Genomic DNA, 137062 nt, shown 5'->3' on the forward strand with positions numbered 1-137062 from the left:
TTTCTTTATATATTTCATTGTAAAAGCGATAACCTTAAGCCAAAATAAATGCAACTTTTTACGCATACAGACTCCCAAAACCTACCTTTTCTCGAAGAGCAATCTTTGCTAAATTTATATAAACAATCAAACAGGTATGACATGTACAAACCAAGAAAGAACTTTTCAAAAGTAAAAATGGACTGTTTTCTCACCCTTTTTTAACGGCTACTCTCGAAAAAAAAAATCTGCCAAACCGTCATGTTTCATCCCGTAGTATAAAATCTAGAACATGACAATGACTTATAAGTGCATACCAATGCCTTACCTTATAAAAAAGTTTTTATGCGAAAGAACACAACAAACAAGTGTTTGAACCATAACAACATATCTACCATCGGTGCCTTTTGATTTTAGAGAGTATAGCCTACATGAAAAAAATATTAAGTTTACTGTAACCTTGATGTTATTGTTTACTGTGTTTGTTTTGTTCATCCAATGCTCTTAAACATCATGTAAACATTTGTTCTTTATACATGTTAACTATGTTTGCAACGGACGGACGGACGAGTCAAAGCGCAGAAGTCAACAAATTATATTTAAACGTTCTTTATCGGATTAATATTTTTTAATGTGCATTCGTTAATTAAGTTTACTTCTTTATCAATATACCTTCCTCTAATAAAGCTGATTGAGAGTTCAATATAACAGATTGAATATGTATATATTGTGATATCATTTAATAATATTTTATAAAATTCTATTCATAAACCGTCAACACCAGTACCTTTGTTATTTCCCATTTCTTGGAGTTTACATTCATATTTGGTTAATATACTAATTCACGATCCATTTTCGCGTGCCTTAGACACGACGGCGTGTTAACGTTGATATTTTCCACGGAACACGCAGGCATTTCGGTCTTTCAAATATCTGACTATTCAGTTCGCCTCCAAAAACTGAGATGATTAAAAACTGCACTGAAACATTCGTATACGATGATTTGTTAACGTCACAATTTTAGTTATTTTAACTATCTGAAGCAAATCTATTCGTTCTTTCCACAATGATTTTGTTAAAAACGGAATATTATTTATTAATTACTGCCTTTTAATATTGCCTTCCTCGAACCGACTCAGCCGATTTCATACAACAATACAAGGTGTACATTCACACTAGTTGCATACATGCGCATTTACATTAAAACATCACGTTATACGGAACATAAGCGACGTGTGACTATGCTTATTACAAGGGGTTTATTTAATTGGCGTGTTTGAATTCTACGAAGACATGTTACTTTAGTCGAGTTTAATTTGTTTCAATAATATATCACATTGGGTAAAGCACACATAATTTTGACCAAATATCGCATCTTATTGTTCATCCTTTATATTGCTTCAATTGGTATTTTGTATTAATTACGAAAAACGATCAGTTTTGAAAATATTTCTGTTAGATCTAATTGGTTTGAAAAAATTATAAGTTACGTATTCATTCAGATGGCACTGTTCAACCTGGATGTTAACGTGAAGGGTTGTAGCACTTGAAAAATGGACTTAAGTGATTCCAATAATTTTAAATACGGGACAAATGTGCAAATAAATAACACACGAGACATGGAAGATGGTATTCAAAATATTACGTTTAAAATAGCACAATTTAAAAATTTATGGATTACAAAACAAGGTAATGTTCTCTAAAATGTTCTTCGTTTGCTAACATTGACCGTGTACCGACGGACAAGTGAAACCATGGAGACCATCCAGGTCTTCCTCTGACGTCATCAGAAGGCGGTGCTTGTCACTGCGACGCTTTAAAGAGACAAAACAGCATTAACGTTTAGATCTGTTTAGAATAATTTAATTTAACTCACCCCAGTCGCATGTTTAAAATAAATTCTGATACAGATGACCAGCTCTAAAAAAAGCGTAGAGACGCCGATACCATATAGATAGATGGATTAGGATGTGTTTATGCATTTCGACATTTTCGAGGTCTGACTTAGGGTGCATTATGCGTTAACCCTGAGTTTGTCCCAGCAATCCTACGTAATTACCTTAGTGGCATCAAGAAAGATGAAAAACATTTCGAATTATAGCTGCATATCGAGCTATTTAGTTCCAGTGAAATATATTCACTGTTTGCATGGTCTTGAATTTTTCAGCGGTGGAGTTAGGGGCAACCTGAGTACGCGGAGAAATCCCCTCCAGTCCAGTATGATGAAAACTAAGTTAACTCATATGCGAGAATCAAACCCTGTTTACCGAGTTGAAATGTGCGTGTACTTATGACTGCAATAACCGGACAGACTAATAAGTTCTCTATCTTGTATTCAATGTTTTAAGTCCCTGATCAATTATGTGTGTGTATTTTTAAGTACATGTGGTTCTTCCGCGCCTGAGACTGCATTATGTGAGGATCCAGAGTGTGTCCCAGCACTCATACCTAGTTAACTTACTAGACTCACGACAGTTGGAACCAATTTTGAATAGTACCGGATATTTTCAGCTATTTTGTTTTGACCGAAATATATTCAATTTTTGGTTTGGCCATGTGCTATGGGGAAAACCGGAGTACCGGTTATCTGTCCGCTATTGTCGTCACCAACAAACATAGCATGCGCAAGGAACGGAGATTAAATCCGAGTTGCCTCGGTACGAAGCGCATGAACATACCTCTACGCTTACCGGATGTACCTGGTCGAAGGGACCTACACAGCTGTGTATTGTTGGGTGAATTCTATTGCAGCGCGAAAGAGGGGTATAGGTTTCCTTGATAAATTGAAAATTAACGCGAGTTTTGTTTAAATTAAAATAGCTTATTCTTGAGCGAATAAGCATTTAATTTATATCAATCGTTGATCAGCACATTTGATTATTAATCAACTGCATAATTCTCACATCGAAAGTGTGTATTGTAATCAACATTAATTTGTACAGTATCTGTATTTCCTTATGTTCTTTTTGATGAATAATACATGTTCACGGTGACACGACAAACATTTAAACTACAAATTATGTTAAATTTTATAAATTCTTCATTTTTGAGAAAAAAAGATAATAGTATTCTCAATAATTTTCAATATATTCTTACTTAGGTTCAAATAAAGAGTGGTATGCTCCCAACACGAGTTATATAATAGCATATTTCGGAAAAACAAAAGCTAAATACATTAATCAATAGTGTTTATCTGGAACTTGAGCATTAATGAAACTGCTTGTTGGATATGAGTAGGTGAACTAAAGATGGGTTAACAGCCCCCCCCCCCCCCCCCCCCCCCCCCTAAAATCCGCTTGTGAAAGTGTTATACAAAATATTTATTATGCTTCATATAAAACTGGTTCAAAACTGTTAACGCATAGGTATGTGCCGGATTAATATGTCCCCTCAATATACCTTATTGTGATTTTTCATCCGATGCGTGCTCAAATCGCAGGTATAAGTTCGCGCGTCTGGATCGAGGCGTGTGTTAGGTCTCCCGTCTGGATAAAATGTTGGAGACGTTATTGGACCACACGATGACGTCCTATGTTCGCACACGTCTTTCACGGTGATTATCGGAAGACGGAAGCCATCAACTGCTGGTTTTCGTTGTTCTTGACCATCTTTGTCTGTAATATGAGTACTATATTTATAGCAATTAAAGTCTTAAATGAGGTAATTTGTAAAATAGCGCATGTGGTAAAGCGCCCCTAAGGGCAATTACAGATTGCATGTAGTTTTAGTCGGATTAGGATTGTCTTAATTAAAGTTCACGCTTGCGATTTTGAAGAGTGAAAAGTTTGTGGAATAAAATGAATTTAACAAAATAGTATACATTTTTTACACTTCAAACTACGAGCTTGAAATTGAGATTCAACAGTACCATCCATTTTCTTTCCCTTCCTCCTCCATTTACAAGAAACATTCGTTTGACTTCTTTTCATGGGAATCACCGGAAATGATTTTGACTGTGTATAAACGCGATGATGATCAGGTAGTAAGCGCGTGTCGGACATGGCATCGAGCGTCACATCCGTCATGAGTTTCTTTCGGGAGCAGTCCATGAGCATTTTCCGCTTGCAGTACTCTAAGTAAGGGGAGCTTACAGGAGTGACAGGGGCCGGCGTCTGCTGCGTACTGGAAACAGCCTGTAACTTTACGCGTTTGAAATCCGCTTTGTAAATGCGCGTTTCACTGGCAATCGGGCATTCAAGTTTAGTGCGCTCGTGCGGCATCGCGATCGCTTCAAGTCGTGCTGAAGATCGATCTGCTGGCGATTTAACGCGATTTGATGTATTACTGGTGGGAAACGGTATCCTTTGCGACTGGTCTTGCTTACTAGCAACGCAACATTTCTTGTTTATTGGATTGTATGTATTTTTGTCCACGTTCATCGACTTTGAGCTCTTTCTCAAACGCCCTTTTGGAGGTTCTGCTTCGCTAACGCAACCGCATGATGTACACACTGTGTGCTTGGCCGGAATCGCCTTTGCTAAGACTTTCAGCTTATTGGGATCACCTTTATCAAACATAAACGGTGAGGTGCACACCTCGGACCGCACGGCATTTCCACCCATTTCAAGATATCCGGTTTCCTTCTGTCGAACATTTGGCGATTGACTGTTTTCAACTTTTCCAGTGAGGGTCGTTATTCGAATCGGTGGGAGACTAGTTCTGTCTTTGTCGATCGATGGTTGATCAACAAGTCGAACAGCACTTTTGCTAGCACTTAGAGAACTTATACTGGGCAAGCAAGTATCGCCTTGCTTAGATTTCACGGACGTCACCGAAGCAACACGATCCCTGCTTCGGTCTATGTCGGGAAACTTTCCGGGAAGGGGCGATTCTGAATTATTGTCATCATTGGGTTGCGGGGGATTTTGGCGTTGTTGAGGACAACCCGCTGGAAGACGAGCAGTTTGCTTGCGATTTGGTGTCGTGTCCTGAGACAGATTCTTAAGCTGCTGCGATAGTTTCTCAGACAAATTTATATTTGCTGTTACCATGACGTTCGATCGAAGCGTCTGCTCTATGTTATAGGAAGCGCAATGGGAAAGAGGATTATTACTGAAGGGCCGGTCGAAGAGGCTGTCGTGTTTGGGCGCTCTTTTTGCTCTAAAACTGGCGTTGGACTTTGTGAGTCTTAGTTTTACTAAATCTGCTGGGGGCATGGTTCCTGCTCGGAGATTGACGTGCTTCGAAACGTCCTCTCTTGTTTCATCTTGTAAGTCCAATGTGCTCTGAAAGTAAACGTACATGTTAAAGTGTGTATCGAAGGCGCATACCGTATTACATGTATATATTTGCAAAAGAAATTAATTTTATTTATAAGTACAAAGATGTTATGTATGTTATAAAATTGGTCTGCTCGGAAATGTGATGCATTACTAATATTGACTCAAAAAATGCAAGACTTCTTAATAAGTTGTATTAGTTCTTAATAATACATTACCTTAATTAATCAAATTTATGAGTTTTTGTTGCTTGTACTCAGTGTTTTTACCAAAGCTATGCTTATATTCACATTTGTAAAACTACGATATCATACAATTAAATGTCATTTATTGTTAATGCTAAACATCATGTATAACTCATAAAAATATAAGAAACATTCGCTTGACAGTATTATATATCAAAACAAGCAGAAAATATACAATATTTTTTACATATTTACCTTAATTGACACATTAAGTACAAGAAACACATGCTAAAAAAGATAAATATAATGACTAACAATATTATCTACATGATTTCTTATTACATATCTATTGCTTGTATCAAAGGTAAGTGAAATATATTTTTCATCACAAAATTACTTTCTGAACAATCTTAAACATCAGTACAAGAATGGAAAGCAAATCTATCTCTAGCTGAATTAAAGCAATCAAAGAAGAGGAAAGCTATACTATTCCACCCTAGATGTCTCATTTTATTCATCATTACATACGAAAAATTAAGTGATTGAAAATAACTGAATGTAAAATTTTAAGTCGAAAATAGTACGCTTTTAAGTTTTTTAGTTTAAAACTATTAATTTTTGCTCGATTGAATAAAAGCCTTAGGCTTATTTGAAATGCTCTCGAGTCCGTTTCCTGGGATTAGAACCAGTACTTGATGCCTTTGGATGAGATCTACAGAACGCTCTTACTGTGTGGATACTTTAAGTCACGGTCTGAGCAAAACGGGACTTAATGCGTGTGTTTAACCCATTTAAGCCTAGTGGACTATCCCATCCTTCAAAATTGGATCAATCTCATTTGTGTTCTAAAAAAAATATTAGTTATATGTAGTATTATAGGGTGAATCTGAAATTATATGATGCCTGCGAAAAAAATCGTTAACTAGTACGAATATATTATTACAACAAAAATATGTTGTATGAAATGACTATCGTCAATAATAAATAAACATCGACTACAACGATATATGTAAGAACGTAAACTATTGTGGTAAGTATTGATTAAAAAGTTATAAAACTAAAGTGATTTATACTAAAAAATAACTATAAAAACTAAATGAATTAAGGTCAAAACACAAGCCACGATTGCGGAGAGGATATGGGGTCTGCTATTCGTCCGAAGACTTGTGGTTTGATGTTAACAGCGTTCTCGTGATCGCAAAATCCAACAAGATCCTGCTATGCAAGGAAACTGTCGATAAATAGTGACATAAACAGACCATCTTTTTCTTGATACAATTTGTCAAAATTTTCAAAGTTTAATAAAGCATTTTTCAGCAAAATGTAACAAAAATAACAGGACACGAGTGTACTTCTTTTTGACGCCCTTTAACCTATAAGTAAAAAAGTATAGGCCGTACCCGCAGGTTCTCTGCTTTGCTAACGGCCGGGGACCAAAGTGCATGATTACTAGCAGTAGGGGACCAAAGCATCTGGTAGCATTCCTCTAGGGAGGTATTCGGCACTGGGTGGAGAACCTCCGACGACGAGACGAAATCCGGGTATTCTAAGTGCTTGTTTTTCGTCGACCATCCGTCGAGATCATCCTGAGTAATGGCGTCAGATTTAACGCGAGTACATCTATGTTGCTTATGCCGCCTGTGTGTACGCAAATGAAAACAACAATTAACAAGAAATATGTCATTAGGACACGGATGGCCCAACATACCGCCCTTGTATTGAAAAAACAACAACAAAACACTTATGTCAGAAAAAAGCAGGCTCTATTACAACTACCCGCCCCGTCCAGTAAAGTGTCCAGTTTGAGAACTTTTCATGATAAAATGGAGACCTACATTCGGAGTTTAGAAGCTATGGGTCAGAGTCAAGACACTTACGGTTGTTTGCTAGTCCCAGTTGTTATAGATAAGATGCCAGTTGAAATTAAGAAGCAGTTAGCTCGTGAAAAGGGAGATAACAGTTGGTTACTTGAAGATCTGCGTCGTGCAATCAATAGGGAGATTGGAATCCTAGAAACAGGTAACATCCGTAGCGAACCGGAAGTAGAGGAGTTCAGCGCAACAGCGTCATTTCATACAGGAGCGAAATATAGGAAACCCCCCACGCCCACAAATCCCGCCACCCCCAATTACCCAAGACCTTCAACCGGAAGTTCTTCACACAGACCCGAGATAAAGTGCGCCTTTTGTGATAGTGACCACAAATCCCATGAATGTATAACCCACCCAGATGCAGAATCCCGTCTGAAAATAGTAAAAGAGAAACACTTGTGTTTTAACTGTTTAGGCACTCACCAAGTAGCTAAATGCGGTTCAAGGAGACGATGCCAATTCTGCCAGCGAAAACACCATACGGCAATTTGCAAATCAGGAGAAAAGGACAACCAGACGAAAAACGCCGAGACTGCATCGCCGGAAACAGCCGTACTTCATTCATGCACGAGCCTTCCAGACAAGGATGTATTGTTAAAAACTGCCATAGCAACCGTATCGTCTGTGAAAGTACAGACTGAAGCAAACATCTTATTCGATGAGGGTGCCCAGAAGTCGTTCATTACGGAACAATTGGCACAGGAACTTGAACTCCCTATACAAGGCACAGAAACTATATACTTATCGTCGTTCGGGAGCACTAGCAACAAAGCACAGCAAACAGATGTGGCTATAGTGAACGTTGTTACAGATAGAGGCCAGAAGATCCCGATACGAGTATTAATAGTACCTACCATTTCAACGCCCCTCAACCAGAGATACCAACAATCAGTGTCCGATTTACCGTATCTACAAGGTCTTAAACTCGCCCATCCAGTTACAGGAAACTCCATATTTACAATTTCGATGCTGATAGGTGCAGACTTTTACTGGGATATCGTTGAAGATCACATAGTACGTGGAAATGGACCCACCGCTGTGAGATCAAAGATCGGCTACCTGTTATCGGGACCTTTCCAAGCACAAAACAACCGAGCTACAGATCACGTGTTCAATGTAATGGCGTCGCCTATGACAACGGACGTATTAGAACGTTTTTGGAATCTGGAGAGTATGGGAGTTACTCAGAGCGACGAGAATATAGACAAGACACGCTATTTCAAGGATTACCAGACTTCATCCATAGAATACGAGAACGGACGGTACACTGCCAAATTACCTTGGAAACTAGACCACTCGCCCCTCCCTAGTAACTACGACATAGTGAAAGCAAGAACCGAGAGTACTCTGAGAAGACTACGTAGAGAGCCCCATCTACTCCAGAAATATGACGAAATCATTGCTGAACAGGAACGACGTGGTTTTATTGAGAGAATTGATAACGATACCCCACCCACAGGACAACTCCACTACATTCCCCACCACCCAGTGAAAAAGGATTCAGCGACCACGTCCATTCGGATAGTATATGATTGCAGCTGCCGCACATCTACCCAGTTCCCATGCTTGAATGATTGTTTAGAGTCGACCCCACCCATGTTGAATGACCTTACCACCATACTAGTGAAATTCCGTTTCCATGGTTACGCCATCACAACAGACATTGAGAAAGCCTTCCTTCATGTCGGATTAAATGAAGGAGACCGAGACGCTACCAGATTTCTATGGACAAGCGATACTTCTAATCCCAACAGCCCATTACAAACTTACCGTTTCAAGTCCGTGTTATTTGTACCTTTATTATCCCACACGATCGCGATACTCACACACCAATAATCAGGTAAATATCTGACAACGTTTAGGGAAAAAACTCCGGAAACTGAATGCCGGGCGGACGGACAGACAGACGGAGAGAGCGGCTGCTGTAAGCCACCTTACCGGGGCCATAAACAAGTATAATTAAATTGCAATTATTGTTTTCCTTTCTATAATAAGAATTCGTTCAGCAACCCATTGTCGAATGGCATCTATATCAATGACCTTGCAATCGGTTGTGAAACCTACCGGGGTTTATTAGTCGCGCCTCTGCAGCACTCCCTCCAGAATCTGCCTGTGAAGTGATGCTCATCCTCTTCCTGTCGCTCGGTAGATTGTGGAAGAATACTCTCTTCAAATACCAGAGTCGTCATAAGCTTGTGCTTGAGTTTTCGCTTTGCAAGCCGGAAGTTGTTAAACTCCTCCTCATCCGATAACCGTGACTCCAACTGGTTAAGGTCTTTAATGACGTTGTTTTCTCGCAGGCGCGGTCGAACTTCCGCTTTCGGCTTCGGTCGTACGTTGGCCACTCGATGCCTAGTGAAAGGAACTTCCGCTTCTAGAGTATTGCCTGGAAAGTTTTAACCACACAGTGTATTACTTCAACCATATATAAAGTAAAGTCATACAAAATCGACTGTATGCTCTACTTCCCTCCAATCCAAAAAGAGCATCAAATGTTGACTATCTTAGAGCCTTCAGTACCGTAATTTTTGCTTCATTATTAACATCGTTTAGATGGACGCATTGCTATAAGTAACAGTTAAGAATAATTCATATGTAATTCATGGAAATAGACATTATGGTAAGGACATAGTTTTTCTCATACAGCCAATGTATAGTAATTGGGAGCAGGACATATTCACAATGCGTATGCGCTTATCGCTTATGTACGGAAGCGTATAATAGGTCATGCCGGATTAATTTATGTCGGCTAACTGTGAAATAACATGTTAAGTCGACATAGTTTTGATGGTTTTCCCTCTTAATTTTACTTGCCATAACGACATTAAGTTAGAGTCTCGACGTAAATAATTTCCGGTTTTTCCCGAAAAAAATATTTCGTCGACATGATCTACAGTAAGTCGACAAATCAACATAATTTGGCGTCATGCTCTTGTGAAAATGACTTGCCATCATAGTTTTAGTCGACACGATGAGTTATTTTTTACGCCAGGACACCTTTTTCATATCATGCCGTCATAGAATGTTGACATCATCACAGCATCAGGGTGTAACATATACGCTTCCATACTTATCGGATACAACAGGACGATATAAAAATATCGAATTGCAGATACTGTTGATAATTTCGACTTCGTTTAGTAAGGTATATACAATTTTTCTACAAAGCCTTAAATGTCGCAATATTATGATCATATAATATGCCTCACTTCAACTTATATTTAGCACTGCACAAAAGTGTTTCAATGATCTTAAACTAACGCCATTCTTAATATAAGCCGATGAACTATAGTTGACGTTATATCAAGTGCAGAATTAAACCTCCGGATTTCCTTCAGCATTAAAGTAACAAAAATGCTCAAAATCAACGAATAGTCCGCAAAATATTTCGTAAAATAAAGTTACCCCATAAATAAATGATGATCCTTATAGCAATAGCCACAATTTCAACGCTAGATGTGGTATGATTACATAGATTTAACAAAATACAAAATGCTCGTTTTAATTTTTTGTGCGACAATCTAGTCCAAGTTAAATTCCCGCCATGATATCCGAACATTTACGAGCGAACGCGACAGTGGCTTCGGGCAGAGTTGGAGAAAGGCGAATTCATGAGAACTAATTCTTTGATTTGAGTGTTTATAGGGTTTTTAGGCTGGGAGGACATTTGCTTTCTTTTGTTAAATTACCGTCTGTTTCTGCAGTGTCCCCTTTGTCAAATGGTTCCGTCTGACCGTCTTGAATCCCAGTGCACAGAACAGAATCTTCTGCATTGGTCGTTTTTTCTGCTTCTTTCATTCGGCCCACAAGCGTTTCCGGTTCGTGTGCTTTCCCAACATGCAACGAATAGACGTCTGCAGAAATATTAATAACAGTTAAAAGTAAGTCCAGCTTGTTATGTCGTACATGTATTGCAATGCCCATAATTATCTTTATTCTTTGTTCTTAAAGTATATTCTCAAAACGGTCTGTTGATTCATTGTATCAACGTAGTCCATTAATTATAATGTCTTGTATTAAAAAATCTTGTTAACATAAGTATGCCGGAAGATGACTGACCAGAGTAATTCAACTTCTAGAACCTAAGAAAGCTATGTATGTAAGAAGCAGGTTACGTAAAGTGGGTGTACCTTTAACACGAGACAATTGAGCATGATGCTCTTTAACCGCAAGGTGTGTGTTCGCCTTCATTCTCATAGTACACATGGTGTCGCGAGGATCAGGCAATCTCCATTTGCTCGTGTGTATCGTCGGCAAAGCAGTCGATCGCGTCTTATGGGTATAATTAATATTCCCTGTAATGGCCATTGGAAGTTTTGAACCGTATGTTGTTTTATATAGATCACACGGGTAAAAAAATGTCGAAAATGGGTATTAAATATCGTGTGCGTTGAATACCGCATTTTGTTACAATTATCAGTTTATATTGATTAAAATATCACGACTTGTATATTACATTACTTGAAAACAGTTAATATTTTCAGTATGTTCGGTAATAAAATTTCGCGATGTGAAATACGTACATCGCGAAAAAAAGGTGACATAACGATAAACACACCATAAATAACGCAAGTAGAATGATCATTTTATATATAAAATATATACAATTCACTACGCATGCACAATTTGCATTCCTGGGTTTGCCACGTGACGATGATGATCAATCTACTTGCGTTATTTATAGTTAACTGGTAGTTACCTGGTACCTGTACCCAGTAAAATTTATTACCGAATATACTGAAAATATGAAAACTTAACAACTTTTTTTAAGTAATGTAATAAACCGGTCGTGATATTTTAATCTATAAACTAATAATTGTATAAAAAAAACACACGGTATTTTAGAAGTTTTCTTTTTTCGTCTTTCGTGGTTGACGGTCCCTTTAAGTAACGCAGAAACTTTCTCTTATGTTCTTGATAATATCGCCATAATTTGAAGAAAAAAACGTGCAAACGTGCAAACGCGCAACGGGACCTTCCGTTGCAAGACCGACTAACAAATTGCAAATTAATGAATAAAAAAATGACTGTGTCAATGACATCGTAACGTACCATTTTCGTCTTGGTTATGAATATCACAGGGATCAATGTCCTCGTCCTTCTCTTTGCTATGATGAACGAAAATAACACATGAAATTAAAACGCATGATTTATATTGGTTCTATTTGAAATATTTCAAATGAGATGAGTTTATTTTTAAATTTGCATCGACTTATCAACACTTGTTTTAGAGTTTGTGCTAGTATGTTTACTTAAACAAAATAGATATCATACATACTTACATTATGGGACTAACAGAAAATTAACGAGTGAATATTAAACAACTATTAACTGAACAAGATAACATTAAGCAAACATATAACTTTCCATTAGCATACAACAGAAAACTATTAAATAACCAGGACTCTTATAACAAGAAATAAGTTGTTCATTTACGCAACATATAAGACTTTCGAGCTAAGTAAATACATGAGTGCATTATTTATTTGATACTTACGAAACGGGAGAATACCTAACGTGTTGAACAGAAGTACTTATTGCACAAGTACTTTGCTATTCTATTACAAGAACATCCACTATTGACCCAAAAGAAATGTCAAATTCTACTACCATTCTTTAACATAAAAAATATGCATACATTAATTTATTAACGGATTAGGTGGTGATTCACTTCATCTGGTGGCCAACATATTCGGAACAACCGGGTTTTCGTACTATAAACTCCACGCCACAATTCCCGCCCTTTAACAGTATTATAGTACCGCCCCTGGCCAACATGCCAGTCAGCGCTCTGTTCTTGTTTCTTAGAAATACTTTTTTGATTGATATGTTATTAAATTTTTATTATTTAGTTATTGACTTGTTACTTGTATTGATTTTTGACTGCGTATAACAATTTGTAGTTAAGAATAATATTCATTTCTCTAAGATTTTATGTCAATGGCTATATTATTATTTTGCTAGTATTGTGCGATTTCACTTAATGTAAATATTTATATTTTTTGTATTAATTAAATAAAAAATTTATTAACATCATAAAAAATATTTACAGATTTTTTTTACAGATTTGAGGCATTTTTCCGTGTGTCGGTAAATGCCTAAAATAGATAGATTTTAAATGAAAACTGTACAGCTCTATATTATCATCAAGAATAGATTTTAAGAAAGAAAATAACAAAAAGTTTGTTTCCGGCTCGAGCCAGTGTCTTTTAGATTTAATGATTACGCCTTCTTTAGCCACTCCGACATCTCGACTGATACATTAACACAGGAATTATAATCTGATAAAAGTGATCCATATCTTGTTCCAAAATTTAACTAAAACAACATAATCATTTCAAATTATTCAATTGGTTCGCGTTTGTTACGCGTTATAATTTTATCAATTTCAAATTATGATATTTCTTAAACGAGACTGTAGTTTCCTTATAAGTGAACACAAAAAGTGTTTTGGATCTTTGATGTATAGTTTACTTTCACAATATGTAGGCCAATTGCCATAATGTCAGTCTGTGAAAAAGAACCATCAAAATGAAAATTATAAAAAAAAAGTTCAAGGAAATCGATTGTGTTCGTGTATTAATGTATTAAGAACAGAACAGAACAAATATTTGATTAACGTAAGCATATTGCAGCTCATCGTGATCCATATAATATGCCATTTATACATGCTTGAAAAAAATGAGTAATTAAGATATATATACAATGTGCGTGTTGTGTGTTCAAATAAACAATGAATTTGGTATATAAAGAAAATGTTCACGAAAATAAGAGGAAACAGGCAAAACACCAAAGTACATTCATTTAATAATAAACTGTACATGTTTTCAGTAATCAGTGGTCCCAGAAAAAAATCAAAGAAAATTCATTGCATAATAAACGGTACATAAATGACAATAATCAACGTTTTGTTAAAGAAATTAAATATTTTAAAGCATGTTATACAGTAAACTGCTATCTTCATACGGGTCCCTTTATTTCTATTTAAAAGTTTTAAAAATTATGCCTACTTGGTTGTATTAAAAAGTGTGTTGATATGTATTTGGATATTTCTTCAAATAAAACGGAAATTTAAGAATACAGTGATATTCGTCTTCGAAATCGTTAAAATTACGTAAAGTACAAATTCTTCCGTATCGCTATTGTTATAATGTTAGTATTAAAGGGACCTTTTCATGTTTTGGTAAATTGACAAAATTAAAAACAATGTTTCAGATTCGCAAATGTTCGTTGTAGTTACGATATTTGTGAGGAAACAGTAATACTCAAAATTAATCATGTTTTAAAAATTAAAATATCCATTATATGCATCTTTTGACAATTTAAAAACCTGAAAATTTTAAAGCGTTGCAACCCAAAACGATTGAATAATTTGGAGAGTTCTGTTGTTGTCGGTATATTTTGCGACACTATGATAATTGCTTATATAAAGTATAAAATACATCACTCATTGTATGGCCGAGTGGTCTAAGCGTTAGACTTTTACTCCAGGGCTCAGTGGTTCGAGCCCAGTTGAGAGTTACTTGTTTCTTTTTTAAATTTTATTCTTGTTTTTACTGGAGCTTTTTAAATCCAATGTTTACATTTATCAATATAAAGCATGTAATGACAAACTTCAAAACATGCCCACATCTGTCAAAAGGTCCCTTTATTTAACATTTTATGTGACAATAGGAGAATTTTAGCAATGATATTTGTTCTTTTCTCTTCATGTTTAAAGGAATTGAAACTAAAAATGTATCGTTTCGACACGTAAATTACAGTATTATAAAATTTGCATACAATTAATATGTCATTAATACATAATAAAGTGCGTGTTCTGGTACTGTTTCAGAGAACTTAAACAATCTGCTTTAAATCTTCTTATTAGTTTTCATGTTTCACAAATCAGCGAGCGATTTGATATTTCATAAGCCCTCAACGCTTTAAAGAAACCGAAGAACAATTGAGCATGTTGCCCCTAAGATCCCGGATTTTATGTTGAGTACTGTATCGTTACGGAAAGGACGTACAATTCATATGCTTTAAACCATGTTGATAATAATCGCGCACTTGAGAGACAAATCGACGGTTAGACAACGATTCTCAAAACCACAAGACTTTTTACGTTCTCACAACTCTTGCTATTTAAGTACCGTTTAAAATGAAAATGCTTATTTCTCTTCACAATGGTCATTTTTATATCACGACTTGTTTATCACAGGTTTCACAACTGCCGATGGTGTACGAATCAAATACAAAATATCAAGTGTATAAAATATTTTAAATCAGACCTTAGCTGTAGCTCCCAGTCTGTAAGGTGTCTGTGTGTTACGTTCTGTGTGCGCGATATGAGCGACCGGATGTTCATCGCGCCCATCACGGCTGCCGCCGATACATCCCTGCGAGTAGTCCGTGGCCCCTCCACCGCTGCTTCCTGTCTCACGCTGGATAAAGCTGGATCGGAGTTTCCGGTATCAAATTTCAATTTCAGTAATATTTCTGATGGATTTTCGGGACAAAAATTAGTTTCCTCAACGCCTGACTCGCTGTTTAGAGACGAAACTGTTGATGAGCTAAAACAAGCGAAAATTTAATATATTAGCAAAGGGTGATTTTGTTTTGATTTAAAATGATCTTTTATAAAGACTGTAAGCGCTGTATTTATAACTCATAACACAGTCAAGCTTGTATGTTAAATGTGAACAATGCTAGGTTATTCAGTATCAATTAGTATACGTTTTAATAAAAGTAATTTTTCAAGTAAAATATAAACAGGCATCGCATACATAAAGATTGATATAACAGTAAACACTATCAAAAAGAGAGAATTTAAAAGGCAAATTTACACAGAGTTTTTATAATACAAACGAATCAATCGAGTAAACCAATGGTGCACGATTTTCTGTTTGAAATTCAAATCAAAATGTCTCCCAATGAGACAGTGATGGTGTAATTGGAATATACATGCATACAAAAAGACTGACTGTTCATTCTGGCTTTCAATCGAGGACAATACAAAAGTAATACACTCCGCATCACTACCTGTCTTCACCCGGGTCCGCGGTAGGGACGCATACGACGAAGTCACTCAAGCGACCTCTTAAATCCCGCGCGCGACGTCGGCTGCTTGCGTCACACTCGTTCACATACATCTCGAAGAGCGTCGCGAGTTCCGGATCGATTTCGTCTGCAAATTCGCCGTATAGAAGCTCCTCAACAGACTTTCCGGAGAACACTGGGTTGTTGTCAGTTTTCTTGAACCTTATAAAATATACAATAACTGTGCTATCATTCATCGTAAATTAGCATATGAAGTGTTCATGCATTATGGTTAGATTGATTTCAATTTGACACCTTTACCTTTTATATCGTGTAGTATTGTTTTTGTTTTATCGACACCAAAACGGTGCATGTTTAAATAATTGTTTTTATAACCGTTAATATAAACGCTCATTGAAGTAGTTATATAATTAATAATGTAAGAATGTCAATAGCAAAATTAATTATTTAGAACGCTTAACGCGCGTCTTTCGCAAGTATTTTGAATCGTATAATTAAGGCCAAGTCTCAGCTATGCGCATAAACTATTAAAAATGTGAACAGGTAAATACAATCAATTTCAGCAAAGAATGGGTGTATTTATTTGATTTATTTATTTGACTCAACTTTAAACACACTCGTACATATTATCATATGCAGTATAAACGAAAGAAGTCATTCTGGCAAACTGACTCAAACAAATAAGGGTATTATACAACATACCGAGAAATAATTATTATTCATTTGCATTCAATATCATCCACTCAAAGTCAAAATTATTACAGTTACATGTGCTGTGTATAAAAATGCCTAGATTCTATAGCTTTTCAAATATTTAATATTTAAATGAATTATTTGTTTATGTAAAGATATACAACAAATGAACATTTGACCTTAAATGTAGTATTTAGACGCAATTTAATTAACAGCTTACACAAATATTTACAACTTGAGATTGTAGTTTCGAATTAATCTATTTTTATTTATATTTTCAGTGCGTCATGAAACTATATATTTATATTTTTTATAGAAGTCAATGCATTTATAAAATGGCATGTCCTCGCATTTACAACTGGACATCGACATTGAAAATTTAATATCGTGTTCCGCGTTCTCCAGCAATGTTCAGTCGAGATCACGAAGGCGCGACGAGAGATGTATGTATGTATTACTTTTGGCTTTGCAAGCACTTATTCCCTATTGGGTCCTTTGGTTTTGCTGAAGAGACAGCAAGCAGAAGAGAAAGTATTGGGATACAAGGAATCCGGGTGCGATACCCTAGCTCTTTGCGAATAGATCCATTGGTTCTTTTACGTGCTCAGTGTATAGCACCGATACACGCGAGAATTAACTGGGTTTCATACCAGTACATGTCTAGTAGTGTGGGGAAAACTTGAAGCATTTCTGAAATATCCAGTGCCCCGGTCGGGGCCTCTGGAATGGTAGACCAGTGTGTTACCACTCGACCACCGCACCACCAGCGATGATAGCGATGGTTATATCGTGATTTCGAATCGTTGTTTCTTGACGTTGCATCGTAACCTTTTGCCTTTGCATAGTGTTTTCGCCTTCTCAATATTGTAATTCAAACGTCGATTTTGCAATATAACAATGCGATATTCCGAGATTATAATGCGAAGGGGCGATAGTACGATGCGATAAAGCGAAGTAGCGATACAAAGCTGCGAAATAAGATGGGAGATGGCATTGTGTTTTTGTATATTGCACCTTTGAAAACCCCATCTACCATCGCTAACTCTCGTTCTCGCATCGTGACCTCGTGTTATCGCATCGTGAATACGATCACTTGTATGGTGTTTTGGTGTTTTGAACTTAGTGATCCAAAGGTCATAGGGATAGCTTAACGGAACACCGTAGTAAACGGATTCTTTTTACCTCAATACCATACATTATAGAATAAGGCGAAAAACTGTTGTTTGAAAGTTTTACATTTAAAAAGATAGGGTGCCGTGGAAAGAACGTGCTTTATTATAGGGATGATACACGTTTTCGAGGGCATGATCATCTTCGGGCGCTCGAAAAATCCGTTCCTGCCCGAGTACGCAGCACGAGGACAGGAACGGATTTTGAGAGCGCCCGCGGATGATCATGTCCGAGAAAATGTGGATTTTGTTATAATTGCATAAACAAATCACACATTCCAAAATTTATTAAAATAACATTGAAAACAATATGTCTTGTTCATTCGACATCGACAAAGTAATTCGATTATTTCATATGACGTCATACAGTTCAAGGTTGTGTTTTACATGTATATGCCTCACTCGGTCATCATGAGAAATGACGAGGCTTTACATGTACCTACGGATAAGCAGTTTTTGATTTAAAACGTGTTTAAACAGTGGATTAATGCATATTTAAAATGCAGCCGCAGAAATAACAAAAGAGCAATTATTTTGGAATTCACTGGTCGTGACGGATAAATATATCGTCAGAATAAGTCATTGTTGTCAATGATATTTCTTTCGTACAGGTCTATCTTATTTCGTTCTGGACAACTAAATTTTATAAAAATTAATACTGCCCACATTTGGTCACTGATGTATTTCAAGCATACATCAGGAACGTTGAAGGTACATACACATTTACATTTACAGCATAGTCTTTTGAAAGTGTTAAACAAATAACCTTTACTTCATTGACTTTGCCAATAAAATAAAGCTGTTGTCAAGAGAGTGCAGATAGTATAATTTGAAAAGTGGATTGAAATATTCATTGCCTGTATCCCTACATGCATGAGGAAACTGGTGTTTATTCAGTTCCCCATTTATGCTTGGAAGGTCGTCGAAGCTGGAGTTATAAACAAAGTTCATAATAACTCCATTGAAGGGAAGCAACTGCGCGTGGACCAGTTTATGGATATGAAAAACACATAACAGGGCTTGAACGGCACGTGAATCGCATTGTTAATACACGATTTCTCCTGTTCAAGCCCTTCTTTTGCCAAGTTTCTGCACTCCCCCAGAGGGCATTATAGATAGAGTTTATGCAATAATAACAATTTAGTAACACGTCATTCCCCTCATTAAAGGGATATTTATTGACAGAAATTGGCAAAACATTTATACACCATTTAATAGTATCTTCGAAGAAAAACATATGTAAATAAAGTAATATATAGCGAATATGCTCGAATGAAACACAATTTCTCAAAAATTGAGACCCGTTCTGAGAAAATGGGGCTTCATGTATCTGCGTAAAGTGTCATGCCAGATTAGCCTGTGCAATCCACACAGGCTAATCAGGTACGAAACTTTCCGCTTTTATGGTATTTTTCGTTAAAACAAAGTCTCTTCTACACGAAATTCCAGTTAAGGCAGAAAGTGCCGTCCCTGATAAGCCTGTGCGGACTGCACAGGCTAATCTGGGATGAAACTTTACGCACATGCATTAAGCCCAGTTTTCTCAGAACGCGACGAAATTTAAGTTTGAAACCCAAAAACACACACTTATGTTCGGAAAAAACAAACTGTCGTCCTGGTAAGCGGAAACACTTAGTTTACGTAAAATAAAACAATTCGAAACTTACTGAAAGTACCGCCGCCGTCCAGTATTTAGGGATGACTTCACTTTGGAAAGTTGCTTTCTTGAGTCCAGTATGGAAGAGGACCTTGACATACTGCCGTGATTCACTCTGAAATGCACAGATACACATACATTATACTTTGACGTGTTATTAATTATTTAAGTGTGGAAATATGAAATAAGGCAAACAAATGATAGCATTGCTATTTGAAATAAGATGTTGGCGAGCATTACCAAAATAACAATCTGCCTGTGAAAATATTTATTTTCAATTCAATGTCAAAATAACATATTATATATTTCAACGCTTAATTTTATGAACGCGTCACGTTCAGATTGTTCTTTTTTGAAAATAGTTGTTTTTAAATTAGAATTCCAAGAAATCTTATCTAAAAATCAATTTTCTAGTTCACCTTGGGAGGTCATGGATTTCATTGTTCATGTACTTCTGTTTCAAAACCTCAACCGTTTCCGGTCTGCGCCCGGAAGTGTGCATATCCGCGCGACGGGAAATGACCTCATACCGGAAACCGGATGTATGCCCACTGAAGTCATAATATGAATCGCTTCTGAAAAAAAAACGCGTCGATAACATGTGCTTTGAAATTAATCAGATATTAATCGATTCATTTTTTTGGCGAACATGTTTGTCAAGTTTTAATGTATGTATGTATATCACAGTTATGAACTGCGGCATAAAAGCTCTTGAAGGTGGTATTACCATTATGCACACAACTACACCTGTGTCTCTACAATAACGCATGTGTGTGAAGAACGCAGAATGAGTGTTTGTGTATGTATATCGAAGCCTATTATATACTTCATCGGATGAATCTGCATTGTATTAGGACCCGGTACACCTGTCTGTTTATCTTATTAGCCTCGGGACACATTTTGAATTTTGAAAAGATTTTACAAAAAGATGTTCAATTATGGTGTGATCTTGAGGTGCGAGGGTGGGATGGAACCGAAGTACCAAGAGGAACATCTGAATAGTGACCAAAACCAGCCTACAAGCGCGGGGAGCAAAGATTGAACCCGGGTCGTCTAGATGACAAGCCCATGTACCAACCACTGCGCTAAACGGACAACCGTAAATAATGTAGATATTGGGGCTGCAGTTATCATTATAAGCACAACTGATATTTTCTCAAGTTTTGAATTATAATTGTTTACAAAAAAATCGTGTACACTCTGTTTTTATTCTCGATTGCATATACCACTTTTGACATTTTAATGCAAAATGTAATTAATAATACGTAGCGTCGTTTTTTTAACAAATTGAATAAATCACTCCTCGGTTAAGATCATGTCGAATGTTAAATAAAGTGATCACAAAACAGCTGACCTCCGACTGATTATAATATCATTTATTTAATAAAAATATGACATAAAATAACTTACTCTGTGGGATTTTTTCCGATGGAGGAATTGTTGATTTCGCTGGAGATGACTGTAACAGTATAAAAATGTTATCATACATAATTTTATGATCTCTATGATTTTTCACCAAAAAAATGTTTTTCATGTTATGTGCGGTGTTTACAAGTATAAAATCTTGTTATGATGCTACAATGGTACACTTCCACGCGTTTGTTGTATTTGCCTGCAACTAACATAATTAATCACTTTAATAACTTTAAATAATATGACTTAGCAAACCGTGATTGTTTGTGGATAATGAATTCCTCTGCCCTACCTTCGAAGTCGATATTTCCTTCTCCTTTCCATCTGTGACCAGATATTTGAGAATCTTCGTAAATAGGAGAGAAGCGTCGCGGTAAAAATGGCATTTTAACTTTGAACGTTAACGTCCAATAAAGACGATAAAATAACGTGTTGTTTTTTTTCTCCAGTTATTGCATTGTTGAAAGTGTTGCGTCGATGCGTTTTGTTTAAACAAAAATGGCGTACACCACTTCTATTGGTGTCCATGGGGCGTTATAGAAACAACGTCATGACGTCATTATTGATTGTTTGAGTGATGGACGTCATAGCGTCTTACATACATGTAAATTCATTATTAAAGATGAACGATTTTTTTCAACTATTTTCTTTCGTCTTCCATTTGTTTTTACTTTATCGTATTACTTGTGGTGTTATATGTATGCTTAAGTTTGATTAAATATACGATTATTAAATTGCTCTCATTGAGTTCGTAATGTTATTTGCATTTTGCGAATATACTGATCTGTTCAAAAAAGGAAATATGAAATGGTAAAAGGAAAACAAGATTTTTTTTTGTATTTTTATTTTAAAAAATCAAAGTGTTTTCCTTTTACATGCTATTCATTTTCGCAAACACTTTAAAATCATGTAATATAGTTTATTGTGTACAGTTCAAATCAATATTTTATGAAAAATATTGAATATTAATAATTTGTATATGGGTGGAGAAAAATAACTTACGCTGACCTTTCAATTTGTGCGTGTATTTTATGCTGATATATCTCTCTGTAATATTGTAAAGTTCAAGCGCTTTTATCTTATTAGATACAGTAAAGATATGTTTATGTATTGCGTATCTTATAACTGTACTTGACAGCACAATGCAACAATATAATACCTATTTAAACCCAGTGTGCGCGCCCTTATTAATTTCCAATTTGTTCGACTAAACATAAACTAATTGGGTATTAAGGGAAAAAAATGCAATGTTCAGAAAATGTATATTTTGCATAACCTTTTAATACCATCCCCGTTTCATGAATTGACAAAATATATGGTTTTGAGAAACTTGATTATCTAAAAATCAATTTACGGTGACGTTGTGTTGTTTGTGTTACAGATATACACATGACAATCAGTATACAGAAAGTTGTACTTTTATTGTTTTTTTAATCAAATCCCGAAACAATTCCATCCTTTAACAGAGCATAATTATACATATTAATAATCTATAATTATAGTGCTACTACTACTACTACTACTACTACTACTACTACTACTCCTACTACTACTACTTCTACAACTACTTCTACTACTACTACTACTACTACTACTACTACTACTACTACTACTACTACTACTACTACTACTACTACTACTACTACTACTACTGCTACTACAACTACTACTACTACTACTACTACTACTACTACTACTACTACTACTACTACTACTACTACTACTACTACTACTACTACTACCACTACTACCACTACTACCACTACTACTACTACTACTACTACTACTACTACTACTACTACTACTACTACTACTACTATTACTTATAATAATAATAATAATAATAAAAATAATAATAATACTAATAATAATAATAATTATTATTATTATTATTATTATTATTATTATTATTATACTATAAATAATTACAATATAAATAATAATAATAATTATTATTATTACTATTATTATAATAATAATTATAATAATAATTATAATAATGATACGAAGTCGAAGTAAGCGCAACAGTAGCAGTTCTAAAAGCATACATGTGATTGTGTCAAAATAATAACAAACATATTGATTCAAAGTAATTATAATTTGAACGTTGTTAGAATTTTATATTATATTCAATGAAACCTTCAAAACACTTTTCATAAACATGCGTTTATGTTATGTACATTCAATAAACATGTTTTACATAAATCAAATTGTCATAGCAAAATTTTAAGGTTGTATTAGAAAAAATCGTATCTCAAATATACAATCTTGTATATCTAATTGTGTTTCGAATAAATACACGAAAATTGTGAAAATCGTAATAGTTTATTTATATAAATATGACTATTTGTAACCTTGTTGGATTATTGACGCAAAGCGGCAATAATACACAGTAGCCAATCTTCAGCCTAATTTGCATATTACTGCAAACTTCGGAGCACTTCTGTCTACGCCGCAGAACTAACTCTCTGTTAACGCAACGCAATTTGATTGGGTGTTGTGAAAATGTTAGTACATGCGCATTGCTAGTATTCTCTATATAACGATAAAAGCCGTTACCGAGAAAAAGTATCCGAATGTACAATACTCGATTCACACAGGCGATATTTTAGATTGTATGTTTCCCTTTAACTCTTTCCTATTGAAGCTGGTCCGAGACTAGTAACACACTAAACATCGCAGTGGCGAAGACAGGGTTCAGAAACTTGAATGTTTTTCTAAATGAACTTAGTTTCCTTTTGAATCAGGGCCACGTTGTGAGATTTCATGTCAATAATCCACCAGTACTTTCAGTGCTTTGATTTTGATTACCGGTGAGGTAACTGTCATGGCCGCTCATCTATCTATGGAAACATTGAAGTTTTATTGACAAATTGTTTACCGTACCGAATATTGGAAAGCCGATACGCTTTTCGAAAGGTCGGTCTACCTGTAAACCGTTCCAATCAAAAGTTGGGGAGGATTGGCTTATTATAAAAGCATGTCAGAGATAGTGAACTTTCACATGCATGTGAGTTCATTGAATAGAGGGGTTATTATATCACTTGACCCCATATTTGTATCTCCAAGGAATGACGTAGGTAACCATCAATGACATGAGATGTCCCATATAACCGAACTACGAGACATTCGGTAGTTAACCCATTTATGCCTAGTGGACTCTCCTATCCTTCTAAATTGGATAAATTTATTTCCAAAATTAGGGATGTCTATTATGTTTATTTCTATATTTAGAATATTTCTTACAGAAATTCCTTTAAGCAAACAGCGCAGACCCTGATAAAATGCATTTTATATTTAGAAGTTTATGTTATTAATTATAATCAATAATATATATTGAACGAGATCAAAAGAGCTCTCGATATCACTATCGTGTCGATCTGCTACCACATTTACTTAAAGTGGCCTGTTTTATCATCATTATTGTTTGTGCGCGTTATATCACACCGTGTGAATCTCATGTTTATTCAAGTATAAATTAGTCTTTTAAAAATTAATGAGAGTAAGTTGGTTCCTTATTGTAATACGGAATAATGAAAGGAATAAGGAACATATTTGAATTAAGATTTAAAAAAATAATAATGACAATTATCAAGAAAACGGAAACCAAACAAAACATAGTATAATTCATAAATGTATTCAATAATAATAGGAACTATGTCTATTTTCCTTCTTCAAAACGAAAAAAAATCAACTGCTATTAATATGTAACTAAAGGACAAGATTGTATACTTTAAATATGAAAGATACGTGTCTTTCTAATTTTAACAACACATTTTGTTCATTTGTTTACTTGGATGTTTGCCATTTTACAAGAACTCGCATTTCATTCATATGACTACTGTCATGTCATGTAATCGCACATGTCCTGGGCTAGCTCAGTTATCACTACTAGGCGCTCAAACGTATGCCAGTAACCGACATCCTGACTCAGAGGTTGGGAAGAATAGCCGCATGACGGATATCATGACCAACCATCACAGAAGTTATTGTGTGTTTAGTTTAGAGATTTAAACATATTGATTGCAATACATTTCTACTTATTTTTATAACCCAGTGTATAACGAAATAGCAACAAGTTTTCTTTGTGGAAAAAGTTAAGTTAAAACCATTAGAACACGGAAAGTGTTTCAATAATGTAAATGAAAATTTTGATTATGTTAATCAAATTAAGAGTAAACGATAAATATCGATCATTATTAGTTTTATAACTTTGATCATTTTAGGATGGTGGTCAACTCTGGACCTAACGATTTCTTAACGAGACAAAATCCATTGACTACACCAACAAAATAAAATATTGGTTAAACCACAAAAATTAGATCTAAAATGTCCACGAGGCTTCAAAACAGCTTAATATTCTCAAATTAATAATTTGAATAAATTGTTGACAGCTAAAACTAAAGTCTGCCAAACGACATGAAATGTTCTCGCGGGAATTCGGATTCAATCTTTGGTTACCGGTACAACCTACCTTCGACGGTTAGCACTCGCGGAAACCACAATATTCCGAATCCATATTTACGCTTTATATAATAATAAGGCCGGTCTTATGAAAGTCATTTGTCAATGGTTGATCTTTTTATTAGTTTGTTAAGGACACCTGCGGGTGATCGAAAGGCTTCTTATCGGTGTAGCCATTGAGACCTTTGACGGGTCTGTCCGTGTCCATTCAATACTGTTATCAGAAACAGGTAAATTATTACCTGATAGATGTACCCAATGGCTTTCCCATCAGAGGATTTGGAGTGAACTTTTACAATATACTTGATAAGTGCTTCCTTATTGATAATTTCATACATCAATACTTATATTAATATCGCCTACGCTTTTTGGAAATATGTTTTTAAAAACTAAAACGGCTGATTTTTTAAACGGTTAATTGGTAAAGTAATTATTATGCCCTCATTTGTCCTTATAACATACTACCAATATACTATAATTTAGATTTGTAAATAATAAATATTGTATGCAAACACGTTTAAGAAAAATATTTTGTGACCGAGCCAGTGCCTCATTAATTAAAACCCGATAATGTGTTTCCGACACAAGAGCGTGGGGCACATTTTTTAATATATTGTCTTACATGTCGTCTGTTTTTTTTGAATCACGTGTGTTTTTATAGAAATGTTTCGGAAAAATGCGAGTGTTGAGAGTCTTTAAACGAAACAAATATAATATCAAGAAATAAAAATGCCATCAATAATTAAATGCATAAATAAAAAATGCAGGAATAAACGAACGAACAAACTTCAAGCACATAAAGACATATCTCTGTTGACAAGAAGCTTATATAAAATCGTGTAAAAAACAACAACACCATAATGTTGCTTTCTTTTGGACATAACCAAAACAGGAATAGCAAATCACGCGTCCACTATTTAAATGTCGTCTGCATTATTCCGATTTTCAAAACTTCTTCAATTATTACGACAACAGAAATTCTTTGATTGAAGGAGGTCAAACGTGAACAGCAAACCGTTTAAATATAATCCTAAAACTTTCTTAGCATAAATACACTGCATGTAACGAAACTAAATTGCGGTACATTGTTGCGTTTCCAAAGCAGGCCTCAATGGGCGCCGTGCGGATGGGTCACGAAATTTTATAATTTTGGACAAAATTTGAATGTGTTAATGCAGTGGATTATTGCGACATTCTGAGTAAATAACGATGTCCTAAATCGGCTCCCATTAATCAATGAAAATTTCAATAGATTTTCAAGATGTCTGTGGATAGCCTTTTATCGCATCCTTGCCTAGTTTGAACTGGCCATTGTACTCGAGGTACCTTTCAATTAAGGACTTTACTAACGTCTTCCAACTGATAAGGGCGATTGTCAATTTTTGCTTACATATCAATTTATATAATATACCACGTGATTTGTTTTAGGCTTGAGCACGATATATAAACAAGCACCGCCGCCCAAAACTTCAAGAGGCCAAAAGCCGACAGTGATAGAAGAACGAATTCAAGGATAATATCGTGTGCCTCAAATTGTATTTTTACTGTGACATAACAGTGACTGCGAACTACTATTCCGTCAAGGATTTTCGACGTTTCGAATCGGTCGATTCCAACGTGGAAGATGGCACCTCGTGCCATTGCTGTACGGGTCGCCTGCTTAGCATTGCTCTGCAGTGCCGCCCTGGTCGATGCGAGGTAAGGCTTTTGAACCCATCTTAATATCATAAACCAATACTTTCCTATCGTTGAACAAATTCCTTTTCCAGATTGGGATTTCATAATTATTATCATATTATGTTCATTAATATTTTAGCAACGAACTGTTTTAGAGTCGGATGGTGATACTTCAGCATCCCTCTTATTATTAAAATCAAACTTAACGTTTGATGTGTGAACATATTATGAATTAGTTCAAATATTATTTCCATTTAAATGATAAGTCCGTAAATACGTAAATAAAAAGCATTGTGAAAAAATTCGAATGTGCGTGTAAATATTAAAGAAGATAAAAAAAAGCATAGAAAGCGGTGATTTTTTAAAATAATTTTATGGAATTATATCCGCGTTCTATATACGCCAGCTGTTAATGTCTATGTAGTGAATGATTAGTGAATTTCCCTTTCGTTCAGATATCTTTGTTTTGTAGATGAGGAACGGTTTTATTCGAATTTATACCACTTTTTATAACAAGACTTTTAGCTTGCGAAGTTTATCATTAATGTAAAATTTTAAATATAACGATTATTTTAATTATGGACTGAAAATGAACTAAAACTGGGCATGTTTATCTCAGAACAAATTACCAGTACACCCAATTTAGATACCGAAACGTTGTATATATACTTATATCAAAAATATCAAAATGATACGTATTTAAAAAGAAATACCTTCAACCGAAATCTATAACAAAATGTGCATTAAATGGATATGCATTTTTGTAGTAAGCGGATATAAATATTGATTGAGAAAATAGAACAATTCAGAAAACTATTTAAATTATTAAATATAATGTAATATTGTATGTATTGGCATAGAAAGCGGTTCAGTTATCATTAGCAGATGTTTCATATTAGTTATCACCCTGTTAATTCTGTGAATGCCGTAATGCATGCACATGTAAAAGCTAGCTCGGAAGAAAGAGTCCAGCTCTTACTATTTAAACCTGCATTATTTATAAATTAGCTGGTTTGGTGTACATTTAAGAAAATCAAGTAAATTACGATAAATAAAACAGAAAATGTTACTGGAAGGTTTTGTGCAGAATATCAGGCTCGGCATTACTGAAACTTTATCATTGCAATCATATTAATCTTACGTTGCATCGTTTATGCTACACATTACTCGACAGTAACATGGTCTTTATTCATATGTCCATGGGGTAAAATGTCTATTGACCATAGGTTCACACAGTATTTTTATTAGTTATTGTGATTGTAATTATATTATTGCTTGGTTACAGATCGGCCAGAAAACGAAGAGCAGTGGGTAAGTAGTGATTACATATAACTTGATTTGACGTGTATCACTGATACATTATATTTCTTATTATTTACTATAAAAAAAATGTACACATACGTACACGTTTTGGCTGGTGCTAAATTGAAATCAATAGCGCAGCACTTTAATGCATCTAAAACTATTGAATGGTATTTTGCCTTCTGATTAAGGTAGTGAAAAGACAACATTGCATTACAAGACACTTGCATGACAATCTTCTTGTTCCGTTAATTGAACCGCGTCTTGCGAAAACGGGTCCTACTTAACATGCGGCCAGCGTAGCTCCAGATCAGACCGCACAATCGCTGTGCGATTGCATAGGCTGGTCTGGAGCTACGTTGACCACATATGGCATAATACCCGTTTTAGCATTACGCGGGTCATATAACATGTTTTACTCAAGATCTCGTAGCTGCTGTTCAAGATGAATTTCGTCATGATCAGTAAAATAAGAAGAACAATATCATTTTTGTGAATGTCCGTTTTATCTTAACACTTTATTTTCAAACACAATGCAGATTTATTTGTGTCAAAACAAATCCAACTTTTGTTAAACAAACAAACACACACAATCTATGATAATACTGTTATTGCATACATTTCAACAGTAAAAATGTATTGGGTGCATCAATATTTGAATCGTGTGTATTTTATTAAATGTTTCCCATCATATATATTTAATAACTATAGTGAAAGAATTTGAAATGTTATTACTCAGTAACAATATTACTTTGATTTCAAGATAAGGATGTCTGTTTTCTCCCTTTCAGATTCCAACCTGATCGATCAACCCGGCGCTTCAGGTGATTATACTTATCTACAACAGCCGTTTATGCTTTGAGTTTGATATCAGTTTTTTAACAGTAATTTCTTTTCTTGCCAGTGAAATCTTATGGAATTAATTGCCGTTCGACGAGGTATCTTTAATGAACGCCCGCTACTGAACATTTATAGAAAGTTAGTCAAACGTCACGTAAAATACAGAATTTAGCCACATTTACCACAAGAATTGCTACAAAATCATATTTCTCACCTAAGTTTTTTTATATTATACTATCTAATTAATGTTTTATAAATATAAATGTACAAATATTATATCCATATAAATGTTTCCATGAATATATTAGTCATTGTTTCGTTTTTCCTAATATTATCATACAAAGCGCGTGTTTTTCTACGCATGTGACGCTCAAACGGCTGTATCAATCCAATGGCGTGAGTTTTGTTTCCAGATAAGAACCTGTGCAAACCCCTGAGGGCTCCCGCCCACGGCACGATAGCATGCGGAGCTGGCTTCCCTTTCTAGTAAGTGTCCATCCTCGAACTGTCACGATAAAACTTAGTTGCTCCCCCTCTAGACGGTAGTTGTAAATTGCCCGCCCACGCTGCCATTACAACAAAGCATGTCACAGCATGAATTGTTCCATTACGCAATACATGCAGGTCGAAGAGTAGATTCGTATAACAATGCATCGCGATGTTAATAAAATATGAAATGCATATAAACATAAATAAAATTATCCTGTTATCAATATACGAGTAGCTTCTTCATAGAGAATAATAGGTTAGTGTTGATTATAGATCAGGTTTATCATGCGAGGCTTAGAAAACAAAAAGCACGAGCCTTGGCGAGTGCTTTATCGTTTTCGTGCCGAGCATGATAAACCTGATCTATGATCAACATTAATATATTATTCTATTTATCCCACTTTTTATTTTGTAAACCTTTTTGTTTAAACAAAATTAGTTTGACTGGATAATTTCGCTAGATTTATGACGTTATTTCGTCGAAATATTGACGTCATTTTCTGCTGTTGATTATAGATGATATTTAATCAACGGGGCTTTAAAGTGATATTATGGGCATCTAACAGTATAAAGGTGTCTATCGCAACCGTTGTTTATTTTTGGTGTTTTCACTTCATATACACTTATATTTGTTAATGCAGAATCAACATACTAAAAAAATATCTCGGAAAGAGAAAAATAATGCATTTGAATATCAACCGTACTTTCGTTTGATAACTGATCACGCATGTACAATGTGAACCTAAATTTAGTTTAAGTGCAGATTCGTTTATACGACACAAAAACACCATTTTATTTTACGGATCATTTCGGCTTACAGGACAGGGTGGGTCACGTAAAATATATAATATAAAATATTTTTTTATAAACAACTGGTAGCAAGATGAGTTGCAGATAATTGGTCAGTAATCACATTTTAACTAACTCTTTTGACCTGTTAATTCTTTTCAGCTCAATTCCACTGTGAAAAATGCCCATAATATCACTTTAATCAACCGAATTCGCTGTAAAAGTGGGATAAATATTTTTCTAAAACGAGTACGAATTTTCAAATGAATGCAACCAGACGAACGATTGAGACCCATTATTTCCCTCCTCTGTATTTGTTTAAAATCTTCACCAACGGTTCATATTGTATGCGAATCATGAGAAATGTATAAATAATCCATGGATAGTTTGATTGTACATGTTTCCTTTTGCCACTTGTAGTTCGTGCACAGCTAGTTGTAACACCGGCTATCGCTTCCCGGGCGGCCTGACGTCTGACAAGCGGGAATGCGACCAGATGTTCGGGGAATGGTTCGATCCCCCGGGCATGGACATACCTGACTGTGAACGTACGTAATAATTATAATCATGTGCGCTGTCTTTGTATTTTAAGAAAACCACGAGGAAAATTATTTTTGCACATTTCGCAAGAACGTAATTTTCAAATGATATTGGGTGGTAAAATATAGGCGTTTTTTTACTTTCAGCCGTTTGCAACCCACCGTGTGCAAACGGAGGCACGTGCCTACTTCCGGACACATGCACATGCGCAAACGGGTTCATGGGAGCGCAATGTCAATATCGTAAGTACCAAATGCTTTTCTTGAATGCAACTATATCCACAAGTGTAAATATGTAGCGTTTACAAACATATGTTTTAATTTACTGGATAATGTATCCGTTGTGTGTTTGACAATATTGATTGTCTTCGATTTCGGGTTTTGTAATCGTTGTTAACCTTTACCCGAAGTGAGACATATAGTGATCCCCTCGGCCGACCGGCCGTTCTTTTAAAATGTCGAACAGTTTTAAATGACGCTTTAATATCACAAAAGAGAGATTTAAGAGAGATCTTAGCGTACCATACGCCTGTCTTATATTATAAAAGAGTTATAAATTAACATTAATATTATTGTGCGGATCATTACTCAATAAGACGACATTTTGAATACAAACAAATATTGACGGAGCAGGTTGAAAGATAATTTTCGGAAGGGAACCATCGGGTGCATTTTGGCAGTTACCGTGACAACATAGTTTTTTGTAAATCTTCGATTTCTTACTTAATTATGTAAGAAAAATTCTGAATTGAACTTAAGATTATCATAATATTTCTCAGCGGCCAGTAACTGCGCCAACCCGCCCAATCCCAGGAACGGCTTGGTCACATGTCAGAACGATACTTCCGGTGCGCGCTGTACCGTCACGTGCAACACAGGGTTTAAACCCCTATGGGCTATCACTCCCACGTTCAAGTGCAGCCCAGACGGCACGTGGGCCCCGCTTCTCGAAGAGATCCCTGACTGTGTATCTGGTAAGTGGATAGATCGTATACGATTATATTATCAATGTACATCAATTTAGGACAATCAAATCAAAGAAACAGACTGCATACACGACGTTTGGCTTGCTTTTGAAGAAAACTACAAATGCAACGTATGATGTATGGTTTCATTGTGTTTTGTTTGTTATTATTATGGACGTAATCCTCGTTTGGGAAACTTTAAATTATTTAATATTTTATTAATTTAATTTTTTTAATGTGTTTTGCTTGTAATGTCGATCATGAAGATATTGTAACATGTGTTTTCTATAATTGTCTTAAATCCTCTCAGCAAACCTAACTGTCACTACCTACTATTCCGTAGAGTCGACTCCCATCAACACAACGCACGTGAGCTCGACGCATCCTAGTACCGGAAGTGCCCGCTGTACGGCCTGGGGTCAGGATCACTATCGAACCTTCGATAACAAGGTAAGTGGGAGAATGACCGAAGTCATATTGTAGATGAAAAATGTTGACGATAAGTTTGTACTTTTCAAATGATTTATCAATTTTATATGGAGTGTAATACGTACTGATAAGTTCACTGAAATTATATGTTTGGATTAGTTGAGTGTAATTACAATATTTTATAATTAATATTAATAACATAAATTTTGATTGAACATGTAACATTAGACTATAACTATGTATATATTGCGATTTGAAAAATCTATCTAGTTTGCATCTTTTAATGGAACGAAGCTACCATAAATGCTTCAGGAAAAGTGAATTAAGCAAATTTAGTTGCTTTCAATGGGAATTTAGTTTCTAAAATAAAATAATACTGTTTTCGTTTAATAGCTGCGTGAAATACGAAATGCAATGTGGAAATAAAAAAACGAAAATATCTGATGACAAATCTAGAACCCTGTCTGTGTAATGGAGCCGCATGTATATAACACACCACGTGCATGTTTGCCAGGTGTACCACTACAAGGGGTCGTGCCAGTACGTGCTGGTCAAGGACGCGGTCGCAAATACCTTCAACATTTACGTTATCAACGACAAGAACTGCCAGCCGGGACACAGGTACGCAAAGAACGCCTCCCTAATTAGCACTTCCGGTTGTTATAAGTAGCTATATGTAAACGGGATTACATAAAATTACTATAATAGTACATGAACTTACAACTTAAACAACTTAGTGACATTATATTAAAACTTTCTTGAATTAGCTCGGTTATTGCTCATAAAAACTTAGCGATATAATTAAAAAATAGCGAATTCTTTGTTTTTGGGGGTAATTTTGCATTCGTGAAAAGACCCAAACATTATCAATAAAACTGCTGTTGTTGTTTTACGAGATAATTCAATTTAATGTCTAGGTGCAAACGAGAACTCGACATCTTCGTCGGTAACGACCAGATCTCCCTGAGGCGCGGCGCAAACGGACCGGTAGTGACGTACAACGGCGCCCCGGTGGCTGTCCCAAGCAACAAGGGCGGAATTATCTTCGAGGAGATCTCCCAATACATGATCGTCCGCAGCAGCATCGGTTTTCAGATCCGCTGGGACGGTTACGAGATGATCTTTATAACTCTCACTGATGATCTACGAAAGAAAACAAAGGTATGAGTCAAAGCAGACGACACATGTGTTAATAGATAGTATCCTCCTTATATGTAAATGAAATAGATGTATCGGATCTTATTTGCCTTTAAACGGCGAGATTGTGATAATTCGTGTACCCATTCAAAATAAAGGACTAAATATTACAATTTATAAACAGCTTACGTGAGTAAAAGTTGGAAACCCAATTATACTTCGAATCCACCAACTACGCAGAAAACAAGATTGTCTATATTCCAATTCATTCGTATTTATCGAGCATTGTATTTCAGATAAAATGCGTTTTCGGGAAGAAAAATTCAATTACATGTGAGAGAGAGAAAAACATCTTATCAAATAGAATAGCTTATTGATACCCAGTTCCTTTCTTTCACAGGGCCTCTGCGGCACCTATGACGGGGACCAGTCGAACGACTTCACTACCGATACCGGGGCAGTGGTTACTGAGGAACAAAGCTTCGTCTCCACGTGGAAACGCTCCTTCGCCGGAGGTAACAGATTTCTTCTTACTGCGGAAAATACATTTATTTGTTCATCTGGTAGTACATTTAAGTTTATTACAGTTCTCGGAATGCTCATCACTAAGTTCTTAAAGACATATAAACTGCATATGTTATCTTATGTAATCTTATGCTAGCATGCCATAGCCACTGAGTATATTGATAGCCTTACACATTATCTTCAAGCGCGATAAATTGCATTTTAAATTGTATTTATTAACATTGCGTGTCGGATAAAATTACTTTACACTAAAAATATTTCTAGTATGTGAATTTATGTCATTTCAAATAGCATGACAAATGGAACAATGCCTGTGATCCAGAATCAGAATGGTCATTTATAATGTCTGAAGCTCGAATGTAAAACACATACGTTATTGCAATCATTTGAAATATTTCAATATTCCAAACTCTCTTTCGCAGAGACGTGTGCGGACGTCGCTCAAACCGGATGTAGCGCTGCGGCACCCGCTGTTGTTGCCACTGCTACAAGCACATGCGAGGCACTCAATGGCGCGGAGTTCCAGATATGTCATCATGTAAGTCCGACTGCACATATATGTATATATATATGCATATATTTTCGAAAAGTTTGCTTTCCGATACAATCGCACTCTGTTTACAAACAACAAACTTCGGTAATACTTTTGAAGCTCATAATATTATAAGCTATCGACCCGAATTCAATAACAATTGGTATTTTTGTAGAAAATCTGGTAAGTCTGTGTACAATAACATCCATTTGTTCAATAAGACACATACGTTCACACAAACAAAAAACGTCATTATAGTCAGGACAACCAAGTAAAGGACGCGTCAATAGAGACGGAACAAAAGTGCACACAACATTATTGATAACATACATAAACACCATTATTGTCACGTTATTTAGGCCGTCCCGCCTGAGGATTATATCCGCGCGTGCAAGGAGGATTGCTGCGCCGCTTCCGGTCATGACTGCCTGTGCAGCTCCCTTGAGGCGTACTCCAGAGCATGCCTCGAGCACAACATCAACATCGACTGGAGGTCACCGCAGAGATGCCGTAAGTACATGACAACCGTGTATCAGCGTTACTGTTTCATACCACGCGCTTTTTTTACTTTCGACGAATAATACGATTGCATAAAACAACGCAGACATTATGCGCTTTTTTTGTTAACTTTTAAGTTTTCATTTATTGTGAAAAAAAAACACGTTAGAATTATAAAAAAAAAATATTTTCGGGTCTCTCTTCCAATATTCAGCAGTGCGCAGTTCAAAATCCGCAATTTTTACCGTTCAAACGGTTGACATTATTTCTGAATGCAACAATAACGCCAATCACATGCCGAGATATAGATGTGTTTCAAACTTGTTACTCGTTCACCTCACCTTGTCCTACACATAATTGCACCACACAGGAAACCAGATGGAGAGCTTTCCTATTTCTTGTCTTCCTGTTCAAGAAATTATATAATGCCTCATCACAGCAAATAAACTATCACAAATCCCCTTTCTATGTAATTAAAACATATTTTCCGCACCTATTGTCGACAGCGGCCCAGTGCCCCGGAAACCAGATCCACAAGGAGTGCGGCAGCATGTGTCAGAAGACGTGCCAGTCGCACGCTGCCACCTGCGAGGACAACTCGTGCATCGACGGCTGTTTCTGCCCCGACGGTAAGGTGCTCCACAACAATATGTGCGTCCAGCAGTCCGAATGTCCGTGCGTCCTGAACGGCAGGGAGTACCAGAGAGGGGCAGAGGTTCCCAAAGAATGCAACAAATGGTAGGTATTTGTAGTACATAATTTAGAAACGTCCGCTAGTCATGTTCGAAAAATGCATCTACCTGTACATTTTAACATTGTACTATAAGCTAGCCTTGGGTATCTGTACCGAGTTTCGACATATATTTTATTTTGTAATTGTTGTTAAAAAAGCAACGTGCATTAGATTGGACGTGTTCGCAAATATGTTGATTTTCTGAAATATTAAATTAAAAAGGTAGAAACTTGGAACACAGTGAAACAGCTGAATGGAAAATATTAATAGACTAAATTCATTCATTTGAAAAAGACAACTGAGCGAAATTATTTAGAGACATATGGCTATACATTTACAACGTGTTTGAACCTATATATGCGCTATCCGGTCTGTGATCGATATAAAACGTGTATATAACAGCATACACGACAATATTATCGTGAACTTGTCAGATCGTCAAAGCGTGGTATGAACAGGTACCTTAAAAGTTCAAATAATGTAATCTTTTTTTAGTTTATAGAGGACGTATCTGTAAACACCAGTTAATATAATTATTGAAAACAATCATTTTGTTATACAAAAACTAACGTCTCCACTTTCTCTCCTAGCACGTGCGATAGCGGCGCCTGGCAGTGCACAAACAAACGCTGCGAGGCCACGTGCTCAGCCATAGGTGACCCCCACTACATGACATTTGACGGCACGCGCTTCGACTTTATGGGTCAGTGCTCCTACTACATGATCTACGACAAGACCTTCGACGTCATCACGGACAACATAAAGTGCGGCCATGGTAAGGGCAAACCTTTGTTGTTTTTGTTTTTTATTATCTTATTCAAGGTTTTAAAAAAGGGTGGGCATACGCTTTGATGTAAGCGGCAATTTATTTTTCCCATTTTTCTAATATTAACTTCCTGTTAGTGTATATATTTATACATATGTAGACATATATATGCACCTTCGGCGTAAAAACTATGACACGATTACATTCAATTCAGTATCATTTCAGTTCATCTTTAGTGATTGTGTATTATCAGATATGTGTTTACTAACACTTAATTTATGTAGCTTTGGTATAATGTGGAGATAACTAAAAGAAGATAATAATAAGGAAGAAGCTCTAGTTTTCTCTCCTCCGTATTACACATTGGTATCGTAAACGCGCTGCATAAGTATATGGGTCGTGTTCTGTGAAAACTGGACATATCGCATGTGCGTAAAGTGTCGTCTCAGATTAGCCTATGCAGTCCGCACAGGCTAATCAGGGACGACACTTTCCGCCTAAATTTGATTTTTGCTAAGAGACTTCATTTTAACAAAAAATGCACAGACTGCGGACTGCACAGGCTAATCTGGGACGACACTTTACGCACATGCATTATGCCCAGTTTTCTCAGAACGCGACTCATATTGTAACCATGAATGAATGCACGATTGTTGATACGGTTATTTACGGTTATTTATGTTGCGCGCAGTGACCGCTCATTGATACCGCATTTCCACTGTATTCGTCCGCAGGTGAAGCGTCTTGTACCAAGAGTGTTTCGATCGACATCGGCGGACACCATATAAAGATGGACCACAACCATCAGCTCTTCGTCGACGGCGTAGAAATCACGTCACTTCCGTAAGATCATGTTTCAATAGTTACAATACATTTTCACGCAGCATGTTCAATGTTCACCGCTGGTGGAAATGGACCTTTCTGCATTTTATATCAGTATGAGGACTTGATGTTGTGAAATATTGAATGTAGGGAAAAATTCAAAGCATTCTTCAATAGCAAATTATATAGAAATATTGGTTTTAATTTTGTCAAATTATAACTTTACAAATACCACCAAAAAAAAAAAAAAGATTTGCAGTCACGCTGACTTTTGATATTTTTTTATTTCATTACTGTCCCGCTCCGTGCATGTATAATTTAAAAATATCCAACAGTTATGGTTAGTTTTCTTAGGTTTCCTGTTGTAATTGTTACGACTATATTTAACTGTGTTGCTTTTCACGTTATTTTTAGGTTTCAAAACGAGGCCATCAAGATATTCATGGTGTCATCTCTGTTCATGAAGGCGGAACTATCCAATGGGATCACAATTCTTTGGGACGGACGTACACGAGCCTACGTGACCGCTCCACCGGAGTTCATCAACAAAACAATGGGTACGGCCAATCTGGAGTTTTTTTATCAACTAAAATGGTTTGGTTATATTACAGGACTCTGTCGTAACAAACTCGTTCGACACATGTTAGTTCGACACATGTTAGCAAAAAAATAGAGCTATATGATGAATATTTTAAAAACTAAATATAGAGAACGATTACAAAGGTGTTTATTGAAATATTTAAATGTATTTATCATAGTGGTTGGATCATAAGAAATGACACATCCTCAAATCTGTTTACTGACAGCCATTAGCAGCAACACATGAAACTGTATTTGAAAGGCTGATCATTCGAAACGTATACACGCTCAGTCTGAGTGTTACTCATGATTTCACGACCAATTTATCATTAAAATTTTAACGTTTGTGTTAAGTATTGCATGCTATATATTATATCGCCGTATATTGGCCACTGAATTAGAGTTACATTTACATAAAGTATAAAATAAACAATGTGTCAAGGATTGAGATTGTTATCTATTATTCAGCTATGACAATGTTTTTTTTTAGAAAAGTTGTCTCGTGTAAGCATTGCCTGTGAGAGTGTTATTGGACGTTTCGGCAAGCAGAAATGTAATATAACTTTAATGTATCATGTTTTGATATTTTTGTAAAACAAATCTGTCCGCTCTACAGGCTTGTGCGGTACCTACGACTTCAACCAGAAGAACGACTTCAAGACGAAGGAAGGCGACATAGAGACAACACCGAACGCGTTCGGTAACCGCTGGAAGACCATTCCCACGTGCAAGGACGCCGGGCCCGTCGTCAACCCGTGCGACGAGAACGTCAACCGGAGGAACCAGTCCGCCTACTACTGCGAATACCTGAAGAGCGACGTGTTCCGAAGTAGGCATAAGTGGCTTCTTTTGTTTTCATTCGAACGTTGTAAGCTTGTCAAGTACGTCATTCGTCCGGGTTAAAACGAGTGTTTTTGGAATATCCAAGTCTGCAGTTCACCCAGCTTTCTTTTAATATGTGTTTTGAATTTCTGGTTAGATACCTAGAAGTCAACAAGCCTGATATGTGGAAAGCATTAAGGTAGTAAAGACAAACCCATCGTCACAACACAGTCTTGTAATAATCCATTTATTGTTGGCCTCTTAACAAGAAAACAAACAAAACATTTGCTTGGAAACAACGATTTCACGCGCATGAATAGATCGTTTGACGTACTTGTGACGTTTACTTGTATAAACGTCTAAAAGGGTTTTCCTCTTTCTCTTCTGTATTTAATACCAAAAACATCCCAGTATTTCAGGCAGCTAATCTATAGTTAAGGTATACATATAAACTGATTTACAGAAAATTTGTATACACATATACGTGTCATTTTATTTCCCCATCAATACATACATGTATAATATATCGATAAAAAAGCATATCGCATTTGAACAAAAGCGGATTACACAGAAGACTTTTTGAGCACACGAATGTACATTTATGTTAATTCAATTACGTTAACGTCAACGTATCTTGCAGGCTGCGCTGACGTCGTCGATGTGGAGTCGTTCTACCACGACTGCATGTTTGACGTGTGCGCGTGCACAGAGAACCTCAAGGACTGCCTGTGTCCGATCCTCGGAGAGTACGCTGCTCAGTGCGGTGCCGCGGGCATCGAGATCAAGTGGAGGAACGAGATCGCCGAGTGCCGTTAGTTTGCCTTAGTTATTTTCATTTACATTTTTGTAACCTATTTATGTAAGCTCGATTGCGTCGAACTCCCAAAAGTTATTCAAACGCTACCCTATTTCCTGAGTATAACCAGTCTTTGTGTCTTTGGTATCAAATTGTATGCATCTTGAATTTGAACGAAGACTCGGTGGAGCGTCCTCTGCACTTTTGTCAAAATTTTTAAATTCTTGTGTTGTAATTTGACCTCGACTCATACATGTTTGTTAACCTTTCTTATGTAATGGCTTTCAGTTTGGTATTTCCGTCTTTTATTGACGCACTTATAAGAACTTGTTGACATGTTCCAAATATTTGTTGCATATGTTTTCAACGAAGTTTTTTCTGTTATATATAGTGGATAGCTGTTGTATTGCTTTATCTCTCGCTAAACCGCGCACTAATATATATTTTCGACGATGTTCGTTATGAATTGCGCACACAACATAACATAACTAAACTCAATAGATGAAAATAATAACATTATTGATCGTACTCAGATCTACCTTGCAATGGCGGTCAAGAGTACCAGGTCTGTCCAAACGAGTGCACGCGCACTTGCTCCAATCTCGCCAACGACAAGACCTGCGTCCAGTCGTCTGTATGCGCGGAGGGCTGCGGCTGCCCGGTCAACCAGACTCTTGACAACGGCAACTGCATCCCGATCTCCCAGTGTCCATGCGTATTCGACGGACAGGAGTTTGCCGCCGGTGTGAAGTCCGAACGTGGGGACCAGATTTGGTAAGTAACGTCACCCGTCCCATTTCGTTTGGTCAGTATGCCATTGTATCGCTTTAAGCGTTGTTGATGGTCATTTATGTTAGCGGATTTTCGAACGGGCTCACTCATAAAATATTATATTCTCACTTTTCAGCGTGTGCCTGAACGCTCAGTGGGCATGTGCGCAAAAGTCCGGAACTGTACACATCCAGAACACCGTTGAAGCCTGCTCTAACAACTCCGTGTACACCACCTGCGTGCCCGAGTGCCCCATGACCTGTGAGAACATGCGCGACCCTAAAGCAACCTCGTGCAACTCTACCGTCTGCCGCGAAGGATGCGTTTGTCAACCCGGTTATGTCCGCGAAGGTACGAACCTCGTTAAAAGCCATATTTTCACAGTGATCACACAGTTCACAGTATTTATTTTCTGAAATAAATGTTTATAAAACGGTGCAAAATTACACCGTGAGAAACAAAATAAAACTACAATATAAACAAAAAATGTTGTAAAGTAATTACAAGTACCGCCTTAATAATGCATAATTACCATGGCAAATTCTTAAAACAAACGTAAATGTAAAACATTTATAAAACAAAAGTATGTCCTAATTCGGAGTATATTTGTTTTTGACATTAATATTATTGACGTGTTGTTTACTTTTGATTAGGATTTGATCGAAAATGGAGATGACTAATCCGTTTTAATTAAGGTAGCGCACCTCTAATGATTTCCCGCGTTTTCTTCGAAGGTTGAAGAGCCTACTATTAGGTGCCGTAGCCTAGTGGTTAAGGCGATAGACTAGAAATCTTTTGGGATATTCCCGCGCAGGTTCGAATCCTGCCGACGACGTATACTTTTTTGCGACGCGTTTTATTTATTTTCTAACGTAATTTGATTTTATATGGCATATAAGCTATATTTATTGTTAAATATGTTGCAATTTTTATGCACATTCTTCATTTATTAAAATTAAAACAACGTTATGGCGAAATTGGGTGATTTACTGTTGAAAATACGAACCATGCATGTTGCATTTTTATTTTTATTTCAAAAAGTAAACGGTAAATCTGTCTATTTCTTGGTATTTTTGCTGTATATAGTGTTTCTATAAAAACTAAGTTTAAAATATGACTTAAATGATACTATTTTGAATTTTATGACACTTTGTTTTTAACCGACCCAATTTTTACTTGGCTGAAATCACTTACATTTCATGGCGCTCTTCCATAGATAAAAATTTGTAAAAAATAAATGTCTGTAAAAGAATACTTATTTCATCTTGTTTAAACTTTAAACACCTTTACAGCATCTGTACACACCAACTGCATGCCCATATTTGGAAATTTGAATGAATTATGGAACTTTTATATACCCCAGGGGTGAAAATAAACTGGACAAAAGCCGAGCGTGGGGGTGGTTTTGAAAAAATCGGTATATTTTTTTAAAAAGCATGGAAAGCCTACCTACAAATTTGCATGTAGTTCAGTGAAATGATGCTGATTAAGAAAATAATTAATTAGATTATATTTGGATATGTGCCCATTAGAGGTGCGCTACCTTAAATACGCCTCCGTTCGGTTGCAGGTAAGGAGTGCGTGCTGAAGAGTGACTGCCCATGTAAGCATGGAGGCATCTCTTACAAGGAAGGCGAGACATTCAGTATGGACTGCAACGAGTGGTAAGTAGGAGTCTATTAGCCTCGCTCTGGGAAATCGAGGCTTAATGCATGTGCGTAGAGCCAACATATTTAACGCTCGGTTCAATCTAGTAGCCTGCAGAGAGCTATACACAACTTCAAATGGGAAGCAAAGTGACGAATTTAAAGAATAATCATTTTGTTTGTTGAAAAAGAACATTGTTTGCTTCCGTTAATATCTATATAATATGTTTAAATCATGATAAGGTTGTTTTTTAAAAGACTAAGTGTAAACTAATGGACTATGTTAACGTATTGCTATTCTTTGTAAAACGGTGTGCTGTATCGACCATTACCAGGCCAATGCAATTCTTTATTAAGCATTCACACATGAGCGGAGCAAACACGCTGAGTGACCGTTCCGGAATCTATAATAATAGTAGAGTATGGTAAATTTATGGGCTTTAAGTTTATGGGCTTTAAGTGTACACCAGCGTCCCTTCACAAGCGCCCTTCTCTCAATCACAGCACGTGTCGAAGCATGTTGTGGGTGTGCGAGCAAAAGGAGTGCCCGGCCGTCTGCAGCGCCTATGGAGACTCGCACTACACGACATTCGACGGCAAGTCATACGAGTTCCAGGGAACCTGCGACTACGTGTTTGCCAAATCTACCGCCACCAGCCCCATAAAGTTCGAAATCACCACTGAGAATCTCCCGTGCGGCACCACCGGTGTCACGTGCACGCGCTCCATCTCGTTTAGCATCGGAGAACAGGGCACGTACCCATTCCGGTGTTATTTAATTTGTTTAATTTTATATCAGGTATTATTTTACAGTTGTTAGTTAAAGGCCAAAATGGTATATGTTAAATTTGTTTGAGATAATACGTGTAATAAAGGATAATATCAAATGAATTCAATATCATTTGAGGGTGGGTTATTGCAATATGTCAATGTTTGTGTGAAACCCAAAATGAGTAAGCATAAATAAAACGAGAATTCAGTTTTAATAAAATAAAAAAATACCAAATATTTTAGTATTGAAATGTTGTATTGCCATTGGAAGCTTTTGCAGCTCCATCATTGTTTGATTTAAACAAAAATGCATAGTTTAATGTTTGTTTATTTAATTTAGTAGTGACATATATGAACTATATGCGGGATAGAATTGATATTATACTGTTTTGTTGTGTGCGTTGTTTGTTTTCGTCGATGCAAATTTTCAAACCCTATGACCTCATTATTTGGTGTTATTTTGTCATGCAGGTACCCCTAATTTCTACCGGATTCAGCTGGTGAAGGGTAAGCCCGTAGTCCCCGAGCCTGGTTCCCCGTTTAACGTGCAGGAGGTAGGCAACTTCATCATCATCACCACGCCCCAGGGCATCACTCTCGAGTGGGACAAGGGCACGCAACTCTACCTGAAACTGAGTACCGAACATAAGGGACAGGTACTAGAGTAGAGTTTTCCTCTTCAGTTTATCAAGGGCATTTATCTGCTTGTTTTAAACACTAAAAAATACATAGTTGGGCATAAACATGCTACATGAACATGCAAATTTCTCAGAAAAATATTTCGTCTGAGGTAGATTCTTGTTACCACGGAAAGATATACCTGATCATTTATATATTGTATATTATAATGGATCTAATATGATTTTCATTTTTTATACTTGTAACATAATTCTCCTTTTTTATTACCAGTGAACGATAAGGTTTCATTGGCCACTGTGCACTGGTGTATTTGTACAAAAACTAATAATAATAACAATAATAATAACAATAATAACAACAACAATAATAATAATAATAATAATAATAATGATAGTAATAATATAATAATAATAATAAATCTTCGTCGAAAACCCGAACAGTTGGGGAAAATTTGACCTACTTTGGTTCAAAATTAAAATGTTTTCCCCTGTAAGGTCACAGAGGCAGGTCAGCACATAAGTTAATCGTGAAGACGCACCGAAGACCTGTACATAAACTCTGAAATTCACATACGTGTATCATAGGAACCGTCTTAAAAATACATCGTGTGGCATAATTCATATTTGATGTAAAAGAACCTTTGCATAATAATAATACCGTAATAATACTGTAAAGTTTATCTATTACTATATTATAATACGTGTGCAAAATCCACTTACTATATTCATGTATTTTGTGTTCACATCATTTTGATAAACAGTAGAAACTATAAAGTTTATGTGTAATTAAAGTAAAATCTGTTCGATGATACCGGCACGTTAAAAATGCTTAACACAGTTACTTTAAATTTAAATTTAATTAAGTTCAGATAAATATACAAATGTATCTCCTTGTAACCATTTATATATTCGTCAGTTAATGAGCACACTAACGATGCACGTCTATTGTCTTAAGCTGCAAATGGATTAGTAAAATCAACTTGTCAAAAATATCTGATACTGGTATTACAGCCTCCAGGCTTTAATTATTAATTGTATTACTGGGTAGTTTGTCCATTACAAAAATGGAATAAGCGTTTTGATCGCAGTGAATCTCATCCTGATAGTTAAAATAAAGATAAAGACGATGATACAGATCACGATTATGATGAGGTTAAAGTTCATCAATCGGTGTAATGGTTATGGTTTCTGTCATGCGATCAAAAGCTCGTGAGTGCGATCAGTTCTAGGAAATGGACTTTAACATGTTGTCATAATCATTTTTATTTTGTCATGATAGAGTTTAAATAAGTCTGAAATAATTATACACTGTGCTTACTTGATGTCAGTCATTACTCTGACTTCACACGCTCCGTTTTCATTGTCAGGTTGTCGGCCTATGCGGCAACTTCAACGGGAACCAGAAGGACGATTTCACGACACCCCAGGGCGGTCCCCCGGCCACCCGACCCACCGCATTCGCCGACAGCTGGAAGGTAGGGGCTTGAGCGTGTGTTCACAAAGTTCATAAGGAAAAATTTAAAAACAGTTGCGCTCATAGGAAAATTTAAATGCTTTTTGGTTAATTAAGAAATCCAATATTTTGTTCTTACAAAAGAATACAATATTAAACATTGTTGTAATACAAACTTGTTTAACCCTTTCCCCCATTAGATGCAAAGTGTAAATGGCTTTTGCAAACAGCATAAAACCAGGACAGTTTTAAAACTTGAATTTAGTGAGCAAGGTCTTTAATTAAATTTAACTTTCTATGTGACTACAAATGTGTCGAGATACGCATCTATTGGGTAAAGGGTTAAAACATGTTCATATAAAAATGGCAAAGTTAGACATCGCCTAAGACTTACATTTTTTTAGATATTTCCTAAGTTTTAACCTAAGGAGCTTTGTGAATACGGGCTCTATGCGTGTTTTAAAGATGCTCTAGTTAAAGTTAAAAAAACACAAAAACATTTGTGTCGTGTTCCGAGAAAACTGGGCATAAAACATGTGTGTAAAGCGTCATCCCAGATTAGCATGTGCAGTCCGCACATGTTAATTAGAGACGACACTTTCCGCCTAAATTGGATTTTTGCTAAGAAGAGACTTTAAACTAAAAAATGTCATAAAAGCGGAAAGTGTCTTCCAAGATTAGCCTGTGCGGAGCTTTCTCAGAACACGACTCATTTAATGAAACAAATGTATACCGTAATTTAATGACTGTATATTGGTGTATCGATTCGTTGTAAGGAATATAACAGCAATCGTTTGTCAATGTCAGCATTTATGAAACTAAAAATCCAACAAACCTCTTTCTTAATTTACCAGTGCATTTCTGTCAATCATGCGCTAGTTTCAATCACGTTCAGACAATATGAGTTCGTCATGGTCATTTTTGTAACACAATATTCACTTGTATTGTTCTTTGGTCACGTGACAGGTGCACGCGCACTGCGGCAACTCCAAGGAAATTACGGACACGTGTTCCACAAACACTGAGCGCCGCGCATGGTCCCAGCAGCAGTGTGGCATCATCGCCAGCCGACTGTTCGAGCCCTGCCATCGTGTGGTCGCCTACCAACCTTACGTTGACAGGTTAGTTGTCACTGTGAAATTCTCCAAGTTCGCGAGTTCGATTCGAAGTTTATAAGGCAGAATGGGATATTCGAATTCTTTCTGATCTGGCCTATTTAACAAAATTTACTAAAGTTCAAAATTTTTGAATATATAAATATATTAAATAGGGCTATGTTTTTTGGCTATGTATATGCGTGATGAGTTTCTAAAACCCAAACGAGTATAGCTAATAAGCCCCCTCCATCAGCAGTTGTGGCTAGACTGTCCCGCTCTCGCGCTCAGGCAATACCATAAGTTCAGTCCATCGCGTGCGCAAAGAACTTTGGTGTATAATGAGTATATGTGCACCGTGTTTTACGACATTCAACTATCAAAAATCAAAATATAATTATATCGCATGTGTGTTTTGTTTGACACAGTCTACAGTCACAGTCCGGATTGTTTATCAAATCGCATTACCAGTCTAACAGAGGGGGTTGATATTAATCAGTTTCTAAAAGGGTAATATATGTCCTGTTTGCAGGTGCGTGTTTGACGCATGCGCGTGTGACACCGGTGGGGACTGCGAGTGTATGTGTACCGCCGTGGCGGCGTACGCTCACGTGTGCGCGATGAACGGCATCAGTGTCAAGTGGAGGACAGAGGATATGTGCCGTAAGTGACTAGCTTTTATAAGTAAAGAATACGAGTTACGTATGTATTTATATTTGCATAATATATTACTAATGGGCAGAAACTAATTTGTTAATAGTTCTGTAGAAATCCGACAAATGTTACAGTTCAATGTACAATCCTAAACAGATCTGTAATATTTCAACGTTTTTGAAATGATAATGTTAATTCCAGCGATCATGTGCGAGAACTGCATGACCTACAACCCGTGCATTTCGATCTGCCCCAAGAAAACGTGCGACAACCGACTGGTATATGACAGCCTTATCAAGGACTGCGGAAAAGAAACTTGCGTCGAGGGATGTGACATCGAGCCCTGCCCGACAGGTACGCTGCGTGTCGCGTTGTGTTATGGGATTGTCTGGTGTTTTGTTTTGTTTTAGCAGGTAACTTGATAATGTCATATTATTTTGTAAGGGTTGTCCACCTGGTTACCTTGGATAGTATTCTTGTTGGACTCCTGCCCGGCACAGAAACTGTGATGTTATAAGTGAAGTCATAGCCTTGTTGTTTAAGTTATAGCTATCGTGTTAGATAAGACGTCATCTAAATTTTATTGACATGCCTTTTTAAAAGAAGTATTAAATTATGTTATTGATTAAAAGTTTGACATATGCCTCGCAAAATTGTATGCGATTTCACGTGTATAAAAGAAAACCAGCAACAATGCTCGGCACACAAACATGATACAGTGAAAACGCATTCAATACGAAGCCGCAAGGCTTCAGTTCTATTTATACACCACAGTAATGGTGGACTACATATGGTATTTAATCAAATTATCGTGTTGTTTAATAGATTTTGTATCTAACTGACACAATTGCAGGCCAGCTTTACGAGAGCAACAAGGCTCCTTTCAAGTGCATACCGGAAGCGTTCTGTAACACCACGTGTCTCACCATTAACGGGAAGGAGTACAAGGAAGGAGAGCGAATCACAGACGCCACCGTGTGCCGCATGGAATGCGAAGTCTGGTGAGTAACGTTCTATTTGTTTTGAGTCATTGATTTTCCATATGAACATCTACGCACGAGGATGATGGTATATGTCATATAAAACAGAAATATAATACATAACTTTTATTAGGATGGAATAATATGGAAACAGTCTTACCTTTTGCCAATATTATGTAGGTTTTTAAAAGCGTGCATAATGTACATGTGTATCTTATAAACTTTCTCAGAAATGAATAAAGTTATTTTCTTGAATATTTGTCCACATAACGTGTTTTGTTTTTTCCGCTTTTCAGTTACTGTGACAACAACCAGATCAAGCGGACGGGCGTGTGCTCGAGCACTACGTCACCCGTTGTCTCATCGACCACGCCCTACATCACCACCACCACCCCCTTGCCCACCCTGCCCCCGCAGTGTGTGCAGAATGGCCCCACTGCTTGGATGAGCGTTTCGGCGCCAACCCCATTCAACCAAGGCGACATCGAATCCATTTCCGATCTGCGCGCCAAGTATACGTTCTGCGACGCCAGCCAGATGACAGCGATCGAATGTCGGGTCGTCGGGACACAAACGTCGTCGGCCGCCGCCGGGCAGCGGGTTTTCTGTGACCTGCGGAACGGGCTGAAGTGTTACCATAGCAACCAGGCCGCCGGCGAACAGTGCCTTAACTACGAGGTCCGGGTCACGTGCAATTGCGGTAAGTGAGACGCCGGTATGAGGTCGCCGTGAAATGTGGTGGACTTTTGTTCTTTTCCTGATGAACATTGCCTGCTTACGGATAATGTTATTGTGTTTTAATGAGTTTTTTCTTCTTCATAGCTTGAAGTTTTACTAAGACGGTCGATACTCGCGAATTTTAACAGGTCCAATCAAGTGTTTAAAATACATGTATTCAATAAGAATTGTCGTTATGATTATAGTCTTCAATGTTTTCGTCAATAGAACTAAACATGTACAAAATCCCATATTGTTAATTTCGCATCGACCCTCTTGGTATCATATTTGTGCATCGGGAAGTGGTTGGATTTTACGCACAAGTGTTAAATTATATTTGTTTTTAACACGCTATTACTTTTATCGGATCTTTGGAATAATTTATTTATTCAATTACTTAGTTAGATGACATTTATTTTTTTAAGCTCTCTTCACAATTGTTTTATAATTTAATGACTTTCCGAAATTGTTATAGCAGTAACGAAGTGTATCGCTTCCATTAACAATCGGTATTTAATTAAAATATGGTCTTACATTTTACTGTAATTTGATACTATTACAACTAATAACCACAATAATTAATTTTGCAAACTATTGGCATATGCTCAAAAGATAACTTGTCAAAAGATAACAGTCTGCGTTTACAGTGACATTTTTGTGCATTGCTTATTAAGTTTTACCATTAGTTCCTATTTTAAAAATTGTATTTTTTTATAATTTCCTTCTATCCTCACTTGACACCGATGCTTAGTGCTTATTCAACCCATTTTATATACTATTTTGGTACTGTTTAATACTTTTATTTTTAAATCTGCTTTTTTATATACATTTGATACTTTTGATAACTTTGATACACTTTTGTACTTTTTTATTTTATATTGGACTATGTTAAAGGAATTTTCCGATTGTATCATAGCGATTTTTTGTAAAAAAAATTAATACATCATTTTTTATATTATAAAATGAACTTGTATAAACAATACTATTATATTTATATTAATTATTGGCTTGAAATTATTTTTACCGTAAACCAAAATTTATTCTTTGAATGACATGCATACGTGTCTTAAAATATAAACAAACATTAAGACGCTTAAAACAAAAAAGAAAATTCCTGTCACACCCTTACTAATATGGATTCAGTTTTTTGTCTTTTATTCGTAGTTGCTTAGTTGGTACCTGTTAAATAAAGCTTCTAACTGCACACGAGTTTCCTGTGTTTCGTGTCCCCCCTATGCCTGGGTGAACCTTCTTTGTTTTTTGCTTATAAAATTTGCAGCTTACTTCTTACGTAACGTTCTTATGTTGACGTCAAACAAGATGTTTACTACGCCTTCATTTCTATATTAATTAGCTCTATAAATTGTTTAAGCACTTCATTAAACAGTAGTATTGTAGCGATGAAAACAAGATGAGAAACCATTATAAGAAAAAAATACTACCAATATGTAACTGAACAGAAATAATGTAACAACAAACATGTTTATTTGCATTGCTTTGCCTATCACCCAAATGTTGATTGGTTAATGCAAACCACGTGGTACAAAAGGGTTCCCCCAGGGGCAGGGCGTGGCATGGAGCATACGCTTGGTAGTTGTGAGAAAAAAGACATGATTAAGCATATATTGTATGAAAATAATTCACTTTATTTTGCATGTATTTGGGGTTTTTTTTAAGGGACGTGGGTCATCTTAATTATGACCGACATAACTTTTATAAGGGTATCTAGCAGAAATCTAATTCAAAACAATATTCATTTATAATATCATACATACACGTTAAAGTGTTGCTTAAAAGCATTCTTAACTATGAAGAAAGAGGAAAATCGCCGAGTAATTTATTCTGGTTCCCTGTATTTTCAGGATTACCAATTACCACAACTATAGCTCCAAACATGCTCCCTGGGGGGTCTCCCACGCCTCGACCACGCCTTGACAACTGGGGCACGCCCACCTTGACGTCAACCCTGATCCCCCCGCCCATGACGACGACCCCACATGGCCCAGTGGCGATGCTTAGATGCAAAGAGCCCGGATGGTCCAACTGGATGAATAGCGCGCAACCGTCTGCGTCAACATCAGGAAACGACGTCGAATTCCTACCGGATCTCATGAAAGCTTATGAAGTCTGCAAGGTGGATCAGGTCGCATATATCCAGTGTCGGCGGGTGTCCGACAGGATCAGCTGGGATCAGGCGGCTGATTCCCGGACAGTCTGCAGCACGAAGGCGGGGTTCGCCTGCTATGGGTCCCTCCAACAAGGCGGCATATGCGAGGACTACGAAATCAGAGTGTACTGTCAGTGTTTGGCGAGCGGTACGTTTTAGCTTAAATATGTGTCGATCGTTTAAGACGAATTTATTCTTAGGAATCACATTCAGAATTTAACTTCATACACGTTTATAGTCAATAAGACAAATACTCGTTTTTTACTCACAAAGGGTCCTCAAGCCTATATCTCTTGACACGCCCATACATGTTTATGTGTACGTAAACTCTGAGTTATGGTTCTTTACCATAGCTTGTTCAACTAACATTAATAGAGACATGCAAATATACATCAAGTGTAATACTTTTGTTTCTAAACTCATCTTGCTCGTAACAATCCAATTTATGCAAACTGATGTATTGTTAATGGCACCTGGATAAGCGCTTGGGTTAATCGTTTTTTTACTAGACATTTAAAGCGATACTTACACTAAAACTAACAATAGCACTTAGTGTTTTACACGAGAATATATATAAAACCGATGTCTTTCTTCGTAAACAATGGGATTACTAAGTCAGTAAACGCAATTGTACGCGTAATGTAATAGCTCTTTACCCGTAAGCTGTTGCTCACTTTCTTAACCCTTTGCATGCTGTGAAATTTGTCGGCTGCAAAAATGTCGTCTGCTGAATTTCTAAAATTAGCATTTTCTTCGATTTTTTTTTCAAAGAATACTATAAGAATAACAAACAGTTTGGATCCTGATGAGACGCCACATTCTGTGGCGTCTCATCTGGATCCAAACTGTTTGCAAAGGCCTTCAAAATTCGGTTCCAGCACTGAAAAAGTTAACACGAACATATGTTAACAGAGTTATCGTACTTCATTTTTTAATCGTTGAAAGGAATTACGGTTCTTTACACGAAAAGGGTTGTCATTCTTATTTTATAATGGATATACTGGATAAACATAAAGAAATTCTTTATCTGCAAAGTGTTGACAAGGATAACAATTTTTAAACTAAAATATACAAAAGGAGCTATCGTTCTTCCTTTAAAATTATTTATAAGAGTTATAGTTCGTCGAACGAAAATAAACCAGCACATTATCGTTCTTTACATTCTAACGGACATGACAGTTTAAACTTATGGGACATATTACTAATATATACTTCCAAAATAGGTTTAAATTATTGAACATCACAGTGTTTCTCTTTAACAGACAGAACAAGTATTATTGTACTTACGTTTAATATGCGGCTAGTGTAGCTCTACGTCAGCCTATGCCATAAGAACCATTTTCCATCTCACGTGTCAAACATAACTATTATTTCAGAACCATAAAAGAAACATCACTTGATTCCAGTACCACGTTGTACGGTACCACTTAGATCTTAGAAATGACAATAGATGATTATGAAAATCAGTGTTTACCTCGATGAATTCCATCGATGGAACAGTCCACACGACTAAAATTAAAATAAATTACAGTATATTGCTAAGGTTTAGACAGAATTAGTCATTGCATTTACTCCCTTGTCAATAAAATCATGTCCAGTTTGGCGCGTTTATACTATCCGCTGATTTGATTCGATGACGTCGCAGAAAAGGCCATGCTCCGCTGACCTTTCAATAACAAATCGAATGGTTGTCTCCATAAGTCTGAGATACTTTTCAGGGTGCAGAATCAACGGGGTTTCATTGGTTAACACACGGGCTGGACAGAATGTAAACACAACGTTAAGAACTTCAATTTTGCAAATATCTCAAGTTATTGAACTATATTTGCAAAAATCTTTAGCGCATAAAAGACAGTTTTTCTTGCAGTTTGTGCCGATACCTTAAGGTATACGAATCGAACCTTGAATACGTCTGAAATCGTTGACAAAATTTCACGTTGCGTAAAGCAAACCGTGTACAATCAATGCAGTAGATACCGAATTTTTTAACAAGAACACAGGCTTATAAAATAAAGAAATTCCGATGTATTTCACATTGCCATCTGTATTTTATGCACTTGTTGAAATTCTTGAGAAAAATCATTTAAAAAGTTATTTTAAATAAAGCACAACTTACCGTCGTGTATACATCCATTAAAGTTGAAAGGTGGAACCCCATAAAGTCACTTGATCCTGCACCCTGTCTTTGTTCACACGGTAAGGATAAAAGCCAACTTCGTATACTTCTATAGATACGTGAATGTGATTGTTGGGCACCATACCTGAACACACGTCCAAGACACCACCAAAAATGGAAAGCTTTCATGCACAACTAAATGCCTTAAAATTACAGCTATATTTCAAAATTCGCCCGAACTTTCGTGAGTCTTGTAAGAAAACTAGGTGGGAGTGTTGAGACACACTTCGTGTCTTTACATTGTGCAACCTAAGGCGCGGAAAGACCTCATAAACTTCATTATTTATGGTTTGATGAAAAAAAAAACGGACACTCACATTAACACCATCTTGTATGTTAAGGGTTCAGAATTGTGCAGCGACAAAATATATTATTTGATTTCAATGCGATAGTTTGTAACTAAATCATAACAATGTAGACGTTCATTCTACTGAGGCATTTTGTGTATATACCTTTAAAAATTGTTTTTAAACATTTTCTGTTGAATTAACACATAAGACGGAAACTTCTGTACAAGACGGTATAACACTTATGACGTTTACATATAGGACGTGCTAGATGCACAAACTATGAAACATAATTTTTAAACCTTTCACAATAAACCTGACACTGATAGATTGCTTGTATAAAAGCAAATATTCTTTTTTTTGTTCAATTAGTAAATATTGCATAACCTACAAAATGCATTGATCATGTTAATTATGTAGATCATATTTAATCTTAAACCTATGGTGTGGAGTTGCGTTGGGAACACTTCTATTAACTGTGAAACGTTAACACACACAAATATAATTATGCCATGTCATATCTACTTATAAACCAACACTTCATTAAACATTTCATATACTTCAGTACACTTAAAGACTCGTCTTCTGTCAAACTTATATAATACATCAATATGTATCCCACTATGATCTTTGATTGGTCCACGAATACTAAAATTTACGACTTGTGTAAATAATATGTAAATTATTGTAATACATCTATACAGTACAGTCATTATAAAACGTCAACCTGACATCAATGTACATCCAGTAAGACAGAAGTTATTTCATTCCCGCATCTAGCGTGCGACCAGCAGCTCACCAGTGACTCGAGGTCCGTACTCGACTCCCAATTCACTGCGTCATCATCTGCCGCTACCTACGGTCCTGCCATGGCCCGTCTCGACGGCCCGAGCGGCTGGAAAGCCAACGCAGGCGACGCTAAACCATGGCTGCAGATCAACTTTGGCGAGGCCGTAAACTTTGCTGGTTTGATCACTCAAGGCGTAAAGGTAATTGTTTGATTCAAACTTTTCCCATCGGTAACCTTTACTGTAGGTAAATTGTAACCACCTGCTTTTTAGTGGTATCCATAAAGATCTGAACAGATTTCCATTTCTATTTCTTTGTTCATGCAAATTCATCCTATTTCCAATATAAATGTACTTTTTAGATTATGTTTTGGTGTAAAGGGTGGGAATAATAATAATTATTTTTTCAAAACATACAACGTATATGATAAAACGGATATTTTAATCGATCATCTTCACGTGGTTTGTTATGACACCACGGGGTTTATTATGACAGCAGAAAATTCTTAAAAGTCTTTCTCGGAACCACAATCGTGAAACATCTCCGGAATCCTCCGTAAGATTGATGTATGCAATAAATCGTCTGCTGATCCAGAGTCTCGGAAACAGTCAAATCTGTTTGCTGATTAATATAATTATTATTAACAGACCTTTTATTTTTCTATTATCCATCCTTTGCTATAAACGTTATTGTTCGTTGATCAAATATCACAAAAAATGCACACGTGTTTTGTATAATATTATGTACGAAAACTGTATTCATTTATCATGGATAATTGTTAATCAGTGAGTACGTCCATGTATGTTGTAGGGCACGCAAGTGTACACGAAGTCATATACGCTGTCCTACAGCTCCGAGTGCAATATCTTCACGGACTATATGGGGCCTGACGGCAAACCAATGGTAAGATCATGGGCCATGACGGCAACCTAGGCCCGTACCCAAATAAACAAAAAATAAAAATAAACGAATAATGTTGGAAGCAATTAGAGATGTGATATGAATAACTAGAATAGTAAAATAAACTACTGGAAATTAAGAGTAATTTATTGAATACGAAAACCCGTATTTCCGAAAATTTTGAGTCACAAAAAATGATAATTTTGCAGAAAATGGGATGTCCGAAAACTTAGAGTAATTACGGTAGATGTATTTGTTTTCAATATATTCAAAAACGAACTATTTGAACCACTAGAAAATATATAAACATTGTTTTAAACAAGATTGTATTTCAACAACACACAACAGGACGTAAGTAAATAAACACTGACAACTAATTTCATCTGTAAACACTTCTTTCTAAACAGCAATACTATCAGTCTATTGTAACCACGGACGTCTTGAAAGACTTTTTGTCAACACTTGCACAATGTGATTATTTTTAACGCTGATATATAAGTAATTTTTTCAACACATGATTCTTTCTGCATTCAGTTGTTTGTGGGCAACACGGACTCCCAGGTAGACTCCACTCACATCCTTCCGGGTCAGGTTGACATGGTCACGTGCGTGCGCATCAATCCCGTCGACTTCAATGTGGCACCGGGCATGCGCGTGGACATCCTTGGCTGCAGAACTAACACTGGTTAATAAACAAAATGTTGTTGGGTTGCTTCGTAATTTAAATTCGACTAGTCGGGCAAAAGGAAGTGTTTGCATGTTTTGGCAAAACGTTCTTTTTATAAATGCCGAATTTATAGAACTGTTTTGTCGCTATCGCTTGCCAGCATGTATTGGATAATCTTGAACAATTGATTACATGCGTTTCCTATTTTAATTAGGTCATATATATATCTTTTGAAGTATGCTATCATTATTGCGGCGGTCATAAACATTGTCATACATAAAAGACGGAGTTAGAAAAAGTAATAATGGCGATTAGTTTGTCATGCAAACAAATCACATGTGCGTTACTAAGTTTTTGATTGACGCTTGGTCTAAACGGTTTTCCAATAATGAGCTTCCCTTTTTTAAGTTTTTTAAATATTCATTTTTCGATTATAGGTATATCGGAGGTTTCCTCCACCACCACGCCGCCGCCCCCTCTCCTCAACATGACAACCACCGTATCTCGCAACATGACAACCTCAATGCCGTACACCTGCACACCTGGCTGGTCCGAGTTTATGAGCATCGACACGCCCTCTGTGCTTCACACGTGGGAGGGACAGGGTCTTGGCGACATCGAGCCGCTCTCAGAGCTCCGGAAGTACTACAGCTTCTGTGCTAATCCTTCGGGAATCCAGTGCCGCGTGCGGGACACGAGGGTGTCGTATACAATGTCTCCTGACTTCGAAACTGAGTGCTCGCTAGAGAAAGGTTTTGTGTGCTTGAACTCGGTTCAGGCACCCATGGCATGCTTAGACTACGAAGTCAGCGTTAACTGCGATTGTGGAAGTAAGTCCGTTTTTGCGAATAGATATTTTATGTTTATAATTCCTTTGTATACTTCGCGTCATTGCATTCTTCTGAAAACATAGATGCCAATTTAAAACGGCGATCCCAATATCGGCAAAGACAGGTTACGGATGACTACATCTGGGCAGTAATGCTATTAAAAACAACAACGAATATATTTGTAGTTTGAAATCTGATCCACTGGAAACTTCAATTGCATTAAAAATAACATAAAAATAATAGGTTTAGCATGTAGCCAATCATAACGTAGTTTAATAACAGGCTATACATTATTTTCTTTAAATTTACAGCATCAACACCAACACCAACGCCAACAACGACGGGCGGAGTGGGCTTCCCCCTTTCCCCAAAACCGTTCTGCGGTTGGACCGATTTCATGAATAGCTACGTCCGAACCGGCGCTAGTAAGGGGGACTACGAAACAATCCACAACCTGCGCATGAAGCACGAGTTCTGCGAGTTTCCCGTGCGCATCGAATGCCGTGAGGTCGGCACACATCGTGACTTCGCAGCGGTCAATCAGGCGGGCGTGACGTGCGATATAAACCACGGTCTGGTATGCGAAGATAAAGGTCAGACTGGCGCCGTGTGTAAAGACTACGAAGTGCGACTCTACTGTATCGACTCTTGTACCGGAACAACCCTTTATCCGCCATTGTACACTGGCCCATCAGCAACCCAGTCACCAGCTGGCGTTACTGGTGGATCACCGACACTTACGCCTCCTACCGGTCTTTCCGGTACTCCGACTGCCTACCCTCCAGGATACACCGGTATAACAGCTACACAGTCGCCACCGGGCGGTTCGGGCGGATCTCCGACTCTGTCGCCTCCTGTCGGTGCCTCCGGTACTCCGACTGCCTATCCACCAGGATACACCGGCATAACAGCTACTCAGTCGCCACCAGGCGGTTCGGGTGGATCACCAACTCTATCGCCTCCGATCGGTGTCTCCGGTACTCCGACTGCCTATCCACCAGGATACACTGGCAAAACAGCTACTCAATCGCCATCCGGCGGTTCGGGCGGATCACCAACTCTATCGCCTCCTGTCGGTGCCTCCGGTACTCCGACTGCCTATCCACCAGGCTACACCGGCATAACAGCTACCCAGTCGCCACCAGGCGGTTCGGGCGGATCACCAACTCTATCGCCTCCTGTCGGCGTCTCCGGTACTCCGACTGCCTATCCACCAGGCTACACCGGCAAAACAGCTACTCAGTCGCCATCAGGCGGTTCGGGCGGATCTCCGACTCTGTCGCCTCCTGTCGGTGCCTCTGGTACTCCGACTGCCTATCCACCAGGCTACACCGGCATAACAGCTACTCAGTCACCACCAGGCGGTTTGGGCGGATCTCCGACTCTGTCGCCTCCTGTCGGTGCCTCTGGTACTCCGACTGCCTATCCACCAGGCTACACCGGCATAACAGCTACCCAGTCGCCACCAGGCGGTTCGGGCGGATCACCAACTCTATCGCCTCCTGTCGGCGTTTCCGGTACTCCGACTGCCTATCCACCAGGCTACACTGGCAAAACAGCTACCCAGTCGCCATCAGGCGGTTCGGGCCTATCTCCGACTCTGTCGCCTCCTGTCGGTGCCTCCGGTACTCCGACTGCCTATCCACCAGGATACACTGGTATAACAGCTACTCAGTCGCCATCAGGCGGATCGGGCGGATCACCAACTCTATCGCCTCCTGTCGGTGCCACCGGCACTCCGACTGCCTATCCACCAGGAAACACCGGCATAACAGCTACTCAGTCGCCACCAGGCGGTTCGGGCGGATCTCCGACTCTATCGCCTCCTGTCGGTGCCTCAGGTACTCCGACTGCCTATCCACCAGGATACACCGGCATAACAGCTACTCAGTCGCCACCAGGCGGTTCGGGCGGATCACCAACTCTATCGCCTCCTTTCGGCGTTTCTGGTACTCCGACTGCCTATCCACCAGGCTACACTGGCAAAACAGCTACCCAGTCGCCATCAGGCGGTTTGGGCGGATCTCCGACTCTGTCGCCTCCTGTCGGTGCCTCCGGTACTCCGACTGTCTATCCACCAGGATACACCGGTATAACAGCTACTCAGTCGCCACCAGGCGGTTCGGGCGGATCACCAACTCTTTCGCCTCCTGTCGGTGCCTCCGGTACTCCGACTGCCTATCCACCAGGCTACACTGGCAAAACAGCTACCCAGTCGCCATCAGGCGGTTCGGGCGGATCTCCGACTCTGTCGCCTCCTGTCGGTGCCTCCGGTACTCCGACTGCCTATCCACCAGGATACACCGGTATAACAGCAACTCAGTCGCCACCAGGCGGTTCGGGCGGATTACCAACTCTATCGCCTCCAGTCGGTGCCTCCGGTACTCCGACTGCCTATCCACCAGGATACACCGGTTTAACAGCTACCCAGTCGCCATCAGGCGGTTCGGGCGGATCACCAACTCTATCGCCTCCTGTCGGTGCATCCGGTACTCCGACTGCCTATCCACCAGGATACACCGGCATAACAGCTACTCAGTCGCCACCAGGCGGTTCGGGCGGATCACCAACTCTATCGCCTCCTGTCGGTGCCTCCGGTACTCCGACTGCCTATCCACCAGGCTACACTGGCAAAACAGCTACTCAATCGCCATCAGGCGGTTCGGGCGGATCACCGACTCTATCGCCTCCTGTCGGTGCCTCCGGTACTCCGACTGCCTATCCACCAAGCTACACTGGTAAAACAGCTACTCAGTCGCCATCAGGCGGCTCGGGTGGATCACCAACTCTATCGCCCCCTGTCGGTGCCTCGGGTACTCCGACTGCCTATCCACCAGGATACACCGGCATAACAGCTACTCAGTCGCCACCAGGCGGTTCGGGCGGATCTCCTACTCTGTCACCTCCTGTCGGTGCTTCCGGTACTCCGACTGCCTATCCACCAGGATACACCGGCATAACAGCTACTCAGTCGCCACCAGGCGGTTCGGGCGGATCACCAACTCTATCGCCTCCTGTCGGCGCCTCCGGTACTCCGACTGCCTATCCACCAGGATACACCGGCATAACAGCTACTCAGTCGCCACCAGGCGGTTCGGGCGGATCACCAACTCTATCGCCTCATGTCGGCGTCTCCGGTACTCCGACTGCCTATCCACCAGGATACACCGGCTTAACAGCTACTCATTCCCCACCAGGCGGTTCTGGCGGAGCACCTACTCTATCTCCCCCTGCCGGTGCTTCCGGTACTCCGACTGCCTATCCACCAGGATACACCGGTATAACAGCGACACAGTCGCCACCAGGCGGTTCGGGGGGATCGCCAACTTTATCGCCACCGGCCTATACTGGTAAACCTACTGCGTATCCACCAGGTTTCAATGCATCTGTACCAACACAGTCGCCATCCGGTGTCCCTGGTGGCTCACCGACACTCATTCCGCCTTCCGGATATTCCGGTCAACCGACGACCACATGGGCAGTTCCTTGGCTCTGTAAGGAAGGCTGGACCGACTGGATCAATATCGGAAATCCATCAATCGCCAAAGGGGACTTTGAATCATACACGAACATACCCGGTAAGTTTTACATGTATGTACGTCAGCGACATTAGATATTAATTTGTATAATCGGTATCATAAGAAACGTGATGGAGTTCTTTTCTGTACTGAAAAATAATAACATTAATAACAATTATGGCCAATGCACTCTAAAAAATTGCTTCCGGAAACAGACAAATAGGAGTCCGTGTTTAATGCTTTGTTAAGACGTTCCATTGTGTTTGCCACAGACACCAGTCTATCCGTTTAGCAAGTTTAACATGAGAAAGATTTTATGATGTTCAGGAAACATAGATTATACACTAGAAAGATAGACACAATTTAATGGATATTTTAGAAAAAAAGTTCACGTGAACGAGGTAAAATCATTTTTTCATGATCAATGTAGATTATACATTGGTGATTATAAAAATGTGCATACGTAAGGTAATAAAAGTTACCGGTATTACATAAAAATAATTTACAAAAGCGAGATAACAATAATTTACACGAGCAAAATATAATAATTTTTAAAAGAAATATATAACGATATTGCATACATGAGTAAGATAGAAATATTTTGCATCAGTAAAATTCTTCACCAGCAATATTGTAAATATCTTTACGGTCATAACGTTCGTATGTACATGTTGCCATAGGCATCACATTGATCAGAGTTCTGCATAAACATGATCTTACGTGAGTAAGTTGAAATGAAAGCGTCGTCCCAGATTTGCGTGTGAAGTCCGCACACGCTAATCAGGAACGACACTTTCCACCTGAATTCGATTGTTGCTAAGAAGAGATTGTTGCTATACACACGATATCGTTAAAGCGGAAAGAGTCGTCCCTGATTAGCCCTGTGCGGACTGCACATGATAATCTGAGACGGCACTTTACGGATATGCAATTAACCCCATTTTCTAAGTGCGCGTCTCATTGTATACCCGCAGGCTACCCTGGGAGCTGCGATGAGTTGATCAAGGCGGACTGCGCGGTGGCTTCCACGGGTCAGCCGTACATGTACTCGGGTCAGGACGTGATCTGCGACCTCCGCGGTCTCCAGTGCGTGCACGGACCCATGCAGACCTGCCTGGACTACAAGATCAGATTCTTCTGTTCATGTAAGATCTCGACTTTAACTTTTTTTATGAGATCTCTCTTGGAAAACGGGGCTAAATCCTGGTATGTTAAGTACATGCATTAGACCCCATTTTCCCAATCCTGGTATGTTAAGTAAATGCATTAGACCCCATTTTCCCAATCCTGGTATGTTAAGTACATGCAAAAGATCCCATTTTCCCAATCCTGGTATGTTAAGTACATGCATAAGATCCCATTTTCCCAATCCTGGTATGTTAAGTACATGCATAAGATCCCATTTTCCCAGAGCGAGGCTCAATATCCTATGTGTTGCAATCGTCTGCACAGAGAAGGCGGTTGCAAGATCTGCTTATTCTGCACATGTGTCGTTGTTTAGCATAAAACTGGGAAATGTTGATAACTGTACAGTGATGATGCCTAAAAAAATCTCGAAACAACATGAAGTTTGAGACATCCGTCATCTATAACCAAAATATATGAAGTAGTGTTTTTTCATTTTTAATTAAGGATTCTAAAGGCACATTTGTGTGAAAACGTGTATACATATACCATGTTTATAGTATTAGGTCGTGTGTCCTAACGCGTTTATAAAATGCATATCAACTGTTACCAGGTCACCCAGAACGAACCATGAGCCCGACAGTAACGATTCCTCACCCAGGTGTTTCCGGTATAACACCGAGCGCTCACGGCTACACTGGCTCCCCGACCATGTCTCCGCCCACGGAGGGAACGGGAAAGCCGACGGTGATTCCTCCGGCGCTGACTGGCACTCCAAACCGGAACTTTTCCTCCGATCTGAATTGCACACAGGGTTGGACGAAGGCCATGTCTGTGAGCACGCCGTCATTTACCGGAGATGATTTGGAAACAATTGCCGACCTTAGGAAGAAACACGCGTTCTGTGGAGATGGAAATATTGTTGCAATAAGGTGATAATTATTCATGTACAGTATTCCGAACAATGATCTTATTCTGCAAATATTCGCGTACTGAAATGATGATTCTTTATATACGTGTTATAATAATGAAAGCTTTAAAACGAGAAACATACCACTATCGGAGACGTTAAATGACAGACACTACAAATGTTCCTTCGTTTAAATTACAACATTGATAAAACAAATGCAGCTTTATGATATGTTTTCTTCTTCAAATAAGGAATTTACTTATTACAAAATTCCATATCTGCTTATCCTAAATTTTTGGTAAAGTAACGGAGCATTTGTGCAAACATTTTACACTCTTTCATTTAGTATATTATTGTTAAGTAGCTCAAATCAATCGACAAGAAAACTTGCAATGTGAGCGAGATGTACAGTGTTAACCCATTTATGCCTAGTGGACTCTCCAATGCTTCTAAATTTGGATCAATTTATTCCAAAATTAGGGATGTCTAGTATATTTATTTCTATATTTAGAATATTTCTGACAGAAATTCATTTAAGCAAACAGCGCAGACCCTGATGAGACGCCGCATCATGCGGCGTCTCATCTGGGTCTACGCTGTTTGCCATGGCCTTTTTTTCTAGACGCTTGGCATAAATGGGTTAAAAAGCTGGCTTAGCTGCAGACTTTCAACAAACTTGGACCTGTTCTTTTGCAGATGCACGGGTCTTATATCTGAGAAGAGCGCAGAGGAGATGGGTCAGAAGGTCACATGTGACGTCTCTCAGGGTCTTCTATGTTACGGCGCCGAACAGGCCGGTGGCAAGTGCGAAGACTACGCGGTGCAGGTGTACTGCGACTGCATGGGTAAGATGGGTAACTGCATTTGTAAAATGGGTAACAAAATTGAAAATAGGGGTTACGAATTTGTAAGATGGGTAACTAAATGGGAAAGAGGGATTATTGCATTTGTAAGACGAATACTAAATGAGAAAGAGGGGTTATTGCATTTGTAAGATGGGTAACTAAACTGGAAAGAGGGATAACTGCATTTGTAAGATGGGTAACTAAATGGGAAAAGGGATTACTGCATTTGTAAGATGGGTTACTGCATTGTAAAATGGGTAACTAAATTGGAAAGAGGGGTTACTGCATTTGTAAGACGGGTTACTGTATGGATACGCTGGGCTTCTGAATGGGTAAGACGGGTTACTGCATAATTGGTAAGATGGGTTGCGCGAAGGTAGACACTAATGAGTTGAAATAAAAGAAGTGTTTGAGCCTCGCTCTGGAAAAACGGGGCTTAATGCATGTGCGTAAAGTATTGTCCCAGATGAGTCTGTGCAGTCCACACGTTTCGCCTTGACTGGATTTTTGTTCATGAGAGACTTACTTGAAACGATAAATTTCATAACAGCAAAAAAGTGTCGTCTCTGATTAGTCTCTGTAGACTGCATCGGCTAATCTTGGACGACACTTTACGCACATGAATCAAGCCATGTTTTCACAGAACCCGGCTCATAGCAAATCGACAATCATGGAAAATCTATTCAAAGATCTATCAATTAACGTGTTTATTGATACATTTTTGAATTTGATATTTATGGACAGGTGATAGGTACCTTTATATTTTTAACAAATAATATGGTCACATTTGTTTTGCTTTCTATAATAGCTTTTAGCATCGAAATATGCAAAATACAAGACCAATAAAGAAATGACATTTGAACCTTTACCAACATATATCCGTCATGCAAACACTGCAGGAATTGTTGTTTATAATCAGCCTCAAATTGTATATCCAGCTCCACCTCAAACCACAACTCTCGAACCGCCCATGCTTCCCGGCGGCGTCCCGACGGCCCGTCCACCCCGATTCCCGCAAGTCACCCCGACGATTGCACCGACGACTCCGGGTCAGTTAACCGTCTCGCCGCGCAAGGAGTGCGACATCCCTATCGGCGTGGCGGACCAGACGGTCATTTCCGGGAGCCAGCTGACGGCGTCCACTGCTTACAATTTCAGTTTCGAGGCCAGTAATGGCCGTCTGATGCAGCAGGCGTCTGGGCCAAACGGCGCAGCCTGGTTGCCAAGGTGACCTTACTTTTGTGTTGGATTTTTTGTAATATTTTTTAAACAGACGTCACATTATTACATAATTCCAAAGTTTTAGAAAACACTAATATAATCGGTGCCTTAATGAAGGGCGCAAGTCTATTTCACAATCCGTTGGTATTTCTTGGTTAGTCCAAATCAAATGTGTCTACTATGCAAACGAACCTATCAGAGTGTAAACTGTATGATATACGTATCGTTTGTTTCGTCAACAAGAGATCATGACGGTAAAAATTTAATCGTTGGCAAAAAAGTGTGTATCAAATTTTACAAGCATCGCCATCAAAAAGCTACGAATGTACATTGTAATTATGTTCAATAAAAACTCTTTGCTTGCAGATTTAACGACAAGCAACAGTTCATCCAGGTCGATCTCGGTTCACTCGAGCAGATCGCTGGCCTCATCACACAGGGCCGACCCGACACCGACCAGTGGGTTGAGTCCTTCTTCGTGGAGACGAGCATCGACGGCACGCACTGGTACAAGTACGCCGACATGGGCTCTAAGAAAGAGTACACGCTGTTCGCCGGAAACTTCGACCGCTCCACGCAGGTTCGCACCATGTTCGACCGGGAAATCGACGCGCGGTTCGTAAGGATCGTACCTCAGTCCTGGTACCAATGGATCGCGCTCCGCTTCGAGATCTTGTCATGCTACGGGCGACACTCCACTCTAGCGCCCGGGATGCAAACCGGTGGCTCACCGACCTTGCCTCCTGGAAGCGTGCCGACGAACATTCCGACATTGATACCGCCCGTTGGAACAGGCGCACCCACGCCAGCTCCTCGTATGTACTTCTTGATTACATACTTAAATGATATGTTATATAAGTTGATAACATTTTATATAGCATCTGTCTATTCGATTTAACAATAGCGTCAGTGGTTAATATTCAACTGATCCATGGCATTTTATGACAATACTATGAGTTAATATTCATTGACGGTGTTTATTCAAAAGCGCTCAAAGTTAAACTCGTAGATTGAATTTTTACAACTGGCCACACAACAGCCCCCTTCGTGTATTACAGTCTGCCTGGAACCAATGGGCGTGGACAACGCGCTTTTGTTGCGTGACGGGCAGCTGACCGCCAGTTCCGGTCTTGACACGATGCATGGCGCCGCCGCCGGTCGCCTCTACAACCAGTTCTCAGGATGGGCACCAGCGTAAGCATCGACATACTGATCACCAGTCGTACTGAACACTAGGCATACTGATCACCAGTCGCACTGACCACTAGGCATACTGATCACCAGTCGTACTGACCATTAGGCATACTGATCACCAGTCGTATTGACCACTAGGCATACTGATCACCAGTCGTACTGAACACTAGGCATACTGATCACCAGTCGTACTGACCACTAGGCATACTGATCACCAGTCGTACTGACCACTAGGCATACTGATCACCAGTCGTACTGACCACTAGGCATACTGATCACCAGTCGTATTGACCATTAGGCATACTGATCACCAGTCGTACTGACCACTAGGCATACTGATCACCAGTCGTACTGAACACTAGGCATACTGATCACCAGTCGTACTGACCACTAGGCATACTGATCACCAGTCGTACTGAACACTAGGCATACTGATCACCAGTCGTACTGACCACTAGGCATACTGAACACCAGTCGCACTGACCACTAGGCATACTGATCACCTATATGGGCATTGATCATCTATATGGGAATTGATTCGCTCTATACTGATCGCTAGTCGCGACAGCATTTGGGGCTATATTCCAATAATAATAATAATAATAATAATAATAATAATAATAATAATAAAATAATAATAATAATATAATAATAAAAATAATAATAATACATCATATTAAAGTAAGTTTTGTGCAAAAGATGGACACTAATTTTGTCACTTGACTTATAAATCTTCACTTTTGCAGAACTTCTTCCGGTAAACAATGGATTCAGGTGGATCTCCTTCAACCGCGTTATATTTCCGGTGTGCTCACGCAAGGACTCCCGGAAGTGGACAAGTGGGCGCGCCAGTACGTGGTCTCGTTCTCCAAGGATGGCTACACGTTCACCACGTACTCCGAGGCCGCCACTGGGGAACCCAAGGTAATGTTCGAGAGTTGTTATTCGGGACTAGAAACCGTTTGCTATTAAAGATCTCGGAATTGGAATTTCACTAATTGCTTGTAACAAACAACTTTTTGTTGAAATATGTACTTTTGTCACGCATCTTTAAGTATACTGACATTCGAGGTCACTTTAGTTATACTGCCAATACATATCTCGTTATTTTAGATGATTTTTTTGTTAATTGAAGGAGAAGCCGGTTGTTTCTAAAATAAAAATACAACAATACTTCTGTTTGAATTAGGAAATCATGAAAAATACTTAAATCCAGGAGGTAATGTAGTGTTACCAAAAAGTAAAATGGCATCTACTCGTTCTTCTAAACGCTATAATTAACGTGACGCCGGAGTATAATGACGACCATTTGTTATTATAAAGATTACCGGTAGGTGAGATCTTAATACGGCCTATTTCTACATGACACATTTAAAAATTCGTTGTTTATTGACCCAAAATAAACGTTAGTCGAATGTTATTGTCATGTTCGAGCATGACAATTTTGGTCTTTCTCTACGGCCTCATAATTTGATGTCGACTCGTCAGAAAAAATATATTGTTTATCGGCTAATAAAAAAAAATCTTAATCCAAAACTATTTCCTAAACAAATTCCTTACAGGTATTTGAGGGCAACTACGACCGGAACTCCATCGTAAAACAGCTGTTCCGCTCAAACGTGGAGGCCCGCTATGTGAGGATAACAGTCGTGGCCGGAAGTTCCTCTGGAATCGGCTTGCGCTTGAACCTCATCGGTTGCTTCAGGTGGGTCTACTACAAGATTTTAAATGCCGTTATATAAAGTTTTTATGTATCGTATTGTGATTTATACAACACTAGTCCATTTATAATGTAAGAAAAGTAAATACATGAAATAAAAGAATCATAATGTCCCATATTTTTGTTTATTGGACTTGAAAAAATGTATGTTGTGGCTTCTTAACCTAAAACTTTTTGTATCAATATCGCCTCATTAAATTTCATAAAGGAATTCATTTTTATGAAAAGTAATATAATGAAAGTAAATAACGAATTGTCGCCTAATAATTGTTTTTGTGTCGATTATGGAAAGGGTGTGCATGCAGTTCAGACAAGCGTTGGTGCTTAAATTTGCTCCGAGTTAATCGCACAAGACCAATTTCCAGACTAACACTATTTCATCAAAATATTCACCAAATCAACCACTTCACGCTTTCTCTCCTTGTAGCGCGGTACCTACACAGGCGCCTACCGGAACCGTAGGTTCGAACACGCCGACCCTCTTGCCCCCTACCGGCACTATCGCCAGTCCGCCCCCTACACAGATCCTTCCAGGTACTATCCATAACAAAATGTGTCTTGTTCTGTGAAAACTGGGCATAATGCATGTGCGTAAAGTGTCGTCCCAGATTAGCCTGTGCAGTCTGCACAGGCTAATCAGGGACGACACTTTCCGCTTAAATGGTATTTTTCGTTTAAAGGAAGTCCCTTCTTACCAAACTCTGGGACGACACTTTACGCACATACATTATGCCCAGTTTTCTCAGAACGCCACACAAATACACTTTTCAGGTTTAATTATAACAAACTGAAGTCAAAAACTCATTTATGTGTAATGCATTTAATCTAAAAGCAAGTTCAGTTTTATTTTTTGGGTAGTCGTTGTCAAGTTCGAGGACGATGACCACGGCTGTCTTAGAATTTTGCAGTTTTAATAAATCATTTATTATAACACTTACGGGATTTCAGACTTGTATCTTTATAAGCAGAGTCGTATGGCGCGTAGCTTTACTAGGCAGCTATAAGCTACATCAACCAGTGTCGTATTGTATATTATTTTGATAGGCATCAACTCTGACGATAACGCTGTACCCAGTTTTCAATCACAATTCACAAGACATATTTTTACCTATTGTAATATACCTGCGCTTCTTCCGTCATAGCTATAAACGATGTAATTGATCAAATAAAGTGTGTATTTCATGTTTCTGATTATGTTATGTCTGACTTTGTTGTACTTGTATAGGCTCTCCGTCCCATATCTCTAACAAGATTTTGCCAAGTCAATGCGCATTCGACGAAAACTCCTATAAAGTACACTGTATAAATGAATATTTTTTATCGGGCTGTCCGGTTGGCCCAATGGTTGGTACACGCGCTTCTCACATAGGCCACCTTGTTCCCCGTGCCCGGCATAATGCTAGTTTTGTTGTTAGTCACCACACGGGAACTTTGGGTTTCTTTTCATGCACTCCGACTTCCCCATCTCCATATCAAAAGACCACATCAAAACATAATTTTTTAGTAACAACCGAATAGCGGGAAAGGGTAGCTATTATTCAAACATTCGTCCCAACTTACGTGAGTAAATTATGCAGGAGTAGTGGAACACACACCAGGCCCACACGTAATGCATGCTCAGGCGTAGAACCCCCCCCCCCCATACATTTCGAACCACACGCACATATATAAAGATGCGCGGCGCTTTTGGGTGGGGGAGGGGGTCAGTAAAGAAGAAATAATATGATTTTAATTATATGTTGTCAATCTCTCATTTGATCATCTTTCCGCAGTGTGCACGATACCGATGGGTATCGGCAATCACTACATAATCGGCGCCTCGCAGATAACTGCCTCCAGCAGTATGGGCATCGATCACCTGAAGAATAAGCGGGAGGCGACGGGAATTAAGCTGCCCTGGACTCCAGAGTACGAGATTTATTCAAATAGAATTGCAGTGTAAAAGCCTTTCTCGGAACTGTTATTTGATTGAGAATCTTAAGTACGATCCGCCTTTACAATCGACCTTCGTTTAATGGACTGTAAAATATCTCTTGTATGTCATGAAATGGTAACTTTACTGTGCATTATTTATCGTCTGATACGAACAAAAATCTCGAAGGTGTTGTACAACTCATCGCATAATATTAGTAGTGCATTTGCATTTGTTATTGTACAACACAATAGTAAGTCATTGTAATTGTAATCCCTAAATGCAGTGCGATTTTAATTAATCTAAGTGAAGTACGGTAGTCGATGTAAAGAAAATTCAACGTTTAACACTCGTCAATGTTCTGATTTGATCATATTAATTGTAATGGCAATAATAACTTGTGAATTTCACACACCTTATAGACAAACAGACGTGAAGCCATGGATTCAAGTGGACTTCCTTGAACCTAAGACCCTCTCAGGCGTGATCACCCTAGGCAGCCCATACAAGGAGGAATGGGTTACATCCTATCAAGTGTTCACAAGCATGGACGGCAAGACGTTCGTGCCTTACTCCGACATAGAGAATGGCACCGTGCCAAAGACGTTCGAAGGGAACACCGACAACACGACAGAGGTGACACGATTGTTCAATCGGAACATCGTTGGCCGCTACATCCGAATCTATCCCATCACTTGGCACGTTCTACCGACGCTGATGTTCGAAATTCTCGGCTGCAATCCGACGGAAGCTGTCAATATGACGACCGTCGCACCAGGCGCCACGGGGGGTTTGACGCCCACGGCGACGCCACCGATAGGCGGCACGAGGACGCCGACGGTTTCTCCACCGGCGCATAGCGCTACGCCGACCCCCAAATTCGGTGAAACCGTAGCACCTCCAACTCAGCCCTTCATTTCCCCACCTAAAGGTACGCGCGCGCAACTTAAGTTCATTGTTGATAGCCAAAAGGGCTATACTTTTTAAATCATTTTAGATTTACGAAACTTAAAATGAACAGATCTTTTTTAAAGTATTACATGGAAGGAAAATATATATTATCAACACAAGCATAGAATGCAATGTGTAAATTTAGCTAACATTTTGCAAATCAGTACAGCCGTGTGTATTTAAAAAAGTGGGAAAAGGTGAAATATAACATTTTATTTGATTTCACATTTTAGGTTTGGAACCTTTTAAGTTTGTTGACGATTCATTTGAAAATTGATAAATTATCATATTTCAATAATGTTTACCTATTGTGCCTTAGTTAATACAAAGCCATAAGCCAACATAAAGCTGCCAAAGTTAAACTAAACGCAACTTCTGAAGCCTTCAGGTTTGTTTGTAGTTTGTTTGACGCCTATGGGAATGGAGTACTACGGAACCGTGCTTGACAAACAAATCTCGTCCTCGTCGGAACTGAACGTGACTTACGGCGCGACAAGCGGGAGAATATACGACGAGACCGCATGGATACCCCGGTAAGACTAGAACTGAGCCAATTTCGCTAAATGACGTCACACACACGACTCTTTGGCGTCTGAAAAAAAAGAAAACATATTTGTCATTGTTGAAACTTCAAATGAAAGTTAAAAATGTATGTGAATACACTCAGTGCGCGTTATCGTCTAAAATAGAAACAGAAGGGTCGCACACAATCTCTTGTTCTAAACCCTCGAGCATTGATAAATCCCACAATTGCTAATATTCTGTGGATTATATATTTAATTTAAAAATTAAAATATAACTAAAACATGTCACCTCCTAACGTGCATTGCAATTTTCAGACATACATATGCGTACGACATACATTATATTTTTAAATGTAATGTACAGTATAGACAATATTTGTTGCTTTTTAACACAATGTACTTGTTGACGTATTAGATCAAACGACACGTCACCCTGGATACAGATCAACTTCGAGAAGCCAAAATTGCTGAGTGGTGTCCAAACGCAGGGCGAGCACAACGGCGAACGATGGGTTACTAAGTACACCGTGGAATTTAGCATGGACGGCATAACCTACTATCCTTACGCGGACAAACTGGGCGCTACCCATCCCAAAGAGTTCACAGCCAACCATAACAGCTTTGATGTCGAACGTCACCTGTTTAACCGCAACGTGACCGCCCAGTACATACGCATACATCCGTTGACCTGGCACGGCTCCCTTCCGGCGCTCCGGCTTAACGTCCTCGGCTGTAATCCTGACAATCCTCTGGTTCCGACGCCGACAGTGCCTCCGACGAGCGTCACGCCGGCCCCGAACGCTTCCTCGGGATCGCCGACAACACCCGGTGGTGTGGTTACAGGAACCACCAATGGTTATGAAGGAATCTCCACAATCCCTGGCCTGATGATGGTACCACCTTCCCGTAAGAAATCATACCAACCTTGTTATTTTAACATTCGTCCGTTTGATACGCAATCATCTGTTAAATACATGCCAACGTCGTTAAGTACAGCTTGTTTATTTTCTGATGTGCATACATAAAAACAACTCACGTCTCTTTTTTAAGATCCTATACCGCAGAAAGCTTTTCATTAATATTAACTGATATAAAACGGAAAATGCAAATTATTTACTAACCGCATCGTGCTTATTTCAATTCTTTTATTTACAAGCACAAATATACATCGGAATTTAACATAATTTCTTCAATAAGTTATAAACAATGTAAAGCTGAAATAAAAATGGTTTGGACAAAATATATTTTGTATATCATTTTATATTAAAAAATACATGTATCGTCCGTCTATACCACAGTATGTGACGTTCCGATGGGCATCGAGAACCACCTGATTGTCAAGGACATACAACTCTCCGCCTCCTCCTCCAAGGACCAGTTCACTGGAGCGGAACGCGCTCGGCTCTACTCGGAGAAGGACGGAAGCTTCTCCGGAGGCTGGATGGCAGGGTACGCATGCGCATAGTGTTATGATTGTTAAAGTACCATACACATGAATCGGGTGGAAACTTCGACTTCAAAGTCAATTGCGTTGATTATTATGCTTATTCTGATTTAGATGCTGCCGATGATGATTATGATGAAGATGATGCTTATGATCATGATGCTTATAAATATGATAATAAAATCATATTTCAAACAAATCATACTGTACCCTATTACGTTCATACGCTTCATCTCGGTCCTCCTTTTACTTTTTAGATTTTTGTTAATACTTTTATTGGTATACTAGTATATGGGCAAGCACGTACACTGGGACCCCCAGTAAAATTCACGTCTATACCCCGGATCAAACTTGTTGTATCTATAATTGTGTGCATACAGCTGTATTTCATTGATTTCATGTAACTATCTGTTTTTCATTGTTTCGTTTACCAAGCTGGGTTCTCTTATTGTATGTTTCAAGCTATTTTTATATAGTCATGCAATACACCAATTGTCGCACACCGCCCATGGTGCTTACAACGTGTTCTAGAGAGAACAACCTGAAGCAGTACATCCAGGTGGACTTCCTGGCCCCATATTACCTCGGCGGCATCGTCACTCAGGGTCGGGCAGACGCTCCCCAGTGGGTCACCCGCTACGAGGTCTACTACAGCACGGACGGACGTCACTTTTCCGCCATCCCCAAGTCCTACCTCGACTCTAGCCCCATGGTGTTCAGTGGAAATAGCGACAAGAGTACGCCGGTTGCGCACAAGTTCCCACTCATCTCCGCTCGGTGGATAAGGTGAGCGAAGATTTCCCCAACACCTCGTTGTTACTTTTCCTTTGCACTCAGCCTCTTCAAGTTATCATACATGTTTGCAGTGAATGGGAATTAAGTTGTTCCTGTCAACGCCGCATATAAGTTGTTAAGCACGTTGCTAGTTGAATGTTATCAATTAAAATTTTAATTTTAGGTAGCATTTATTTGTGTTAACATCCTAGATACTTTCACTGAATACCTTTAATTTTTGCTCAACAAGTTAAATTGTTAAGATATTCGGGTTAAACGTAAACATCTACCAACGTTCAAGGTTCAAATAATAAATCACTTTTATGAGTTATTAACCGGCAGTCAACATCAACTTCATCAACGTCCTAAAACTTTAAATCTGTTACCAGAAAGAGAATCACAGCATTCATATTCTGATGTATTTGCTAAACCAGGATCCACCCCGTTGAGTGGCACGGAGCTATAGCCATGCGGTTTAACGTCTTGGGTTGTATGTCACCGTCACGGTCGCCATTGACGACCATCACGGCGACGACACCGACGACGCCTACTGTGTCGGTAAGTTGGGTAGTCTGGTAATTAGGTTGTATACATTCACATCAATAATCGCGATTAACAGACTAATATATATATATTTATATTATTTCGTTTTATGTATTCATGGTAATTCGTTGGTCTGATTAACGATTGTAACATGCCATGGGGGAAATTAGTACACGCATTCATGTTTTTTAACTAATTTGATCATGAGCTTTAAAGTCACTGAATTAGTTTAAAAATGAACACTTGGTTTAGTATTCGCATATGGCTGGGGTAAACATTTGTTTGTTGGAGTAATTAAAAATTATTTTCATTGACCATCAAAAGACGGAAATAAAATGACATGTGCTTATTACCTCTCACCGGCTAATGCTCAGCGTAGTCATCATTTCCGGATCGAAACGAATAGTAATATTTATCCTTGCCATCTCAGGGAGTAACACCCATGATTACTGGTGCCGGAAGTACGTCATGCGCCTACTGGACGCCTTGGGTGAGCGCCAGCAAGCCGGACAAACAGGGCGAATACGAATCTGCCTGGCAACTGCGCGAGCTCATCACTTTCTGCGACTATCAGTACATCACGCGAACAGAATGCCGCACCACCGGAACGCATATCCAGTACGACCAGGCGGGCGAATCGGGTCTAATCTGCAACAACGAACTCAAAGGACTCTTGTGTTACGCGAAGAATCAAACGGACGGTAGCTGCCTTGACTACGAAATTCGTATGTTCTGTGACGAGTGCTCCTCCCCTACGACGCCACGCGTTACACCGGAAGTCTGCAGTCCAAAATGGCTTCCTTGGATCAACAAAATGATACCGACGACTGATATGAATTACGTTGAGCACGAGTTCATGACCGTTGCGAAACAGCGCGAGCTCTGTCCCAACGGGAAATTGACCCGCATTGAGTGCGTGACGACTAGCGGCATTCAACACTACAGCACCGGCTCAATAGGAACTACCTGTGACGTCACAAGCGGTCTCACCTGCAGGAACAGCGAAAACTATCCAATTGGTTGTGAAGATTTCAAAGTCAGATACTACTGTGAATGCGAAGGTTAGAAACTTGTTTGGTTACTATACTCTATCATAAGCGTATGTTTTCTGGCGGAGATGTCAAACCGAGTTTATTTTTTAATTAACCTTTTCAGAAGCCAATGTTGCAGAAATGTGCTGCCAGTTAGCACATAAATATCGAGCGGATACAACTGTTTCTTACCATCTCTCCAAATTGACAGGTTTTGCTCACTTCCCTTTATCTTGGCCAGAGCTCCTATACTTAAGGGTTGAGATCTCTTATAAAATAGTCGCGGTCATGTTGCATTGAAGAAAATATATTTTAAATTAAGTAAATAGTGCGGTTCCCTTTTGTTCCATACCCTGATGTACTTCCGAACAATCATGCTGAATAATTTTATATTGACAAACATTTTAAAACGTGTTTTGAATAAGCAAGCGTTTGAAATCAAACAAAGTGCAATTTCTTTAACCGAAATGCATGCGATCTCGCATGATACCAAGGCCATTAAACGATTAGCCTGTCTGGAACTCTTTCATGGGAACAATAATAGCCCGTTTGATGTTAATAACATAGTTTGACTTTAATTTTCTATTGTATTCTAAAGTATCTTAGTATGATACGAGGTGAGATATAAACGTGTGATTTGAATGTTTGGAAAGAAAGCTGCGTCTCAATCAAATATTAACAAAGTATATATTGCAATCGTTAATAACACAGTTATTTTGAATCCTCAATATGCCATGTGAGGACACTCAGTATGCTCTCGTGTAGTATCATTCCTATATATTTATAGAAGTATGCACTTTGAATATACATGTACATATATCTAAGGATATACCCTATATGTCGTGTATTGTACACATACCAGCATATATTTGAATATAACAGTTCTGTGGAGATGTTAAATGTTCTCTATATTCTTTATAAACGGTATCAACGTGAATTAAGCCTTTTATACATCATTATGTATTACGCTACTTAACAATAATTCACGAGAATAACAACTGGAAAAATAATTACAATTAAACCTCTGTTTTCAATGTAATCATTTAAAAATCTGAAAATCTCAAGATGTACGTATGTATCGAAAACACGATAATTCTTGTAAACTGAACGCAATCGTATAATATGAATTGCATAGTAAATGTGTATAATAAAATTACCCATACTTTTTATGTACACATTTACTATGCTTTATGTCAGACTTACTTTTTTCAGTATCACCAACACAACAACCTTCTACTCTGTATGCTGGGACGCCAACTGTATCTCCACCATTCGGAAGTGGCGCTACACCGACAGCAAGCCCGCTTACCGGAAGTGGAGGCTCTCCAACCGCCAGTCCCAATATTGGAGGCGGAGGATCCCCAACACTTATTCCTCCTAACGGCGGCACTGGTACACCGACAGCCAGCCCGCTTACCGGAAGTGGAGGCTCTCCAACCGTCAGTCCCAATATTGGAGGCGGAGGATCTCCAACCCTTATTCCTCCAAACGGCAGCACTGGAACACCGACAGCAAGCCCGCTTACCGGAAATGGAGGTTCCCCAACCGCCAGTCCCAATATTGGAGGCGGTGGATCTCCAACACTTATTCCTCCTAACGGCGGCACTGGGACACCGACAGCCAGCCCGCTTACCGGAAGTGGAGGATCCCCAACCGCCAGTCCCAATATTGGAGGCGGAGGATCTCCAACACTTATTCCTCCAAATGGCGGCACTGGAACACCGACAGCCAGCCCGCTTACCGGAAATGGAGGCTCCCCAACCGCCAGTCCCAATATTGGAGGCGGAGGATCCCCAACACTTATTCCCCCTAACGGCGGCACTGGAACACCAACAGCCAGCCCGCTTACCGGAAGTGGAGGCTCTCCAACCGTAAGTCCCAATATTGGAGGCGGTGGATCTCCAACACTTATTCCACCAAACGGCGGCACTGGAACACCGACAGCCAGCCCGCTTACCGGAAGTGGAGGCTCCCCAACCGCCAGTCCAAATATTGGAGGCGGAGGATCTCCAACACTTATTCCTCCAAACGGCGGCACTGGAACACCAACAGCCAGTCCGCTTACCGGAAATGGAGGCTCCCCAACCGCCAGTCCCAATATTGGAGGCGGAGGATCTCCAACACTTATTCCTCCTAACGGCGGCACTGGAACACCGACAGCCAGCCCGCTTACTGGAAGTGGAGGTTCTCCAACCGTCAGTCCCAATATTGGAGGCGGAGGATCTCCAACACTTATTCCACCAAACGGCGGTACTGGAACACCGACAGCTAGCCCGCTTTCCGGAAGTGGAGGCTCCCCAACCGCCAGTCCCAATGTTGGAGGCGGAGGATCTCCAACACTTATTCCTCCTAACGGCGGCTCTGGAACACCGACAGCCAGTCCGCTTACCGGAAGTGGAGGTACTCCAACCGTCAGTCCCAATATTGGAGGCGGAGGATCTCCAACACTTATTCCTCCAAACGGCGGCACTGGAACACCGACAGCCAGCCCGCTTACCGGAAGTGGAGGCTCCCCAACGGCTAGCCCCAATATTGGTGGCGGAGGATCTCCAACACTTATTCCTCCAAACGGCGGCACTGGAACACCGACAGCCAGCCCGCTTACCGGAAGTGGAGGCTCCCCAACCGCCAGTCCCAATATTGGAGGCGGAGGATCTCCAACTATAATTCCTCCAAACGGCGGCACTGGAACACCAACAGCCAGTCCACAATCCGGAAGTGGAGGCTCCCCAACAGCTCAGCCGCATTCGGGAAGTGGTGCTTCGCCAACCGTTCTTCCTCCGACAGTATCTGGCAGTCCTACAATAGGTACGACCCCTTGCGTCGTAAAGACTGAGTGGTCCACTTGGTACAACAGACACACGCCTACCCCTGACACCGACGAGATTGAAGGAATGTCCGGCGCTGAGAAATATGCATTCTGTGGATCGGGAACCCTTCTTGCAGTCGAGTGTCAGACCATCAACAACATTCCGTTCTTCAGCACAGGCGACTTTGGTACAGTGTGTAATATTTCACATGGTCTCATATGCTCGTCGACGGAAAACTTCCCTGTTGGATGCAACGATTACATGATCAGATATCAGTGTCAATCCTGTGGTACGTATGATTCTATGTTTTCATAATTGCTTGTATATATTCCATATACTGTTATGAACATGTGTTAAGTATTATCCTAAATCACGTATTACAAGCAAAATCGTTCATAAATCAATAAGAAATGACTACATTGAACTCGAATAGTTATACATCGATAACTCGAGCACATGTGTCGGTCCCTTATACCCCCATACCTCGAGAACGTTATTCACAATTCTGAATGGGGGTTGCTTCACCGGGGAAAATTATTCGCTTAAAACAGATTAAGAGAACGTGATCTCAACACACAGAATGTCGTTGTTAATGATATATGTGAGCGTTCATATCTGAATACGCTCAAAACATTGAATAATGCTGACAACTTACAAGATGCAATAAACTTACACTTAAGTAAGTAAGCTTTACTTTTTAATTGAGGCGTGCAAGTGTTTTGTCGCCATTTTAAGTACTATTACTATATTAGTTATACATTATATTGAATAGTTCTCAGTATGAACAACTCGGTAGGCACTCTGGATCAGCAGACGATTGATTGCTTAAATCTGACTATCTTACGGATAGCCGATGTATCACGATTGTTCGTCAAGTTGAGATCTCTGACGACTCGAGCATTTTTGTCATTCCACTTCGACCTCGAGGCAACGAATTTTTAAATTTATATCGATAAAGGTGCAGGCTAATTTATAATTAATAACATTAATGTAACTGGGTATAAACAGTCTCTAAGATTTTGCCTTTAACCAGCGTCTTATAATGATACATTAACAGAAGGTTCAGTGACGCAATCATCGACCGCTTCCACCACCCACAGTCCCACGGTACCAGGCCAAGGAACCCCAACTCTGACCCCTCACGGGATTAAACCCGGAGTTCCAACTGTTGCGCCACCTACCGTGTGCGCGACAACAACGCAATGGAGTAGCTGGATAAACAGGGACAAGCCCGGGACTGGAACCGGCGACACAGAAGTGAGTCTTGTGTATTTATAAATAATAAGTTGGAGTTTTTAAACAAGTTCGATCATTGTTGCGCAATCTCTTTCATCTATATTTTTTTTAAATGTGAACTACTTTTTTTAAATTATGTATGAGTAGTTTAACAAAAATATGTATGATAATGTTTAATAGAAAAAATTGGAATATCAGAAATGGTCACTTAATATAACATATTTACCAGGTTCACGTTAGCAGATCTGCCCATTAGTAATCTCTTGCTCTTACAGGTAATGACAGGAGAGGAGAAGATGAAATTCTGCCCTACCGGCACCATAGTGACCGTAGAATGCCAACGCTCTGACGGAACACCTCACTACGATACCATGGACATAGTGGATTGTAACCCAGTAACTGGACTGACCTGTGACAATGATGTGAACATGGGTCAATGTGGCGACTACATGATCCGTTACCAGTGCGAGCAGACGACATGCGGGGGTAAGTAACATTAATGTTTAAAAAAAGTATATTGCTTGCTTATTTAATTTACTCTTTTTATTGGGAAAATGGTTAACTGCTCAATGATTGTGCAATTAGTTTAAACATATTTAGTATCGATTGCATATCAAGTACTACTTATTTGAAACGCTCTCAAGTCCGTGTCCCGGGCCTAGCACCAGTTCTTTGTGAATTTGGGGGAGATCTAAAGAACGCTGTCACAGTGGGGATCGAACCTGTGACCTCCTGGTCGCTAGGCGGATACCATATCCATTACACCAGGGCGACGTATGATTTTACACTTAATGGTTCAATAAGTTAATTTTGTAATTGCCTGTCAGCCTAGTCAGGATTTTGTTGAGGGTTAAACTGCTATTATACAGTGCATACTGTAACCGTTTGTCCATAGCTACTTACTATGAATGTCGCACAGTAGATTTGTTGTGCCGTTTTCATGCACTGGATCCTTTTGTTTCCTTAACATAACACAAATTCATCGTTACAGTACCAACAACTGCTTCCACTGCCACCCCTCCCAGATCCCCAACAACACTGGGCTCTACAACCATCGTGACGAACAACAACAAAGTATCCACGGGGACACTTCCGGGTACATGGCACACCGGCCCTACAACCCTCTCAGTTCCCCCGCCTTCAGGGCAAAGCACCACTGCGCAGCCACCTGCAATTTGTGAGACAGTTAGCCGCTTGTCCATGTGGATTGACAGGCTGCACCCTACTGTAAACACCGACGAACACGAGTTCATGACCAGAGAGGAGCTAATGCGATTCTGTGCACGTGGTGTAATTAGCAAAGTCGAATGTCAGACGACGACCGGACAGTCACTGGCCCAGTCACCTGATTTCGCGACGTGCTCCAAGGACAACGGTCTGGTGTGCAGTTTCTTGGAGAATTTCCCGATGGGCTGTCAGGATTACCGAGTGCGATACGAATGCCAGGAGCAGGTATGTCAGACTCCGACTGCTCATCCGCAAACAGGTCCCGGGGGAGTTCCAACGGCTTCACCTGGAGCAGGTAGCTCTGGTTCCCCTACAGCTTCACCACCGATAGGAAACGGAAGTGGACCTACAGCGCACCCACCAACAGGTTCCGGAGGAGTTCCCACAGCTTCACCCGGAGCAGGCATCTCTGGTTCTCCTACAGCTTCGCCACCAATAGGAAACGGAAGTGGACCTACAGCACACCCACCAACAGGTCCCGGAGGCGTTCCCACAGCTTCACCTGGAGCAGGTAGCTCTGGTTCCCCTACAGCTTCACCACCGATAGGAAACGGAAGCGGACCTACAGCACACCCACCAACAGGTAGCGGAGGAATTCCCACAGCTTCACCTGGAGCAGGTAGCTCTGGTTCCCCTACAGCTTCACCACCGATAGGAAACGGAAGCGGACCTACAGCACACCCACCAACAGGTTCCGGAGGAGTTCCCTCAGCTTCACCCGGAGCAGGCATCTCTGGTTCTCCTACAGCTTCGCCACCAATAGGGAACGGAAGTGGACCTACAGCGCACCCACCAACAGGTAACGGCGGAGTTCCCACGGCTTCACCCGGAGCAGGCATCTCTGGTTCTCCTACAGCTTCGCCACCAATAGGAAACGGAAGTGGACCTACAGCGCACCCACCAACAGGTAACGGAGGAGTTCCCACAGCTTCACCCGGAGCAGGCATCTCTGGTTCTCCTACAGCTTCGCCACCAATAGGAAACGGAAGTGGACCTACAGCGCACCCACCAACAGGTAACGGAGGAGTTCCCACAGCTTCACCCGGAGCAGGCATCTCTAGTTCTTCTACAGCTTCGCCACCAATAGGAAACGGAAGTGGACCTACAGCGCACCCACCAACAGGTAACGGAGGAGTTCCCACAGCTTCACCCGGAGCAGGCATCTCTGGTTCTCCTACAGCTTCGCCACCAATAGGAAACGGAAGTGGACCTACAGCGCACCCACCAACAGGTAACGGAGGAGTTCCCACAGCTTCACCCGGAGCAGGCATCTCTGGTTCTCCTACAGCTTCGCCACCAATAGGAAACGGAAGTGGACCTACAGCGCACCCACCAACAGGTAACGGAGGAGTTCCTACGGCTTCACCGGGTTCAGGGCCATATGGAAATTCACCAACTATATTCCCTCCCACCGGAAGTGGCTTTACACCGGCTGTGAACAAGTGTACGAAGAGTCACTTCAGCTCTTGGATCAACAGAGACAAACCAGTCATTGGCAACGGTGACTTTGAGAGCTTCAGCCAAAAAGAAAAGGAAGATTTTTGCGTCGGGGGCGTCATTAACCGCATCGAGTGCGTGACCTCAGAAGCAGACATTCCTTCCTACAGTGCTGGTGAAATTGTCAAGTGTGAGATCGAGCACGGTTTGGTTTGCCGTAATGAAGATAATTCCCCGATCCCATGTTCAGACTACAAAATACGCTACTTCTGCGACTGTAATGGTGAGTGTATATATTACTCGTATATTCCATACGCAAATATGTTGAATGTGCTGTAAAAAGCTTGTTAACAGTTTGAAATACAGCTTCATTTGGAAAGTTTTTGATTTTGATAACACTTTGCAAGTTATAATTTAGATGCCTTTAAAATTCGTTAAATTCGAAATATGATTTATTTTTTGGAAATATCGTTATGATCAGTTTTCTAGGTCTAAAAAGTAGCTCCATTATTTGCCGAACTATGTTTGTGAAACCTACTCAAGGATTATAACCGGACTTCACATGAGCCGCATCATGCGTTAAATTGGTCTTATGTGTAAAGCGGCCAGCGTATCTGCAGACCAGCCTGCGACTCCTCGCAGTTTGGTCATGAGCCTCCTTGACCGCTAATGAGACCACGGAACGTTGCGTGATTCTATAGCGGCAAGGTTATAGCGGATGCGCAGGCAGGTCCGGAGCAACGCTGACCGCACACACCAAAAATTTAGTTTTAGTATCAACGCATAACATCGAAAGCGAGATTATTGTCGTTTTTTTGGCTGATCGAGGAAATATAAATGTTTATATTTCATCTATTGAAACAAATAGTATTGCTCTTTTTTTAAGCAAAATCCACAGTCACTAAATGACAGTAAAGTCATTTGGGCTCAAAAAGCGACCTTATGCGCCTTGTATTTTAGGTCAAATTGTTTTGTGGGATAAAATCTATTCAAACATAATGATTTTATAGTAAATCTTTCGTACTTTCTTCTCATTTCTATATCATATTGTTTACACCCTATACTTGTGTGGATTCGCATACGTGTATATTAGATTTCCAAAAAGTTGTACTCTAATTGTCCGTATTGCTCATGTCGCACACTTGCTCCTTTCACAGAGACGTTCACGTCAGTCGTCACACCCGGAACGCCGACGACTACAGAAAACGTCCCGATCGAGCCGACATTTACAGTCCGCTGCGGCTGGTCTCCATGGTTGAATGGGGACAGGCCGAACTTCGGAACCGGCGACAATGGTGATCTGGAATCCATCGCCTCCCTGAAATCTAAGTTTGGAATCTGCAAAAACATCGTTGACATCAGCTGCCGCGTCGCTGGTACGAATATGACGTCATCAGCTGCCGGTCAAAAAGACGTCACGTGTGACGTATTGAATGGTCTGCGCTGTTACAACAGGTAAGCATTCTTAGATGACTAGTATGTCTATAAAATGTATATGGTTTAAATTTCTTTGAACTCCACTATTTGATTCTGTGAATTGTGTAAAGTATGGATAATTTTATGTTGGCAAAAACTGTTTTGAAACGAATTTCAACGTCCTGAGGTGGTTGCACGTCCGTATCACCTTATTTAATTGAATAGTATAATATTACTGTTATACACTTATCGTCACTCTCTACGTGGTTTGCATTGCATGACACATCGTCGCTCTATAGGGACCAGATCGGAGGAGCCTGCTATGATTACGAAGTGAGCGTACTGTGCTGGGGTCCAGAGTGCACCGGAAATACCGCCACCTTGGTACCCGGCATTGGCTTCACGGGCAGCCCGTCCATTACCGGTATGCAATAAGTATTTTTTAGGGTTTTAGTTTTACAATGCATTAATGAGCAAAACACGTTCAAATGCCACAGGTATACATGTGTCGTTTGACTATTATTGTATATGTGTTCTATGCTGGAAATTGTTGGTCATGAAACTAACTTACGATCATGTTCTGTTGACATTCTAAAGATATATCACCGTTTATCGAATTGAACAAATAATAGATACACACATATATTACTTCGTTATTACTAAATTGAGTTCGTTTCTTTATTCTTTAATATATTTGAATAGTTCTATATAGATCTCTACATTTTTATCGTTGAGATTTTCATTACAATCACTTTTTGCAAAGCTTCACTAGTATTGTTACCGTTGCTTTAAATCACGGCGTGGTTCTACACAGCTGTGTGTCCACCCGGTCAAGTATGGGAGGCTTGCGCCTACAAGTGCGGCGACTTCTGCGAAGGGTTTGCCCAGACTACCGGACTGTGCAGCAACGCGGACAACCAGTGCGTGCCCATGTGCCGCATCCCCACCCAGGCAACCACGTGTCAGCCCGGGGAGCTTCTGCGTGATAAGTACACGTGCGTCCAGCAGCAACAATGCCCGTGTGTGAAACCAGACGGCACCGTCGCTCTGGTATATTTTAAGGATTTAGTTTTTATTGTGTTTCTCATATGAATATCAATGAAAACATTGAAATGCTAGTTATATATAACCCGTCGCTCATGTTTCGAAGCCATTAACCACTTATTTACGCATTTTGAACCATTTTAGTCTCGTAAAAAATCTTATATAAATTAAATACTTTTCTTAATAGATTCAAGTTTGTTTTAAAGGCTTCATTTCCAGCCCTTAGGCACTGTTTTTCAGCTAACAGCATAAAATCATAAACTGCTTTGCGAATTACTCGCAGGCTTGTCGGGTTTTATGCTGTCTGCATTAGCCATTTTTACTTTGCTTCCGAGCGGGAAAGGGTTGATATTTTTATAATTTTAATCAACTTTCTAACATTATTTTCAATTAAAACATCGAAATGCTAGTAATATAACCCATGCTAACGTGAAATATATGAAAAGTAGCAAATCCGTTCCTTCTAAGCATAAAAGTAAAGTAGTTATTGTATATTGTGAAGGGTTATTACAGTGAATTGATTTCGAAACGAAGTGCAAGCAATTGAAAATTATAAATATACATTTCTAAGCTTTCACGTGTGTGAATATTTAAAGTATATCGCATAAAGTTAATGGATATAAGTAGAAAATAAACAAAACCAATTTAAGTTTTCAAAGCCTGTTCACGCACATGATGGTAACCGCGCTCGTCATATTTTCTGGAACCGAGGGTTAAATTACATTATGTTTTGCCCATTTCCAGGCTTACGAGACGTGGGCGGGTCAGACGGACTGTTCCATCTGCCAGTGCGCAAACAACCAGATCCGCTGTTCCACATACGACAACTGCACGTCCACGACGTCAACATCAACGCTTGTGCCACCTAAATACCCAGGAATCACCCCCACTATTCGTAAGTCTCATCTTCGTATAAACGTCATGTTTTGTTTAAGGACCCTATCTGTTGCTTTGAAATACTTGAGATTAGCCATTTTAATACTAACAAGGCTTTTGTGCTTGCCGCAATGCGTACTTGTAAATTCTGGGGTTTCACTCATTTAAATAAATTACGCATGAAGATTAAGGTTATGAACGCACACATCGAACGATAATCGCATTTGTATTGTTATCATATTAAATTATGTGGGCGCATATGGAGCGGCTTCAAGTAACTAGAGCAGATTTTAGCGAAACGTCGTTGATACATTGCTCTGGTTAAAAACAAGAGGATAACGATGTCTTTTCTACACACTTTCTTGTATTTGGTGGTGAATACCTGGTATTGCCTGTCGCTAACCCTGTAACCAGTATACATATTGCGCTTCCATGCACTAAAAGTTGAACTAAAAACATGTCAAGATGTCAAGGGTCGGGCACTGAAAGTTGAACTAACAAACATTTCAAGATGTCAAGGCTCGGGCGTTAAGGCAAGACCCAATATTATGTGTGTACGGTAGCTGTTATTGTAAGAAGAGACATTAACCCTACCGATTTTATTTGTGTGTGTTTGTGTCGATCCTTAATTCTTGTTTTTGTCGAGGTTGAGGCTTTGATAATTGTTGTTATTTGCACTAAAGAAAGAATTAAATTAACGATTATTTTTGGTACTATTAAACAATGTCAATAAATTAACTTTGAATTAACGGTAATTAAAAAATTACATTAAGAAAGAATACTAAGAAGTTTTCTTCGTCAAATATTCGTATTATATACGGGATCGTTCAAAGAAATAACGACCTTTTGTTTGACGATCTTAGTGACAACAAATGTTTTTTCCCTTATTGATCTTCAATATATATCATTATTTATTGATATACATGTATCACCAAACCATTCCACTCCTACAGGGCCTGTGATAACCCATCCTGATTGCGGCTGGACCGCGTGGATCAACACCGACCGACCCACCGTCGGCGCCGGCGATCTGGAAACCATCTCCAAGATACGACAACTGCACAGCTTCTGCGTGAATCCCGTCATGATCGAATGCAGAGACACGCGCACCCAGACTTCCGTCAGGGACTCTTCACAAAAGGTCACGTGCGACCTCGTTTCCGGTCTGAAGTGTTTGAATTGGGATAACGGAGCCGGATGTAATGATTACGAAGTCAGGTTCTACTGCCCATGTGTCAGTAAGTGAACAAAAAACTTTGGATTGTTACTTTATTCAATTACGAATTTAACTAGTCCGTTAATAGTATGTATGTCTCGTGACGGTTAGTTGTATTTTCAGTATTAACACGTGGGGCATATTATAATAATATTATACTTCTTTAAGGCACGTTGGTATCGAACACACCAACTGCTCATCCACCAACAGAATCGGGAGGTTCTCCATCCGCTTCACCCAATTTAGCTTCCGGTGGCGTTCCAACAGCCTCGCCGTCCACAGGACCTAATGGCGCACCAACTGCACATCCACCATCAGTGTCCGGAGGCGTTCCCACAGCTTCACCCGGACAAGGTGGCTCTGGTTTCCCTACGGCGTATCCACCAACAGGAAGTGGTGGTGCACCGACTGCTCATCCACCATCAGTGTCCGGAGGCGCTCCCACGGCTTCACCCGGACAAGGTGGCTCTGGTTTCCCTACGGCGTATCCACCAACAGGAAGTGGTGGTGCACCGACTGCTCATCCACCATCAGTTTCCGGGGAAGCTCCCACGGCTTCACCCGGACAAGTTGGATCTGGTTTCCCTACGGCTTATCCACCAACAGGAAGTGGCGGTGCACCGACTGCTCATCCACCATCAGTTTCCGGTGGCGCTCCCACGGCTTCACCCGGACAAGGAGGCTCTGGTTCGCCTACGGCGTATCCACCAACAGGAAGTGGCGGGGCTCCAACTGCACATCCACCATCAGTTCCTGGCGGTTCTCCCTCCGCATCACCCAATCTAGCTTCCGGTGGCGTTCCAACAGCCTCGCCGTCTTCAGTACCTAATGGCGCACCAACTGCACATCCACCATCAGTTTCCGGAGGCTCTCCTACTGCTTCACCCGGACAAGGTGGCTTTGGTTCACCTACGGCTTATCCACCAACAGGAAGTGGCGGTGCACCGACTGCTCATCCACCATCAGTTTCCGGAGGCGCTCCCACGGCTTCACCCGGACAAGGTGGCTCTGGTTCTCCTACGGCATATCCACCAACAGGAAGTGGTGGTGCACCAACTGCACATCCACCATCCGTTCCTGGCGGTTCTCCATCCGCTTCACCCAATCTTGCTTCCGGTGGCATTCCAACAGTTTCTCCATCCACAGGACCTATTGGAGCACCAACTGCACATCCGCCGACAGGAAATGGAGGCGAGATCCCTACTGCAAAACCAGTTACATGTGGCTGGACAACTTGGATTGATGGTCATAAACCTGATGAAAACGGCGAGTCTGAGCTATTCGCTGATCTTAGGCGAAGCCTGCAGTTCTGCGCTGACACCGATATTCAGGGTATCGAGTGTCGAGTGAAAACCACGCATCAAATGTTTAACGAAACGGACCAAATTCAAGTTTTGTGTGACATTAACTCTGGCGGTCTCATGTGCTTCGCTTTTGATCAGCCGACTGGGCAATGTTATGACTATGAGATCCGTGTTTTCTGCGAACCGAAGGGTCAGGACTGTTCAAATGTTCCCACCGCTCGCCCACCAACTTACAACCCACACTCACCCACCACTGCTGCCCACATCGGATCTACCTCACCGCCCATAACCTCTTCAACCGCCAGAGTAGACTCCTCCACGGTGAGCCCGGCAATCGGAAGCGGCGCAACACCAACGGGTTCACCGCTGAACGCCGGCGGCAATTCTCCAACGGCGGTTCCGCCTGGCTACAACTGCACCGACCAATGGTCTATTTGGTACAACCGCGACAACACTAACGATGGAAAGGAGATGGAGTTCATGACCGAGGCTGAGAAGAGGCTGTTCTGTCCTTATGGAACCCTGACAGCCATTGAGTGCGTGACAACTAGTGGAATACAGAGCTATAGTACGGGCGAGGTAAGCTTCGTCATTGTTTAGTTACACAACACTACTCAATCACTGGATGATGCATTCCGTTGGAAATTGAAATAACGCGCATTATGTTCCCTATTAATTTTACTCATTTGTTAAATGAGATATTCTGTAGTTAAAGTATTTCACATCCTGCTATTTTAAAGGGACTGACAGAAAAATTGTTTTAGAAAGTTATTTCATCTATTATACTTAGCGACCATGGATTTAAAAGTGTTCATGATAAAACAGATAGAGTAAATGTATTTATATCAACTGTGCCAATAGTAAGTGTTGTATCCCCAGATCCTCGAATGCTCCCTAGAACGCGGGCTGCTATGCAACGATGCAACGAATTTCCCTGTTCCATGCCAGGACTACAAAGTGCGATACTTCTGCAAGTGCAATGGTAAACATGGAACCTATTTCCAGCAAAAAAAATATTGACTTGTGTGCTCTTGAAATGATAGCAAAGGATCGAGTTATGTTTGTAAAATTGGTAATACAAGTTATATTATTTAATTAATTTTCCATAAACAATGAAACGAAAAATGGAATAGAACAAATATGCGCAATTTTCCCTTCTATAGATTTAAAATACTACTACAACTTTATTTTTCACCACTGTTTGACCTACTTTTCTCATGTTATAAGTGTAACCGTGTTGCTTGGCGATATATTTTTTCAGAACCCACGACACAAAGGACCACGACACCTCGCATTCAGTCCACGGCTACAGTGTCGCCCCCTCTTAACATATCATTCCCAGGTACGACCAACATTTGAGCCTCGCTCTGTGAAAAGGGGATTTAATGCATATGCGTAGTAAAGTGTCGTCCAAGATTAGCCAGTGCAGTCCGCACAGGCCAATCGGGGACGACACTTTCCGCCTAAACTAGATTTTTGCTAAAAAGAGACTTTCTTGAAACAAATAATATCGTAAAATCGGAAAGCATTGGTCCTGATTAGCGGACTGCACACGCTAATCTGGGACGACACTTAACGCACATTCATTAAATCCCCTTTTCACAGAGCACGGCCCATTTGCATGATATCTTGTCTGAGGTTGAAAGCCTTTTTCGGGCCAATACGAACGCAAACGTCCTCAAAAAGTCATATTTGGCATGTATTCGACGCACCGTTTATATACAGTATAACAAGCAAAATTGTATTCGGGCTGGTACAAGCGGTAACGAGTCTACTGTAAATAATAATAATTATAATCAACCCAATAATCAATCCCGAGAGGGTTCCTTTTCTCTGTGTTTCTCGTTTCAATGTGTCCGCAAGATCGTAATAGAATCAAATACATTTCGAATTATTATCGTAGCTCTGTTACTGTTACAATTTAAGAAAATTCGATTAACTAGGTATACTCAAAATTACTCTGATAAACCATATAAAAACGACAGCACTATATTTCTTAATAATGTTTCTTTATTGGCGATGTATTCTTGGTACAGTTGTCTGTCAAACGAACATGGGAGTGGCGGTAGGCGGCGCTGTTGCGGACTACATGATCAGCGCGTCATCGTCACGTGACGGCCACACGATCCCGGTTTTAGGCCGGCTGAACAGTCACGGTGCATGGACGCCGTTAACAAGCAACGTTGGCCAGTATTTGCAGGTAACCAACATATGAAACATAATTAGGCAAATCGCGGGACACACTACAGGGTAACATATTGCAAACGTTTTTTTTTCTGCTACATGCGAGATAAAAAGAACATAGGTATGCATGATGTATATAGATGATACTAACGTTAAAGAAATAATAGTAATAATAACTATTATGAATATACAAATAATCATTACAATTTGTGCGATTCTTGTTATTACGATTGGATGTTGATGATAGTGATGATTGGCTTGTACAGGTGTCGATACCAGAAGAATGTGATTTTACTTAAAATCAAAATCTGGATTAAAGGAATCGATTGAAAATGTACGGTCTGATGAACACATAGGTGAAAATGATATCTTTTCGTTTACAACTGTAAATAAAGAACTAATATACCCCAAAGCACATACATGTATTATACAATATTATTACTGACCGAGGCTGCTATCCTCACCCCTAGGTTGACTTCCTGACCCCACAACTCCTCACGGGCCTGGTGACCCAGGGTCGCGAGGGCTCCTCCTCTTACGTAACGTCATACAAGGTCATGTACTCCCTGGACGGCTACTCGTGGACCCCGTACCAGGACCTCGGCAGAGACAAGGTGAGCTTAAATTTTGTGTTCTATGGAGTTATAGTTAAGTAGGGCAGACCTAGTTCTGTTTGATCGTAAATTAGTTAAGTGTCCGGCGTTTTCAATTGAGCTTGCTGTCCTGATTAACTTAATCTGTCTTTTGTGTCAAGTAAGTATTATGGCACACTTTGTGATTTATTAAATTATGAAAATCTTTAGCAAAATATATTTATATAACTAAACGTGCAAATGTGTAAAATGTTGTTAAATTGGAACGAAGATTATCCCGCGTTCGCCATTGGAAGTGCTGATGCTGTGAATTCAATGTGTTCTTAGCCCACATGTAGTACACTACGATTTCAAGGTTAACAGCCAATTTTATATATTGTTTCTTCGCAAAAGAACATAGATTCGAACGACAAGTATTAGGAATTGGATGTATCCTTTAATTGATGCTTTACATAAGTTAGTATTTGCGTTAATTTGGAAATTAAGTTTTGACTTAGAGTGACAGAGGCTGTATGAAACTGCCAAATACCACTGGTGTATATTATATGTTTAAATACATTTATACAGTCAAGCATGTGAAGCTGCAAGAAGTTGTTTGAAAAACAGGTTATGAGACACTAAATGCGCATTCGTAAGTTGTCCTGAAATTTTAAACCCCAACTCGAAAATTTTAGCAAGAACGTACACCGCTTCTGTCACCCCGTCGTCTTCTAAACGTCCGTCTGATACTGTCCTACTTACGTTGCACGCTGAAAGAACGAGAGCAAACATTTATTACCCCTGCCTTTTTCTCCAGGTGTTCTCGGCCAACAAAGATGGCGACTCGCACGTGACCAACTGGTTTGAGCACCCAATACGCGCACAGTTCATCCGCATCTTGCCGCAGACGTGGCACGGCGTGATTGCTATGCGACTGGATATCCTCGGCTGTTTCCAGGGATACCAAAGTAACTCGTTTATTCATGTGCCATCTGTTATTATTTAATGTAAAGCTGTTACGATTGATCACGCAACAGTGACGCCTTTTCACAAATATCGACTAGCGTTTATTCTTTTAAGGCAGTTGTGAGGCCTTTAAGTAGTAAAAATTACTTTAAATCTACACACTCATGATTATGTGCTAAATTGGAGACGGATGGATTGAATGTTAGTTAATAGTAATCTGTTATATGTGTTACGTAAGAAAACAAGCAATACGGCTCGTGTTTAAAATTACATATATTGATATATAAACACACCGCACATAATGTGTATTAATAACCAATAGCAACTAGAGAAATGTTCTATTTTCCAGTCACCACCACGACACCGACGTCGTCCGCTCAACCACCAACGCAGCCGTTGACCGTAAAACCACCCAAACAGATTTGTGAGTATAATAACGAAACCAACGTATGTTTTAAAATTCAGTATGTTTTATATTTACATCGATAGTCAGATGGGTTGTTTCTGTAATGGCCTATTCAGCTTTGTGAATTCAATGTGCAAGCACCATATTCGTTTCGAGTATGATTGAAAAATTTCAACATCATCGATAATCATTTAAAGTCTGCACTTTCAATTTGTATTTTACATTTGATATAAATACCAGAGAAAGAAATATGTTTGGTTTGTTTGGCCCTATCATAAATTAAACCTCTGATTTATTTAATTTTAACGTTTTAACCCATTTATGCCTAGTAGACTCTCCCATCCTTCTAAATTGGATCAATTTATTTCCAAAATTAGGGATATCTAGTATATTTATTTCTATATTTAGAATATTTCTTACAGAAATTCCTTCAAGCAAACAGCGCAGACCCTGATGAGACGCCGCATCATGCAGCGTCTCATCTGGGTCTACGCTGTTTGCCAATGCCTTTTTTCTAGACGCTAGGCATACATGGGTTAAGTTGATCATTGGAGTTATAGCCTTCAATAAATGCAGAGGCATACGTTGAATTGTACTTGAATACGAAGTAAGGTGAGCCACGTCGTGTAAAAATGGGTATTGGGCCATATGCGGTCAGCGTAGCTCCAGACTAGTCTCCACGTTCAGTGGCTATCGTGTCCGCTCTATAAAATATCGCAATGTCTCGTGGCCCCATAAACGTACAGAATGACTACTCGTAGGAGTATACAGATGAATAGACATCTCTGGAGCTGCATTGGTCGAATATGTTGGTCAAAGGCACGTTTTTGAACGACTCCTCTCATATAAAACGATTTCGTATTCACACTAGCCGGAGAATGCATCGTCTGGGACCAGTGGGTCAACGAGGGTCATCTGTCACTCACTTCCGGTGGTGACTCGGAACCCATAGCAACCATTCAGTCCCTATCGAAGGTCTGCACGTCTCCCGTCGCCATCGAGTGTGCACGTGCAAGCGACGAACTTCCGTACAACATGACTGGGCAGAGAGTCAAGTGTGACCTCTGGAACGGATTGTCCTGCTTTAATGCGGACAACACACCACTTTGTTACGACTACAAGGCCAGACTCGGGTGTCTTAAAAACTCACCGGAATGCCGTACGTGTTAAATAACACATCACTTAATTCGATCAGTAAAATGATGCATGTAAAACAGAATTAAACGCTCTGTACTACATTATATATATATATTAAGTTTGAACACCATATATTTTCGATGTACATTACATCAATATTAAAATATTAACATACAAATTCAAGTTAAATATCTTCAATTACAATAGAAGTCGTTTAAGTACTTAAATCATGATTTCTTACTTCTTAAATACTAGTATCACAATTGAGCTGCTGTGAAAATCACAATATATATAATTTTACAAAGCACCATGGCTTGTTAATCTACTTTTTCAGTAATCAACCCGACTCAAGGTGCCCATGCGACGGTTTTACCGGTGACCAATACCGTGAACTACAGGGTGCTGCCGTGTTTTGAAGGCCTTGACCTCAGTGCGTGCCCCAAGGACGGCTGCGCGGACGGTCTCTATTGCGACGGCGTCAACTGCGTCAGAAAGGACCGATGCCCTTGTCTGATCGATGGCAAAATAGTCATGGTATAAGTCAACATTTAACGATTTACTTATTTAGTTATTCTAAATACAGGCTTGATAACACATTTCTTGCACTTAACGTGTGTCTGAAGAATTATCATAATTCATTTTTTAAACCATTTGTTTTCAAAACGAAAACTCAAAACAACTAAATATTTTATTTGTTGAGACCTGTATTATTATATGAACATTAAACGTTTTGTCAACCAAACATTTACACTTCTTGCTACTTTATAATTTTTACGACGAAATCATTGGAACTTCTACATGAAAAACCTTGATATTTCAACTTTTTCGTCATTGTTTGTAAATATATTTCCTCCTTGTTAATACATTATAGAACATGAATCGTTGCGAGACGTTAGAAAACATCACCAACGTATATTACTAAATATTTCCGTGCATATATCACATATCCCGTTTGAATCCCATTTGCAGTCCGGCGGTTTCAAGGAGGGAGCTAATTGTGACACGTGTCAGTGTATCGCCGGAGAGGTCATGTGCACGCCCAAGATGTGTGCCCCGTGTCCTCTGGGATTCTCTCTTGTAAGTAGATACATTAGAACCGCGCTCTGTGGAAACAGGGCTTAATTCATGTTCGTTAAATGTCGTCCCAGGTTAGCCTTTGCAGTTTACACAGGCAAATCAGGTATGACACTTTCTGCCTCGATTGGATTCTCCCTTGTAAGTAAATATATTAATCAATGCAGTTGGGTTGCATGCAAGTTGGAATGAAACATGAAAGTCGCGGATGTATAAAGTGTCACATATTATTCATGAAAAGTACTTGTTATTCAGTGGCAGATGTCCGCACATTATGTTGTAAATCAGTCATACTTTTGTCAATATATTGTAGTGAGCCGCATTCATTGTGAATAGTACATTAATCAAAGAAGGCCTGAATATAAACCTTATAGCTGATCTCTAACTCTACGTTCCCACAGGACAACACGAACTGTTCTTGCTCGTGCGTACCATGTCCGCCCGGAGAATTCAAGTGCGGTAACGGCATGTGCATTCCACTGCAGCGGCGTTGTGACGGCGTCATAGACTGTATCGATGATGAAAAGGACTGTGGTAAGTATTGCCCGGTAAATTAATGTTTCAGATGATTAAAGTGGGTTGACGTGAAATAACACTTACTGAGTTGATTGTCGGTCAGAAAGCTGTAGAGTCCGGTCCTGTGATGGTGTACTTTTGAGGGACCTTTTCACGTTTTTGTAAATTGACAATATTAAAAAGAATTGTTTGAGATTCGCATATTTTCGTTTGTTGTTATGATATTTGTGATGAAACAGTCATGATATTTGTTAAGAAACAGTAATACTGAACATTTACCATGCTCTAAAATATCCAATTTATCAACTTTTGATGATTTAAAAACCTGAAAATTACAAAGCGTTGCAACGCGAAACTATTGAAGAATGTGGAAAGTTCTGTTGTTGTCGTTATATTTTGTGACACTACGAGGATTGCTTATATAAAGTATAAAATACAACGATCATAGAATGAGAACAAATGGCCGAGTGGTTTAAACGATTGACTTTTACTCCAGGGGTCAGTGGTTCGAGCCCAGTTAAGGGTTACTTTTTTATTTTTTTAATTGTATTCTTGTTTCTTACTAGAGCTCTTTAGATCCAGTGTTTATCAACATAAAGCATTAAATGACAAACATTTATAATATTGTATGCCTGTATTGTTTTAAATACAATTTATGAACAAAATAATAGAACTTTCAAACGCATCATTATAGATTTCTTAACAAAATGCGCTTTATTTTTCACGATGTCAAAAACTCATACCGCAATTAGTAACAATTATAAATTTATAAAAGTGGTTTGATAGGCTTGATTTAGAATTTGCACATACATATTGCTGTAGTGTTGATCAAAATTAAGTTGTTGCCTCATAGAAAAATATAACATTTCATACAAATATTCCAGTGTCGACTCCTCTCTTCACCCCGCCCACTGGCGCGACGGCAACGCCTACTTTGAACCCGCCCACAACGTCACGGTATCACGGCACGCCCACTGTAACCCCGCCTTCTGTTACTGGAGTACCTACAGGAACACCTGGTATGTACAATGGCTTACATCTTGCTTGTTTTCAATACCGATTGTCGCAAAAGATATGTAGTATAACACTAGCAATCTCCGCGCAGAGTTGTCGTTCCTTGCTCTCACATACAACTCTGCGAAAGGCTCAGCTCGCCATTTTGTCTATAAAATAGCTAAAACCGAACAAACGCATTCAATGTATATTTGATTGGATATTTAAGATCGCATGCATTAAATTAAGAAATATGACTTTTAAATGTATGATAAATCGTGCAAAAACTTGCGAGTTTTGATGCAACTCTTTGGAACTATTTTATTGCTCATTTACGCAGATGGAATCATTCCACGCACTTTACAAATGTAACCAATTGAACATAATGTTTATTGAGTAACGTTAGGAATTGCTTCGACGTGTGTATGTAGTTGGTTTCTTAACATCAAAAAACCATATCAATTTTATAATAATGAATTAAGACTGATATAAGATATCATGGTATGAGATGGTTTTCTTTAATGCAGTGAATGCAATGTAACCGTCGTGCAAGAGATTGTTAGTATACTGTAGCCTCAATGATGAACGCTTGGTTTGATCATGACATGAATGAGACGCTTTCATAACAATAGTCCGTTCTGAGCCCAACACAGAGGTGAATGTAATGTAACCGTCGTGCAAGAGATTGTAACACTAGCATTGGTTAGTTGAACACGACATTAATTTACGATTTCCCACTTTTTTGAGCGGGCATACGAATTTAATTTATGGTTGGTTTCATTATTCAAGCCATTGTGTACACACTGGTCTTACTGACCTGTGTACTAACGCGAAAGGAATTGTGGGTAGCACTTCTTTTACGAGTGAAAAGTGAAAGCGAAAGTAAGTGAGGTAATCGTGCTTTTAATATCCTTATCAGTCTTAATAGATATTCAAAATTACATTTAAACATAATTAAATAACATTTCTTTAAACAACATTCCGTTTTAAACACACAACAAAAAGCGATTTTTCTTTCATTATTATTATTTCATTTCTACGCAGAACTACTTTGGGTGAAGCATAATTCCCCAAACCAGGGGAATGTGATGCGTCTTAGTAAAGAGGTGACAATAACGTAGTGACGTCACCATCTATGTATAGAATGTTATCCAAGCTGGTAAACAACTCTGTAGATTGTAAACATCTAAGCACTGTTTTTATTTACCGTGAACTAGTTTATAAGTTTCAACCGTTTTATTTATATTTTTATTTACTATTTGGGTAATACATACTCAAAAGGTATTTCAATTATCTGACGCAAAACATTCTTTCTTTCCCAGTTGCCTGCACCAGCAAGTGGTCAAGCTGGCTCAATAGAGACAAACCGAACACTGGCGACGGTGACAGGGAAGTCATGACTCAGGGAGAACTAGCAACCTTCTGTCCGGTCGGCAAGATCACCGCTGTGGAATGTCAGACAGTGGACGGCATCGCCTCCTACAGTACTGGAGAAGTAGCGCAGTGCACCATGGAGGGCGGCTCCGTGTGTCTGAACGGTGACAATGACCCGATCCCGTGCAGTGACTACCAGATCAGATACTATTGCAAGTGTGAAGGTAATTGCCGTTATGAGAAACTTTGGTTTCAAATGCTCCTAGCTCCTCAGTATGATACAATTTAATTTTTGTCTGACCTGTCTTTCTATAACATTTAAGACTTTCAATAATGTTTTTACTCTCATATTAATTTTAATTTATATTTTATGATTGTAGCAGTTCTAATTCGGCTTTTTATCCGTGTCAAGTGGTGATATATTATACATTCTTGTTTTCAATATCTGTTCTACAGAATTACCCACCCTGCCAGGCGGCCATATTGGGTCCAACACACCCACATTAATTCCTCCAGGCGGACCTACAAAAATACCATACCTCGGTAAGATCTCGTCATGACATAAAACTTAAAACCAGCTTACATTGTTAGTTAGTATGAATGCATAAACTCACTTTAAGCGGTACAAGCGAACATTATTGACAAAATTACACAAATTTTACATAAAATGTAAACATTTCATTGCATATAAAACAATAAAGCTGTGATAAGTGATTTATATAGTATAATTATTCACTGAACTAAAGGCAAATTAAATTGAATATATTATTATCATAGACAACGGCTCTACAACCAACCACATAGTTTCCACAACACCAACAGAGGCTCCAGTGCCGTGTACTAGCCAGTGGTCAAGTTGGATCAACACGGACACCCCGGACAGCGGCGATGGTGATAGAGAGGTGCGTCAATATTACCCCTCAAACGCATTCGCAACATCAATACATGTTTCTTAAATTTGTTTAAATGATTTCGCACGCTGATTCTTGTTGACAGTCGTAGTAAAAATGTACCGTTTTCAAATCCTTACTGGCCAATCAGCGTATGGCTCAATGAGGCTGGCAACATTTGCTATATTACATATGCACGAAATAATAAACTGATGTTTCAGCGCACACATCTAACAATTTCTAAGTTCCAAAACGCTAAACATCCGTAATGCTAAAGTCTGATAGTATTCTGTGACACACAGTCATGGCTATGAACCTAGTTTTGAAATACACAAGTTGACAACTTTCTTGTGCTAAACTAACGTACCGAGAGCTACTCTCAGTCTCGGTTCAGAAACATGATCATGTTGCCAACATGGATATATACAAATTATTGTTTGTTCCCAAACACTGCAAACAAATAGTGTACGTGCGTTTTCTTTATTGTCCGTTTTCAGTCGTGGACCGCTGCTCAGCGCTTGGTCTTCTGTCCGGCTGGCAAGATCACCGCTGTGGAATGTCAGACAGTGGACGGCATCGCCTCCTACAGTACTGGAGAAGTCGCGCAGTGCACCATGGAGGGCGGCTCCGTGTGTCTGAACGGTGACAATGACCCGATCCCGTGCAGTGACTACCAGATCAGATACTATTGCACTTGCGAAGGTTATTACTTATCATCAGTTCTCTGTTAATATTAAATTGCTCAACCATGTAATAATTGACAAACACACACTAAAAATCTACCAGACACACAGCATACATATATACATGTATGTAAGAAATTATCAATACAATCGTATGTATTTGTCGTTTGGCGAATCGTTATATTGTTTGTGCCCTTCACGAAAACACACATTTAAATATTATACACTAAATCGCACACGTTTTCTTCTTTGCGTCGTCTTAAACATAAACGTTGTTTACTATTTTCAGCCCATCCCACCAATCCTCCGGTTACCATTTCACATGGAACGCCAACCCCACCGCCTGGAGTCACCACAAGAACTACAACAGTGACCGGTATGAAAATGTGCTGCTTTCAAATACCTAGAGAATAGTGAATGTGCAACGATAAACGATGGGCGACGCTTCTCGGATTATTTTTATTTACAATGAGTAAAACGTTCATTGTATCTTGTTGAGTGTATTATTTACATAAATTACCATTTTTTCTGCGTTTGATGGTGCAGAGCAATATGTGCTGTGCTTGCTTAAGCAAGATTGGTATTTCTCACTAAGAATACGATTTAGGAATAAGACATGACCATGTTTGGAAATCTTTACGTAAATAAAACTGAATAATGCTGTTCCCTTCGAAAGTTTTTACTCTTTCGTGTCACAATCATATTTGAAAAACATCTATGCAGTTTGTGTAATTATCAAAAGACACGATAGACACGACGTGCATCGCAAATACGGTTTCGTAATTTAAGCATTCACGCACAGTAATAAGTATTGTATACCCATTTACAAATAATTAGATTGTTTACATCAAATTGCATTGTGGTTTCAAGTAGCTACGCCATACCGCACGAATGTTACTGCAACAGCCACTGGCGTCCCGCTAGCATGTGTCGGCGCATGGTCGTCATGGATCAACACGGACACCCCGGATGGCGACGGTGACGTTGAGGTAACATAAACGTAATTTATAACCTGGAATAAAACTCATGAAATCGAACTTTGATTATATAATAGGAAGTATGACTAGATCTTTTCAGGAAATATCCTGAACGTTCTTTTCGGTTGATATATTTTATACATGTGTCTATTTATATCGGTTAGTGTTGTGTTGAAATTTAATTTTCAAGCAAATGCTTTCAATAATTCGAGTATGAACTTTTGTACTTACAATTGTATGTCTTAAGAAGGCGGTTTATTTGACATTTCAGTCGTGGAGCGCCGCTCAAAAGTCCGTTTTCTGCCCAATGGGCAAGGTGACCTCTATCGAGTGTGCGACTGTGGACGGTATCGCATCATACAGTACCGGTGAAATACAGCAGTGCACGCTGGAGACCGGATCTAGATGCATGAACGACGACAACTTCCCCGTTCAGTGCAGTGATTACAAGATCAGATACTTCTGTGACTGCAAAGGTCTGCACGTGTATTTGCTTCTGGGTTTTCTCCGAAAATTAAGTTTGAGGCGCTCTATGGGAAAACCATGTTTAATGCATTTAGGCAGTACGCAACGACTTATCCTGAACGACACTTTACGCTTTTATGGAATATATTGTATAAATGATTCTCTTCTAAACAAAAATCAAGTTAATGCCAATGTATCGCCCAAATTGTCCTTTGCACAGGATAATCTGAGACGACATATTGTAGTACGACATATTAAGGGAGTTTGCAAATATAAGCACTAAATGACATAAATTGTATATACATACTTGTGCTTTAATACATTACGTGTTTTATAACGTCAGCATTTTATGCTACACAACTTTATTGCATCGTCATTAAATCGACGCAAATAAGTGGCCCATGCGGATGTACCAACAGGAAAATAAAATGAGTGTTTCAAAATTCCAGTTCAACCGACTCTACCCGCAACTGTCGGCTCCAATACACCAACATTGACTCCTCATGGTTCTACCCAGAATCCATATAAACGTGAGTTGTTTGCAGTTGTTGTGGTCAGTTTCAACTAAAATGTAAGTTAAATGCAATTGTTTGTTTTCGTGTAAAATCAAACATGTCGTACTGAAGTGGATCTAAGATTCCAATTATCATATCACAATCGTTATGATATAAATCAATCAATAAAGTACTAGTAATTGATAAAATATTTACTTTGTGCTTACTTCCTAATAAGAATGCATTCAGTTATATGTTCGTTGAAATAAATATTTACTACAAACGGTTTAGTTAGTTTATGTCACAACAAAAATAAGTAGACGAACCAAATTAAATACACAAATAATTTATTAATTTATTTTACTTTTGCCTCCGTGCCTGAAAAAAAAATCTCATAGATCAGATTATATATATCTAGTTTCCACATGATCTGAATCTCAACGCTTGTGTACATTTCTTTGACTCAGAATTGACCACCAGCCAGACACCATTACCATGCACCAGCCAGTGGTCATCCTGGATCAACAAGGACAAGCCCGACACCGGTGACGGCGACCGAGAGGTGGGTTACCATAGAAAATGCATCGTTGTTAAGTTGTGACGGGATATCTATATAAACTGAACTATTCAAATCCTTCAAAGGTTGAAGTAATCTTGCGTTAATCGTTTCAATCAAAAGCTAGGTACATTAATGTAATGTATTATCGTGGGCAACTAGGAATGATAATAAGCCCTTTAATTACTAGAGTGATTGCAAGATTGCTACACATATTTTCGTTTTAAGTCATGTACGACACAGACAAAAAGATAAAATATAACGGTTTACTCGAAATTACAATCAAAATATATTCTGCCACATACCAGATAGTTGATCCCAAATTGCGTCCCCTATTTCAGTCGTGGACCGCTGCTCAGCGCTCGGCCTTCTGTCCGGCTGGCAAGATCACCGCTGTGGAATGTCAGACAGTGGACGGCATCGCCTCCTACAGTACTGGAGAAGTCGCGCAGTGCACCATGGAGGGTGGTTCCGTGTGTCTGAACGCCGACAATGACCCGATCCCGTGCAGTGACTACCAGATCAGATACTATTGCACGTGCGAATGTATGTGTGTTACAATGAAACTCCTATTCAAATTGATCAGTTATGAATTTTAATTTTCGTAAAACACACACGTTTCATCATAGACCTTATAGGTACTTGATCATGACATTGTTTAATCCTGCTTTATTCATTATGGGACTTCTTAATGATTTTTTTACGAGTATTTAAACGCCTCTACGTTTGTTATGTGTCTATGTTAAGATTGTATCTTTTAAGTATTTATATTATAGCATCCACGAGGAGTACTCAGCAACACGTACTTGTAAAAAACATCGTGTTGACTCTGTTTATATAATTGAAATCATGCATTTCAGCGCTTCCGACACAGAAGCCCCGTATTGAAGTGACGCCCTCTACGACGGGGCTTCCACCCACAGTGTCTAGAGGTATTCCATTTTAATTAGCTGTTTCTTGTCATCACTCCTTGTTATATAAATATATGTGTCGTGTTCTGAGAAAACTGGGCATAATGCATGTGCGTAAAGTGTCGTCCCAGATTAGCCTGTGCAGTCCGCACAGGCTAATCAGGGACGACATTTTATGCCTTAATTGGGTTTTTGCTAAGAAGAGACTTCATTTAAACGAAAAATGTCATAAAAGCGGAAAGTGTCGTCCCTGATTAGCCTGTGCGGACTGCACAGGCTAATCTGGGACGACACTTTACGCACATGCATTATGCCCAGTTTTCTCAGAACACGACACATATAATGAGAAAAAACTCACACATGTTCCTTTCTATGAAGTTAACAATATTTTGTTTCGAATTCTGTTTAAAAATATTACATGTAAATAAAACGTGCTAATCTAAAACAAATGAATGTAAGTTATTACATTATTGGACACATATTTTTCTTGTGTGTGACGATTTATAAGAATGTTCAAACCTAATTTCTTACTAGCACCAACAACATCGCATGGTCATGGTCACGAGACCGCTGTGCCATGCCTGACGCGCTGGGGCCGCTGGATCAACCGAGACCACCCTGACACGGGCCCAGGTGATCGAGAGGTCATGAGCCAGCACGAACTGTCCACCTTTTGTGCCGGCGGGCGTATATCAGCCATCGATTGTCGCACCGTAGACGACATTCCATCATACAGCACTGGGGAGATGATTTCATGCACGATCAACCACGGGCTTGAGTGCCGCAACGATGACAACGCCCCAGTGACATGCAGTGACTACAAGATCAGATACAGTTGCGAATGTGAACGTAAGTATTAACGACTCTTGACCTATAAAACATGTTTAGATTGTTTTTAAAAGCCAATTTTCTTAAGGTACGCCTGACCTTAAGGTTGCATTATATGACGTATTTGGTTACTAATTTCTACACTTTATAACGCCCTAAACCAAAATGTAAATGTGTGGATGACCAGCAGTTGTCCAAATGAAGACAGAAATTATGTCATCGACGATTCTTGAATATGTATTGATTACCAAGTGATCTTAAATACATGTATATAATTAAAGTTGGAAGCATTTGCAAACAATTATATTCATGATGTGTTGACAATACTAACATTAAAAAACATCACTAGTATTTGTAAATTTTTTTATTATGCAAGTGCGTTTGTAAATTTGTTTAATTGACAATTATATATTTAAATTCTTTAATATAACGCTTTCTGTTCTGCTTTATTAGAGAAACGCTTATAATGACAACCTTGTGTTTATTATATATAGGTATTCGTGATTTGAGCAGCCTTTTAAAGTCTGAAACTAATTTGAATGTATGCTAAGTGCAATAGTAATTTTAATTTTCCTGATAGAAACATATTGCTTATTGGATTTTTTTAGAAGTACAAAACATATTATTTTAATTATTATTTTAATCGTTTAACCCTTCATTCAGAATTGTCGGTATATAGCATAATGTTGTTTTGTGTAAATTGTAATGATGAATGATTTTGTGTCTGTAATAAGTATTGTACTATAATGTACACATTTAATTTATTGCAGAGGCTCCACCGATGGTGACGACTGGGTCCCCAATGGCTCTACACAGAACACCAATGCACAGTATGACACATTTATTACATAACTATATGAACTAATACTTGGGAAGATGTAAGCATATAATGTTGTACCAAAAGCAAATGTTCACGCCGTGTATAGTTACAGCACAAATTGACCGTAATATATTATATCATTTCACGAATCAGTGCTTATTAGTACTATTAGGACATTTTAATATGATGTGATCTACAAGCAATGGCTCTATGTATGAAGCGTAAAATATATGGGCGTATTGAGTTTCAGAAATTTAAGACCAATAATTTATTAATCACACATTGACATAACCAATTTATTTTCATAGTAAACCAATGTGAACTCGTCACCTGCCCTGTCCGTCCCGTCGTAAAAGAAGGCGAGGAAGTGCAGGAGATCCTAATTCCCGATGGCTGCTGTCGGGAGTACAAAGTTGTGTGTAACCCGATGCTCTGCACCCAAGCGGCCCTTCAGTGCCCGCCGCCAATGAGCATGATACCCGCCAATACTAACGACTGTTGTCCGACATTCCAATGCAGTGAGTTACTATAGTGTTTTATAGTATATTATACCACACGATCAATAATCATGTCATTACATAGTTCTCTTCCTTAACCTCTGACTTTGTTAGACTCCATTTAATTGCATTATACACCGAATGATTTAAGTGTAATTCGCGTGTAATTCAATCAAACAAACTTTATTGTAAATATGTATTTGTTATGTAATGAATTGTAATTTTAAGACTGTGTACTTACAAACATAACACTTGTTTCAGCGTGTCCGCCAATTTGCCCCGCTATGAACAAGCCTACGTGTGGAGAAGTAAGAAACACCTTTACTTGTCTCTTGTTTCATTTTATGTTTTAAGTAAGTGAATGTACACAGCCGATATAGCTTCTAGTTGTTTTTGTATTTTGATTTATGCACAGTTTTTGAGCCCCGTTGCTACGCTCATGTTATATTTAAAAATAAACATCTTCAATATAACACAGGATCATGAATAACGTCTCTTAAAGTTTGTACATAATATATTTAATTATTGCCGGTTTGTAGGGAATGGAAGTGGTTATTATTGCGAACAAGTGCAATTGTACATCTTACGCATGCGCACACAGACCACCAGTGAAGTCCTCAATTTGTGAATATGTAATGAACAACAAAACTCACACCTACAATGTAAGTACAAACTCACACCTACAATGTAAGTTCAAACATTAGACCTACAATTTAAATACAAACGACTTGCGTCAATTGATTGTTTAACTATTTGACAGTAAGTGCATTATAAGAGAATAAATTAGTTAATATAATTAATGCATTTCAATCAATGCCGTTAAATGTTAGTTCCGGAATAGTACCACTTTTTGGAGTAATTTATAAATAATGAAGTTCAACCAAAGTTAACAATATTATGATCTCTATCCAGGTGAAATTTGATATTGTGAATAATTGTATTAAAGAATTGTAAAACATTTAATTTACGATAAATGAATGAAATTAAGACTGATTTTGCTTATCAGGTTGGCCAGTATTGGCACGATGGTCTCTGCAAATTCTGCAAGTGCATAGACAGACCGGAAGGAGCTGTGACATCATGCGAGGAGGAAAGATGCCCTATGTGCAAACTGGTCAGTACCTCATAATGTTATTACGTAGTCGACGTATGGATGTTTAAAGAGCTACTTTAAGCGAAGAGCTATTTACTGTAATACATGCGTACATCGTTTTGATATGCAAATCCGAAAGACAGTTATTATATTTTGTTTATTACAAAATATAATTTATAACAATACATCTCTTTGCGCTTGGGCAACTAAATGTATATATATTACTGCGCTAAATTGTAATTTCAATGCCGTGTTAAAATTCCAAATTTGTTATGGCTGTTGCGACACGATATATTTGTGCGCGTTGCTAAATGATACTTACATAAACTCTTTAATTTTTCCGCATAAAGGGCTTCAAACAAGTGCCACGGGCTGACCAATGCTGCGACCATTGTGAAGAGATAGGCTGTGTTGTCAATGGCACCGTCTACAAGGTAAATAGCTCGATCAATGTTATAATAACATTTCCCATTAATTGTCTATATCGTAACATATATTAAATATATGATAAATGTGTATTACATGAACAAATACTTACACAATATTCGAATATTCGTTTTTCGATATTCAAATATGTTCGATTTTCCGTATGTGAAAACTAATATTCAAAAGTCCGAACCTAGGAACGTCGCAACAAATTACTGTTCATCATTTCAACAAATAACACTTAAAATCGTATCGAATATGCATCTGTAAAACAAAGGGGATAGTAATCATTTTTGAAAACAATATTTTGTAATTGATTACCATGTATGGCATTTATCACTTTATACATTCTGTTTGTATAAGGTGTATTTGCGGTAAAAATAGTACCGTAAACCTCAATTCAGTACAGCATTCAGTTATTTCGTTTACTTCCCCTCGACAATATATTTGCTTTCGTTTTGGCACGAGAGGGTGGCTGCGGGAATCGCTTTATCTTATTAGTAGTGAGAATCCAAATTATAGATGTATCTTGAACATAAAGGTAGTTGAAAATGAACGCTGTCGAGTAAAAAAAGGAAAGATAATTATTGTAAAAAATCGATAACCTTGAATGTTTATATGGATTCACCAATAAAATAATAAGCCATTTTACACGCAAGTTATGATCATTAAACCAAAACAAATGCGAATTTGCACTATTTTCGTTAAGTTTATTTGAATAAGAATAAAATAATCCATTAATAAATTTTTTATTAAAACATTTTGCTGATTTTCAAATATTCATCCCATTCCCATTTTTATTACAGGGGTTTGTCTTTGTTGTATGTCATGTATAACCACAATTTATAGAGTAAACACATAAACATTAGAAATTGCGCATAGAAGTGTATAATGTTCATTATCCTATAAAACAAATTAGTTTATCCCAACAATATTTTTTTTAAAAGAACGCTAATTAATTGAACTATAAAGACTGCTTGAAAATCGAACCACAACATACGTATCAATATGTTATTTTGATGCGAACATTTATTGAATGCGTCTGATCTGAGAAGCGTATTTCTTTATGACAAATTTAGCGAAACAAAGAAAAAAAATGTGTATATGCAGCACGTTGCAAATCATATCACTTCATAAATAATAATAGAGATAAGGACAAACAAAATAGCATAATTCACATATACATGATAATCATACACACAACACACACGCATTTTGACCAATGGCCTGATGGCGGTCAAGGAACAGCATTTCTTGTGGTATAACACGGCTAAAGGTTAACTGTAATCATCATGTTTATCATTTCAAGGCGGGCGATTACATTCCCTCTACCAGAGACTGCTACACGAAGACGTGCAACTTCGATGCCAACCTGAAGCGTTTCATAGTCTCAGAGACCCAGGTCATGTGTCCGAAATACGATCTACTGCGAGAATGTCTTCAGGTATGCGATTTCATTAAGATGAAAAACATTTTTGACGCCGTAAATAACTTGAGTTAAGCTCAAACCTGCTTAATATCAGTTCCATAGAACTTTTTCGACTCCCCGGATTACTAGCTTTAACCCATTTATGCCTAGCGTCTAGAAAAAAGGCTTTGGCAAACAGCGTAGACCCAGATGAGACGCCGCATGATGCGGCGTCTTATCAGGTCTGCGCTGTTTCCTTAAAGGAATTTCTGTTAGAAATATTCTAAATATAGAAATAAATATAATAGTCATCCCTAATTTTGGAAACAAATTGATCCAATTTAGAAGGATGGGAGAGTCTACTAGGCATAAATGGGTTAATTGCTAGTGACTAGCTGAAAAATAATAGTTTGGTCTGCATTTCTGTTTATGCGGTATATATGTTATGTGCACCTATTTTTGTGCACCTAATTGACTGAAGATAACTTGTTTCATTCTTCGTGCCCATGTAGCAACAATTAATGTTATTGAACACATCTTTTCTATACCTACACTAAATGGATTGTAGAAAAATCGACACATTTCATAAATAAATATAATATTAACTTAATTTTTTTAAATTGCTCGATAAAACGTTAACATAAATGTTCTTAAGTCTATTTATGTTTCTTCTTCGTTACAAATTTGGCCTTTTTATATTTTTGTTGTTTACTAACGTGAAAAAACGCCGGGGCGATGGCATTTCCTAATCAGAGTCCGCGGGGCCCCTGAACTTTTCCGAGCAGTGTATTTTTGCCGTTACTGCAATTAGCCATTCTAAAGATAAAAGCGATAATAACATCATAATAAAAAATGATGTCATAATACCAGCACTACAACGCGCTTTGTTCGTAATAAATGAGGAAAACATAATTCATCGAATGTTAAAATGGTTTTGTGGGACAAGCTTTAAATTTGAAAATGAAAGACATGGCTGCTTCCTAAAGCATTTGTTGATATACTTTTTTGTGAGTAGATGAGAACGCTGTTATGTTGTGTGTTTTTTTGCAGGAAGAGGAAACATATGACCCTAAAGGCTGCTGCATGCGATGCGTTCCCAAACGTAAGTATACATCGACTATTTAAACATTTATGGTTTTCTAACCATAAAGTGTCCCAATCTAAAGTCGGGATTGTCAGTCATCTTGTCACATAAACGCATTCGTTATAACAAACGATTGAAGAAGCATTGATTCTTTCATATTTGACGAACTCTTTTTTGAGAACTGTATTTTTTCATGCGTAAATAGTAAACGATTTTAGCTGCTAGTATAATTCTCCACAATATTATCATATAAATATACGGTTGTATTAGCATCTGCATGCCTCTGCTTTGTACTTCATATGTATGTTCCGAAATGCTCAATATCAACAATGGCTGTTCGTTTCTTTGTTTTATTTAACTTATTTACTACAGCAACCTTTTTCCTAATTCATAACATCGCTTTGATCTATAATATCACTAACAGAAATCAATGCCAAACGTTTATCAGCAAAATTGGTCCCAACAAGGTGCACTTCACTTCCCAGACGAAATTATATAATTAACCGTACTTTGATGTCAAACATGTCTTTCCAATGGCTTTGAATAGAAAAGAGCAAATGAATTAGTTTTCGACCATATTGGTTAATGTCCGCTTATTTATTTCTCAGAATACGAGAAAAACTGAATATTTTCAAGTTATTTACTATAATGTTCAGCTGTCCGCAACAATACTGAGAACCTGACGTGCCAGACATGCGCACCGCGTCTAATATCCGGGCAACCCAACGATACGATTGGCTACTTCACGGTTATGGACAACCTTGAGCTGTGCAAGAACAATGAACCTATCCCCGACCTTCTGGAATGTTCCGGCTACTGCAACTCGCACTCGTCATACAGTCACGTGATGCGAGGCTTCACCAACGATTGCAACTGTTGCCAGGCTACGGCAACGGAGAGCAAGAGCGTGGAACTCACGTGTAAAGGTGGCCGCACAATATCAAAGACTTACTCCGTACCGAAGTCGTGCGGGTGTGGTATTTGCACTGGAGGAAAGTAGATGACAGGCGAAATGTGATGACTTTATTGCAGTAACTCGTATACTTGATCGTGGCACTATTAATGGACGTTGTTTTGTGAATCTTTACAATTGTTATTTATTTTCGTTTCCACATCATCATGAAATATATGTTTGTTAACAGATGTTTTTGAAAATGAAAATAATGCATGTTAATATCTTTTACCATGCCGTGTTTTAAATAGTTAACAAACAGCATTCAACGCAAATACGTAGATAATATTGTGATTAAGTGTATCAACAAGTATGCGACTGTATGGTGAATTACGATCGTATACATTGAAAAAAAGAGCTTTTGATTAATTGATTTTCCTATGTATAGAGTTTTGCTGCTGACTTGATTATTCAATACCTTCAAAATATTTTGTGAAATGCATTTTGTCTTGATGTGGAAATAAAGCATTTTAAAATGAGTTTGATTTAGTTCTACAGCCCATCAGAGGAGTACACGTATTTTTACACCGGGTTTTGATATTTTTCTGTAACATAACAACTAGTCACTATAAGGAGAAACGAAAATTATTATAACTTTGATTATTGTTTGTATTATTTTCAGTAACAAAAATGCTAGTTAATTTAATGCAGTGGGTGTGGGGCAGATGGCAAACCAAGTCCATTGATAATTATTTCCATTTTATTAGGGACGTAGAACAATATAGTCATTACGGAAAAACCTATGAAAAATGAATATTACAATAATTAAAATAATTCACACATTTCATAATGCATAATACACAGTGTTCAATAAATGAAAACAGTTTAACAACTCACCAGGTTGGAATAAAACCACGAGGATGGACTTAGGTCCACTAGACGGTGTTGGCATATGCAAGCGTGGTCAGTTATTTCATAATGAAATCAACAGTTACATTTGAATGACCAATGAAAGTCTTGCATCGGATCAATTCATTATTATGATCGGACATAACAACTATTGCATCAGCCTGCATTGGTGAAGGAACGCTAGAACGAAGACAGAATTTCCACAAAAAATAGTAAATGTATGTTCCATGAAAAGAGTAATAATAAATTTACCTATACTACATAAAGAAGAAACAAAGAAACAGTTTAACAGCGGTAATTGTTTGTACTCTTTTGTATTTGTTTCCGTGTAATTAAACTCCATGTTCACATTTTAAACTGTTTTATTTTCTTAAGCAAAGGCTGTGATTGCCCTTAGGCCACTTGTCATAAACAACACTTTACATGCAACACAAGAATCTTTTGTTAGTGTGTTTAAATGAAACAAGAAACACAACAAATTCTCCGTTTTGTAAAACGCTCAACGAGATTTTTCCCCATTACATTTTGCATTTGAATACACACTCAAATATGAGCTCTCGGTGGAAAAAACATAGAAGTAATGAACATACAGTACATAATATTTTAGTTATGAATGGAAAATATTTTGTCCGTATAACTGTACTGCCATACTTCGTTTCCGCACGAGATCTCTGACCAACTATAACGACTTTAACATTCGATGCGGTATAGTGTTAAACTTAACAATTACTGTTCTAATACATAAAGGCAAATTAGGACCGGGTGTTTGTATTTGACAGGGCTTCCTGCACGTACATGCACAAAATAAATCTTTTGAACAATTCCGTCTGTATTCAATGTGCAACAGATATCGACCTCAACGACATCGCTCAGTTGAAGAGCTTCGAGACGTCTGTAAGTAGCGATATTCTTTTAATGTATCTAAAGAACTGAAACGATACTAAATACATTCGGTATGAAATGTCGTTATATGTGTATTTAAACACGCACATGCGTGGGCATAACAAGATATAAGTATTACACATCAGACTGTACGACCCAAGTCAAAACTATACACGTGCACAAAGTGAAGCATTATTTTTGATTAATGCAGCTGCGATATTTGCAAGATTTTCCATTACCACCAATCAAGAGAGGTGTACATGACGACACGTGCACCCCAGACAATAATCGGTTGAAATGATCGATTTAGGTTTTCGCCCAATGGGAATAAGCAGCCATACTGCTCATGTTTCATTTTCTTTTGTTTTTTCATTGGAGTGTGGTGTAAGAGAACCCATGGCTCAAGACCGGTGCCTAGGTGCCTTAATCAATTCTGGAACGTCTTATTAACATAAAACTATAAACTATACTACTAGTATATCGTAAGCATACAATTTATTCGATTATACCAGTATATATAGTGAATCTAAATCAAAAGTATTCGAATATATATATAAATATACATCCACATTTAACCAATCACAAAACAACATAAAATAAAAATAAAGGTCTTAAAATATAGAAAATAAGAATAAATTGTTACATTATACGTTAAGTGCATCGATTAAACTTTAATAATTCCGATTCGGCAGACATTTATACATACTAAAATTTATTTAAATATGGACGAATAATTATCTCTAGGAAATAAGAGTCGAAGGTACCGGGATGTTCCGAACAACATAGTATTAAATTCGTATTAAAACAATATAAACTAAAAGATGGAACAAAATAATCAAGGGAACTTAGTTGCTTCCGACTTGCAGGAAAATTCAACAATTGACCGTCTCAGTAAAATATATGTTCGTGTAAGGAACCTCACATGTACTACACACCTGGCCTCTGCTTCCGGTGCAGTATAGCGTTTATAGTGACGTCAGTGGCGTCGCACTGACGGCATCGCAGTCCAAAATATTCGCTTTAAGAGCGGAACTGTTACGCTAAGATCGACGAGGGACTGTTCACCAACGAGGCCATCGCCGTTTTGTAGCTCCCATGGTCAATAGTCGTGTGCCGAGGTTAAAGGTCGCCGAACGAACCGTTGGCCTGCATGAGCGAGAAAACGCGAACTCGCACTGAAAAATCAAAGAAAAAACAACAACACACTTTTACATCTTGTATATGCGCAGGTGTTTCAAATATAAAATATATAAAAAAATATTAAGGCATCGCGATGAAACTTTCCAGTCTACAAGAGACACTTGATCGCTGCCTCCAGTGTAGTCTTGCTTTTATGCAAATCACTTTGCGTCCGTGATCATATCCCTTCGTAACTATTAACGTATGAGAACGGTATGAGCTATCCAAAACATGTTTAGTATTATGCTATCATAGTCTTGGCCAAAGGTCAGAGTCGGAAAAGTCTTTAAGAAAAGCATCAAAGATATAAATAACAAAGATTTCTTTAAACATCGCCCACAATAACGAATATAAAGCTGTACTATGCGAAAATCATCCGAATTTAAGTATCCGAAATTATGGCCTCTGAATAAGGAATTTGGCAATAAGTTAGTTTTTTTATTCAGAAGTCTGTATTCGGACGATCACTTTCGGATATTTTTTATATGTTGTGTGTGTTATTTAAGATTAACTATGTTATATGGATATATTCAGTTACGTTTAAGGAATTGACATTTTCTAACTAAAAATAAATTGGTATGAACCACAGAGACCAATAAACTAATGAAAATCATTGTTAAAGTTGGTTGGATATCAAAATGCTTAATTGCAATACATCTTTACTGAGTTTAGTTAATGCTCATTTTTTCCACATTCGGTTTGAAAAAAGAATAAGGAACCAGCTCCTTATTCCTTATTCAGACCGAATAAGGAACTGACTTATCATAAAACTATGTAGAATAATACTGATATTAATATTTGTGTTACTCAACCTATATTAAAATGATTTTTATTTATTCAATTGTCGTTTTGGTTATTTAATTTATATTTTTAGTAATACAATGTCAGTTCCTTATTCCTTTAAAAAAGGAATAAGGAATTGATTTATCATTTAATAAAACCAAGTAAGAATGTACTGCAATACACGTTTTTGATACCCTACTTACATTCTAAATACTTTTAATTGATTTATTTTTCTCTTTTGGTTCATTTCATTTATTTTAGTCAGAAAGTGCCAGTTTTCCTTATTCGATTTAATTAAGAAATAAGAAACCTGTTCATTCATCCTTAATCAAACCGAATAAGAAACTGGGTTATCATGAATTAAGTAGACTATTTAAATTAAGTAGAAATGTATTGCAGTTAATATTTTAAATATCTTACCTATAAATAAAATGATGTTCATTTATATGTAGTATTTTTGATCAATTTCATTGATGTTTAAGTACGAAAATGTTAGATCCTTATTCGGTTTGAATAAGGAATAAGGAACTGGTTTCTTTTTCCTTATTCAGCAACGAAAAAGGAATTGGATTATAAATACAAACAAACATGTTTAAATGTACTAAATTGAATTGTTTATATCACATTCATGTTATAGGCTATATGTTTTGTTGGTGTGAATTAGCATTCGAGGTAGAAAATGCCAGTTTGGTTTAAACACGAAATATGCAAGCGCGAAGAAGAAACGTGAATAGGTAACGTTATACATTAAGTAAACATTATAGAGTTAGATTTTTATTTTAAAATTGTATGCATGATGTTCTAAAATACTCAAATATGTTAAGCTTGAAAAAGGAACGAGGAACTGTTCCTTATTCCTCATTCGAAAAAGGAATTGGGAACAAGGAAAAATGAACCAACTCACTCTCTAGCCGTATTGATATGTATTATGTTTATGCCCCGTTTTGCCGTCAGAAACAAATTGGTCGTTTAGATTGCGAAAAGCATTGGAAACAGAAATTTTGGTTCTGCGATAACTCAATGGTAGTATACGAACTATGCACGTAATGTCATTGTTTTTCCTTTGAAAAAAAATGCTGTTGCTTTAATAGTATGGTCACCAAAATGATCTAAAAACAGTTAAGTCTTGATCTAAATAAAAAAATGTTAGCTAGGTTGATGAAACCTGGTATGTGGAAAGAGGCCTACAACGGGAATATATCCCTTATTTCAGATTTGTCCGTCTATTTACCCATCAATGTGTCCTTTCGAAATATCTACCAACTTCAATGACTCAAAAAGTGCTTACACCAGGTTTACGAAACTCCCTATGTAGATGCAAACAATTTTAGTTGTTTCTACGGTTATATAAAACGCTTATGAAATTTATGGAGACTCTGTTCTGATTTCTAAAACATTTATCCGGTAAGGGATTTCGAAAGTGTCGGTTGCGAATGAATTGTTTATTACGATTTTCGTAACATTATGTAGCAAACAATTTCTTACAATAAAACGTTAATTATTTGATGCATTTTCTCATACGTCGACTGTCATTGATACATTTAATGAAACGATTCAAAGACGAATAATGAGGGTTGTTTAACTGGTTCACTTAAAACACAATGGGCGCTTCACTAGTGCCAATTAAATAAATTTATATTTTAACGTTGATGGTAACATTAATTGATAGACGATCAACGGCAATATGACAGTTAAGTCAAGACAAAAAACGTGTAATTATCTATGTAAAATACGATATTAGTTACTTCAAGTGACAGTGTCACAATTTGGATTTAACAAATGGCTAGGACTATGACTACTTCTAAAGGAAACGTTTGACATACTTTATATATATATATTCTATATATATGTTGAGGATCGAAAATACACATAGTTACGTTTCATGAACAGAAAAGAACAGAACTTTATTTCTACTTGTACATAGTACATCGTCTGTCTTAGCCATGTTATATTATACATTTCAAAAGTTCACGTGAAAAAGAAAGTGGGTGTACAATAATAATTAGTGTACATAACGAATTACATAATACATGACAGTGGTTGGAAACAATCGCAATGTTAAAACATATTGTGACAGGTGGCAATCGATTATCATGCTGTTTATATTTATGTAAAATAAACCAAATTGAGAGTGGATTATCTTACGCATATCATTTGGATGAATATGCTAATAATATTGATAGACAGTGCACATTTTTGTTAATGTCTACAACAAAAAATACAAAATTACACAAATTAAACTATGGCAACACATTAAACAATCAGGCACGTATATTTCACATCTGTATACGAGAAGATATTAATTATTTCTTTAGTCGTCTAGAGAAATGTAAAAGATGAATAATAAATTAGAGACGATACGGATCATTATACAAATAAAATAACACATAATATATATGCATTAAATGCGGAAACACAAGCACGCATGACTATTTCGCCTCATGTTGTTGCAGGTACTGGTACTGCATTATGAGGATTATATACATACAACAAACAATAAATCAGATAAACAAACACACAACCGAATCCGCGAAACATAACATTTCAGCTGATATTTAAACAACATTCAATATGGCTTTCCTAATAATCAGAGCATCTTTCACAAAAAAGACAACTTAATAAGAACATCTTTATAACATGACTGTGTTCATAAGGCTTAAGAATTTAAATACTGATGGCCGTTTGAGATCATGAGATTTTATGTATTTTTTCCTAATATCTGTATAACATGGGCATATTAAAATAAAATGATATTCATCTTCAATATCACGTGAGTTACAACAAAAACAACATCTTTCTTCCCCAGCTATGCGGTTATTACTAAACCTACCCGTTTTAATTCTTAATGGATGGCATGACATTCTTAATCTACAGAAGTAAAATCTGATACTTTTGGGTAAGATATCTAAATATTTTTCATATTCAAATGATATTTTAAATTCTTTGTACAAAAATAAAACTGGACTTTCAAGTGTGTGAAACCAATGTTGTTTAAAACAGTCTATGACTCTGCATTTAAACTCGGAGAGAAAAGCATTATTATTAAGGTACTGGTAATTTTCAAAGATGTACGCAAATCCATATTCGTTCAGGAAAGTTTTTACACTCGTGACCCAATTTTTCTTCCCACTAATACAATTTTTAAGGGCCTCGTTATACACAACTCTCAATATTATGTTATCACTGTCTTTGATTTTTAACCAATATTTGATTATTCTTATGTATCTGTGAACATACAGTGGGTAGCTGCCCAGTTCGCCGTAAACTGCAGCAGAACACGCATTACTTCTTAAGCTTAATAAACTTTTACAAAATTTAAGGTGTATTCTTTCTAATTCTTTGGATTTGGTATAAACCCAAACTTCACATGAATAATTAAGAATTGGCGATACGAATGCATCAAATAGTTGACACAATGTTTTTGGTGAAAGACCAAAGTCGTTGCATTTGCAAAATAGAACATTTAAGGATTTCAAGGCATTTACATTAAGATGTTCAATGTTTTTACAAAAGTTCCCAGTGTAGTTAAAAACAGTACCTAAATAGTTAAAATCATCAACTGCTTCGATTGGTTGGCTATTATAGGTCCATTTTTCATTTGCTAATAATGCCCCGCCTTTTCAAAAAACCATTAGTTTTGTTTTTGTAGTATTTACAGTTAAACCCCAAGAACAACAGTATGAAAACAAAAGATCTAAGTGCCTCTGAGTTTCTTCAGGAGTTTTACCTATAATAGCCATATCATCAGCGAACAATAACAAAATCAAAATTAAATCATCAATACTTAAGCCTGCATCAATATTAGACTGCAAATAAAGCTCTAAGTCTTCAACAAATAATGAAAACAAAAGAGGTGACATAACCTCCCCTTGTCTCAAACCAACAGCGTAATTAAAATATTCAGAATAAGTAGAACATGCCTTGACACAAGATTTAACTTTTTGATACATGTCTTTAACAATTCTAAGCAGTTTTCCATCAATACCTGTTTTAAACATTTTTAACCAAAGTGCATTTCTATAGATAGAATCAAAACATTTCATCATGTCCACGTATATGACGTAGAGCCTCTTATTTTCATTGAGATATTTCTGGACAAGAGAATGTAAAATAAAAATTGGAACTACTCTGGAACGCCATTTACGAAATCCGAATTGTGCGTCCGAAATACTGTTATTTTCCGTGCAAAACTTATCAATGCGTTTATTTATGACTGTAGTAAATAGCTTGGACAAGCAGCTTACAAGTGTAATACCACGATAATTATTAACATCGCTTTTGTCGCCTTTTTTATGAAGTGGTATTATCAAGCCTTCCATCCAATTTTCTGGGTAGTAGCCCGAATTTAAAACCCGTTAAAAATATCACACAAATGACTAGCAAGAATATCAATACATTCTATAAAATACTCGTTTAATAAGTGGTCGCTAGCTGGAGCTTTATTACGCTTGAGCGATTTAACTGCACTAAGAATTTCACTCACGGTGATAGGCTGGTCAAGTTCAGTATTACAAACAGATACATTATTAAAATCATGATGTTCACAAAAATATTCTGCTTCTTCATTGTAGCAGTTAGATAAATCATTACTTAGATTAGCAAAGTATTCTTTAAATGCATCAATTGAAATATCAGCAAAATCGGATTTTTGTTAACTTTTAAAATATTTCCAAAATTCTTTGGGTTTGCATCTTTTAAGACGTTCAATATCTTTCATTTTTTGTCTATAACTTGTATTTTTACATTTCTTTACGATTTTTTTATAAGAGGCTCTACGTTACATTAAAAGTACCCTATTTGCAATATTATGATCAGAATTAAATAGGCGTAGTGCTTGCAAATAAAATACCCGCGCAGAGTTACAGTCATCATTAAACCAATCTGCATTTTTTAACACAGTATTAGTTGAGTTTTGTTGACTAAAATCCATGTTCTTCTAAGTTAAACCATTTATGCCTACCGTCTAGAAAAAGGCCCTGGCAAACAGCGTAGACCCAGATGAGACGCTGCATGATGCGGCGTCTCATCTGGGTCTGCGCTGTTTGCTTAAAGGAATTTCTGTAAGAAATAGTCTAAATATAGAAAAAAATATACTAGACATACCTTATTTTTGGAAATCAATTGATCCAATTTAGAAGGATGGGAGAGTCAACTAGACATAAATGGGTTAAGTATGTCAGTCTCACAATTTATTAGATGCATTGCATTTTCTTAGCAATAGTGTCAATAAAAGGTTGGTGCCCTACCATTGTGTAAGTTTACTGCACACAGTTGACATTTATTTTCATGTATTATTTCCTATTATTCATAATTGATCATAGGTAATGAAATTATATGCTTCTATTATATCTGCATAATTTGAATGATTTGTTATAGTTAAAGTGCCTTAATATTATGTTTGACCAATTCAATATACATGTGGATTACTTGTTATTGTTATTCTATTAGTTTTGCTATCTTTATATTAGAGATATATTAATTGATTTTTTCTCACTGAATAGTCAAACGATTTGAAACATCCATTCATACTTACTGAAATCAGATGACGGATTTTCCTTTTAGATTTTTTAAATGATAATCGTGATATAGTATAATGTAAAGATATATTAAATATGACACTTCAGAAACATTATTATAGAGAAATATTGTTGTTCACATCCAGTAGACAAGTGACAGATTGCCAATAAATTACAGGGCCATTCATATAGCATGGCTGTTTCGAAAAACAATAATTTAGTCCACGACACTTGAGCGGTGATTATGTCCTTATTACTTTTAACATGTTTTAGAGAATAAAGTTACTTCGTCACAATATATAATAAAGTCTTAAAAAATTTGTGTAGATACGTTGAAATTTTGTAATACTTGATGGTCAATACATTTTAATTTGTACTTAATCGAATTGTGATGATTAAATTCTGAAAATAATATTTGAGATGCGTTTATGTATAAATAAGATGTTCAACATAAGATGTTTTGAAGTATTGTATTAATTTGCATCTGATGTTTATGACATGTGTATGATTATGATTTTCATTACTTTTATTGCGGTGATGAAACATTCAATATATAATACTCACATTATGATATACTTTTTTCAATACACTGTAGCTATATTACATTTTACTTCATCATACAATACTTAATCATCATAATCATTCGTCTTTAATATCGGCACGCAGCTGGAACCAAATGAGAGGACATTAGTCTCTGACTTTGATATCATTCTTATTTGTCGGACGAATAAAGTGATACAAAGGAAATTTACTCCACAACTTTTATGATTTAGAAAGAAATCGACTAGAATAATAAGATTTATTCCTGTAATTAAATGATATTTTTTAAACTGGATCGATCTATATGTGTTCCTTATCTGTTAAATAGTATGTGAGCTATATTTGAATGCTATTGGTTGGAAAATGGAGAAAGGCGTTGATAATAGAGTCGTTGTGTCCAATGATTGTTTAGTGCGTTGTTTGTTTAGCGTATGGTTTCCCAGTATTGGACAAATGAGTACCGATAACCCGTATATACGCTAATACGTATATATAGCCCTTATATCACTAAATTGGAAACTGTTTTCGAACATGCTCCGTGCTTGACGTTTATCTTTGCAATACATTACGAATTGATAGACGTGTTTTAATTTTTCATTGCTTGATGTTTATTTAAAAAAAATCGAATGAATATCATTATTTATAAAGCAGAAAAAAGAGTAAATGACTGGCTTGATAATATCCAATGCCTATTTATTCTATTCGTCTTTAATCATAACCTAGGTACCAATCACTCGACTTTTATATAATTAAATAATGTTTACATCCGGAAGAATAAACTACAAAATGAAAAGGACATTTGTGGTTCTCATACTAAAACACGTACTGTCTTGTGTGTGCGGGATACATTCAGAACAATACATCAAAGAAGTGTGTCCATACAACAATCTCTGCCATGAAAGTGCATCGCAGGTAAGCTTTTATATTTGTTAATTTTAACTATTAACTTTTACCAGAAATGTACATGCATACCAGCTCTGTAGTGCTTTTTGGTTGTTTATTTGGTTCCTTGACATTAATAAACGACAACGTGCTATAATACGGTTTATCTGCTGGGTATTTGAAATGGCATGTGAACAATTAAATGATATGTTTTCTAATTAACGTTTGTAGACTTTTGTTTGTTTCTCTTAAGTTTCAAGCTGAAATTGAAATATTTTTCTTTCATTAATACTTATATATAATTGTTCAAAAATATTAATATAGACTACCAGTACTTTAGAATGCTTATAATAGTCTACTAGCCACTTTGAAAACGATTAATATCGTTTAAATAAAATCAACAAAACACGTTTATATAATTCATTAACAAAAATACATTTAATCGACGGCATCATTGCAACAAAAACACAAACAAGCACACCTACCATACATAACATTCATAATACAGGGTTAACGTTAATTTCACTGAATGACTTCCGTTGTTCGATTAAGATCACCAAATGTAGCGGCTTTCGTACAGCTCGAAACACATCTTCTCGATCATGGAAACACTCTCAGCGATAACTGTTCCGATCAAGACTTTTCATTGGCGGATATAATAACTACTAGCTGAACGTTTTGCTTAACATTCTTTTTCCCGGATATATATATATATATATATATATATATATATATATATATTCACACATACCTTCACTTACGGGGTCACTGAATGAGACCATGGTGAGGGGCAGAGTCGGAAACCCGCAAATGTGTATATCGAAACCCACAAATGTGTATATCAAGTCTATAAAAATGCCCCTTTACAATAATATATAATTATATATAATGCCCCTTTACTTAGTATATATGTATAAATTGTAATGGGGGTCTTCAGAAGCCAACAAATATATAGATCTAGATATATATACATATGTTAACAGTATCTATAAAATCTCTTAATACGGTGTACTAGGACGGCATGGCGGACGATTGAAGGCCGGGTTCAAGCAATCCTATAGTCCACTTGTCTCCCATCACGAGTTAACTAAAACTCTGTATCGGAAATGTTATTGAAACACAAGAAATACGAGCCGCATCACATGATAAGATACCTTCGGACACTGCGACCTACATTGACCCAGACAACAGGGTCTGGCGGTGGCTAAAACAACATCTACTCTTTCACTTGACTTGCCAACCTAATCATTGACCCCACATGACACAAAATCGAACTTGGCTTACATATTGTCCAGACAAACATTCTGACCAAGTTTTATGACAATTGATGCAAGAATGTGACCACTAAAGTGTTAACAAGTTTTTTTTAATATAATATTAAACCTAGTGATCTACTTTTTCCCCAACCAAGCATGTCCCAAATTAAAACCGGACACATATTGAATTTTAAATACCAGAAACATAAATATCCATGTCTCTGTAAATACATTTATACCAAGTTTCATCTAGATTGATTCAAAAAGGTGGCTTCCGGAGTGTTAACAAGATTTTTCTAGGATTTGACCTGGTTTTCGACAAAAAGAAATAAAACACTTCAGTATATGTTAAATAGTTTTATTAAACGTTTTACAAACAGAAACACGAATACATAGTATGATACTTCCCACAACAGATTTCAGATTTTATTTAACCAAGGCATAAACTATGCATGTATAAAACATTTTAACAAGATGTGAACTAACAGAAATCATTGCAAAATGTTTAAATGAATAAACCTTTTAATTTCAATTTACTTAAAGAACATAGACTTGCCAGGACTAGAGATAATATTAATTCAAATTTTAAATAGTACAATATCAAACCATGCACTATTTTGAAGGAACAAGTTATTTAAATTGAGAAGCTAATTTAGACTAGAAATTTGTCCATAGGATTTTAACAAGTCACAGAAATGTTCAACACACATGTAACAGAACAACAGGTAGAAAGTATTTGCAGGATTTTATTTTTCAAGATATGTTATTTTACAGTTAGGCAATAGAAAAAAATATTTTAGATTCTCATCCACGCCCGCCCCTGTCCAAAACCACCTGCCCCCCCCAAAAAAACATTATTTGTAAAAAAATCAGAACATATACAGTTCCAGACACCACGGGTTTTAGACCATCCCTGATATGAAAAAAACATGGCTGATAATAATAAAGGTTTGGGGGTAACGATGAATGCCTTTTTCTCAAAATTTTAAATAATTTTTACTACTGTTCTCCGGTTTTTCGTTAAAGAGACTCTCTCAGAGATCGAGATTTTAACTTTTTGTAAATAAATTGTCTTCTACCATAAACACGACAACATACATTTCTAAAGTAACACAGAACTAGATTATTGACAGCTTTCCAAACTTGCTCATATTTGTACAGAGAAGAAAATTAACATTTAAATCGCAGATATGTAAGACCGTTTAAACGGGTTTATTTTGTAAACAACGATCTTAACTTAGAATAAGAGGTGGTGTTTTTAGATACCATCGTCACGTGGGTCTTCGGAAACGTTTACTGAACATGTGCATGGTCGCATACATTATTTGCGTTAGACGAAAATGGGTCGAGCGATGACAAAAACAAATAGAGAAGACATTAATATTTATTGAATCTTGGTCAATTTGGTAAGGAAAATAAAAAATACTCGCATTTTCTACATCAAATGTTCAGAATTCCACCCAAACTAAGCGCACGATTATTTCCCTTTGCTACTATGTTGCTGTGTAGTGTTTATTTTTAGACGTCACGTGATAGCTTGGCGCGCGAAAAAGAATTCCTCAGTTTATTTATAAACCGGCTTTCCCAACGTTGAACAGACTGGCGCGAAGGCTCACTTCACACCAAGCAACAAAAACATGGGGTTTTAGTAACTTATAAGTAAGGAAAATGAAAGCGGTCTTTGGTATAGTGACGAGGAAGTTGAATATCAAATTTTTAACGTTTATTTACTCCCAAATTACACGTGTCTGAGAGAGTCCCTTTAATGAAAAATAACAAGAGGGCCCAAAGGGCCCTGGGTCGCTCACCTTAGGAAAAGGTCAAAGGTCACAATGGAGCCATTTACAGAGGACCACTAATGTTGTCCACCAAATACTGGTAGAGGACCTCTAGATGATGTTATACATGAAATTAATATGAAAGCTCTAGGACTTGTAGTTTCAGACAAGAAGATTTTTGAAAATTGCATTTAGAAAACCTATTTTTTTACCCCTTGACCTACTTATGCAACCAATCAGAACCATTTGAACAATTGTGGTAAGGGGACCGTTAATGTTGAGTTTGTTCAAATTCCCATTAACGGTTCAAGATAAGAAGTCATTTAAAGTTTTCCTTATATAATTCAATGTAAAATTGTGACCCCCGGTGCGGGGTCAATTTTAACCCTAGGGGCATAACTTAAACCAAATTTGGAAGAGGACTTCTAGAGGATGCTATATACCAAATATGAAAGCTCTGGGTCTTGTAGTTTCAGACAAGAAGATTTTTGAAAGTTGCATTTTAAAAACCTTTTTTTTTTGACAATGTGTACTTATGCAACCAATCAGAACCATTTGAACAATTTTGGTAGAGGACTACCCAGGGACCATTTCTGTTGAGTTTGGTCAAAATCCCATTAGCAGTTCAAGTCATTTAAAGTTTTCCTTATATAATTCAATGTAAAATTGTGACCCCCAGGGCGGAGTCAATTTTGACCCCAGAGGAACAATTTGAACAACTTTGGTAGCGGACCTCTAGATAATGCTACATACCAAATATGAAAGCTCAGTATAAAACAGATTCTAGATTGGACATATTTACTTATATAATTATACAGTAGAATCACAATTGTGTGTGATGTAAACACATACATCTAACATAATTAATTTCTAAAGTAATATGAACTCAAGAACAAGTACCGGTAGAACTGTATTAACAAGCAACAAAACTTACAACAGATTTTAGGATATTACAACAATTATATTATGTCAAAGTAGCACTAGGTCACACTTTCACAATGTAGTTAAAAGAATTATGACTATAGCACAATACTAAGATTTACATGTAATTAAAAATCCATGACATGATTTATAATGAATAAAATTATTCATAACAATTTTACAAAATAATACTAACTTGAAAAAGTACAGATGTATATTACGTATTCATTAACTTTTCCATTTTATAAGAGGATGAATTCTAAAATATTTATAAATATTTTTTTACGTGTAGATTTAAAGTGACTGAAACAGTACTGAAACTCATCACCTAAACAACTTCACAAAGTACATATTCTTTGGTTACGTTCTATGCCAAAATGGCGTAATAGTTCAATAGGAAACCAACTACTCATTGTATGAAATTTACAAAGCCGTCTATACATAGAAACAGATAAAATATCAATATAGTTTTCAAAGCACCAATTTTTCTATCTGATAAGAGTTATATTGTTCTTATTTACAATAATCTGGCAGCCATTTTGATAGTTTACAATTACAGTGGGGGAAAATGTTAATAGCTTCTGTTATTTTTTAACTAAATATAAAAAATATTGTTAACAGCTCTGAGAGGGTATATTAACAAGATGGCCCGATGGCCCTTAGACACTCACCTGAACAATTAGTGTACTAGTTCATGTCAAAATATCCAATAATGTTCTAGCGACAACTGCCATCTCTTGCATCATAAAGAAATGATTTAATCAATTTTGTCAAGGATAACCCAAGGATCACTTCTGTAAACTTATTTGGCAAATTTGGCGTAGTGGTTTAAAAGAATATGCCACTTAAAGATTTTTTTTATTTTTAGTAATGATAGTCATCTTGTGCAACAAAAGCAGAACAAATAAAGCAATTTTAGTATAGGGTCACCCAATGATCATTCTTGTAAAGTTTTATCAAAATTGGCATAGTTTAGGCGATGTCATTTGAAGCAGGTTGACACACCACGGACAACGGACGTAAGGTGATCCTAAAAGCTTCGTGCTCAGGTGAGCTCAAAATGGTATCATTTTAACTGTTATTCATTTTGCATTTTAGATATAAATATATTTTACAATATAATATTGTCTACAGAAAATTATAAGCATAAAAGTTACACTATATGATTTTTTTCCCATAATTTGACTGAAAAGAACATTGAACAATAAATGGTCTGTTTGTTTAACCTCATTTTTAGTTTTTAATTATGACATCTTAAGAATTTCAAGAGCTTTCCAATGAAATATGAACGATAGGTATATGACCAGAAATGATGAAATTAAAAGAAAATGAAATTTCTGTTTATATACATTTCATATAGAAATCTACTGATATTGCTGGACTATCAATATTGCCATCTCTGTGCATCTTGCATGTGCCCATGACATAAAATGGGAACTTTGTATACAGTAATACACGATTTGAAACTATGTAAGAACCAGAACAATGTATTATTGTTACATTACGGTAAAAATTCAATGTGCCTGATGATGTGCTGGGCACAAACCTTCTAAGAATCAATGGCAGATAAAATTCTTTGGGCATGACCAGCATTTGCCTGGATCAGCTTGGGTGCAAGATGTCTCATGGATTATGCTATTCAATGACACACAACACATCAGATAGTAATACATTGTAACACAATTTGGCTGCAATATTATCTGCATTTTTATCTTGTAATTGCAAACATAGATATATGAACCTTCTAACATTCATATGTATAATACTAATACTGACCAGACCATGTCCAAAATGGAATGAAGATACCAATCTTAAAGATCATTAATTAATAATAAAAGAGTAAAACAATGAATGTCCACAGTAGCACAGCTTTACTTTTTTTCTCAAAAATATGTAAAACTTGTAAAATGTGATAGAACTGTTGAACTAAATAAAATGTGAAAGTTGTAGAGGACTAATTGTAGTTACCTTGAACAAATTTTTTTTTTGATGAAACAAGAGTCGTAATGCCCCAATGCTTGTCTTTTTTTTGAAGGTCACCAAGAAGGTCACACTCAATGAAATATTCTCTATGAGATACACATACATGCCAAATATCAAGTTGCTATCTTCAATATTGCAAAAGTTATGGCCAATGTTAAAGTTTGTGCAAACAAACCAACAGACAGGGCAAAAACAATATGTCCCCCAGCATAGACTGGGGACATAAAAAACAGGCAACCAAGAAAAAAGGCATACCAACAAAATTATTAATGGGGATATTTCTAAAATTATGCAATCTAAAGTTATGATTCTTGTGGGCTGCACTTCTATACACCACAACCTACGTTTATTCCAAGTTTGATGTTAATTGGCCTTATAGTTATGAAGTTATGACTCAGAAAAGAAAATTTAAAATGTGGTATAATTCTGAAATTAAGCAAGCTAGAGTTATGGTTCTCGTGCACTGCACTTCTTCTCAATGAAATCAATCCATATATGAATTTTCATGTGAAAAGCTCTTATACTTTAAGAGTTATACTCAGAGATCTGGAAGCCGCCCACCCATGGGTGATCACATAATATGTCCGTTTTTTCAAACGGGCGTTAACAAAACTTAGTCAGATACCTGTCAAACAGGCTACAACAGTAGATAGCAGACCATTTATTTGGTCAAGGGACATCTACTGACCGACTACAATATCAAAAATAAAATAACCTGAGGTATATACAAAACTTAGTCAGATACCTGTCAAACAGGCTACAACAGTAGATAGCGGACCATTTATTTGGTCAAGGGACATCTACTGACCGACTACAATATCAAAAATAAAACAAAATATAACAAAATAAAGCCGTGCAGGAACATATAATTTTACTACATCCATTTAAGGAATATACACAAATTTAAAGTGTCCACTGTGACCTTGACCTATAAACTGGGGACAAACATTCATCTTATTCGTGCTCAAAGTAGTAAAAAATGGATATACAGGTTTAATAGAAAAGGACAAAGAACTTAAGTCAGATACCTGTTCAACAGGCTACAAAAGTAGATAGCGGACCATTTATTTGGTCAAGGGACATCTACGGACTGACTACATTATCAGAAATAAAATTAAATAATTTTTGCTATATTTTTCTTTCAAAGGCTGTTTCACATAAAAAATTGGGCATTTTTGTAAGTAAAGCAGTGCGACAAAATAAATAAAAATCCCTCTATTTCCAATAAACATTGTTTCAAAATACAATACCAAGTTTTAAAACACAAATCCATACATGCCCTGGGGTACTTAATAATTAATTAACTAGTAACTCAACAACTAAATGCAGTTGTTGCCCCAGACATTACAGTCAAACAACTTACAGACATTAATAGTCACACAACTTATGGACATGACAGTCACTTAAATAATTAACATTTAAGTCACACAACTTACGGACATTACCGTTACTTAGAATAGATTATTAACATTAAAGTCACACAATTTATGGACATGACAGTCACTTAGGTTATGAACAATTAAGTCACACAACTTACGGACATTACAGTCACACAACTTATGGACATTACAGTCACACAACTTATGGACATTACCGTTACTTAGAATAGATTATTAACATTAAAGTCACACAATTTATGACATTACAGTCACTTAGGTTATGGATGTTAAAGTCACACAAGTTATGGACATGCCAGTTACTTAGTTTAATAAAATTACAGTCACACAATTTATGGACATGACAGTCACTTAGGTTATGAACAAATAAGTCACACAACTTATGGACATTACAGTCACACAACTTACGGACATTACTGTTACTTAGAATAGATTATTAACATTAAAATCACACAACAATTTATGGACATGACAGTCACTTAGGTTATGAACAATTAAGTCACACAACTTACGGACATTACAGTCAGACAACTTATGGACATTACTGTTACTTAGAATAGATTATTAACATTAAAGTCACACAATTTATGGACATGACAGTCACTTAGGTTATGAACAATTAAGTCACACAACTTACGGACATTACCGTTACTTAGAATATGTCACTTAGGTTATGGACATCAAAGTTACACCAGTTATGGACATAAAAATTGCTCACATTTAGAAATTTGTTAATTTTAAAGTCACATACATTATAAACAATAAATGCCAACAGGCTGTGGATATTATGGTATAATGTTATAAAAGACGCCTTGATAATAGGGATAAAAGATACACTAGTGATGGAGTTCAGATACACAAATCATGCCTATTATAGTATTAATGACACAGAAAGTTCTGTAATTAAATTTGAAGTATTTGAGTTTGTAGAAGAACTTGACCTTTGACCTAGATGGGTGACATTGAAGTTACCAATTCACTATTTCAAACGTTCAGCTGTATGAGATACATTACATATGAGATATTAAGTATGTGAAAGAAGTTCTAACGAAGTTATAGTGTATATTTAATGAGCGCTTTTAACCGTATATTTGACCTTTGACCTTTCATCACTCAAAATGTGCAGCTCCATGAGATACACATGCATGCCAAATATCAAGTTGATATCTTCAATATTGCAAAAGTTATGGCAAACAAGCCAACAAACAAACAAACCAACAGACAGGGCAAAACATGTCCCCCAGTATAAATTCAAATAATTTGAAAAAAAAAAAAAAAAAAAATGAATAAAAAAAAACTGTCTTCTTTTATATCATTTTTGTTTACATTTTGAGCATTTTTTTATCAGTAATATAAATGTGTCAACTCTTAATCTATTTCAATCAATCCTCCCTGGTTAAGTGGAACAGTGCTTGACTGCAGAACCATAGGTTCAGCTATAAGAAAGAATCAAACGATTTGTCACTTTAAATGAATATTATACAATAAATTATATTTTTTAAAGAAAAAAAGCTGCCTGCTTTTATATCATGTTTGTTTACATTTTGAGCATTTTTTTTATCAGTAATATAAATGTGTTAACTCTTAATCTATTTCAATCAATCCTCTATGGCTAAGTGGAACAGTGCTTGACTGCAGAACCATAGGTTCAGCTATAAGAAAGAATCAAACGATTTGTCACTTTAAATGAATATTATACAATAAATTATATTTAAGCAATTGAAAAATTTGGTAAATAACATCAAAAACTTAACTTATTCGGTTGTTGTCAACAACACTAACCCATTTTTCTCTATATATAAAGTTTAAATTATCTTAAATTATATAAATTAATTCGTTAAAGGATTATTGTTTTTAAGCATTATTGCGTGTTTTGTATGTTATCATAAATAGTGTAATTTCTGATAGGTCTACCTTTCACAATAAGTTTATAATTTCCAATATGTCTCAATATCAAATGACAATACATAAACAGTAAAATTAAGTGCACACTAAAATGTTATAGAAATTAAAAGCATAAAAAAAAATGTGTAACAAATCTGGATATAAGCTAGTCCATATGGCTGTTTTTCTTAAGCCTTCTATGCTTCAAGTGGCTTGTATTTCAAATTTGAAACTAAAAATGTTTCACTGACACGGATGGGCATAAAAACACAGTAAATGTTGATACCCTATGAATGGAAACAATGGATAACAGACATTTTTCGTTTGTCTTTGTTCAAGTTGCTGATCTTCTTAATAATGAGATGTGCTTTTCTCATCCAAAGAATGCCGTTGTTCTTCCTGCTTTTTGCCATGGCCAACTGTACTTCTTTGTTTCTAGGTGTTATGCCAGAATCCAAATAAGTCTTAAAATACTCCTTTATTTCAGCAACTTCGTCTACACTCCATTTTTGTCTTGTGTTGGTTTTGACCAAAATATATTATTTGAATAATTCATAGGTGCCATCTACTGGTCACAGCCAACTACACTATGTTTCTTTAACTTAGGCCCAACTCTTTCACAGTGTTTGAACATACAAGGTCACTTTGACCTTTGACCTAGTCACCTAAAAACAATAGAGGTCAACAAAAAAACAAACCTTCCTATTAAGTTTCACAAAGCTTGGCCCAACGGTTCTCCAGTTATTGATTGGAAAAGCAATTTCCTCCAAAGGTCACTGCGAAAACTAAACAGTGAAAGTCATTTATAATTTCAAAAACACATGTCTTTGCAAAGTCCAATTCACTCATCAATTTCGGCATTCTGACACAAGAAATGTTCATGATCATACAACTGTAAACCAATGGCTTTATTTTTTTTTAAATTACCCTTATCTAGCAGTGGTTGAATTCAGTTCATATTTTTTTGTATTTTCCTAATTTGATGTTGTTTATTTTTGTCCGAATAACAGCTTCTGATCTGTCTTGCAACACAGGATAACACTTCTGTGCTTTCCTGATCTCCATTGTTGAAACGTTTTTCTGCATTTTTATCTGAATGTCAAAGGCTTCCCGTAGAGCACTCTCCTCCTCTTTCGACCATCGTTTTTTTGATCCTGAAATATTAAAAGAAAATGCAAATTCTTATATCTACTTAAGGCGTCTAACTATATTTGAAGGCTATAAAATGCATTTTTTTGTTTTTAAATTATATTAAAAGACAACTTTGTTATCTGCATATTGATACCATTTTTATGCAGATATGATAAGTAGATATTGTATAAAGCGCCGTTTGTTTCAACGCATCGCACGTTTCTACTTTTGTTTTCGCCGCGCTGCCATATTGGGAATCGCAGTCACTCAGTAAGAGGGGCGCCTACGGGGTAATCAGCGCATTGATACAGTTGTGCGATTTATTGCCCCTTATTAAACAGATTAACGGCTATGAGAAAGAATACTGTTTGTGATTAAGCCTCTGTCATTCATTCATTTAACTGCAGTTATGGGAAACAAACGAAACAAACAGGCAATTACGAAATTTGATGAGACAGTGAAAGATAATTTGAAAGAAATATGCCGTGGATCTTGGTTTACGGGACCCGTGTATGATGATACGGGGAGTATCTGCATAATATATAAGTTATTTCTAAATTACCAACCAATTTAGAGCATCAAACAACATGTTCCACAATTTGCTTCACCCATCGGAGAAACCGTTTAACATGTGAAAATTAATGTCTTTTGACATGAAGCGTGACTATGTCATTTAAAGATCGCAATTATCATCGGTTACTTTGACAGTGGCCAACATAAGAAAGGTGCATTTTAGGTACATGTTGTATTGTTTGAGAAAGGTGTTGAGAATAATTATATTGCGTTAATTATGTAACCGTAACAACCCATTGAAAACCATCAACACATTAAAAACAATATTAACCACGCTTGGAATAATGTTCAAATGCACTGCACTAAAATGCATATTATTCTTTTGTATGGAAAGGGGTATGTAATAGGGCATATTAAAATTCCTTTTCAATTCAATTGGCGAGGATATTTACAATATCAATGTTGAGTAACGAGATAGTATTATATTATACTATACGGTAAAATTCTACTTTAATAATATATAATTATTTTTAAAAGAAATTTCAGTATATTGAAAAAAAATATTATTAAAAGAATGATTATGAACTTGCCTTTATTCAAAGTATCTTATATGTTATTTAGATCATTTATTTCATGTATTATTTAAAATACGACTTGAAAATAATTTTAATAACAGAACATATATTTTATATTCACTTATTTTAAGACATTTCGTGTATCTTAATTATCACAAATGTTTAAAAGAACATTAATTAATGTAATTTCATGAAACTAAAAATCAAAGTCATGAAGGGCCGGAATAGCAGCTCTAAGAGCTGTATGTTATTGTGAAAGGATTTACAAACATGTTTACCGAGTGAGAAATGAGGAATGTTTCTAGATGTGTGACCATGTTATTTTCACAATGCTGAAGGAGACTGTCATAGGCGTTGGTGAGCATGTTACCCTTGTAGGTTTGGAAGAGGTGTAGGTTGGATATTTAATGTGACAGTGTTATACACAATGGCGACAATAACACAGGCATTGTATACAACACATTTATGACAAGAATCATTTTGTTTAGTAAAAATAATGAGCTGTTATTGCTGCATGTGACAAGCCTAATTACAACATTTGTTGATTATTTTGTTGGACGGAGTCTATGAATTGGTTTATGTGATGATTGTCGAAAGATCTGCAACTTGATTAGCCGATAGATATGGATTATTGCCCTGATAACTTGTCTGATAGGGTTTTAGATCTTTGTGGGCGTGATTTTAGAGAACTGATTTTCCAATCGTTTGGAGTTTTTGAATTGGGATAGTTTTGTTATTTGTTATCTGATTTTCAGGCGGTTTTCGACACATCAAAATCTATCCCCCGGGGAGGGAACCGTGTCACAGAATTTTTATTGTCCAATTTAAAAGAAAGTTGTGTTATTTGAAGTAATAGAGGGTAATAAAAATAGCAAAAAAAAATGGTTATTTCTCAATATCTTTGAAACGCATTCGGATATCAAAATTTTGCAACACGGTTCCCTCCATATTGATATTATTTACAATACAAAGTTTGTTTGAATGAAATTGAAACACAATTGTAAATTTTATCGCAAATCAAAAACTTTGGAATGTGAACAATTTTCTTTTCATAATTATGACACGCAAATGCAAACATTAAAAATATAAACCTTAATGACATTTTAAAACAGTACTTTATCGATGTATATGCTTTAAACATAATTAAAATATTCAGAAGTGTGAAAAATCTATAATAGGCTTCAAATATAGTTAGACTCCTTAAGTTTAACACTGCAAAATAGAGGGCCCAGATGGAATATTTCCTTCTATACATATAAAGGTGGACCACATAAATATATACATATAAAGGGTGTGGCCAATATGACCCCAGTGGCATAATATGAGCAGACTTCAAACCTCTAGTTAAAATAGAGGCCAAACTCTGTACAGGTTACTTCATATTACACCGTTATGAACTTTTCAGCTCTAATACATGATGTAATATGCATCAAAAAGTCATTATTGACCAAGGCGATAGCCGAGAAGTCTTTAAACTAATATTAATAATAAACTAAGTGAATCCTAGTGTTTCCCAATACAACCCTATGAAAACTTAGCAACACTGGAGTAGTGCCAATTATGACCCCAGGCCATAATTTGAACAATATTGGTAGAGAACCATAATACCATGCTACATACATAATATCAATGCTCTAACTCTTGTGATTTCTGACAGGATTTTTAATTTTTTTACATGATGTCACAATTCAACAGCCTCCTGTTCAAGTAAACTGGTATCAGGATTGTGTCAAACCATCTCTCCAGTTCACTGACATAAGGATGTTGTAAAAAGTGGTAAATGCCATCACAATTCCACAGCAACCTCTTCAAGTACACTGATATGAGAGTGCTATTTACTATCACAACTGTCAAACAAAGGCCATAGTTCAATAACTATTCCAACTAGAGTAATCAAACTTGATTATGGCAGTAGATGTGATAGTGGAGCAGACACATGTGAAGTTTCAAGCTAATACATTTGACGTTTTTGTGATATTCATGATAAAGTGTTTGCATGCTAAACATTAACCAAGGTGTCATGCCTGGGCGAGTACAATAGCTCAGACTATTCTTCTGATAATCAGGTTTATTAGAATGACCTAGCTGAGGCTAATACCTACAGCCTTCACATCAGAGGAAACTGTATTTTAACTCAACCAACCTGGGCTGATTTTAGTTTCATTAAAGAGAAACTTCAGTTTTTAGTCAGTCAGGACACAACACTTTTTACAGCTACAAAAGTATTCATATAAAATAAATACCTGTACATGCATGAGGCTTCTGTACAGCTTCTGTTTCAACTTCAGGAACATCCTCATAGCTGTTGTCTGGTTCAGACAATTCTTCAAATGACCCTGCTTTGTAAGGTTCAGGTTCAGGTTCAGGCAATTCTGCAAGAAAGGATGTGTTGCTCTGCTGAGAGTGTGTGTGGCAACTTTTAGCATTATTTCCGTCATATCATGGCGGTCAGTTAACCTACTCACCATTCCTGGGCATACTTAGGGCTCTGGCCTAAGTTGGTAACTAAGCACAAACCTACACCAGACTGACCACTTCCCTACATAAATCAGAAGTAGTGGAAGAATAACAAGAGCCAGATGGAAACAACTGCACTCTTGACTATTCGAAAAGTCAGAAATGAAGCAAAGTAAACATATTATGCTCATTTTAAATGCGACATTATTTCAACTGGGGAGTGAGTCAGGAATTCGATCTAAACCTTTCCCACCAACAAGAGGGCCATGATGGCCCTGAATCGCTCACCTGCGTATCAGTTGCCTCTGTAGAGGGTCCATAAATTTTGCAGCACCATATCAGAAATAAATGCAAACAGAACCTAGCGCAACTGTTTAATAAGTGTAGTGTAGTCTATTTTAGCAACAGAGAACTTGACCTTAACACAGACAACAAGGTAGCAATCCAAAGTTGTGTCTTAATATTAGCTACCCACACACCAAGTTTGGTGTCAATGGTCACAGCTTACTCAAGTTATTAAATGGAAACTGAATTTCATTTTTAGCAACCTGAGTGACCTTGATCACAGACACCTAGGTAGGAATCCCAAACTGCCTCTTGATATAAGCTACCTATATACGAAGTTTGGCGTCAATAGGCCAAAGCAAACTCAAGTTATTAGGTGGAAATTGAATTTCATTTTTAGCAACAGTGACCTTAATCACAGACATCTGGGTAACAATCCCAAGCTGCCTCTTGATATAAGTTACCCATACTTTAAGTTTGGAGTCAAAAGGCCAAAGCAAATTCAATTTATTGAGCTGCAACTGAATTTCTGTTTTTAACAACAGTGACCTTGACCTTGATACTATGGTCATGATTTGAACAACTACTGTAGACATCAGTGCCAGGATGCTTCAGGACAAATTTGGTTAAAATCTATCTAGTGGTTTGAAAGGAAATGTTGTTTAAAGCAAATTGTTGAGGGACGATGGATGCCGGACGAAGAGCGGTCACAATAGCTCACCATGAGCCTAAGGCTCAGGTGAGCTAAAAAAAATTACTGCATGTATAGAGTAAGGGGTAAACTGACAGTTTAAGGTTTAAAAAATACTTGTTGTTTAACAAAATCTTAAAACTTTTGCACAGTTGAGCTTAAGTTTTAACCAGCACAGATACTGTGAATATCCTTATTCCTATATTAGCTAACAACTTACCATCAAGGCTGACCGACGAAAGGTCGCGACCATTAAACCCCTGTAGTTTACCATCTTCTAAAGCTAGAAGAGCCCTTGCAACTTTTGTTCGTTCAAGCACTGACGTCTGCATTCTGTACACGTCAGTATGTATGGCAACAGAGTGTCCCATGTGATCAGCAATTAACTTCAGCTCATCATCTCTCATATCCATTATCTGTAAAATATGATAACCTATCAATTAAGAGTGCCATGGCCATGCCATAATCTATGGCATGTGATCTTAGACTGGTCAGACATCAGATAGTTACAGAGTTTGTTCCCTACCCAATATGGGATATATGGTTAAACTGTTCTGTGGAATAATTCTATGGAGCTTGCTGGCTTTATCAAGTCTTTTAGGCTTGGTCATGCTGATCATCAAATATTAACATGTAATACTTAAAACAGGAATTATGCTGTAGAAAAATAGGGTTGGTATTTCAGCAATTTATTTAAGATGGCCCCTTGTTCACAAAGAAATTGCAAATCTGGATCAGGATAAAGATTTTTTACTGTGAATTTCTTCCAAACCAATGTTTTAAAACAGGAATGACTCCAAATGAGTGAAAGAATTATAAAGAGAAATGCAATGATGCAAAGTGGTTTTATTTTATTGATGTCTTGAGACAGAAAATGTTGATTATTGATTGAACTGAATTTAATAAATTTAGATCAGGTAAAATTTCAGGATCATTGAAAATTGGATAATGCAAGACAGTGAACAATTGGACATTCGCTTCCCCCTTGCAGCAAAAATTTTTAAGAGACCTATTTACCTGAGTAGTAGTTGCCAAATACTTTCTCAGTTTTGTTGTCCTGACCCGTTCTGGAAAGGCAAGATTGTGACACTTAGATGTGACCACTCTCAGTGCTTCACAGCCATCCTGTGGTGAATCTGTACATCTGGAGAATAGGAACGTGTTGTTGATGGTACACCAGCCTGCGCACGAACCATCAAGAGGTGCGACAAACCTTCCACCATGTCGGTGCTTAGAATTACAAACACCTTCCTCAGTCCCCGAGTGCTCTTCCCTCTTACCTCAAGAAGTTCCATTCTGAAATGATAAAAGTAACTACTACCTACAATAGCAGAAAGAATGCTGACACTTATATGTTTGTCAATAATTACTGTTTTTCCAAATGTAACGTTTAATTCTCCAGCATGTGTTTGATGACATCAGTACTTTTGAGACCTCAAAAGCTGTAATATTATCTTTAAAAGAACTGACCAGTATGTGGTAAGAAACACAAGTGCCACATTTGTCAGGGTAAGACAAAGTGAATCTACCAGTCCCATGAGTTGTAAATAAGGAAATCTCACCCTGAGGGTTAGAGATATATGTCCAAAATGAGGCTTGCCTTAGTTTTTGGACATATATTAATTATATCTAACCGGAGGGGTCAGATTTCCTTATCCACAACTCAAGGGGGGGGGGGGTAAATTTGTTTTTTCTCACCTTTAAATTAATCTATAATTAAAAACACAGATTTTGAAATTGTGACGTACAGACAAACGGACCACCGAGGCGATAACAAACTATGTCCTTTGGGAGTATAAAAACAAACAAGTGTGACCAATTGACAATTTAAACACATAACCTGTTACTACTGCAAGTGCTGTATCGTTAAAATAGTAGTTGACTCTTTCAGTATTTGGATATGCATATTTGCAACATGACTAGCTTTTTTACAAATTCTTACGAATGAAAATTAGTCTGTCAGTAGTAGTCAGGTAGTTTGAGACAAATCTATCTCAGACTGAAATTTTGGCGGACAAATCTGTCCAAAGAGTGAGAAAAATTCTCAGTCCTTGGGGAATGGTTTTGTTACAGTTCTCTTGTGCCTCAGGTGCACACAATCAAAGCCCTTGAATCCAGAATACCTTGTCTTACTCCAACAAACTTAAAAGGTACTTATAATTTGATTCTACACTACTAAAACATCTGAAATCAGTTTTGAATGCCATAATCAGGAATATTGAGCATTACCTCTTTAACAGAGCCTTTTCACTGACAGCCAGGGAATTGTAGATTTCGGTGTTTGTGTCTAATTCTCTCCTCTTATTTCGCTTTGGAAGTCACTCACTTTCAGCTCAGAGACCTCATTTACTCTTCTTTTGTTGAAGAGTGCTATGCGGGCGATCAGTAAGTGTGTTATGTACACTACTCGGGATATGTTGGTGCTGGGTTTTCCATTTTTATTTGTATTTCTTCCACAAGAAATTTTTGGAGGGACACTAATCTTATAGAAGGAAGTTCACATCTTTTGTTCATTGCTTTAGACGCTTGCTTCTGTTGGCGACTGATGAAACCTTTCCCTTCCACTCGGCATCGAACATTTCTGTGAACTCGTTTGCCTCTTTTTTCCGCCTACAGTCCTGTCTGCGAAGGCACATGCTTGATTTCAGCAGGCTTACCTGTTTTATATAATGTCCTAAGTTTAAGCCCAGCTGTGATGAACCAATTTCTTTACATTCCTTTCACAGTTTTGCCACTAAATCAAATTTTTGAGCACAGATGAAATGCTTAAAGGATAGCTGAACAGTTCCTCTCCTTTAATCTTAACAGCGTCTGGCTAAGCTTCTCATTTTTGTTCTCACATTGTCTTGGTCTTTCAGTCTTTGCTCTTCCAGTGGTCCCAATCTTCCCAGATGATACAACCCAAACTGTCTTATTAACTCATCTTCCTGACAAATTTCTTCAGACCAGGATTTTCTTTGGTTTCTTTCATTTTATCAATAACTTCATCTAACATTTCAATATCTTCATCCTCTGTTGTGAAGAGAAATGGGGCTATTTCACATCTAGCTTCTCTAATGAAGTTTCTCTCAGTGTCATTTTCAGCCCCATCTTGGTTTGAAACTGCAGGTTTTGACATGTGACCATAGAAGTTTGTGATGGTAAAAACCTTTACAAAAACGACAGTGAATATAGTCATATGCATTTGCTGGGACGCCTGGTCTCCTGTACAATCAAATTCCCTCTCCTTTCTGAAGAACCTGTTAAAAACAGAATAAAATTTTATGATAGTCCTGCATATATCTCCAAAGAAAATATGCTGTAGTGACATTTCTTTAGATATTCATGTATAGCGTTTGCCACAATTAACTTTAACTGAAAAACAATGATAACAAAGAGGAACTATAAAGCCCTCTTTTCTTCAAATGATCAAGCTAAAGGAACCTGTGGATCGAATTTGAAGCTTAAAGATGGAAAAGTAGGTCATGGTCACATCATTTATTTCCCACATACATGTAAAATAAT

At 37.8% G+C, this 137062-nt stretch overlaps 3 protein-coding genes across 45 annotated transcripts; 1 reads left to right on the forward strand and 2 right to left on the reverse strand.

Moving 5' to 3' along the window:
* Window positions 1-1596: 1596 nt before the first annotated feature.
* Window positions 1597-21776, reverse strand: LOC127856042 (uncharacterized). Of its 2 annotated transcripts, XM_052392027.1 has the most exons (14): window positions 21521-21776; window positions 21226-21274; window positions 20235-20390; window positions 19826-19930; window positions 16279-16497; window positions 15528-15809; window positions 12307-12362; window positions 11385-11549; window positions 10944-11108; window positions 9319-9640; window positions 6784-7021; window positions 3848-5204; window positions 3379-3593; window positions 1597-1793 (listed from the first exon to the last, which is right to left on the reverse strand). In XM_052392027.1, the coding sequence occupies exons 1-14, from the start codon at window positions 21612-21614 to the stop codon at window positions 1698-1700; spliced, it is 3519 nt and encodes a 1172-aa protein (XP_052247987.1). In that variant the 5' UTR covers window positions 21615-21776; the 3' UTR covers window positions 1597-1697. The 2 variants fall into 2 exon arrangements, with proteins under 2 accessions (XP_052247987.1, XP_052247988.1); XM_052392028.1 differs by lacking the exon at window positions 11385-11549.
* Window positions 21777-27177: 5401 nt separating this feature from the next.
* On the forward strand, window positions 27178-108535 carry LOC127856485 (mucin-5AC-like). 42 transcript variants are annotated; one of them, XM_052392722.1, is made up of 99 exons: window positions 27178-27390; window positions 28655-28680; window positions 29463-29495; window positions 29925-29997; window positions 31210-31337; window positions 31476-31571; window positions 32108-32302; window positions 32637-32743; window positions 33237-33343; window positions 33640-33883; window positions 34260-34374; window positions 34807-34922; window positions 35276-35426; window positions 35921-36152; window positions 36738-36922; window positions 37648-37756; window positions 38150-38292; window positions 38931-39143; window positions 39777-39947; window positions 40466-40706; window positions 40840-41054; window positions 42274-42367; window positions 42854-43101; window positions 43592-43776; window positions 45126-45233; window positions 46178-46332; window positions 46838-46968; window positions 47161-47313; window positions 47813-47960; window positions 48236-48639; window positions 50519-50971; window positions 54067-54275; window positions 54886-54978; window positions 55510-55660; window positions 56080-56472; window positions 56784-57431; window positions 59376-59486; window positions 59811-60050; window positions 60965-61135; window positions 61729-62047; window positions 62722-62870; window positions 63809-64097; window positions 64458-64906; window positions 65150-65285; window positions 66032-66209; window positions 66848-66990; window positions 67433-67539; window positions 68778-68913; window positions 69340-69848; window positions 70269-70401; window positions 70808-71298; window positions 71691-71841; window positions 72368-72622; window positions 73045-73168; window positions 73584-74214; window positions 75397-77283; window positions 78052-78251; window positions 78506-78716; window positions 79222-80235; window positions 80344-80451; window positions 80560-81177; window positions 82052-82349; window positions 82610-82734; window positions 83125-83360; window positions 84099-84249; window positions 85184-85468; window positions 85615-87329; window positions 87630-87732; window positions 88012-88092; window positions 88787-88950; window positions 89405-89548; window positions 90324-90474; window positions 90822-90896; window positions 91750-92037; window positions 92350-92549; window positions 92985-93092; window positions 93491-93623; window positions 94490-94624; window positions 95921-96196; window positions 96429-96515; window positions 96750-96874; window positions 97360-97564; window positions 97835-97921; window positions 98416-98534; window positions 98794-98998; window positions 99437-99517; window positions 99949-100043; window positions 100379-100583; window positions 100898-100969; window positions 101483-101797; window positions 102547-102606; window positions 102905-103114; window positions 103355-103401; window positions 103633-103755; window positions 104100-104207; window positions 104537-104620; window positions 105922-106056; window positions 107071-107122; window positions 107761-108535. In XM_052392722.1, the coding sequence occupies exons 1-99, from the start codon at window positions 27317-27319 to the stop codon at window positions 108102-108104; spliced, it is 22734 nt and encodes a 7577-aa protein (XP_052248682.1). In that variant the 5' UTR covers window positions 27178-27316; the 3' UTR covers window positions 108105-108535. The 42 variants fall into 42 exon arrangements, with proteins under 42 accessions (XP_052248682.1, XP_052248690.1, XP_052248698.1 ...); XM_052392730.1 differs by having other exon boundaries at window positions 79222-80127; XM_052392738.1 differs by having other exon boundaries at window positions 79222-80019.
* A 23816-nt stretch (window positions 108536-132351) lies between these two features.
* Window positions 132352-134716, reverse strand: LOC127854508 (uncharacterized). The gene is made up of 3 exons (XM_052389573.1): window positions 134576-134716; window positions 133779-133974; window positions 132352-132497 (listed from the first exon to the last, which is right to left on the reverse strand). Exons 2-3 carry the CDS (start codon window positions 133969-133971, stop codon window positions 132352-132354), a joined length of 339 nt encoding a protein of 112 aa, XP_052245533.1. The 5' UTR covers window positions 133972-133974; window positions 134576-134716.
* Window positions 134717-137062: the final 2346 nt, after the last annotated feature.

Source organism: Dreissena polymorpha, chromosome 13 (assembly GCF_020536995.1).
Source record: "Dreissena polymorpha isolate Duluth1 chromosome 13, UMN_Dpol_1.0, whole genome shotgun sequence".
Lineage (NCBI taxonomy): Eukaryota > Metazoa > Mollusca > Bivalvia > Myida > Dreissenidae > Dreissena > Dreissena polymorpha.

Excerpts from the sequence above, each read along its gene's own strand:
- LOC127856042 (XM_052392027.1), bottom strand. The coding sequence starts at position 21,614 with ATGCCATTTTTACCGCGACGCTTCTCTCCTATTTACGAAGATTCTCAA. Across the intron at positions 15,810-16,278 it reads GCGGACCCGGGTGAAGACAG|CTCATCAACAGTTTCGTCTC; the intron begins GTAGTGATGCGG and ends CGCTTGTTTTAG. Across the intron at positions 7,022-9,318 it reads GGCGCGACTAATAAACCCCG|GCGGCATAAGCAACATAGAT; the intron begins GTAGGTTTCACA and ends GCGTACACACAG.
- LOC127856485 (XM_052392701.1), top strand. The coding sequence starts at position 27,317 with ATGGCACCTCGTGCCATTGCTGTACGGGTCGCCTGCTTAGCATTGCTC. Across the intron at positions 87,733-88,011 it reads ATACTTCTGCAAGTGCAATG|AACCCACGACACAAAGGACC; the intron begins GTAAACATGGAA and ends ATATTTTTTCAG. Across the intron at positions 96,516-96,749 it reads TACAAAAATACCATACCTCG|ACAACGGCTCTACAACCAAC; the intron begins GTAAGATCTCGT and ends TTATTATCATAG.
- LOC127854508 (XM_052389573.1), bottom strand. The coding sequence starts at position 133,971 with ATGGATATGAGAGATGATGAGCTGAAGTTAATTGCTGATCACATGGGA. Across the intron at positions 132,498-133,778 it reads TTCGTCGGTCAGCCTTGATG|AATTGCCTGAACCTGAACCT; the intron begins GTAAGTTGTTAG and ends CCTTTCTTGCAG.